Raw genomic sequence first — 131821 nt, 5'->3', positions numbered from 1 at the left:
AAGGCAACTCAGGTCCCCAGTAAAGAATTTACCACTTTGTAATGTTACCTCAACAAAGGTTTAGGTACTGAAGACAACAATTTTTTGAGTGTTTCACATGTAATTTTGTCCCATTCTTCTTGCAAACAAGTCTTAAGGTGTGCAACAGTATGGGTTCTTCATTGTCACTATTTGCATTTCAAAATACGCCACACATTCTTAATTGGGGGCAGATCAGGACTGTAGGAAGGCCAGTCGAGCGCTCCTCCCCTCTTCCTATGCAGCCGTGCCTTTGTAACGTGTTCAGAATGTGGTTTTGCATTGCTTCATTAAACAATTGGCTCCATCTGTGTTTTTTTTTAACTCCATGCACTAAATTTTGACTTCTATCCCTGAGAACAAAAAGAATTGTTTTCAACCATTCCTTTAAGTTTTTAAGGAAACTTAAGGCTGGAACTTGCCTTGATATTGCAAAAGTGTCAACAAAGCAATTGTTAGAAATGTTTGAAAACTGATAAGACTCATAAAAGACTGGGCATGTGGAGGGCTTCTCATTGGCAGACAGATTTTATGTGCTACTTTTATGTAGGAAGCAAGCATTATGCTGAGAATGAGCAAGAATGAATAAATTGGCTGTAGTCAAAAGAAAAGTGCTCATCGCTTTCCTACTTGACTACTCTATTCAGGGCATCTGAGGTCAAAAGTACAAAGATAACAGAACAATAGCAAGATTGTTGTCACTTGTAAATATTTACTGGAGTAAATAGTACACATGAAGGAAGGAACAATGCTGTAAGACTGAAATATGCATTGTACATTCTTAGAAAAAGTACTGTATGTGTGCTATTTTACGTGAAGATCTTATACTGATGAGAGGTTCTCTGAAAATAATTTTTTGATCTTTTGTATAGTTCAAGATATGTGCCAGATTTCTGCCTTACAGTTGTAGTGTCTTCGGTTTGAAGTAACTGCCTGGTCATTGTCCATGTGGAGCACGGGAGTGTCTATCAGTTTTTTCCTCCTGGTTCTCTTTCCACATTCACAAAATGGTGCTTGTTAGATTATTTGATGAATACAAACAGATTCTGTATGTGAGTGTGTGTGTGTGTGTGAGTGGGCTCCATGAAGGACTGATTCTCAGCAGTCCACAGCATTTCCCTGCCTTGCATCTGATGCTACTGAGATAGGCCTTGACCACAAATTAGATTAATGTCAATGTCCATTAATTTATAGAGCACATTTATGACAACATCAGCAATTCTGTAGCCAAAGTGATTTACAATAAAACCTACATTAAACATAAATAAAATAAACAGAATGAAATACATAAATTAATAGAATACAACCATTTAAGATTTAGTATGCTTGAGAAAGTTATTGCATTATAAATAAAATGTATTATTATTATTATTGTTGTTGTTGTTGTTGTTGTAATTGACAATTGATCCATACAATGATGTTTTTTAATCTAGGGCTAAATGCTGCTGGGATATCCAGTTTCTGAACTCAATCAGGCAGGCACCAAAATTTATGGATTACTAATAATAATAACAATATTAGCAACATGTTATACTTAAACCCACTTAATCCAAATTGGTGTCATGAGGAGCTAGAATTTATCATTAGGAATGATTAAAGAACCTGCATCAATGCAGACCTACTGACATGGGGCCATTTTAGAATGGCAGTTAACTTGGCATATGCTTGTTTTGGGGATATGGAAGGAAAACTGGAGAATCCAGGAAGAAGAAAAATAAATAAATAATAAAAAGGGCACCAGTAAACTGCTCACAGGCAATGACTAGGTGTGGAGTTCAAGCCCAGGATACTGCACTGCCAACTATGGCAACAGTAATAATATACTGTATAAGATACATGTTGATAATCTATATTTTACAACTGTTTTTCCAGGTAACTGGAAGAAAGCTAAAATGAACACAATTATATTTTAGATAGAACCATGCATTTCCTTACAGTTTCATGTTCAGAAAAGTGGAGACTAATGGCAAGATTGTTAGGTGTAAACTTTGATATTGTTAAAGGAAAAAAGATTTCATTTAAACAAAAAAAAGCAGTATGCCAGCAAAATGTAGGTAGTTATGTCTATTGGAGCATCTTCCGTGTCCTTTTCAGGATGCTCATTCAGAAGACATTCAAGGACTCGCATCTGTTAGTGAAACTATGTATTGTACTTAAACAGTTTATCTGTTAATTGGTGTAAGAAACGAGCATAAAGTTCGGGGGAGTTTTCCCTGTATACCTGGAAAAAGTATGCAAAATAATGAAGGTCTTTACAGACTTGAGTTCACAATGGAACTGAACATGTTAGGTAGGATGGCTTATAGTCAAAACACAGGAAGAGGAGGGATCTTGGGAGAACAGGAAATAATGTCGTCAGGCTGCGATGTCTTGGGAGGTGGAAAATTACATCAATAGGATTTGGGTTCTTCTGATGGTCTGCAGAGGGAAGAAAGGAGAAAGCATCAGAGGACAGCGCCAACCCCTGGCTCGGCTGAGAAACACTTATAATTGAGCCCATAAACCATCTCCCATGCACATGTGTGACATTAGTCAACCATCTACTAAGCAGAAAATTCCCACAAAAAACAAAGAAGAGTAATCTGGCTTCAGATTTTCTTTCACAACATTGCCAAAATATTGATGCAGCGTGTCACAATATTCTAAAGACACACAGTATGAGGGATTACAGCAACAGCTTCTTTCTTCAGTTTACTCAAAACTGGCAGCCAAGAACAGTTTCAGAGACCATGACAAGGCAGGTTCAGTAGACTTCAGAAGAAATTGGTGGCTGCGACAGCATGTGGTCTGGAGGCCAAAAGACTGGACGTGTGGGCACTGATTTAGCTGGTTCTGTTTCTAGCTGCCATGCTTTTGTCGCAGATAAATAAGCTGACAAGCTGCTGTTTCCCTGAGTCAGGTTCTCTTAGGAGATCGAATAGTGCAGCCACTATGTTTGTTGCTTTTTTTAACCGAAGGTGTGAGCACTTAATTAGACCCAAGGGCATTTTTGTGTCTGTCCCTTTCACTGCTTCACTAGCCCCTTCATCTTGCTTACTACATAACCCTAGTGTTTTATTCAAATTTTTTTAAGCTTGATGACCCCAGGACTAGAAAAATGGTGGCAGAGGTGAGCTTGCCACTGGACAATAAGATTTTTTTTTGTTAGGTCTGAAGAACATTTTTGAGACACAGAGGATCTATGGCACTACCTAACAATCATGCAAAGAGGTCCACACACCAGGAAAGGCTGGGCTAGAGCTCCTGGAGAGAATATCCAGGCACTAGGACTGCTTTTGTGACTGTTCATGATTAGCCATGAAACATGAGAGCCACAGCTGGACCCAAGATGGCGACATCTCCATCAACAGCTCATCCAACTTCAGGCAGATTTACAGCAGATGTACAACACTCATCCTCTCCGGTGGCAACAGAGACCACAGAACTGAGATCAGTGCCTTCTCTAATTGCTGAAAAGCAAACATCAGCTAGGTTTTGAGACTTCCCAAAAATGCTACCCTGTGGTAGCAGTGAGCACACTGAGCAGTACTTGGCTGTCTTTAAATGGATGGCAATGACCAAGGGATGAGTCAGCAGTTCAGTTATTTCCTTTAATGATGCTGATGGTGAGGGTGAGACAATGGCTGCCTTTGTGACCATGGACGCAGATGAGTGGATGATTTTTTTTTGGATTTTATTGATTTTATTAAAATCACACATTATTCCATACAAATAAATCAATTTTTACAAACATAAGATCGAAAACAAATCAACCCCCACCCATGAATAAGAGAGCTATACTAGCAGAGTAAAACTTAAAGCTAGTAAAAATAGATGAATTAATAAGTGAATAATGATAAACGGAGAAATCCTCAGTGCTTTTAAAGCTTATTCTAAAATGTTATTGATTAGATCCTGCCAGGTTCTGAAAAAGTTCTGTACAGATCCTCTAAGTGAGAATTTGATTTTTTCCAGTTTCAAATAATATAAAACATCAGTTGTCCACTGACTTAAAAGAGGAGAGTTAGGATTCTTCCAGTTTAGCAGGATAAGTCTGCATGCCATTACAGTAATCCCTCCTCGATCGCGAGGGTTGCCTTCCAGAGCCCCCCGCGAAGGGTGAAAATCCGCGAAGTAGAAACCATATGTTTATATGGTTATTTTTATATTGTCATGCTTGGGTCACAGATTTGCACAGAAACACAGGAGGTTGTAGAGAGACAGGAACATTATTCAAACACTGCAAACAAACATTTGTCTCTTTTTCAAAAGTTTAAACTGTGCTCCATGACAAGACAGAGATGACAGTTCCGTCTCACAATTAAAACAATGCAAGCATATCTTCCTCTTCAAAGGAGTGCGCATCAGGAGCAGAGAATGTCAGAGAGAGAGAGAAAAGCAAACAAATCAATAGGGCTGTTTGGGCTTTTAAGTATGCGAAGCACCGCCGGACAACGCAGCTGCAAGGAAGGGAGCAATGTAAAGGTAGTCTTTCAGCATTTTTTTAGAGGCGCGTCCGTATCGTCTAGTGGTGCGAACAGCCCCCCTGCTCACACCCCCTCCGTGAGGAGCAGAGAATGTCAGAGAGAGTGAGAGAGACAGAGAAAAACAAACAATTAAAAATCAATACGTGCCGTTCCGGTTTTTAAGTATGTGAAGCACCATGCAGGAAGCATATCGCTTGACAAACCAGCTGCAAGAAATGGAGCAACGTGAAGATAATCTTTTAGCATTTTTAGATGAGCGTCCGTATTGTCTAGTGGTGCGAACAGCCCCCCCGCTCACACCCCCTCCGTCAGGAGCAGAGAATGTCAGAGCAAGAGAGAGAGAGAGAGAGAAAAGCAAACAATCAAAAATCAATACGTGCTGTTTGATCTTTTAAGTATGCGAAGCACCATGCAGGAAGCATATCGCTTGACAAAGCAGCTACATTTAAGCCCAGCAAGGAAGAGAGCAATGTGAAGGTAATCTTTCAGTGTTTTTTGAGGAGCGGCCGTATCTTCTAGGGGTGCGAACAGCCCCCGTGCTCACAATATATTTGAGGAGTTTTATTTAATAGGTAATATGCGCTCTGGTTGGGTAGCTTCTCAGCCATCTGCCAATAGTGTCCCTTGTATGAAATCAACTGGGCAAACCAACTGAGGAAGCATGTACCAGAAATTAAAAGACCCATTGTCCGCAGAAATCCGCGAACCAGCAAAAAATCCACGATATATATTTAAATATGCTTACATATAAAATCCGCGATAGAGTGAAGCCGCGAAAGTCGAAGCGCGATATAGCGAGGGATTACTGTAGTGAAGTAAAGGCAATTACAGTTTGTTTGTCCTTCTCCACTTTAAGCCCATCTGGAAGTACATCAAACACATCTGTTAGTGGGTTAGGAGGGATTGTGACACCAAGGCTGTCAGATAGGCATTTAAAGATTTTGGTCCAAAATGATGTTAATATGGTGCAGGTCCAGAACATGTGACCCAGTGAGGCTGGAACTTGATTGCAGCGTTCACAGGTTGGATCTTGCCCTGGAAACATTTTGGACAGTTTTAAGCGAGACAGATGTGCTCGATATATAATTTTGAGTTGAATAATTGTATACTTTGCGCATATGGAGCTCGAGTGCATTGTTACTTTCCACTGCTTTTCTGAAATATTGAGTAAGAGATCCTTTTCCCACTGTCCTCTTGGATCTTTGAAAGGGAGGAACTGTAAAATGCTTTTATATATTACAGAAATGCTGTCTGAGTCCTCAAGACTGATCAATATTTTTGTCGCCATAGATGTTGGTGGGATGTGAGGAAAATCGGGCAGGTTCTGTTTAACAAAGTTTCTGATTTGAAGGTAGTGAAAGAAATGTGTTGCTGGAAAGTTAAATTTGGAATGTAATTGTTCATAGGATGCAAAGACATTGTCTATGTACAGCTCTCTAACTGATTTAATCCCAAATGTTTTCCAGATATTAAAAACTGCATATGTTTGAGATGGTGGAAAAAGGTGGTTCTCGTGCAGAGGTGCCACAGTTAAAATCTTCTTTATCTTTAAAGGCTTTTTACATTGGTTCCATATTCTGAGTGAGTGAAGCACAATTGGGTTGTTAGTATATTGGTGATAACTTGCATTTATTAAGGTACAAAGATGTACTGCAGGGTTTTATTTCTATTGCCGACCAAGCCTGTGTATGTTCATCAATTTGTGTCCATGCCCAGGTTTTTATAGCTTGTATGTTTGCTGCCCAGTAATAATTATTCAGAAGTGAAATTGGTCTGTATGATGCACATTGTAATAAGTCTTATTTTGTTTAGGAAAAACTGTGATTAATGCTTGGCGAAAAGTTTGAGGTAGAATTTTATTGTCTCTAGCTTTTGTAAATGTTGCTAATATGAGGTGAGCTAGCTGAGTGGAGAATTTCTTATATAATTCATCAGGGTAGCCATCGGGGCCTGCTGCTTTCCCACTCTGAAGTGACTTTATAGCATCTAGTAATTCTGATAGAGGTGTATCCAATTCCTCTGCACTATTTGTGGTATCTGTAATGCATCCAGAAATGCATTAGATTGTGTGTTGTCTTCTTTAAACTCAGTAGAATATAAGGGTTTATAATAGTCTCTAAATGTGTGCATTATATTTTTATGGTCAATAAATTGTCTCCATTTGTGTTGGTGATTGCTGGGATTGCATTGCGAACTTCTTGCTTGTGGATCTGTTGAGCTAAGATCTTATTAGCATTCTCTCCATGTTCATAGTAATGATATCTTGATATAGAAATGAGTTTTTCTGTTTCTTTAGTTGTTAAGAGGTTGAGTTCTGAATGCAGAGTTTGCCTTTTCCTATAAACAGCATCGCTTGGACACCTGGCATGTTCTTGGTCTATTCTAGTAATTTCGTTGATTAACTCTGATACCTTCTTGGTTTCCAATTTATTTCTGTGGGAAAGATATGAAATAATCTGTCCTCTTAAGAAGGCCTTCAGGGTTTCCCAGAGTATTCCTACAGAGACCTCTACGGATATATTTGTCTCTAGACAAAAGCTGATTTGTTTGGATATAAATTCTGTACAGTTTTTGTCTGCTAAAAAAAGTAGGTTAAGACACCATCTGCGAGATGAGTATGTGGGGCATAATGATTTTAACTCCAAGATCAAAGGGGCATGTTCGAAATTAACAATAGCATCATACTTGCAAGATTTAATCATAGGCAAGAAATTGTTATCTACAAAGAAATAATCAATTCTTGAGTAGAAATGATGCACTGGTGAGTAGAAGGAATATACTCTTGAGTTTGTGTTTAGAAATCTCCAGGGGTCTGATAAGTTGTGGTCAGTTAAAAACTGTGTAATTGTCTTTGCAGTGTTAGATGTCTTCACGCCTGTGACAGGAGACCTATCTAGGTTTGGATTTAAAACACAATTAAAGTCCCCAGCCAAGTGGATGAATTTTTACCAAATATTTACCTAAATTAGCCTTTCTGGAAATGTTTGAGGTGAGCCCAGAGACCTAGGAACAGAGATTTTGCAACACCAAATGGAGTAACAATGTGACCCCAAAAGACTTTTCTGAAGGAACATTGTGTCAAATTGTTACAACCCCCAAAATGACAATAGAACAGATAGAGCAGGCAATCCTTACAAATGACAAAAATTGAACTAAAAAGATGTATAAATGAACACATCTAGTTTTTAAATATACCCCCTGCGAGTACTGCACTTCAACTTCTATATTGATTATTAGTCCATATTGGTAGTGTTTGTATGACATATGGCTTGTATTTAGAGTATTTGCTTACTTCATAATCTGCTGTACATTTTAATATTTAATTACTTGCACGGAAAAGTGTCAAATTGTGCAGTGAGACTTTGATTTAAGACTTTTTCAGCTCTGTGTTTTCCTTTAATTCAATATCACTCTATTTAGTGACCCCACCACTGACCTACAATATAACCCTAGATAGAATTAAGCCACATAAAGCACGCATGGTAAAAATCAGCAAGGCAGCAGAATGCTCCCAAAACCGTCACAGAAATAATATTTTACCATCCTGTCCATATGTTGGTGTGGGTCTTAAAGCAGGACGTATCTCACTTATAATCAAAAAACAGTATGCAATATACTGTAACCACAAGGGGGCACCAGAGAGCCCCAAACCACAGACCCAGAAATACACCAAATGTTCATAGAAAAAAATAAAGGATTGTTATTCCAGAATGCACCTTCACAGACCATCTTCCAGCAATATACCACGAAATACAATAAATCATACAACAAATTGACAATTCTTACTCCTTCTCTCCTCCAGTTGAGTGTGGCCTGCTTCTTCCTGACTCTGACCCAATGATAGGAGGCATCGGGCTCTCTTTTATGCTGGACCCAGGAGTGTTTCCGGTGTCACATCATATCTTGCAGGAAACATTTCCAGGCCATAGGAATAGTAGGGAGGTCCTCCTCTGACAGCACTCCCTTGTTCTCCTGGGACCCTGAAAGGATAGCACTTCTGGACTCCATCCACCAAGCATCCTGTAGGTGTCCTGACTGGGTTCCCATGTGAGGACCATTGCCACCTGGCGTATGGGGGATGGAACTTCTCCAAAACCCTGACTTTTCTTGGTCCATCTGCTATAGTATACCGGAAGGGTACAAATTTATTTCCTTGTCCTTCCAGCCAGTTTGCTTGTCTCTTCACACTGGCATCCCATCCGGATAATGGCTTCTTCCCCATCTTATCCAGGATGCCCATTCTCCTCCTACAATAGATATCTATGTACATTTTAAACTGAGATAAAAGAATGAAAAAATAAAAGAATTGGACACTGATAAAATAACAATATATGGCATCTGAAACAAGACAATTTCAGGAGTATTGATTTTCTTTGAATCCACCTTTATTAACATTCAAGTAGTGTAGAAAAGCAAAAATGTTAGGTTACTTCACAGTTACATTGAGCAATATACATTCAAAAAAATGTAGTCCAGTGCACAGATAGGCCCTCTTTTGTAATACTCTGAACTATTCTGGTCACCATATTGAGAAATAATTAACATCTGAGCATCAGTACTTGGATTACAATCACATACTGTAATGGAAAAGTAGTAGATTAAAATGAGAACTCTCACAGGTATACAGTAGAAACATATTATTTGTAGAGAAAATTAAAGATGAGAGATGACTGGAGAGACAAGTTTAATTGGAGACCCAAAAGGAACAGGCTGCCACATACTGTAATAGGAGCGGGTAGGCTATCCAGGTTGTGAGTGCATGTCCTTCTGGTGGAAATGTCAAAGGGTTAATCTTAGAGGAGACAAGCTTATTCTTTACTTAATTGTTATGGTCTTTTGAATACATCTGAAGAGAAATGACCATCAAAAAACACTAAAATCCATGGGTATGTCAAAGTGCACAGTTCTCACAACTTGGACTTCTTTACAAAATGAACATCACGCAAAAACAAAAGTGCATAATTACAAACTTTTCAAAAAATAATGAAAGAGAAAAATATGTTTGTCTGAAGTGATTGCAGGTTAAATTGACTGTTTCTTTTGGTTAAATTTTCCATATTTCATTACCACAAAAATTATTGTTATTTATTGTTTGTGATCTTTTTTCACTTGTTAATGATGTCACTGTGTTTTCTCATCACTTTTTATTCCCTAGGGTACATTCTCATTGCTGTGTGGGTTTTGCATATTTCAATAAGCAGTGTATCATATAAAAACAGATGAAAATTATCTTAATCTAGAAGGAAAAATTAAAAATATTGTTGGTTAGTACTACAAGAATAAATTTTTTGCTTTCTTGACAACATTTTCTGGTTTAGCCCCGCATAGGAAAGTTTACCCGTTTCATGATTCTGATTTTGGTGCTTGCTTCATAGGCGGTGGGTTGGTGCTGTGCTGGACAGCAGTGGGCTGAGTAGACAGATCAGCTGAAGTCACCAGGAAGCGCTCACCTCACAATGTTCGGAAGCAGGGTCAGCTCGGCAAATACCAGGGGTTCTGTTAGCTCATGATGATAAGAGACTGCTTCTGAGTGCTGTTGAAATCCCGACATTGGGGATTCATGGCTGTCAAATGGCAGTCACCACTGTGCAAATCTGTGAAGTAAGATGGCTTGAGATGTGAGTGTATAGCAATACATAAGCCATCAACATTATGCTCTTTTCCCAGACAGATGATTTCATCTGTCAGATTAAAGTATTCAGAGTCAGTTCTAATGGTGATGCTCAGAGATTTTCTCAGAATCAGCATAAATAAGCAGTAAAATATAAACACAAAAAAATAAGATAAATTACCTGTATATTCAAAACAGGATCATTTGTGCTATGGAAATCTATGTGAGTTTATGCTGACTAACCACAGGTATGGTTTCTCTTCTCTTAGAGGATCAAAGTGAAATTTGATTCATCCATGGAAGCTCATGTATGCGGTTCAGTGACCTGTATAAAATGGACACTGAGAAAAACAAAACGCTACAATATCTACTAATATTATATTATAACACTCTCTTTTTGATGCTCCTGAGACCCATAAATTATTTTTGATCAGGAATCTGTCTGTGTAGAGTTTGTGTCTCAGTGGGTTTTCAGTTTCTTTTTGATTTGCACATTAGTGTATGTGGGTGCATGCATGTGCTTTATAATGGGCTGGCTTGCCATTTGAGGTTGGTTCCCATATAGTGCCTGAAGCTGCTGGATAAGGATTCTGACATTCGAGGGATAGACAAATTGAGCATAACACACTGTCAGTTATCAAAAGTGGGGAACTGGAATGTATGTTTGCTCCTGGAGAAGTTACTTCAGAAAAGCACAGTTTAAACCTTATCTACAAATACACAAGAAAACCATAAGAAAAGGTTTACATTGGCTAGCAGGGACAGTACTTGCCATCAGGCTAGGTACAATAGCTCAACTTCACTGAAATATGGGATATTTCTAGAAGTAGATATAAATGCAGCCCTTAAACCATTTCCCACCATTTAACCAGCTCTGCACGTACAATATAATCCTGCCTCTTATGATGAAATGATGGCCCTGAAGCTGTGGAACTAACTTTCAATGATTTTTTTTATTACACTTATTATGTGTTTCACTTATTGCCACATAGGATACAGACTGTCATATGTCTTCTTTCTTCCTGAAATGCCATTCTGAGGATTCATCAGTCATATCAGCCATTATGGACAAGTCCTCCGATACAGACAACATCAAAACATATTGTCTTAGCACATGAAATGTAGGCCTAATTGTTTCAAAATATATTGTAGTGGTCAAAGCATTTAAGGTGGAAGAGTGAAACAACATTTAGAGCTGCTGCCTCTCTTGTGAATTTTTACTGTAATAAACTGGCTCAGACAAAGGGGAGATTATGATGTATACATTTATGGTATTTAGATACTCTTTTATGCCTTTGTGGCTTTTTTAAGTGTAATAGCCACCTAAATATTCCACAGAGCAGTGCACATGTTCAATAAGATATTCATGGAGGTTTCCTTAATATACACACTAGAAACTTCAATATTATGTATGTATGTGTTTATTATAAGACATCACTAATAAAAGGAAATCTCTTTCACAGATTATTCAAGGTCCCAAGGGCTGCAAGCAGACAGTAAAAATTTATTGTTAACTAGAATTAGCCTGGGTCTGTGTGAATGAGCAAAGGTGACTGAGCAAAAATTAAACTGGGCGGGCTATATAAGAGCAGAGGCACGACTGAGTAATCAGTGGCACGCTGACAGCTGAGCATGGGGATTTTCACCAAATTTCTGGCTTTCCACAGGATCTTCATCATTATACTCACACCTCTTTTGTTGCTGCCTCTGCCATTGTTAATCCAGACAAAGGTAACTATCTATCTATCTATCTATCTATCTATCTATCTATCTATCTATCTATCTATCTATCTATCTATCTATCTATCTATCTATCTATCTATCTATCTATCTATCTATCTATTAGTCATTCTTCATCTATCTGCCCCTTACTTTTAAAAGCCAAATGTGAATAACACAATTTTTTCTTTTGCTCTAGCTTCAAGATGAAATATACATAAGGCAGTAAACATATTGCTTATAACATATTTGCTCTCACATCTCTTTTGGTGGAACTTCATTCAAATTAAAAGAGAAAATGTGTTCAGAAAGTAGACTTTTTAAGACTGTGCCCTTAACAAAACACCTAATTATACATTATAGGCAGTTCCTAGCTGTATCTCTTTTCAATCTGGTGACCAAAACAAACATTTACATAACACTGAGATACTCTTTAAACATACTCACTGTTACAGTTTAGCCTGATTGAACTTGTTCAAGTTAACGCTCTGCTGTCTTCTGTAAATCAGCTGGACTCATTTATAGATAGATCACTAGATGAGCAGGTACAATCTAAATTACCTAAGTTCTGGTCCCATTTTACAGATTTGTAATTTTTCTTAAATTATTATATAATCAGAAAATGGGAAGCTTACACTTGATAAAGACGGGACTTGATGTAGACAACTTGAAATAACACCTGAAATAGAAGTTAACTAGCAGAGATTTCATTGCACTTTATGACCCCATTTATCAAAGTAATAACAAAATGAACATTTCTTTAAAAGGCATTTGAATACTGTAATTTGTTATCAAAAGAAAACGGAACAATACTCTGGAGACATAAAAGCATATCTTTCACCTTTGGCATTCTTCTTTTTATCCCCTGGTTGTAAACAAGTATTGAATTCTGTCTCTTTCAGATATTTTAAAAATAGTATATCTACTTTTTTGGCAAGTACTTTTTTTAATTAGATGATCTTTTTTTTAAAGAGTAGCTATTCTTGGAATGACAGCTTCACAAAATACTTAATATGTGCAGACACACAAGCCCACATACAGAAAACTTAAAACAGCAAGTAGTGCGTGTGTGTTATATAATGTTGTTCAGGTATTAAAAGTCATTATTGTCATTTGCTAAATGCATTTTTTTACTTTTTTATGGTATAACCTGAACTCAAATTCCTATTTAGTTAGAAACAGTAATTAAAAGAACTGCTCTGTTGCACTAACACAGTGTCTGCACCCATGGACGTTTACCTACAATGCAGTTCATTTTATTATTGCTTCCTTACATCTAATAATGAAAGACAGTCTTGTCTTTGAGCAGTTTGCAATGAATGGGGTGGGGGTAGGGTGATATTGGTGGTTGTGGACTTATTGTTTTTCATATTCCAATGAAGATAAAAAAAATGTTAGCAGATCATACAGTACATGATAAGTAAAAATATCCAGCCAGTGATAGCACCATATGGCTTTCAGTTCTGTTTGAATCAGTCTGTAGTATCTGGTAAATTTGTACATTTGTGCTCATCACAGACAGAGATTTAATGGACAGTGTGATATGAAGAGACAAGAGACATGGCAAGGTTTGGGGCAGCCACCCGTATAATTTGGTTTCCTGGCTGCAAAAAGTAAATGTTTTAAGATTGAGTCAAGTTTACAAGACAGAGTCCAAAACAGAACTGAATTCCAGTGAGTGAGTCTTTATAGGAAGTCTGGGGGAAGTGATGTCATCCTCGGGGCCGGGACCGGAAGTGGGGTGTCCCGAGTCGAAGCAGTGGCTCCTGGTGGGATTTCCTGGGAAAGGTCTGCAGGGAACTTAGAAAGAGCGTTAGTGCACCCTTCCACCCCCTGGGCAGATGTGTTACCATTCATCTCCAAGCCCTTCAGCTGCCTCCTATTCACACGTGTGTGACAACAGATAGATAGACAGATAGAATGGACCTGAAAGGTACTATGATAGATAGATAGATAGATAGATAGATAGATAGATAGATAGATAGATAGATAGATAGATAGATAGATAGATAGATAGATAGATAGATAGATAGATAGATAGATAGATAGTTTGTATTCTTTGAGAGAGTCATAGGTTGCCTGAACCAATTCTAGCAGCAACATGCACAGATTTCTCTCCAGTTTCTGGGATATACACGTACACTCAAGACGGTACGATTAATAACCAGATTAATGGTCTTCTATTTTTGTACAGCTTGGGTTGGTGGGACCTGAAAAGCTTTTACATGACAGGTAAATTTTTGATGAAAATGGCACACATTGATGTGCAGATGCAGTTTACTTGTTTGTATAAAATGGACACACTTGAGTGTAATAAAAAGTATATTCTAACTATTAACTTAATCCACTTTAAGACTACTTGGATCTAAATTGGGAAAGCATGGAAATGTATGGTATATATGCTTGAAAAGATCGGACAATTGTCTGCACAATACATGCTACTCTTTGTTAGCGTTCACTCAATGATTAATCTTTAAAAACATACACACACATATACAAACCTTTTCAAACCTGCTCAAAGCAATTCACGGTATGTGAGGTTAATAAGGTCTATGGCAGCAGCACTGAGTGCTTGGTGGGAAACAACCCCCTGATGGGGAGAGAGTCTAATCCAAATCACCTTCATGGGGGAACAAGTATACCTGCTGTTTTGTTTTTTTACTATATATAATACAATTTTGTGTTTCATTTTATGATTATATAATGTTTGATTAATGCTAATATTTTGTACCATCACTGTAATAATGTTTTGGCGTCATCTTTTAGTATTTCACTTTATTTTAATTGGTGCTGCTGTTTTCTGTTTTTTCACATGGCCATGGCCATATTGTTTACAATTACTACACCTGTAGCCAGTCACATGAAAGTTTTTATTATCTCTCCCCACCAATAAGACAGCAGAATACCACGTTCTGTTTCCACGTTTATGGATAATCACAAACGAATTCTTTCAAGTTAGTTATTTGAAAATCTTTTAAAAAGGCAGGACATTTTTGTGTGTTTATTTAGACTTTGATTCTGGTTTACAAATTGGGCTTTGGCTCTTGGTTTCATTTTTGTCTTTCTGCCTTTTAAACCAACCTTTGTCTTTGACCTTGTGTTCTCCTTTATCTTCTGTACCTTGGCTTACATATTTTTTCCCTGTTTTTTTGTTCTGTAGCACAACACTATCCAAGTGTCAATGAGATAAAAGATAATAATAAACTTGAACAGGAAACCAGGCTGTCTTGGTTATCCTAATAAGCACCTTGTGTTGTCATTTCCCGAGTTTAACCATTAATATGCTGAAAAATACTTCACAGCTGAAACTGTCTTTGCAGTATAGAATTAAAAGTTATACATCAAGCTATATTTATCCAACACAGTATAATCTTTTAATATATGAACCATCCCCAAACTGACATGCAAATACACAAGGATCATGAGGATGCAGTAGTTCATGCTGCAGCTTCTCAGCAATATTAAATGGAGATCAGATCCTGGAAGGCCACTGCCTATGTGAGGATTTGCATGTTCTCTCTGTGCTTACTAGTTGCTTAAATACCTCACAGCCACAAAGGTCTACTGAGGACTCCAAAGTGGTCCCATATTAGAGAATTTGGGTGTGTGCATGAGCCCTGTGATGTGCCGATATTCCATCTCTTGGTTGTTTCCTGTGTTGTAGCCAATGCTAGTGGGATAGGCTCCAGCACCATGGATCCTGAACTTGATTAAGTCTCATTTGTCTTTTTAAAAACAATTTCTAAATATTAATTTTGCTTCTTTCCAGAAAATAATTGTGGATGAATACTGTTTTTAGATTTCAAAGAACAATCTGTACACTGGACAGTTCTAGCCAGATCATTTATTTTTATGAAGGCACCAGTCTATTCTTTTTTATTTAGGCAAATGATTTTAATTAACCGTGTCATAGGATTAAAAAAGAGTCTTATGTAAACTGAACAGATAAAAACCAGAAGTTACACCAGAGAATATGCAGGAATTAATACCATATATACTCATGTTTAAGCTCTCCCTTGGATAAGTCAGGGCTTGATTTTATCGTATATTTTCCGGTATTTTATAATGTCGGTCGTATAAGTTGAATGTAGAAAACTCACGTTATTGGTCTAAGAGATTATGATATACTAATGCCCACCTGAGAGAGTAACCACGGAGCACATTGACTTTTTTTTCTATGTATTGTGCCTAAATTACCAGACGATAATACCCAAACTATTCCGAAGTGACGTTTGCATAGTTTTGTGTTTTTTTGTATCTCACACCATCATACACCTTTATTGTAAGAGCATCCCTTATCTACAATGGAGTGTTTAGTCACAAGAAAATATGAAGCTGGTTTTAAATTAAAAGTCATTGAAGTGGCGAAACAAATTGATAACTGCGTTGCTGCAACAAAATTTGATGCGTCTGAGAAACTGGTGTGAGATCGGAGGAGGCAAGAAGATGTAAAAAAATATATATTAAGTGTCATATTTTTGACTTGCGTATAAGTCGGGGTCTGATTTTATGATCAATTTTTCAGGTTTCAAGACCCGACTTATCTGCGAGTGTATACGGTAATCTGCCTCTTAAAAATTAACTTTTAAAAAAAAAATCTTCTTAGAGATAATAACAGTTGGTGCTACAAAATGACCCATGCTCTACTGCTATTCATTTGAGTTTCCTGTGAGTGTCCAAAGGCAAGCTGGCATAGTGTAAATGAGTTTTTACAATTTTTACCAAACTAGACAAATATTAAACAGTAAAAATGAGATGGATTCACCCATTTTACTTCGAAAGAGAATACAAAATAACAACCATGATATACTTAAAGAGGACATTGTGTTAGCTACACACTAAAAAAGACTAAAACAGGAATAAAAGAAACCCAATATCAAAAATTCTATGCCACTCAGGATACACCTGCACAGAGGAGAGGTCTCTCTGTTCTTTCATCCAGCCAGAGCAGCCACATGCTCTTTCCAGTTTCCCTCTTTCATGTCTCTTCTCTTACCATCATTCTGCCAGTCAGCTATCAACTTGCTATGCATCAATCAGATTTTGCCCATTTGAGTGGTGTGGTCAAGTGAAGTTGCCAATGGAAACTGTTGGGGTGCCAAACCGGTCATCCCTGTTTAATTCTAACAAAAATATTTTCTTTACAAGAAACAAAAATAAGTGATGCTATGAGTACCAACAGAAAGTCTCCATAAAACATTGCTGTCAGGCTAGGTACAGATACAGTTCTCAGCAGGTAACTCCATCCTGTCTTGGTGTAAGATTGAAAGCCTTCTCCCGTCAGCAGCGGGATTTATAGCGTGGGGAAGAGGTAGAGTCAATTGTCCTTATAGTCCAGGGGTGTTGAACTCTGGGCCTGGAGGGCCGCAGTGACTGCAGGTTTTCATTCTAACCCTTTTCCTAATCAGTGACCAGGATTCACTGCTAACTAACTTCCTTTCCCTTCATTTTAATGGACCTGTTTTTAAGGATTCAGACCTCTGAATTGATTTGTTTCTTTATTAAATGACAGCCAAACATAAATTAGATGTGAAACGAACCAAAAGATGACGAGCTAAACTGAAACGTCAAACTCCAACCAATTTCACTCCAACCAGTTTCTTAATGAGAAGCCGATTCTTGCTGTTCATTAAACCCATTATTTAATTCCATGGCTTGTTGCTGCTCTCATTCTACCACAGCAGACATTTCCAAAACTGTTGATTTTCTGTTTTTTATAAGAACACTGTCAAAATGTTTTGGTGACCTGAGAGATCAACCTTACTGAGACCATTGCCTTTCTTTTTTTTCACATATTGTGTGATGGACACAGGTAAGCTGGTGATGTGGCAGCTTGTTTTGTGTCTCATTATTGTTTGGCTGCTAATTAAGGAAAAATAGACAACAAAGGGGCCTGAGTGAAGTTAATTAGAACTAAAGAAAAAGAATTTAATTAGCAGCCAAAAATGGTCACTAATAAGGAAGATGGTCAGAATGAAAACCTGCAGCCACTGCGGCCCTCTAGGACTGGAGTTTGACAACCGTGTTGTAGTCCGTATTCTCCGTGCTGCGGTAGTAATAAGAGAGGAAAATGTTAGCACCAGCAACCCCTCTCAACCTGAAACATTACAGTACAGTACAGTACAGATAACCCCAGAGAGCAGACCACAGTGGGAAGAGAAAGGAATTAAGTGACCTGTTTTCCTCAGATGCAAGTGAACCCTGTGTCTTTATGCATATAAATTCTGCATTTAGTAATTTGTAAAATCTATACTTGCATTTTACCTGAGAACTTGTCACAGAGGCTATGCACCTAAACTCAGCAAAGAGCACTATAGAAAAATAAGCTGAATTGAACTCCCAGGCATAGGCACTTAATAGCCTTTAAGTTAAAAATGTCCAGCTTCCATTATGAATGTCCAGCTTTCACAATACATTAGTTATTATGCACATACATCCATCAGGTTTTAAATTTTGCGTCATTAAATAATTTGGGTTAATATATGTCATGTCGTTGGTCATTGGCAGTACTCACCACATTCTGCAGAGCATGATTTTTGTGCCATTGATGCTTTTGACCTACCATTCACTGATTATCAGGCAGTTATTGCACAATGTTTTGCTGCTATTGTAAATGAGATGGCCAACAAGATACTGAAGGAACAATTTCTGAAATACTAGAGAAATTTGTCAGCTGGTTCAGCAAGTTTAAATAGCTTTATTATGTATTATGTGTGTTTAATTTTATTGTGATTTTTACAATATAATCTTACATTATTCTGGAGAACCTTGATGGCTGCCACATCATGATGCAGTTGATGTTACAGGGAATCATGCCATGGTCTCCATTGACTCTCTTGCTATGTTGTTTGTTGATATTCTGAAGCACTGTATCTTGCACATTAATTTGTTTGTTTTTTAGGACATGGTTTTTTAATTTCGTTCCACTGTTTGTACATTTAAGGCCTTTTTTCTTGTATTCTTTTCAGCACTACTATCAGATAGCACTGAACTATAACATCTATAAATTTAACAACAACCAAACCAGAAGTGATGAGCACTCTTGAGCATTGATCTAAAATAATGCCCATTATTGCCCGTCTACACTACACTTAGACAGAGTATACAACCAACTAATAAGTCTAACAAGGTGTTAGATTACAAATCATGATGTGTAGAAGACTGCTTTTATGTTTCAGACTGTTTTCCTTTTCTAGCACTATTTTTGTTTGTTCTCTATGAGCTAGTTTATACTTAGTTACACATCAACTTCTGGCCTCTAAGGCACAGGAGAGTCAAGTAAACCCTAATGTATTTGAACTTAAGGCCTACTAGATATTGACCATAAGGCATTTCTGTCTTTGTTGCTGGTGAGATCTTCACCACCCATTCCTAATTGTCATGTCAACAGACAACTTAAAAAAGTATGGTTGGATCAAAAACCATAACAAAAGATTAAGTAAAATCAAGGTTAAAATTGCCGCAAAATGGATTTAAAATGCAGGAAACTCGAGGACCTACAAAAATACAGGAAACTAAGGACTAAAACAGTAATTCTCAACCTTATGCTGGGAACGTTTTATGACTGCAGGCTTTCGTTCAAATTGATTAAATTAATGGTAAATCCCTTTTAAATGAACTCCTTATTTAATTTGTGGACACTATTAGTATGTACTTTATTCTTGTTAGGAACTTAGAAATACATATTTTTCTGTTGACTTGTATCACATAGTATTTTTATTCACAGTTTTTCTTAAAAATCATGGGCCTTAATTATCCAAATAATACAAAACTAACAAAAATAAGACACTGGTATACATGCCATACTAAAGTACACTTCCTACTTTAGCTTTGTTTCCATCTGAGTATTTATTAAGAGAAAGGTGTAAAATAACTGGGACGTTTCAAAACAAATGTCAAATCTTAAAATGAAAGTGCACACAAATATTTGCCTCTCTGTGTAAAACACATAAATAGCTGTCAAATTTATAAAGCAGACTTATTAAAGATAGTTTTATTCCCATAAAAATGTTTTGATTACTATTCAACTAAAACTGGAACAGAGGAGGAAAAAATGCTTCCTATTTAGGGATCAAATTAAACAAAGGTCATGGAAATAAAAAGAAAAAATACAATAAACAAGAAAAATTAACAGAAAAGGGACCAGAAAACAGACCAGAAAACCAATGCAGGTGACAGCAAAAAAAAATAGAAGCACTGGAAATAAATAGTAACAGTGAAGAACCAAAAATGCATACAGACAAAAATAATGCATACAAGCTGAAAAGATAGAAAAATAACAGTGTTATGCAAGAAAAGTGGTAAAATAGAACCCCAAACAGAATATGCAAGAAATATACCATATTGTTAATACCAAAGACAGAGGACTATGAACTAACAACTGTAACAAAAAGATTCTCTGTATTACATTATATTCTAAATTCAGATTCTGGAAACAATCTGAAGAAACCTTATAGCGTCTGCTACTTGAGTGTCTAATACTTGTGAAGACAAATTGTATAGAAAGGTAGCGCTATTTTTAGATGACTCAGCTATAAAATCTATAAATTTTATAACAACCAAACCAACACTGAGTAGCAATGATGAGCATAAATCTAGAACAGTGCCCATATTAGCCTAAGTCTACATCAAGACAGAGTACAGAACCAACTAAGATGGCTAACAGGATGTTAGGCTAAATAGACTGATGTGTGGAGTACAAAACAAGGGAGGTTAGTGAGGTCTCCTGTAGGGTACTATGTGTAGTTTTGGACTCCATATTACAAAAAAGACATAGTAACACTAGAGAAGGCCCAGAGAAGAGCAGCTAGGCTGATTCCTGGACTGAGAGCTATGAGAAGAAACTGAAGAAACTGAACCACTTTAGTTTAAGAAAATGGCAATTAGGAGAATTCTAAACAGAATTTACCTTAAAATAAATTCTTCATTTAGAACAAATGGACAAAATTAGAAACTTGTTAAATGCAGATTGTGCACAAATATGGAAAAAAAATCACAATGAAAGCCATACGTAACAATGTTGGCTTGAATTATGGGACATATTTAGAAATGTTCTTCTTCCTCTTCTTTCGGCTGCTCCCATTAAGGGTTGCCACAGCAGATCATCTTCTTCCATATCTTTCTGTCCTCTGCATCTTGTTCTGTTAACATATTTAAAAATGTTATGCTGTAAATAACTATCATCATCTTAAATGCAGTAAATTACAGTTTATCCACGCTTTAATGCAAGTTCATATTTCTGGTAATGTATCCTAGGAAGCAGAATGTGCGTACACGCTGTTCATAGTGGCTGTTTACTGGCTCTCCGAAGCAATGCCTCTTGCAGTAACTGCTCTTATTCCTGCACTGATGTTCCCACTGTTTGGAATTTTGAAGTCCAAAATGGTAAGTCTTAATGTACTTGTCATCTGATAGTGAGATTAGAAAATGCTAAAACATTCTTAGAACAGCCTTGAAATTTTCTATATTAAAGAATACAGAAGGTAGTGCTTTTAGATTTATATGCCACAGAATACACAAACTAATTTAATTACAGTAAAGAAATATTTATCTTTGTTACATTTGGTATGACTTTACTATACTGAATTGTTCAGTTTGCCCTGGTATCATCATAAGAGCCATCAGAAGATAAAATAATAATTTCACTTATTGCAGGTGTGAGGGTACAAAACAACTCAATGACAATAACAGCATCTTAATGTGTGTAATATGAACTACAGATTGATTAATGATTTTAATTTAAAATGCATTTTTTAGTTTAAGAACAAATGTGGAATCATGTAATTAGCTTGAGACATCATTATTGATATTTTGTATAAAATAAATGGCTTTGCATAAACAAATTTGAAAAAAAAGAACAGTATAGTAGATAATATGATATAATAGATATTGCAAGTTTTATAGTAGGATGTGGAAACTGCTGAAAAACCTAAGTGAGCTATGAGGAGCATAACATCTAAAGCAACCTTTTTCGATGTGAATTCATGCTTATTTACTCTCGTCAATGAGATAATATGATAATTTTGGTTGAGGTGTGCTTTTTAACTATCTAATAACCAAAACCTGGAAATCCAGGATCCTTGGATGTGCTGAGTTATAAATCTGGATGTTCTTCTGTTCTTTAGAAATTTTTGGGACGCCAGCACACACAGCTCAGACCTGACTTAGTAGTGCAACTGAATATCATTATATAATCAAATAGCATTAACATTCTCCTTGCTTAATTCAATTCAACGTCTTGGATGCGTCCAAGAAGGACTCTAGCATCCTTTGACCCTGAACATGTTATGTTTTAATTGCTTAATGCTTTTAAAATATTTGCCAGCAATAATAGTTGCTTTAATTTACCTGAAATGACACTGCTACAAAGATTCAGAACAATAGAGTTAGGCAAATGTGAAAACAACATTTATGTTTTTTGCGTGGTCAAGGTTATCTACTTGTTGTTGACTTCTGTCTGCATGCAATGACATTTTAGGGCCTACAATCACAGACTGTAGTCACCTCTTAGGCTAGAACAATGTTTCTTTTGAGGACAATTGCTTACTTTTGTATATGTCATGGGGGAGCTAGGGACAGTGTTGCTCTGTCACTTAAACATTCCTGTTTAAACATGTGCCGCAGCATGCATTTAACTAGGCATTTGAATTTAGTAAGTAGCAAAACTGATGGCTAAGCACAACCTGTAAACAAAACATATTAGAACTTGTGGTCTAGACCAGAATCTAGTCATGAATAATGTATGAAATATTTTAATATAAATAATATTTAGTAAAAACAGTTGAAATTTACTACCATAGTTCATATTTATGAACATTTTTTCTGATATTTTTTGTGACTTCATCAGGTAGCTGCAGCTTACTTTAAAGACTTCCACCTTTTGCTAATTGGAGTGATATGTTTAGCAACATCCATTGAAAAATGGAATCTGCACAAGCGCATTGCTTTGAGGATGGTTATGCTGCTAGGAGTCAATCCAGGCTGGTAAGTCTTGTGAAGGAGCCTAATGTATGGTATCCTAATTTAGCTGATAGCTGAATCCTACCTTAAAGTAAAACAGTCTGCATTTATTGTTTACTATTTAGATTAGACTATCCTTATATAATTTTGCTTGTGTCCATCCATGCTCGATATAAACAACGGTTGCCACAACTACTATATCCCTCCACAACAACAGAGAGGAATCCGTGCTCCTGGCAGAGTTTTGGTCTTAGGCTTATTTTCAACTCTTCAGTTCTTCAATGTGACCAATTATACAATACAATACAATACAGTTTATTTTTGTATAGCCCAAAATCACACAGGAAGTGCCGCAATGGGCTTTAACAGGCCCAACTGTTGTATTTGACTGTTTATTCAGTGCATACTTTGTTATTGACTGAAACTGCATTATGACACTACCATTTTACACCTCCTCTTTCCTTCACTTCAAGGTAAGCCTCCCACCTTGGTTTCTCACCAAAACTTCAGTATAAAACTACCATTTTACACCTCCTTTTTACTTCACATCAACATAAGACTCCAGATAAAATAAAAAGGCACATACAGCCAGCTGCACCGCCAACAGAACTGCCGTACATACTCACACTAACATACAGAAGCAGAAAAATCTACACCATGCCAGACCAGCCAGCACAGGCAAGATGCCTTTTGACAACAAAGACAACGTACAACAAACCACAGAGCTTCATTATCTGAAGATCAGCGGCAGCAAGTCTTGCACCTAGACAGTAAACAAAAAAATGAATTACACACACAACCTTTCTGAAGAACAGCGGCAAACTACCAAACAACAAGAAACACTACAATGGAAAAACTACAGGGATTCCATAACACTGACAACTCAAAACAAGATATTCCCTTTATATTACAGTGTAGGCAATTCCCCATTCTTTTAGCATATTGTATGACTATCACCAAGTCACAAAGACAAACGTTTAATAACATCTGAGTTTATTTGCCAGGCCCTGTTTTTACCCATGGCTAGCTGTACACTAAATTTTCAAGAGTTACATCGAAACCCGGGTTAAATGTACAGGTACTTGCGGGTTACACACAGAGGAATATTTTCGCTGACAATAACGTTTATACAACAAATTGCTATTATAGACGTCAGTATACTAGATTTCGTGATGGCCACACTTCACACATAATGACTTAAATGTGCCCTGCATTTCCCTTCTTACTCAATATTTTCTGTTAACCTGTTCATGTTACACTTTGTATTGTTGATATTCATGCTGTTGTGGCTATAATAACATCCCATAATAATCATGTGACTATTCTAATACAGAGTCCTCTTACAATTCACTACTTATTAAAATAATCTCCTTTCTTACTGTAATGTGTGATGTTCTTCTCTCCCTCATCATCATTTCATTAATGTTTTTATTCTTGCGAAATTTTCACAAAGCACGATTTGCTAGTATCCTAATAAACTGTTAATGAAGCTTGTAAAGTAAAATTGAACTCTCATGTACAGGCAGGTCTCTGGTTACAGAATGGCAATAATATAGATACTAACAGCATGATCAGATGTGGGGAAGTGATATTCAGCCTTATGTGCATTTTAAATGTAGAGTATCTTTTTGAGTTTAAATAAGTTTACACTTGTTTACACTCTATTACATTTTACTACACTGACGAAAGAATGCACATACAATTCATTAATTGGTAAAGAAGGCTTGCATGGAATGGAATTCACTTATTTTACCTCAGGTTAAAAGGTGCTCTTTCTTACTTAAGAGGCAAGGAGAAGGTGTTTGAACAAAATGGTATAAGTGTGTCTTTAATAAGCAGAGTAAGGGTCAAGTCAGAAGATGATGACAAAGTCGATTGGTTACTTATAGACAGCAAAAACAAGCACTATTACTAAGACAAGTAAAGATAAAACAGTGATTTAGATAAGAGAAATGCACATTTTGTACAATGATAGTTGACCCATCATGCAGGTAAAAGATTTGACTTATCAACATTTTCCAAACGTGTATAATACAACATACTTTTTCATTTTTTTATGCATTGACGAGATGGATTAATGTAACGTACTCTCAATGCCAGTACATCAGATGTGTCTACACTGCTTGGACCAGTGTCTTTAAATGGTGTCATGATTGTCAGGAGAAATGTCTCTGACATAGCATATATTGATTTATTGACTGATTTTTTAAAATTTGCTTTCATAAATGCATTCTTTCCTAAATTGCTTTCCCTTCTAATTCCTATATTGCTTGTGTTGATCCAGTGAAGGAAATGTTTCTGTAAACCTTTTTCCTTAAATTTAATATTTCTTCTTTAATAAGTCTTACATAATCATTTAAAGTAGTGCAAGCTAAAGCCTCATATAACTGCTTTTAAAGCAAGAAGGTAGAGCTGTAAATTGGATAGCTGTTGTGGGGAATGATTTCAAATAACAGAGAAAAGATGTACTTTAGATTTAAGTTGTATCATGTTACCAGTAAAATATCTGTTTCTGTTTTCTAGGCTTATGCTGGGGTTTATGCTTAGTTCAGCCTTTCTATCCATGTGGCTTAGCAATACCTCCACAGCTGCCATGGTGATGCCCATAGTAGAAGCTGTCATTCAGCAAATTTTAAAAGCCGAAGCTGAGGTTAATACTATTCATATGAAACGCATGAATGGAACAGCAAATCCAGGTCTTCAACTCAATGGTATGGCAATCTACAGTACATACATACACGAGAATTCATATATGCAGTGAAAAGTATTCTGTTTGCAGTGGTAATTCGAATATTCTGTATTTTCACAGAGGATGAAGAAAAACAAGAGCATAATGGAGAAATTATAAGGTAATGCATGCTATACATAACCTGTTACACTCTGTTCAGAAAGTACTCCACAATGCACACAGAGAAAATCAAAAGAAAGTAAATTCACTGTCACTGTTGTTACTAGAGAGCTGTACTCAAAGGCATGCATCACCTTTCTATCCAATAGGGCACTCTGTTAAACAGAAAATATCAGTATATAACAATCTCATACGGAGGGTAAATACTAGTTGATTCTAATTAAATGGATTAGGATGTTTATTATCATCCACTCTGATAATTAGTGTATGCTCATGCAAATTAATATCTGAAGCTTTGATTACTGCCATATACACACATTGCACTGTTGAATGGGCAAAATTGAACTAATTTTATTTTATTTTCATCAAAGAAAAATAAAAAGATACCCTTATGTTATCTGTCATTTTAAAGCATTTTACTATAAATGACTAGAAAATTAGTAATCATAAGTCTAAGGGAAATATTCAAAACTACACTTCTGTCTCTTATGTAAAAGATTACTCACATTTAAAGAATAAGTTTGGTATTTGCAATGGTAGTATTCCATACAGTCAAGTCAAACTTAACAAACCAAAATTCAACCCCTACCCAAGAGAAAAAGCAGCAAAGAAGAGTCTACGTTTCACCAATGTAGATGCTTATTCTAAAACGTTATTGATTAGATCCTGCAATATTTGAAAAAAGTTACCCCAAGGAGGCTAAAGTATTTCACCAGGCATACCCCAAGGTCGACAGCACAAGTTAGTTCAGGCCCCCATCACTAAAGAGATAATAAATTTCTTTTTTAATTTGATTTTATTTGAAGAAAACAACATTCCATACACTCAAGTCAAACTTAACAAATGAGAATTCAACTCCCGCCCGAGAAAAAGAGAGGAGAGCCAACATTATGAGCAAATCTTTTAAAACAACAAAGAAAGGAGAATGTCCCTTTTCCCTGATATAAATGCTTATTCTAAGATTTAACTAATTAGATCCTGCCACATTTAAAAAAAGTTTTCAACAGATCCCCCAAGTGAGAATTAGATTTTTTTCCAATTTCAAATAGTAAAGAAAACGAGTTACCCACTGACTTAAAACAGGTTGGGTGGGATTCTTGAAATTGAGCAAGATAGGTCTACGTGCTAATAGTGAAGTAAAGGCAGTCACAGTTTGCTTGTCCTTCTCCACTTTAAGCCCATTTGGAAGTACACTAAACACAGCCGTTAATGGATTAGGAGGTAGTGTGACTCCAAGGCTGACTGAAAAGTATTTAAAGATTTTGGTCCAAAATGATGTTAATATGGTGCAGGTCCAGAACATGTGACCCAGTGATACTAGATCTGGACTGCAACATTCAAAGGTTGAATCTTGCCCTGGATGCATTTTTGACAATTTTAAATAAGATAAATGTGCTTGATAAAAAAATTGAAGTTGAATGATTGAATGCATTGCACTAGATTGGAGCTCGAGTGTATTCTATGAATGGCTGACTTCCACTCCTTTTCCCCACTGTACCCTGGGATCTTTGAAAGGAAGAAACTTGAAAACGTTTTTGTATATTATAGAGATGCTGACTGAGTCTTCAAGACTGATCAATATTTCTTCTGTAATAGACATATGTAGGAGGTGAGGAAAATTGGGCAGGTTCTATTTAGCAAGGTTTCTCATTTGAAAGTAGTGGAGAAATTGTGTTGATAAGAGGTTAAATGTGAAGAGTAATTGTTTGTAGAATGTAAAAAATTATCTATATATAATTCTCTAAGTGTTTTAATCCCGGACATTTCCCAAACATTAAATACTGTGTAGGTTTGAGAGGGCAGAAAGAATTGATTATCATGTAAAGGTGCAACAGATGAGAGCTTCTCTGTCTTGAAGTGCTTCCTACATTGTTTCCATATTATTGGTGATTGAAGGACAATTGCATTATTAGTATATTGATGGTAATTTGTATTTACTGGAGCACAAAGGAAGGAATATAAATTTTAATTCTATTGCAGACCAGGCTTGTGTATATTAATCGATTTATGTCGATGTCCAGGGGCCTCATGCATAACGCCATGTGTAGAATTCACACTAAAACACGGTGTACAGACAAAAGCAGAAATGTTCGTACGCACAAAAAATCCAGATGCATAAATCTGTGCAATCGCCAGCTTCCACATTCTTCTGCTACATAAATCCCGGTCAGTATGAAAAGTAATGCACGTGCACGCACCTGCTGCCACTCCCCAAACTCCTCCCAGAATGACACCTTTTTGAATATGCAAATCAATATAAATAGCCCTTAAGCTCAGCATTCTGTGAAAAGGCAATGGCAAAAGCACAGGGGGAAATAGAAGAATTTCAGTGAATACCAAGTGGAGGCAAGGAAAAACTTACTATTTGTTGGTTTAAACAGTGGTATAAACAAATAAAGGAAGTTGATTGAGTGATATAGAGTGTTGGTGAAACTCGAAAGCACAATGCCCGAAATAAAAAAGAAGTTGTCACATATCAAAGTCACCGTGAAAAGGCGAGTTGTAGCCCACCATCTGAGTATCATATGAAAGCTTATTAGGGTACAGAGAAAAAAATTAGGGACACAGTGGGAAAAAAGCTCTAAACTTTAATCTTGAAATTTCCACTTTAATCACGTAGTTTATTTTGTCATTAAAGTAGAACATCATAAACATCATCTTAAAATCATTTAATTTACTAGTTTCTCAAATCCCGTCCTAACTAAAGTAGCACATTAAATGCTTTGTTTTGTATGTGTTCTTCTATGTGCTCTATGTGTGTGAATCACTACCTGCTTCTTAAATGGGTTTTCTCTTCCTCCGACAGGACACAGAATCCATTATATTTGTGATATTACAGCTCTCTGAATAATTAAAATACTAAGATGTATACTTGATATCATTTTCATGATGATAGGAATTAAAGCATGTTATTAAACATGGGAACACAGTGGCGCAGTGATTGTTCATGCCTCCCGCAAGATGCTTGCTGCGCCATGCGCGACCTTCGATGAAATAATTTATTGCAGTATTGTCTCTTTCAAACACTAACCCCCAATTCCTGTCCTTCCTTTTCTTTCTCCAAATACCCAATCGCCACACAATCAGCTCTGTAATAGACGTTAAGCCATCTGTAAGCTGAGAATGCTGATTCTTCAAAACTTTTGTGCAGCAAGCATCTTGCGTGAGGCAGGGACAATCATTGTGCCACCGTGTTCCCATGTTTAATAACATACTTTATTTCCTATATCATGAAAATGATATTAAGTATACATCTCAGTAGTTTAATTAGAGCTGTAATATCACGAATGTAATGGATTCTGTGTCCTGTCGGAGGAAGATTAAGCCCATTTAAGAAACACGTAGAGATTCACACACATAGAGCACATAGAAGAACATATACAAAACAAAGCATTTAACATGCTACTTTAGATACAATGGGATTTGAGAAACTAGTAAATTAAATGATTTTAAGATGATGTTTGTGATGTTCTACTTTAATGACAAAATAAACTACATGATTAAAGTGGAAATTTTGAGATTAAAGTTGACATTTCGTCCTTTTTTCCCAGTGTGTACCTATTTTTTTTTCTCTGTACCCTAATAAGCTTTCATATGACACTCAAACACTGGGCTACGACTTGCCTTTTCATGGCGACTTTGATATCTGACAACTTCTTTTTTATTTCAGGCAATGTGCGACTTTGTGAACTTGAGTTTTCAAGTTTCTCTGACACGCTATGTCACTCGATCAGCTTCCTTTTGTTGATTATATCGCTGTTTAAACCAACAAATAGTTCATTTTCCCTTGCCTCCACTTGGTATTCGCTGAAATTCTTCTATTTCCCCCCGTGCTTTTGCCATTGTCTTTTCACAGAAGGCTGAGCTTAAGGGCTATTTATATTGATTTGCATATACAAAGAGGCTTAATTCTGGGAGGAGTTGGGGCGGGACACCAAGCGCGTGCACGTGCGTTACTTTTCACGCTGACCGGGATTTATGTAGCAGAAGAATGTGGAAGTTGGTGTTGACAAAGATTTATAGTATGCATCTGGATTTTTTTGTGTGTACGAACATTTCCGCTTTTGTTCATATGCCATGTTATAGTGTGAATTTTACAAACTGTGTTATACATGAGGCCCCAGGTCTTTATGGCTTGTATATTTGCCACCCAGTAATGAAATTGAAAGTTAGTTAGTGCCATGCCCCCTTCTGCTTTAGGTCATTGTAGAGTTGCCCTTTGGATGTGTGGATGTTTTGAATTCCAAATAAATGAGGTAAATGGTTCAATATAATTTCTTAAAAAAAGATTTGTTAATGTATATGGGGATGCTTTGAAATAGAAAAAGAAGCTTGGGAAAGATGTTCATCTTCACAGTGGTGAATCTCCCTGCTAATGTGATGGTGGACCATATATTCATATCCTGTTTAATTTATTTTAAGCAGACAATAGAATTTTGTTGAAAAAGAGCTTTATATTTACTTGTGATATTTACCCCTAGGTATTTAAACCAATCTGCTAAGATAAATGGGAAGGTGTCCAGTCGAATATAGTGTGATAGAGAGTTCTCTGAAAAAAGCACACTTTTATTCAAATTGATTTTGAGTCCCGATATCTTGAAAATCTGCTAGGGCTTTTAGGAATGCTGGCATGGAATTTTGTGGGTCTGATATATACAGTAGCTTATCGCCTGCATACAGTGATATTTTCTGTTCACGTCCTTCCTTTATTTGTGATGCATTTCGAATGTAAACAGCCAAAGGTTCAATGACGATTGCAGAGAGCAATGGTGATAGGGGACATTCTTATTGAGTTTTGTGTTTTAATTTTAAGTATTTTGAAGCAGTGTTGTTAATACAAACTGAGATTTTTGGACTGGTATGAAGTAGTGTGATCCATACACCTATGTTTGGACCAAACCCAAATTTGTTCAATGAGGTGAATAGGTAGTTCCATTGAACCATACCAAATGCTTCTTTTGCTTCCAAAGATAATAAGATCTTTAGGTGTTAAATTTTATGGGTGAATATATTATATTAAACGAGTGTCAAAGATTAGAAGTTAAGTGTCTGCCTTTAATAAAACTGGTGACATTCTTGTGATATTACAGAAGTAAGTACTTTCTCAATCCTTCTAGCTAGAACTTTGGAGAGTATCTTAACATCATTATTCAGAAGTGAGATTGGTCTGTATGGTGCACATTGTAAAAAGTCCTCATTTTTCTTTGAAAAGACAATAATAAATGCTTAGAAAAAAATTGAGGTAGAATTTTGTTGTCTCTAGCCTCTATAAATGTGTGTAATTATTAGTGGAGCTAACTTATTTGAAATTTTTTTATAAAATTGTACTGGGTAGCCATTGGAGCCGGCTGCTTTTCCACTTTGAAGTCAGTTTATAGTGTCCAGTAATTCTGAGGGTGTCAAAGGTTTATCCACATCCTCTGCACTTAGAGTATTTAGCTGTGGTATTTCTAATGCATCAAAAAATCATTAAATTGTGTTAGATTGGTTAGGTTTTGTTAGATAGTATCCAGGTCTGGATTTAAAACAACATTTAAAGTCTCTGGCTATTATTATTTTATGAGTGTTCACATTAGGAGTAGATGCAAATGCATTTTGGATGAAATCTCTATCATCCAAATTAGGGGCATAGATATTTATCAAAATTAATTTAGTATTAAATAAATTACCCATCACCATGAAATATTGCCCTTAAAGATAAGATAATACGTTTGATACTACAAATGGAATTGTTCTGTTTATTAATGTTCCCATATCTCCAGTTTTCTTTGTATAGCTGGAGTATATGATTTAGCCAATCCAAACTCTTTGTAACCAAAACTGGTCATTAGTTATTAAGTGAGCCACCTTTAAAAATACTATCTTGACATTGACATTATTAGGTGAGAGAATACTTTTTTCTCTGTAATTTGTGATTGAGACCTTTGACATTCCAGCTTGTTTGGTTATAGGCATTGTTTCTGAAGTTTTGTTGACATTTTGTAGTGTTAATTTAAGGTAGTACTTTGTTACATAAAATAGCTTTGACCTTGATTTCATATTACTGCCAGGTGCTAGATATTATTGTAGATTTTGGTGCCATTGCTGAAGGACTGTGATTAATTGCATGACACTAGGATTTTTGTTTCTTGAACTGCATAAAGAATATTTGTTTTTTGGACTATTTTCTTTGAATGCGTACTGCCATTTTTTCTGGCACTGTTCGTCTGGTGTTTGAACGTGTTTAGAGGTTCCAGTACATAGGTCATCATATGCATGCCTTATTGGCCAGATTTCTGTAGCTTCAGGCCTCATATTAACCTACTGTACATTTGTCTGTTCAGTTCTGCTTCTTCACCAGTTATACTCTGCCTGGCTTGTAACAACATAACACAAGAGTAGAGCAGGCAGTATGCCCTGAAATCATATGATTAAGTATGCATCTGCCAATACTAAAAACTGTGTCAGTACCAGTGTTCGCACCAGCGCCAACACCAAGTTTACTCAAATAATAATATTGTACAGCCAATAGTAGCACATATACTGAATCACGTATAGACAACGTGGTTTAAAGACAGATACACACTCAAATCAAAGAGATCTAAATTCATTGCAAATATAAAACAATGTAATTGAGATATGTTTCACTTTTTGGCATTAAAGAGTCTTTTTATGTTAATCAATGCCAAAGGAGACCAATGAAATCCACTGTGAATTAATTTTGTATAATAATAAAATGTGAAATCTTTTAAGAGGGGTGTATGTAAATATTTTTACTTTGTATAGGTACATTAAACAAAACAACAGTCAACAGGGTGAAAAAATAACAAAATGTAAAAACCAAAGAACAGAAAATACAGCGAATGTAAAGTTTGTGGATCCAAATTTAACATAAACAGTATTACTGCAGAACAAAATTAAACTTTCTGGTATCACTGCCTTTTGGCAGTCAGAAATTGTAGGTTTGCTAACCTTGATTTGCATAAAGTAATTACACTTTTAATTTAAATTACAATGTTATTTGTTTGAATTCCTGAAACCCTGTTTTACTTTCTTCAAAATACAGAAATGAAACATCTAATAACACGAGGAAAGATGAACAAGATGATACGCTGCAACAAAATATGGTAGGCATGCATATATGAAGCTTTCTGGTGGTTAGCAAATTCAGAGTATTGCACATTATACAAAAGTTTTCACATTTGTTTATTACAAAGAGCCCAGGTACACCAAGTGAATCTACACGTAAATCTCATGTGCTTTCTATACCCATTTTTCATCTTACAACATTAATAACTCTAATAATATGCCATACATTATGCCAACCGGTAAAATCAATTGTTAGATGAATTATTTGTTTTCTTATTTTGTGATACCTTATTGTGTTTATAAAAATGTGAAGCAATTGAAAATTTATAGATCGGTAAATGGCTAATAAAAGTAAGTAATTCGAAGAAAACTTTAACTTTTTGTACCATAATAAATTAGGATGCGAACATAATTTGAAGCTTAGAGGGCATCAAAGCAATACTGTGCTGTTGTATTTCATTTTAAATTTTGATTTTCTTTTTACACGTTCACTCCCAGAATTTATCTAGCTCAAAGATAAACAGCTGCCTACAATCCAAATAATTTTTAGAGTCATTATTGAGATTTATTTTCTGATATCCATGTTTCTTTAGAGTGTCATTGGGAGCTGGATCTTTCCTGGGTGAAAGGCAGGAATCTCTCCTGAACAGGATGGCAGTATATCTCTCACACAGCACACCCATATACCTGTCTATGTTCATTCAGATCAAATCAGATCACAGCCACCTATTCATCTAACATGCTTATTTTTGGAACATGGAAGAAGTAGGAGTACCTGGTCAAAAACAAACACAAGAAATTACACGAATACAGTGATCTGGGAGGGAATCAATTTAAAGTTCACAGAGTCATGAAAAAGTAGCACTATGAACACCACCACCATTCCAGAATGCATGGATTAATAAGATTATATGATATATCAGAGTTTTTTAAACTCGTAACCTTATGCGATGCAAAAAGTGAGTCGCAACCTAAAAGGGGAACAATGCAGTTTTTGGGTCACGTAAGGTTGCGAGTTACCATTGTGCTTAATAGGATTGAGTCTTATTTGCTTTGTGCTCTGTGTCACTGTGGGTCGCTGTTGATTGTTTAAGCAATCAACGTTGCTCCACTCTGAAAGTTATCCACACTTCCCCAAAGGGAAACCACCCATGGATATTGAAGATGGTAAGAAGAGCAATATTATAGGGTCACAGGGGAAAAAAATTAAGAAACCCTGTAGTAAATTGAGAAATGGATAAAATGAATTTAAGGATGTCATGGGCATCCATTTTTACTTCTTGGTGAAGGTGACTTCAGCTCCAAGGTTACCAGAACACACTTCATAGTAGCAAGAAAAAATGCTTTTCCTACCTCACTGATTTTAACTCTGCTACTATATACTGTAGTCATAATTAAGTCCTTGGTAGCTAACCTGAATGGCTTGCCTCTAGGTAACACTTAATCTTTTTTGTTCAGCTAGGTTCTTAGGTCCATTAATGTATAGGCACTTAGGGACCAGGAGGCCAGGCTATTTTTTTCCTAGGCTTATACAAGAGCAGCAGTGTTTGTGGGAAAGCTTGGATTCATGTAGACATCCAGGAAAAGCGACATGGATGAATATCATCCAAGGTATTCCGGGTGGTTTGTTGTATCTTCTTAAAACTTGGAGTATGTGCCTTGCTTGCCCACCAAAGATATAATCAAACAAGTTCCCCCTCTTTAACTAGCCTTCAGCATTGCATAAATGTATTAGTATTAATACTACTGTAGTTCATACTCTTCTATACTGCAGCTCTGCTAGTGAGCTCTTTTTTTTTTACCACATTTCTGTAAGTACAAAAAATTACTACCAAAAACTGTTTATCATGCACACTTTGAACTGGGAGACAGGGATATTAGCTGTAAATAATCTTTGATCTCGAATCCTGCTATTGCAGGCAATACAATATACAGCTTAAGTGCAAATAATGTGATTGCTGCTGTCAAAAAGCCCCTTCCTGTAAGGTCCATGCCTGGAAGACATTTAAAGACAGGCAAAATGGAGTCTCTCATTCCTCTTATCCTGCCCAAAGGTTTTGCTTTTCAGTAAGGCGTATATTCAAAGCAGGCCCACTTAATACTCCATAGTGATGTATTAACTGGTGACTTGCTTGAAATTCCCAACATCTGAATTACAGTATCTACCCATAGATTCAGTGTATTACTGTCAAATGTTTAATGTTCTGTTGGATTCTCTTAAGCATAAAGTGACACACTATGTGGATATACTAATGTGATTTCAATGCTCACTTTTAGGTGTCCGTATCAGATATGCATGGAAAGTACAGAAGCAAAAAAGATCACATGATGTGCAAGGGAATGTCTTTGTGCATTGCATATGCATCCACCATTGGAGGATTAACTACGATCACAGGAACATCTACTAACCTTATTTTTGCTGAACATTTCAATAAGTAAGTACACTATTTAAAACATATCTCCTATTTAACAAAGAAGACAGAATATGCATATCTTAAGTAGACAAACTGCATTATACACAGATATACTTTTTAAAAAAAAATTCCAGCATCATGCAAAACGTTACTTTTCATGACATATACACACTCGAATGCCAGTCTCTTGTTGACCCTGTCCACTCCTATCCTAATGACTGCTTGAAACTGAAGTCCCCTCAGTAGTGCTGCTACAGGTTCATCACAATAAAGGACTTGTTTGTTGATTAACAACAGTGTGGCAGACGGCAGGGGCTCATGACTACCCAGGACCCCTGGAGGATGGAAGGACCAGGAGAGGGGCAGTATCTCTCCTGGAACACGAGGGGGCAGCCGCCCGGAGTCAGGAGGCAGAGGACAGAGCTTGTGAGTGTAAAAGTGAGGGCTATAGAGAAGAAGGAAAGAAAGGAGAAGAAAAGACCTGTGAGCAATAGTGCTAGTGGGTTGTGCACTGTGTGTGCTGTGCAAAGAACTGTGCATTGTGAGAAAATAATAAAAGTGTGTGTTTGGACTTCCGTGTTTCCTGGTGTCTGTCTGTAGCCAGGCTGAACCTCCACAACAGCAACACTGCACTTTAAGAGTCCAACATGAGTTTACGTTCCCAGTATATGGGTCACAGGAAACCCCTCCACAACTGGGAACAACACACAGCTGGCTTAAACTGTTGGTATCACAGTACCAGTAATCACCATTTTTAATTTACTGTCCATTATCACTGAGACATTGACTCATAAAGACAAGCACAAACATCTGTGTGGGGTTTCAATTTATGTGTTTCCTAAGAAAGTCTCCACACTCTTTCTTAAACATGTTAAGAGACAGAGTCTGAGGATTATTGTGAGTAACCAACAGAACAGGAGATATAAACACAAGACAATAATCATAGTCAGTGCCAGGCCACAGTTAAAACTGGAGATCAAAAAGACCACAAGTGATCAAAATACAGGGGCAAATCAAAAATCAAAGTTGAAGTCAAAAAAGAATTCAACGCTGGAACTGAACCATACCTTCTTGAATCAAAATTATCTGTCACTAAGGATCTGGTTTATTTCACGCAAATAAGGGATGATTTTGAATGAAGCCGCCGCCATATTTATACTGGAAGTCTGGTCACATTATATACATGTTATTGTCACGTAATCTGCCGATTGCGTTGCATAATCAAATAACAGAAACAATTGGAAACTTCCAACAACAAGTTTAAAAAAAGATTAACTCCATATATATATCAAAACCATGTGTATATTATAACAAAGCCCCTGATCTAAAGCAGGTGCTATCCTTCTTTGCTTGTGGGCTGTTTCCACTCAAACATCTCATCCCACTGGCAGCCATACACTAAGCTTACCATGTCCCAACTGTGAAGCACTCTCAGGCAGCTGCCTTCCAGTCCAGCCTGTAGAGAGCTCTCTGCATTCTGCTAGAATATTTTCTTGCAAATTCGGTAATGAGTAATTTATAAAATTATAACATGTTTTTTAAATTTTTAGAAACTCCTGCTGTTTTGTCTTGGTAGAGTCCTGTATTACTCTACTTGCCCCTTTTGTATTCCTTATTGTTTAGACTTTATCAGAATGTCTCAAGTCTCATAGACTTACCACTGTTTATAAGGTATTGTATTTTACAAATTCTCCCCACCTTCCCTTCTACATCTATAAACTCAGGCAATTACATAGCGTGAAAGACAAGCAGGAGTTAAGTTACAAATTTAAATAAAGTATTATTTATAATATTCATAACATAATAACAATAAACAAAGTACATGTGAATATTGGCAACCCTACAACCTGATACAGTAAATGCTAGATGCTGTAGTTTCAGGCGGCACACAGACTTAAATGTTTCTAGTTAAGTCATGATTTCTAGCCAGCTTTCTTCAGAACAGGCCACATGCCTGCCTTAATATGGCTGCCAAGTTGTGCTTTCTGCTTGTGTTCTTCTCTTTATGGCCATAGTGTATTTGGAGGGGGTTGGGGAGAGCGACTAAATGTTTAGATTCTCTGTCCAAATCTTTGCACCTACTGTATAAGGTGTCATGGCACAGAATGGCCTCTGATTCAAAACCAATCCCAAACAGCCATATTTCAGACAAATGGATGCACACACTGCCTTTACACACCTGCCCCCAAGACCACTTGTTGAACTGAAGGTTGCCAGCTACTGTAGGTGTATGGCCTTCATGTGGGGGTTGGCTTATTAAGAATGTCCTGCAGAGAACCCCCCCCCCCCCCCCCCTTACCAAATTGGTTTAGGCACATCCCCCAAACCTGCCATAAAATTCAAATCCTGAGTCAGTGCTAAGGACTCAGGGAGGTTGGTTAGTTAGGCTTGAAAGCACTTCTGTTCTCATCAATGAAATCCTGAAACACTAACATTATATTTGCTTTGTCTGATTTACAAATAAAGACATACAAAACACTTATCAACTTATATACAACTCCAGCACACTTACAATTTAGATTTTCAGGCTTCCATGGGTTGTATGGGTTTTATTATGATGAAGGTTCTCTTTAAAGAGGCTACAGTTGTAACAGATGATGATTAGACATACCACAAAGGACATATGCTTGAATAAATCTCAGCTGACTTTCGACTAATACTGAAGTCCTTTCATTTTCAGTTAACTATTACTCTACTCCTGAAAGGCCTACCAAATCTGTGGCTTACACAGTGTCCTGCATTAAACATGGCTACCTTTCATTATCAAGGAGTTTAATTGATATTGTCACCAGTAACATGATACAATGAATCATGAATAGTCAGAGCAAAGATGAAAATGTACTGACAGATATATAATAGTCTCATCCTCTTTTCAAATAAGTTTGCTAGAATGCTTTAATCAAGTAGAATTGAACAGAAAAAACATTTAGTGGGCATTCGTCAAAGCTCTGGCTTCTTCTTAGTGTTAATAGGGCTGTATGCTTCTCTACATGATAATTGCTTTGATCACACTTTGGGTTTTATTAGTGCACTCATGAAAATGTTTCCAACCATTATATCCTCACACATTGTGAACAATGTGCTTTAATCCAGAACAAGTCTATCTCGATCATTTGTCTGTGATTGATCTAAGTGATGGGAGCATTTGTTTTTGCATTTCCTGACATTTGTTCTTCCCTTTGCAGTAGTGCTACTTTCTTGTTAATTAAGAGTAATAAGTCAGCATCACAAACTATTGGCTATGTTTTCAGCTATCAGGGTAATGGTATGAAGGCTGACAATGGCATAGCAATGATATTCCAAGACCAAAACGTCTTTAAATTATGAGTTTCATTATTAATTGCTGACTTGGAAGCTTTCAATAATGTGAACTGGAAGCTTAGGGACAAAAAATATTTGTTGTTTTCTTTTAAAACGGTGCTACCCAACTTTTCAGTTGGTTATGAAGCGCTCATATATTTAGTACAAGTTTTGATTTATAAGATCATTTGTTTGTTAACATTGACTTAAATTATTTACTCTAATATAAGTTGTAGTCAGCTAGGAATAAAGATCGGGTCGAAAAATGTTTTCTTTTAATTCAAAGAAACAGAATGGAAACAAAATACAGCACAGTAGTGTCAAATGATGAAACACGCGTTATAGCCTTCTTTTAACTCGTGACTGCTGCTTGATTGAGCATGTCTGGCTTGGAGGAGCTCCATCTTCCAGTCCAGTCTGGCTCGTACCAAAGTGAGTTGTCTCCTTCCATTAATGTCTGGACTTTATGTGACTCAGCCTGGAAGGGGCAGAGCCAGTTTTCCTCACTGGGTGTGTTCTCTGGGCTGAGAAGAAAGAAGGAGATTATGATGTTAGAGACAACACCCCCTCTCATCTTGGGTTGGTACTACATACCTCTGATGAACCCAGAAGGTGATCCACAGATGTGAATGTATGACAAAGTCATAGTAGGCTTGTATTAGCAAATTGTTTTACTTCAGTTCAGTTGGCTTTATGAAATTCATATTTGTATGCTTCCACTCTTATAATTAAAAAAATGTAATTACAGTAATACTTCGTCATACATCGATTTGTGTTATGTGAAATTCGACTTGATGTCAGTTTTTTGTTAAAAATATTTGGAAAAATACAAATTGTCTTAGGTTGGTTTACATAACCTTAGGTTGATCAGCCGACGTTAAAATATGTAAAATAATACTGTATATTGTAATGTATAAAATCAAATGAAAAGTTATAAATTAGAAAATATTGTCTTATTTACCTGGTATTTGGTGCTGATAACTCTGAGTGCCGCTGTGTGGCGGCATTGTTGGTCGACGTTGTTCTTCACACACACCAATTCACTTCAAAGTGTTTGTGCTATTCGCAGTATCTCGTTTGTGTTGCATTTGTGACATGGCTACGAAGAATGTTCTTAGCCTTAAGTATCATGCTATATTATTAGAAGACAAGGTTAGCATGATAAAACTTCATGAAAGGGGTGAAAAAGGTTGCTGCCATTGCTCATATTTTTGGTTTGAGTCAGATGATGGTATTGACAATTGTGCATGACAAGGATTTTAGTCCACATTAGGGATGAAGCTCCAGGGATGCAGGACACTGTCATCAAGAAGAGGAGAGGAGAGATTTGCAGACCTCAAGAAAAAGGTTTCCCAATGAGAGCGGCACAGAGTTCAAAGCAAGTGCAGGATTGTTAATGAGATTTAAGCAGTGACAGAGTCTTCACAACATCAGGATCCAAGTCAAAAGTGCATCAGCTGACAAACAGCAGTGTCCGAATTCTCTGAAACATTGGCAAAGCTTATTAGAAAAAGCAGATTTGATCCAGAACAGATATTCAATGTAGATGAGATTGGTCTTTACTGGAAGAAGATGCCAGACCATTCATTTATATCCAAGGAGGAGAAGGCTATGCCAGGCTTCAAGGTTTCAAAAGACCATTTTACCCTTATGTTTGGAGGAAACTGTGCAGGCAACTTTAAGGTAAAGCTGCTGTTAATGGATTAAGCCCAGAATCTTCATGCACTGAAGAACATCCCAAGGTATCTCTTCCAGTAATATGAATGTCAAATCAGAAGGCATGGGTGTCTTGTGAAATTTTTGAGGATTGCTTCTTCAACCACTTTGTACCAGCATTGGAGAAGTATTGTAAGGAGAAGGGCATTCCATTTAACATTCTTCTTATTTTAGACAACTCTCCTGGCTACCCTACAAACATCATCAACTTTCATCTCAATGTCACCGTCATTTACCTCCCTCCCAACAACCACCTCTCTTCTGCAACCAATGGACGAGGGGATCATTGCCATATTCATGTGCCACTACATGAGACGTACACTGCATCAGGTTGTAACTGCAACACAACTGGATGACAGTGTCACACTCTGTGACTTTGGGACAACAGCATAATGAACATAAGATCTGAGAACAGGTATGAACAGTGTTTGGAAGAAGCTGTGCCCTCAATTTGTTAAAAAATTCAAGGACTTTGATGAGGTTAATACGGACTTGGTGATGTTGAAAACTCAGCTGCAAATAGAGTTGGAGGAGGAAGATTTAATTTCATTATTTGAGACAGAGAAGCAGTCCTTGACAAACTATGAATTGATGGAGCTTCACGAACAGCCACACCAAGAGGTAGAAAAATCCAGAGGTATAGCCATGTCGCTTCACCATCAGTAAAATGCAGCATGCCTTTCTGCACATCAGGAAAGGTCTTGCATTGTTTGAAGAGATGGATGTCAGTGCTCAGTGTTTCACAAAGATTATGGGGGAATTGTCACAACATGTTTGCTCCATATAAGCTCATCCTAGACGAAAAGATGAGCAAGAGCCTTCAGGTCATTCTGGACCAGTCTTTGTAGCGCATCAATACTAATCCTCAATCGTCTGCTACTGATAAGAATCAACTGTCAACAACTCCAACAACTTCAGCATCTTCAATATATAACGTCCTCCTCCTCTAAATTCCACGTCATCCCCAGCGAGTGAAATCATGTAAAAAAATATATATATCTTTGGTTTTGTTTATTCTTTAATTTAGCATTAATAAAGTTTATACATTTAAGGGAAATACTTATTAGGTGTTTATAGGGAGTCTAAATCATTTATAGTGGGTTTCTATGTTAAGCCATTTTTCAACTTAAGTCGTGCCTTTTGGAACCAATTACTGACATTGGGTGAGGTATTACTGTAAATAGTTACAAATGTAACACACCCATGATGAAGATGGTAAGTGTGAGTACAACTCAAAATTATACACAGCCTATGGAGGATTATCAAAAGGTATTTTGTTCAAGGATATTGTGGCTGACAAAAAATACTTTATGTTTGGAGATGCAGACTTTACATAGTATATACATAAGGCAGAAAAGACCAAAAGTATGGGTTTGGGATGATTAAACTCCCTGCCTTTCTAAGGTTTCATGCTCTAAAAAGTTTTGTTCCACCACCATTTATAAGGACTTATCACCAGCAGTCAAATATTTGTCATTATGGACTGTAACACCTAACTAAATCATATCACAAGTAGTGAAAGTGCCATGTTGAAGCAGCTTACCATTACCATAGCACTACAGACTTTGAAAATTAAATATCAGGAAGTCCAAACATTGTCAGTTGTGAAAAAACATAAGCATACTATACAGATAATAAATTATACAAAAACCTTGAAATAAGAGATGCGGAGAAGTTGTTAAAATCCTGAAAAGGAAAAGAGAAATTCAGTATGGCACATGTGTTTGTGTTTACCTAGAAAACACACCTTACAGCAGTGTTTATAAAAAATACTGTTGTTGAATTCTTCATTTAATTTTTCAATTGTTGGACCTAGAAGACAGTCATTTCTCAAGCTTTTCTCATTAACAACAGCAAATTTCAGTTGAACTTTTACATATTTTGTGATGGCAACTTAACAGCCAAGACAGTAACTGCAAGTCTACGAGGACTTTGCTTTTAGATGGAAGTAAGGGAATGGGAAATGAGAGGCTTTCAGAAAGAGGAGCTAAAGAGTAGTCTTTATTTAAGCAAAGGGAAGTCTTCCAAATCAATTACCAAATCAAAAAATGTCCAGTAGTGACTAGTAGTCCCTGTGGAGTTCATCTTACAGTAGGTTCAGTGAAATCACGGAAATGTTCGGGAAGTTTGCCAAACTTTACAAAATGCATTGATGCCAAATGGAAAGCAGGAAGTGAACTAATTTTGAGTGGCTTATAATGGCGCAGAGGAGTGTCTCTGAGGACTAGGGAAGCAATTGCCAACTCTGTTGGACATATTATTGTGGGCAAAAATGTGATTTGAGGTGAAGTAGCATTGCTAATCACTGTACCGCCGTGCCTCAAAGAACAAAAGAACGATAACCACAAACAAAATAAAACAAAGGGCCACAAACTAGCAATCAGTAAAAAATATATATATATATATATATTATATATATATATATATATATATATATTGTGGCAAAGGTGCTATATAGGCATTGACCCGACACAGACTGACATCTGAGGCACAGGTAAAAATAAACACAAAGATTTTATTCTTGTCTTCAGCCATGGGGCATGTCTTCCCCATGTCCCACAGGCCCTACACAGTCCCAAAAACACCCAAAAACACACTCTTCTTCTTCCTCCACTCCTCCCAGGCAGCTTTGTCTTCCTCCTCCCGACTCCGGCGCCCTGATTAGTGGTCACAGGCTCGTTTTATAGCCCTCCTGGAAGTGCTCTAGGTGGTAATTGGCCTAATTAGGCTGCACGTCCGGGTATGGCTGCATTCCAGCCCACACGGGCTCATTAAGATGTGCAGCTCCTCTGGGTGGTGGCCATGGAGCCCAACAGGTCTGAGCCCAAAACTCCCATGCCTGAGGCCCCGATGTAACCCAGGATGGCTGCCACCACACATTCCGGTGGAAGTAGTGTGCATCCCATGACTGCTCCCCCAGTCCCAGTATCAAAGGGGTATCCCGGCTGTCCGTCACAATAAATATATATTATATATATATATATATATATATAGTAAGATGTTAGGGGTCACTGTCACCCCTTTAACCCCAACAGACAGATACACTGGACGCAGGTTAAGAGCTTATGTTAAGAAGATATTTTAATCTTTTTCTTCCTGTTATAGTGCAGAGAAGCACCCCTGCCAAAATAGAGAGGCAATACAACTATGTTAATCAAAATTATACACTATTCTCTCCTCCACACCTCCCAGAAAGCTCTGTCCTACTCCTCTCGACTCTGGCTCGCAAGCAGTCCTTTTCTTCAGCCCGGAAGTACATTGGGGATTCCGTCCTTGTGACATGGGTGTATGTCTGGGTTATGGATGAGACATGGCTCCTCCAGTCCTCTCACAGCTCCTCCTGGCAGTACCCACGGTACCCAAAAGGGCAGAGAAACCAAACTTCAAGTCCCAGGATGCCCTGTGGGAATCCAGGGCACCATTACACTCCAGGGGAGCTGCCATCTAGCATTTTGGGGGAGGCAGTGTCCAAAAGTAGCTGCCTCCCCCCATCCTTCCATTCTAAGGGCATCCCGGCCCAGTTGAGATGCTGGTTGTCTATCACAATATATATATATATATATATATATATATATATATATATATATTTATATATATATATACTAGACATTAAGCCTGTTACAATAACGGGCGCTAGAATAGTAGTGCATAAACATTAGTAGGAACAGTCTATATTAAATGGCAAAGGACCGTCTATTTTCTGTTACAGTAATACTGGCTTGTATGTGGCTGTAATATGCGTCACTGTATTGTGTGCCTTTAATTTTCTCTCACAGTAATACGTCTCTCCAGCAAGTATTTTAATCTGTGCTGGCGTGCAGCTGATTATTGTATGTATGGTGTCTCCCCAGCAATGGATTTTATGTGCGCGAAAATAAATCTACTTTTAAAAGTCATCCTATTGTAATATCATGAAAATTCATATATTTAGGAAAACACTTTACACTTTACCGGGCCAAGTTTGTTAATCGCAAATCTGACATCCTCAAAGTGAACACTTGCACAACAACAAACACTAATCCCACTTCTTTGGGGAAGCTGGTCTCCGCATCTCAGTACCCGATTGGATTTTTCGTGCATTATTTTTAGGTCTTACCTCATTTACCGAAATCGGCTGCGCGATATTTTATAGGTCCCGCCCTCTCTGTCTTGTGTGCCACATCAGGCGGCCTTTGAAGCATCGCACCGTGCTCCGCGCATGCGCACTTCACCAGAAGACACACACACATGGACGCACACAGGGATTTTATTAAAGAAGATATATATATATATATATATATATATATATATATATATATATATATATATATATAGTATGTGATTGAGCTGACAGAGTTCCAGTCTGTAGACAAACATTAGCCATGTGATGAAGCAATGGGTGACTTGCTCACTCGATCATTTGAAGTCACAGCACTAGGTGCAGCTGCACATCTTTTCTGTTTCTGATATCCTTCCATAAAGAAGATAGAAATGCCTTGTAAACAGAACAAAATCTTTCATTATTGTTATTATCTCACTGGGTCACATGTGTTTAATTTCAGGGGAGGGGAGGGCTCTTTTAAAGCTAGTTTTGGATGGTAGCTCCAGCACATGGCTAATTATGCATGCAAATTAGCCATATGGTTCTCAGCATAGAGCTTAGTGTTATATATGCAGTGGCACTGCATATAGTACTGTCATTATGGTCAGCTAATGTACACCTCTAATGAAAATACTGTAAAGTCTTCCCTTTCTTTTTAGGTAAACTTCACATGCCTGCTAATGCTCACTGCCTTCTTCTATAGTGATGACATCAGGCATTTAATTGACATTGGCTCACATAGTCTGAAATGAGCAGTTTTAGTGCCAGATAAATAAGAATAGACATTAAAGAGTTTGTGACACATGTTCCAAAGAAAACTGAATTATATCTTTTCTATGTATGAAAAGTACATTTTTAAATATTATTTTTCCATGCTGTTTGTCTTTTACCAGCCGCTACCCAGATTGCCACTGTATAAACTTTGGATCCTGGTTCCTTTTGTGTTTCCCAATAAGCATAATCATTCTAATTCTGTCATGGGTTTGGCTGCACTGGCTTTTCCTTGGATTCAAGTAAGTATCTGTGTGAATTTTCTCTGAAGAGTAAAAAGCATGGGTTTGATTTCTTTATGGAGATTTTTCCTTTTTATATCTGTGTTTTAATACCTTAATGGAACTAGAGTGAAGTGCTAAATTTTCCACAAAAGTAAGAAATATATTGTGTATACAATATTTGCTTTTTATTTACTACATTTTTAAATCCATTTATTAATTTTCAGACCATAGCTTTTATGGTCAATAGTCATAGCATTGAAATCCGGTCTAATCAAGATGCCAGATCATCACCAAGTAGAAATAATCACCATACGTAGGACCAATTTAATACGCTCACTTGAGCCGAATTGCATGTTTGTGCACTGTGTGGGAAAAAGCTGTCCCCCATCATAGAAACATTTACACAGAAATTTTCAAACATTGGAATAACACACACACAGGCAGGAACAATATAATCACTGCACCATCATGAATCAGACATTCAAAACTGCTAAACGAATGCCAATGAAACACCCAATGTCTATAGTTAATGAATGTATTACTAGGATTTTCTTTCAATTAATAGTTTTACTGGAATGTGCAACTGTTCCAAAGAGAAAACAGTGCGGGAGCAAGCATCTGCTCGAGTCATCAAAGAAGAATATAAGGCACTGGGCCCAATGAGGTAGGCAATATAATAAATCAAAGATATCTGGCATAAAATGAGAAGTCTACATTTTATTATATTTCTCTGTTTTTGGGTTGCAGTTATCAGGAAATTGTTACACTTGTCATATTTATCCTTATGGCACTGCTTTGGTTTACAAGAGACCCAGGATTTATACCTGGATGGGCATCCCTGTTCCCTGAGTAAGTTCAATAACGTTCTCATTGGAGATCTTGCTTTTATTTCAATGAATAATTTTCAAGTTTTAAAAGTTTTTTTATATAGTTAATTCATTTCCATTAATGTACCCATTCATACATTTATCTATTTTCTGTCCATTACAGAATTATTAAATGTTGACAATTTTGTAATAACGTGAAATCTTATAAACAACACTAACAGAAATAAATTTAAATGTGAAGTTAGGTATTTTTCAAGCATCTAATGGTTATGAAATTGACCTAGCAAACCTAAAGTTATGATTTCGAAAACCACTTCTAACATGAAATGTAAACTGCGTAAAACTGACTGAGCAATACTGTATATTTACATCTTACATGTTACCATTTCCTGATATACTGTAACTGTATACAGCAAAGGTTCTTAGAAACTTGGAGTCTATACTAGAAATATTGGCTAGAAGACATGCTTCGTGAAGATGTTATTCCATTGTAACTTGGGTAAAGCACAGAGTAACACTTTAGGGTTTACAAGAAAATTCACACAAGCACGTGAAGAATGTATTGACCCCAGGCATAGAGCCCAAGACTACAAAAATTCATAGACATATTCACCTCATTAACATATTCACCTCTAAAAAATGTGATAAATATTCTGAGGTGTGAGTGTGTTAAATTATTTGTGGGCTATTGGAAAATGATGATTATTCATTTTCTATTTATATGTTTTGTGTCAATTTTTCATTTATACAGTATGAGCTTAACAAATCAAAATTCTTGCAACTTATAACATTATATTGCTAATAAAGTATTTACTAAAAAGTGGTATAACGCTACACTGCTGGCTCCATTTACAGACCTGCATTTACAAAACTTTGGAATCAGGATCACTGCACTTTAGGAGGAAGTGGCTAGCTTGTGTTGTAGTAAAGAACTGATAGACCATACCCAGGTGTCCTTCATGAGACGTTCGCTATGCCAGGCTGTAACTGCAACAGAAGTGCTTTGGCAAGAGCCTACAGACCAAAGAGGTAGAAACAGATCCCAGGTTCAGCATGGGGCTTAAGAGCAATATAGAAGATGCAAACTATCCAGGGACAACAACCTCAAAGCTGGAGGTGTCCAACTATTTTTCCAGAAAACTTGCAGAGTTTCCTGATAACTTTAAGGTTATAGGTAGGGATAAGGAAACCCAAAGGGTTACCTCAAAACCAGTCCCCAGAAAGAGAAGTAGTGATGGTTGAGAACTCAGTCTTTAGGGGGAGTGAGGTTTAGATATGCCTGTGGGAAGCAAAGTTATGTACGGTGTGCCTTCCTAGTGCATGGGTGAGAGACCTACCTGGACAGGTGGATACATTCCTGGCCAGAGTAAGGGTTGATGATGGAACAAAAAGGCAAGTGTTTTGTCAAGATGTAAAATTGCAAGCCAAAAGGAAAATAGCAGTATAGATCATGGAAAGAAATAAGTAAAGTACACAAAAAATAAAAGGGGGTCAAAACTCAGATCATTTAAAAAGTAACTAAAGAAATTTATCAAAACCTAAACCAAAATTTAATTTCAAAGCATGAAAATTTTTGTTGAAAACATTCTAAAACTTCATAATCATAACAACAGGCCGCTAGTTCTATGATCCAAATTTAGACTTAGGTGCCAAGTTAAGGGGCAGAACTGACAAGGTGGTCATGTATGAAGTTCCATCTGTGTCACTTGCCAGTACAGGTAGGATTGAGAAGATCAGAATGTTCTTCAATTCTTGGTGTAGGATTGAAAGGCATAGTTTCATGAATAAAAAATTGCAGTCTAAGTAATATGGTTAATGAATGATTTATAATTTAGCTCTGCATCCATACTGATGGCTACATTTTTTACACCAGTCTTGATTCATAAAGCTAGATGATCAGGTTTTTCTGTAAGAACCTCCATTTTTTTCTACTCTAACTTGTTTTTCCTTCCTTACTTTAAGGAAATTACTGCTCATAAATTCTGCAGTACAAGTAAGACATATAATCAGGGAGTTGTGAGCATCAGGCATACCTGGCACGATTGAAAGGTATAGCTGTGTGTCATCCTCATAGTGATGGTACTTTATCTTCTTTCTAGAAATGATATGACCTAATGGGAGTGTGTAAAGTGAGAATAATAAGGAGCTTAGGACTGATTCCTGAGGTACACTTTAGAGGAGGAATCTGTGATACTGACTGGAGAAAAGTCTGGAAAATTCTGGAATGTTTAAAACACTAAATATGGAAGTGCCTTGGCTTGGTCATTTACCTATGTTTGCATGTTCTTTTCCAGTTACACCAGCTTCTCACAATATCCCAAAGACATGAATGTTAGTTTGACAGTGTCTCTAAATTAATGTAGGCTTATTGTGTGTGTGTCTGATGGTGATGAATGTGTTTTTGCTCCTGTCTCTGACTCATCTTAATGCTATAAGGAAATAACTGGATTCAGAAAATGAAAAAAGGTGGAAAAAATTACAAGCTCTGCTGAAGTAAAAAGAGCATTTATACAGCAGTCAAAGATTCAGGGAAGCAAGTGGGCAATAAAGCAGCACCTAAAATGACTGTCAGGGCACGACATACAAAGCAGTCAAGTCATTTGAGTCTGGAATTTACAAAGTGAATGTGAGACACTATCTCTTCGACTTCAAAAGAAAATTGATGAAGGGGTCTGGGAAGGGGTGCTAATCTGCAGAAATGTGATAGGGCCTCAGTGCAGCAGCCGCTGTAATTAAATATTTCAAACATGCAGTGATAAAACGTTTGAAGCTAAACCTTGTTTGTTAATATTTAATGGAAATGCATAAGCGACTTATGTGCCTTTTAATGAAGATGAAAATGCCATTTCAAGCAAGTGGTTATGAATGGACATTTTTATCTTGAAATATCAAACAGGGCCATCTGGCCAGAGTAGGGGGATGCATCTTAAATGTTCTCTTTTGTTGATTTATTAATTGAGCAATGCATGTACTTTTATGGATTTTTAAAGCTAGTTTTGGAGGCAGAATTTGCTTTTATTGGTTTGAAAAGAATAATTGTTTATTTAGATTACTGTCTTACTCGTAGATGTTAAAGTTATACCGTTTGTCTCTTCTGTGGTCATGTTTAAAATTTATAATGCCTCTGACGCAATTACTGCCTGCCCACTTACATACAGCAAGGCGCAGTAGCTGTGGGATCAGGATTTATACCACAAGTTTGCTGGTTAAGCCATTACCTCACTATTAATTCCACCAGGTATAACCATATGGACAACAGAGGGAATGCCTAGGGGCATGAGGACCTGGGATGGCAGTCACACCAAAAAACCTAAGCACTAAACTCTCACTTCTCTTGAGTCACAAGTATACCGATGAATGAATCTGCTAATCTGTTTTGTGTTTTCACAAATGGGATCACAAAAACAATTAAAAAAAAAAAAACCTTGTAAAAAAATAAAATAACTGTTGTAGACAGACTTGTCAGACACAGATTCAAGATTTGGTGAACCACCTTGGTAACCCCATTTTAATGGCTCAAACTAAAAAGGAAGAAAATTACAATGAAAAATATCTGCCTCTGCTGTTAACAATAAGCAAAAATATTTAGGTTAAGAACAGTCCCCCTTCTCTCATTCTCCTGTGCTCTTTCAAGGGTCAAACTAAAGAGGTTAACTTTAGTCAGGACAGGATTATACACATACAGTATGCAGTATATCTCTGGATCTGGAAGGAGCATGGCTGTGGAGGTTTGTGGGATGTGGGCAGGCGCTGTGTGGCTGCCGTCCTTCAGAGCTGCGGATGGAAAGAGAAGGTTGTAAGCGACAGTGCCCCCTCTTATCCCCCAGGTAGTAGTGCTTTACCCTCTCAGAGCCTTGAAGAAACCCCCTATGCACACCTGTGTGACACAATTAAGTTTCCATTTATGTGATGACTTATTAGGCAGCTGCACCAAAAATTATAAAATACCAGACTCTTGCCTCACACGCATCCTAAGCACCTTGATGGCTGCTTCTGTTTTCACAAGCAGGATTACAAAAAATTAACAACTAAATAAAATAATCTTTAAGTTCCCAGGTCAGGCGTTAGCTTATTGGTGTGCTAGAAATGCAGGCCTGAATGTGCCAGAAATCATTCAATTTTTTTTCTTTGAAAAGATAAAGTCTCAAAAAAAATCAGGATTTAGCATTAGCAGTGAAGAAGCTAATGTTAGCTTGGCCAGGTCTGAGGAGAAGGCCAATTTTATGGCAGTCTCAAGTGGGAGGATACAACCACCCAGAAGTGAGACGCTAATATTATTGAGTCCAATGATAATAAAAGTGACGGAAGCCAGGCCCTGCCTGATGATTGGCAGCAGAAATTTTATAGCATCTCTGTAGCCCCTGCATTATGGTGGAGGGGTTTGCGTGTCCCAATGATCCTAGGAGCTCTGTTGTCCTGGGCTTTATACCCCTGGTAGGGCCACCCAAGGCAAACTGGTCCTAGGTGAGGGATGAGACAAAGAGTGGTTCAACAAACCTCCAATGATGAATCAAAACTTTGGACGACGTTTTCCCTTGCCCCGATGTGGGTCACCGGGGCCCTCCTCTGGAGCCAGGCCTGGAGGTGGGGCTCGATGGCGAGCGCCTGGTGGCCAGGCCTTCACCCATGGGGCTCGGCCGGGCACAGCCCAAAGAGGTAACGTGGGTCACCCTTCCCATGGGCTCACCACCTATGGGAGGGGCCAAGGAGGTCGGGTGCAGTGTGAGTTGGGTGGTAGCCGAAGGCGGGGACTGATCCTCGGCTACAGAAAGTGACTCTTGGGACGTGGAATGTCACCTCTCTGAAGGGGAAGGAGCCTGAGCTAGTGCGTGAGGTTGAGAGGTTCCGGCTAGATACAGTCTGGATCACCTCAACGCACAGCTTGTACTCTGGAACCAATCTCCTTGAGAGGGGCTAGACTCTGTACCACTCTGGAGTTGCACCCAGTGAGAGGCGCCAAGCAGGTGTGGGCATACTTATTGCCCCCCGACTTGGAGCCTGTTCATTGGGGTTTACCCCGGTGGACGAGAGGGTAGCCTCCCTCCGCCTTCGGGTAGGGGGACGGGTCCTAAGTGTTGTTTGTGTGTATGCGCCGAACAGCAGTTTGGAGTACCCACCCTTTTTGGAGTCCCTGGAGGGGGTGCTAGAGGGCATACCTTCTGGGGACTCCCTTGTTCTGCTGGGAGACTTCAATGCTCATGTGGGCAATGACAGTGAGACCTGGAAGGGCGTGATTGGAAGGAATGGCCCCCCTGATTTGTGTTTTGTTATTGGACTTCTGTGCTCGTCACGGATTGTCCATAACGAACACCATGTTCAAGCATAGGGGTGTTCATATGTGCACTTGGCACCAGGACACCCTAGGCCTCGATGATCGACTTTGTGGTCATGTCGTTGGACCTGCGGCCACATGTCTTGGACACTCGGGTGAAGAGAGGGGCGGAGCTGTCAACTGATCACCACCTGGTGGTGAGTAGGCTTCGATGGTGGGGGAGGATGCCGGTCAGGCCTGGTAGGCCCAAACGTGTTGTGAGGGTCTGGTGGGAACATCTGTAAGAGTCCCCTATCAGAAGTAGCTTCAACTCCCACCTCCGGCAGAACTTCGACCACATCCCGAGGGAGGTGGGGGACATTGAGTCCGAATGGGCCATGTTCCGTGCCTCTATTGTTGAGGCGGCTGACCGGAGCTGTGGCCGTAAGGTGGTCAGTGCCTGTCGTGGCGGTAATCCCCAAACCCGTTGGTGGACACTGGCGATGAGGGATGCCATCAAGCTGAAGAAGGAGTCCTACAGGACCTTTTTGTCCTGTGGGACTCTGGAGGCAGCTGATAGGTACCGGCAGGCCAAGCGGAATGCAGCTTTGGTGGTTGCTGAGGCAAAAACTTGGGCGTGGGAGGAGTTTGGGGAGGCCATGGAGAACGACTTTCGGACGGCTTCAAGGAGATTCTGGTCCACCATCCAGCGTCTCAGGAGGGGGAAGCAGTGCAGTGTCAACACTGTATATGGTGGGGATGGTGCACTGCTGACCTCGACTCGGGACGTTGTGGGTCGGTGTGGGGAGTACTTCGAAGACCTCCTCAATCCAACTAACATGCCTTCCAATGAGGAAGCAGAGCCTGGGGACTCGGAGGTGGGCTCCCCCATCTCTGGGACTAAGGTCACCAAGGTGGTCAAAAGACTCCTTGGTAGCAGGGCCCCGGGGGTGGATGAGATACGCCGGATAGTCGAACCTCGGATTCAGGAGGAACAGTGTGGTTTTTGTTCTGGTTGTGGAACAGTGGACCAGCTCTACACCCTTAGCAGGGTCCTGGAGGGTGCATGGGAGTTTGCCCAACCAGTCTACATGTGTTTTGTGGACTTGGAAAAGGCGTTCGACCATGTCCCTCAGGGAATCCTGTTGGGGGGGACTCCAAGAGTATGGGGTACTGGATCCCCTGGTAATGACTGTTCGGTCCCTGTACAATCGATGTCAGAGCTTGGTCAGCATTGCTGGCAGTAAGTCGAACCCATTTCCAGTGAGAGTTGGACTCCGCCAGGGCTGCCCTTTGTCACCGATTCTGTTCATAACTTTTATGGACAGAATTTCTAGGCGCAGCCAGGGCGTTGAGGGGGTCCGGTTTGGTGGACTCAGGATTGGGTCACTGCTTTTTGCAGATGATGTTGTCATGTTTGCTTCTTCAGTCCGTGATCTTCAGCTCTCTCTGGATCGGTTCGCAGCTGAGTGTGAAGCGGCTGGGATGGGAAACAGCACCTCCAAATCCGAGACCATGGTCCTCAGCCGAAAAAGGGTGGAATGCCCTCTCAGGGTTGGGAGCGAGATCCTGCCCCAAGTGGAGGAGTTCAAGTATCTCGGGATCTTGTTCACAAGTGAAGGAAGAATGGAGTGTGAGATTGACAGGTGGATCGGTGCAGCATCCGCAGTGATGCGGGCTCTGCATTGGTCTGTCGTGGTGAAAAAGGAGCTGAGCCATAAGGCAAAGCTCTCAATTTACCGGTCGATCTATGTTCCTATCCTCACCTATGGTCATGAGCTATGGGTAGTGACCGAAAGAACAAGATCGCAAATACAAGCAGCTGAAATGAGTTTCCTCCGTAGGGTGTCTGGGCTTTCCCTTAAAGATAGGGTGAGAAGCTCAGTCATCTGGGAGGGACTCAGAGTAGAGCCGCTGCTCCTCCGCATCGAGAGGAGTCAGATGAGGTGCCTAGGACATCTGATAAAGGATGCCTCCTGGACGCCTCCCTGGTGAGGTGTTCCAGGCACGTCTAACCGGGAGGAGGCCCCGGGGAAGACCCAGGACACGCTGGAGGGACTATGTCTCTCGGCTGGCCTGGGAATGCCTTGGGATTCTCCCGGAAGAGCTAGAAGAAGTGGCTGGGGAGAGGGAAGTCTGGGCATCTCTGCTCAAGCTGCTGCCCCCGCGACCCAATCTCGGATAAGCGGAAGAGGATGGATGGATGGATGGGTACAGATCAAATGAGAGAAGTGGCAAACGTTTTCATTTTTTAAAAAAGCTGTTTTGGCTTTTGCCTATTGTTCTATTTCTTGTCTGTTCAGATTTATAGATTATCCTGGTTTTGTATTGATAGCTAAAAGGCAGGGACATATCTGGACATAATTACATGGGGGGTGAGAAAGTACATGAATTAAAATTAGTGTGATTAATGAACTGTAATAAAAAATATTTTTCCTCTGGGTGTTCCGGTTTCCTCCCACAGTCCAAAGACATGCAGGTTAGCTGCATTGGCGATTCTAAATTGTCCCTAGTGTGTGCTTGGTGTGTGGGGGTGTGTGTGTGGGTGCCCTGGCCAGGGTTTGTTTCCTGCCTCGCGCCCTGTGTTGGCTGGGATTGGCTCCAGCAGACCCCCGTGACCCTGTAGTTAGGGTATAGCGGGTTGGATAATGGATGGATGGATGGATAAAATGTATTTTGGGAGTTCAAAACCAGACAAACAGACCCTAGGGCCATGCATGTTCTAAAATGTAGATTTGCTATATTATGGACTGTAAGAGTTGAATGATGTGGTAATTGTTAAGCATTTTGTTCAGATTTTATTTTCCTTGTTTAGGACATATAAATTTAATGGGTTACGCCTACAGTATGTCTTATTTTGATTGTTGTCCTAACTTATGCTGTGGATTTCCCAATTTTGTAAATTTATGTAGGTAGGAAAATCAGAAAGATTGTGATTCACAAAACTTATTATACAATTATGAATGATTCCACAGATTGTAATAGTAGCTCACTCCTATGGAACATTCATTTCTCTCTATTATAAAAAAAATCTTGGGAGGAAGACTAGGGAGATGAGATGTGATCTTCTCGAAAGACAATTTGACGTCCCGCGAGAGACACTTTAATGTCACGCGAGACAAGGCAGTGAGACAACATTTAAAACAAGTTCACGGACATCTAACCTAGCAATTGTTGTAATGCTTTTGGCAGACACACTTCATGTGCTCCCAGCTCTTAAAACAACGACAAGCAACAAGCAGAACACGCAGCTCACTAGCAGCAGCAGCAACAAGCCAGCAGATGATCCGACCGCTTCTCCTTAGCGTGTGTTCAGCGCCCCCTTTCACAACGCGAGCGGCAGAGACGCAACGTGACAAAAGGACAGCTGCTGTACAGGCTTTTAAATGATTGACACAAAGTGCGACAAGCAGAATACGCAGCAAAGGCAGCAGCTGATCCAATGGCATCTCCTTAGCATGCATTTAGCCACCCCCCCTTCACAATGTGAGCAGCGTTATATGTCCTGTGAGAAAGAGATGTAACCACGCCCAGGGCCAGAAATTAAGGACAAGTATTGTTTTTACAAAAATTTTAAAGTAAAAGTGAAAATAATGCATATGTAAAAATTCCCATGAAAATAACAATCTCTTTAAATTGTATACAGTAATCCCTCGCTATATCGCGCTTCGCCTTTCGCAGCTTCACTCCATCGTGGATTTTATATGTAAGCATATTTAAATATATATCGCGGATTTTTTGCTGGTTCGCGGATTTCTGCGGACAGTGAGTCTTTTAATTTCTGGTACATGCTTCCTCAGTTGGTTTGCCCAGTTCATTTCATACAAGGGACGCTATTGGCAGCTGGCTGAGAAGCTACCCAACTTACTTTTCTCTGTCTCTCTTGCGCAGACTTTCTCTGATCCTGACGTAGGGGGATTGAGCAGGGGGGCTGTTCGCACACCTAGACAATACGGACGCTCGTCTAAAAATGCAGAAAGATTATCTTCACGTTGCTATCTTTTGTGCAGCTGCTTCCTGAAATGACATGCTGCATGGTGCTTCGCATACTTAAAAGCTCAAAGGGCACGTATTGATTTTTGCTTGAAAAACAAACTCTGTCTCTCTCTCTCTCTCTCTCTCTCTCTCTCTCTTTGTCTGTTCCTGACGGAGGGGGTGTGAGCTGCCGCCTTCAACAGCTTTGTGCCGCGGTGCTTCGCATACTTAAGCCAAACAGCCCTATTGATTTGTTTGCTTTTCTCTATCTCTGTGACTTTATATGCTCCTGACGGGCACTCCTTTGAAGAGGAAGATATGTTTGCATTCTTTTAATTGTGAGATGGAACTGTCATCTCTGTCTTGTCATGGAGCACAGTTTAAACTTTTGAAAAAGAAACAAATGTTTGTTTGCAGTGTTTGAATAACGTTCCTGTCTCTCTACAACCTCCTGTGTTTCTGCGCAAATCTGTGACCCAAGCATGACAATATAAACATAACCATATAAACATATGGTTTCTACTTCGCGGATTTTCTTATTTCACGGGTGGCTCTGGAACGCAACCCCCGCAATGGAGGAGGGATTACTGTATCCGGTAAACCAAACCCAGGGGTGGGCGAGCGAAGCAAGCTGGGGACGGAACTCTCTAGTAGAATTTAAGAAAAGTTATGCAGGATTCAGGTGTCTGACATTTGGAATTTTGTTTGCCTGACTTATTAAATTGTTTTTGGTGTATAGTACAATGCATGAAGTGGGCCAGTACGCCCCAGTACTGAGAACTGTCACTTCTCCATTTATAACCTTTGTATACTGGCTGTGTTTTTGAGTGAACCAGCATGTATATTCAAGTCCCACACTAAGTTTTTTTGCTCCTTGATCAAATGTTAAAGTATTATGGTGCTTGGAACTTAAAAAGGGACCCATAACGCAACGTCAATTGAATATTATTGTATTGCGCTGCTGGATCTCCCCCACTGCTCTTCAGATGAATAACTGGAGAGTAACTGGTATAGTATTTTCATTTGTGTGTACAGAGTTGTTCTGTTTTGAAATAAAAAAATGTATATAATACTACCTGATTATCTAAGTCACCTTGGGTAAAAGAATCAGGGAAATAATTAATAAAATCCTTTCTCTATTTACACTTGCAAGGCCAGCTTCAATTGAAAGAAAATTATGTATTTATACAGTATGACAACTAAATTGTAGTAATGAAAACGTTTGAACTGAATTGTACAGGAAGTGACTAAATGACTGCGCTTAATGTTGAAACAAGCGCCAATATAAGAGAGCATTAGTGGTTCAGGCCTATCGAGTGGGCGTATGTATTATTTTACTCAAAACACCAAACAGCCAACACTAGCGTACCTAAATAAACTTTGCTGTTGTTTGGACCAGGAGGAAGGACCCCAAAACAGGAACAGTACTTACTTCATCACCTTGTCTCATTCGTGTGAGATAATCTTGCTTGCAGTATGTCATAAACCTAGAGATACTTGACCGACTCCTTTAGATCCCCACTACAACATTCAGTCTCTCTTTTGGTAAAGCAGGCACTACTCATTCTGTCCACCATAATTTTGGCTGTCCCCTTTCAAAAGAACCTTCCAGAAACTATAGAGAAGGCTAGAAAATGCACTGTCATGGTAGCTGGCCCAATCAAAATGCTTAATCTGAGTGCTTTGACAATATTTTAATTGTAGTGATATTCAAACCATATCTGTAAAAAATTGCTTTTGTGTTGTTTAACATACCAGTGTAACAACATATGCCATGAGAAATAAGCAGCAATATTTGTCAATGTTTATTATTTACAATAAAATGCAGTGAAAAATCCTTCTGTGCTCATGTGTATTATCCTAGTTCACTACTGGGATTTATAACAAACACAAAGATTCCTGAACCTCACAAGTCTCAAAACTTCCGACGTTTTGAATTTAATAAGGGATAATAATTCATTCATTTTTATTCTTCTAGCTACAAAGGTTATGCAACTGATTCTACAGCAGCTTTGGTTCTTGGCCTCTTGTTTTTTATCATCCCAGCAAATATGCCAACTAGTCCTTCATCAGGAAAGAAAAGTAAGTATCTGGAATTTATAAAGAGACCTTCAGTGAATATATCTCAAGGGTACCTTCAAATAACATTCAAAAGAAAAAAATAAGTTCAATAAAAATAGGAAATCTTTAAAAAAAAATGAAAAATTATTTTTATTTTGACAGAAATTGATAAAAACATTGTCAACCAGTGCAGCTTCACTTAGTGATATATCCCTAAAAATATAACAATTTAAATTATCTTCCTGCTATTGCTAAATTGAAAACAAAGTTAAATTTAAGCCCCTTTCTCCCTTCAGTGACACTTTCAATGAAATTCTCATTGGACCGCTACTGCCCCCAGGAAGCAATCAGTGGTTCCTGGTGATTAATGATTAAATTCTGAGCTGCCAGCCTCTGTCATTGACCAAGCACAGCTGAAGATGTGGCCTAACAAGACAACACCTGCATCAGTGCTAAAGGCTTCAGCACCAAATCCCGTAATCAGCATTGACAAAGGCTCTTTGAATATAAATGAGACAATAAATTTAAAGAGCAAAGAAAGCTCAACATCAAGGCTGCTCTTCTTTTTTATTGCTGTCATTGGTAAATTTGATAACTTAGTTCTGATTTTACTTTAAATTGGAGTAAAACTTGTGATAGCTACTTCCAAAAAGCAGTCAGTATTATTACAAAGTAGGATATTTAACACTTTTTGACTGTTTTTTTATAATAAATGACAAGATTCTGTCTATGTATATTTGTCTTTTGACAGTAATGTATAATAAAATTCTTTCACCCATCTCATTCCTAAACATGCTTATGCAGTGTATAGTCACAAATAACCATAAACTACCCCACAAGGAATGGACGTGAGGCAGGATCCGATCCTATATGGTGTGCCAGTCCATCCCAGGACACTCATTCACAGTACATAATAATAATAATTAAATAATTCATTAAATTTATATAGCACTTTTCTCAGTACTCAAAGCACTATCCATACATGGAGGAACCCGGAAGCAAACCCACAATCTTCCACGGTCTCCTTACTGCAAAGCAGCAGCACTACCACTGCGCCACCTGTGAGGACAACTAATCTGTCTTAGGGATGTGTGAGGATACACCAAAGAAGAACAGACTGTGGAAATTTAAGACAGCATATTCACATTATATATATAGTGAAAAAGACAAACAGAACAAACGTAAAAAGTTGGAGAATCCACCTCATATAATGTAGTAGCAATTTATAATAACCAAGAGTAATCAGATAAGACGGAGTCTATAATGACTGACTGACAAGTGGAGGGTTTGTTCTTTTATATGTTCTTGGGAGGAAGAGCCAGGACAGGAGGGGAAGTGAGGTCAGAAGGAGGGCGTGTTCTGATCCCGGATGTTGGTGGAGTTTTAGCTGGTCTTTCATTCGGAAGGTCTGTGAAAAAGGGAGAGAAGGTACACGTAAGACTCATCAACAGCTGTCTCTGTTGCTTATCTTCTGCTAAGCCCTTAGACTGTCTTCCATGTGCACATGTGTGACAATATATATATATAAATCTGATAAATCACAATAGTGAATACAGTAGAGTTAAGTGAGGCAAAGTCCATGTACACAACACAATATCCCAGAGTTGGGGCTGCAATGTCCACTTTTTGATGGCTACCCACTTGAACAGGTTGGCTGACATGTTTATGTGAATGACTTATTAACTGCCATCTGTTTAAGTACATTTGGGTGCCATATTGGTTAATACTAATTGAATTGCTGGGTTGAAGAAATTGAACCTGCACATAATGCTCATGGGTATTCACTACACTTGGCTCCCACAAATGTGCATGTTGTATAAACTGCTAACTCTAAATAAAGGGCAGAGGTGTGCACATGCACTGGTTTCCCTAGTAGGACTGGTGCTTGTTCTGCACTGGGATGAGCTCCATTTCAGTGTAATGTTGTCATTAGATAAGGATTGTTTGAAAAATGGATGCATCCAGTATATGAATAAGGTAAAGTTCAATATCTGACTTGGTAGATGCCTGTGTGGAAAATGCTTTTTCTCCCCATATTCACTTGAGATTCTTCCAGAGATATATGATTTCTGCCCCTAGTCTAAGGATATGCTGTCAGATTGATAGGTGACTCTAAGTTGGCCCAGTGTGTGAAATATTTTATGTTTATTGGTGTGTGATTGAGCCAATGTCACATTATGAGTTGGTTTCTCTTTTGTCTTCAGTATTACTGGCCCAGACTATGGATTCCTGCTACCTAACCCAGAAAACACACACAAACACACACATATATATATAGAGAGAGAGAGAGAAAGAGAGAGAGAGAGACAGAAATATTTTTCAGAAAAGACTGAACCCATTGATGAATATTTTCTAAATTCACCACTGTCTTAGCTCCTAATAATGCATGTAGCTGCATCTTTTTCAGGTTCACAAAACTGAGCTGCTACTGAGTTGGCAAGGTAGGATCCAGCATGAGTCAAATAAATAACAAAAGAAATTCCACAGACCAATAAGATTTGTCTTTAAAACGTTTAGTGAAAATTCAAACAGAACAGATCACAAAAGTTTAGGGGAAAAGTTTTAATATACGCAAAGTAAAGGGCAGAAAAAAAGAAAAAAAGTATCTTCTTCTGATTCATTACAGTCTGGGCTTTTTCATGTTAAACTTCAGTTACATTCTAAACTTAAAGTTACATTTCTATGGAGAACTTACATAGGCTACGTTATGGCCCTGCATAGGTTACTAAAAATGACAGTATTTGTGCTGTGTAAGCCATTTGCACATTTCTTTTCAGTATTGCATATCTTATGGGCCATGTGGCTGTACCATTCTTTGTATTATTAATAACACTTTATGCTCATTGTAACAGAAGATAACACTTTATTGGTCACATTGTAACAGAAGATAACACTTTATTGGTCACAGGGCAGTCAGTGTGTATATAAATACTTTTACTAGTTAATAAAGAATAAAGGCAGAATATAGACTAGTCTCTACTCAGAATGATAAGAAATAAATATTCCATATTCCCTTGTAGGGGTTAAAATAGAACCTTTTATTATCTGCTTAGTAATATATAGACAAACATTTTAACATAACTAGGTAAATTCATATTTCAATTTAAAATAAGCTAGCTCAGTATCTCATGGCTTTTACAATGCATATATAGGATCTACACTGCAAAAATTAATAATAATAATAATTCTTTACATTTATATAGCGCTTTTGAAATCTAAGCAAGTGGAAAGTACTTATATTGTGACATTAAATCTTGTTTTCCTTATTGTATGAATTAGTGACTTATTCAAAAATGTATAATTATGATTATTTAGCTTACTTTAAGATTTTTCTTTTGCTAAATTAAAGCAAAACAATTCCCATTTAAAGTTTTTTGTCTAGTTTATGCATTTTTTGTAGTATAGCCATATTTTTCTCTGTCACAGTAGGTTTTCTCATAGTTATTATTAAATGAAACAGGAATTGTTTTTTATGATAATAATAATGTGCATATGCATAGAGATATGCTAGAAAATAATGGATTTTGTAAGTTACTTTTGGGACAATATTATCTCCTTGTTATATTTTTCCTCTATGTATCAGCTACTCTCATTTTTTATCCGTAAGAACAGTTGATTCAATTTGCTTCTAGTTTTTACTAGTCTACTACACATCCATTAACTCACGGGGCTCTCTTGAACTTGAACTAGCACATAAAGCACACACTCACACTCCCTTATGTAATGCCTATTTGGAGTCACTAATCAGCTTAAATCTCACATTTTTGGGGAGTGGGATAATAACCAGCATACATGTGTATTTGACAGAGTGACCGAATGTGGTCTCATAGCCAAGACTCTGCAGCTTTGAGAATACACCACTGCACCACCCTACCATTTTGCAGTATGATGACTTTAAATAAAGCAATAGTATTGTGACTGGTGGGACATCAGTGCATATAAACAGCACAACATGCCTTTCCAAACAGAATCACTTGCAACTGTTTGCTTTAATGCCAATGAAAATTTATACAAACGAATTGGAATACCATCATCAGCTCATCTCTATGCTCTTTGCAGTTATTAAAATCCAAAACTGAGTAAACAGATTATTTTACTTCATAGGGAAAATGTAAAATGTTGTGCTGCTTCACTGAGTCCTAGGCTCACATAATACTATCAAGCTTAATCTCAATTGTGCTTGAATACTTGGCTTGCAGGTCATTTAAATGTTAACACAGATAATTAAGGTAATGCTTACAATTGATTTTATTCTGTTACCTTAGATGCAACCTTTAGGGCAACAGCATTAATAGGAAGCAGGAGTTTCCAGTAGTGGTGACCCAGTCAATTACCTCATTCTCATTTTAGTCATAAAGAATTGAAAACACAAATGCAGTCCTTAGGGCAACTCGAAAACACATTGGTTATACTTTAGTGAAAGCAATAGGATCCTAATGTCTGTTTATGATTAGTGGTGTTCAATGTAGCAGAACACATCTCTTTTAGCTGTTTCTTTCTAATTTTATTTGCAAGATGCTTGATAGAATAAAGCTCCCATTCATATTCCCAACATTACTTTGACATGTATATATGGTTTTACTGTATGCTTATTTAGAATAAGAGCAGTTGTACATTTAAGATCAGTCAAAAAGTATAGACAAAAATTCAATACAAAAAAAAAAAAAAACACTGCAAATAAAGACCTATTTGACTTGTGATCCCACTTGGCATATATTTTTTCCAGTATATACTTCATGATGGGAGCACTAATGAAAACCAGTACAAAATTTTGTTTGCTGCAGTTGTTAGCGTTGCTTAATTAAAGCATACGGACCCATGGCTCGAATGTCTTGAGTGTGAAGTTTGCTTGGTTGCATGATGGTCACACTAGTTACAGACTGATTACTGACATTAAAATGGCCCACAACGTGTTTGTAAACACCTTCTAATAGACTGGTTGGATTCCTTGTTCCTGCTGTGGTCATAAATGGCTCGTTTATGACCCCAGCAGTTAGTTACTTTACACCTGTTTCCTATTGAACATTTTTTCTTATAGATGACTACTCCTATTCAACGCTGATTAGCTGGAAAGAATTTCAGGCTTGCATGCCCTGGGAAATTGCACTTCTTGTTGGAGGCGGCTTTGCCCTGGCTGAGGGCTCAGAGGTAAATTAAAAAAAGAATACAGCTGTAATTTTTTTATACATTTTCTAAAGTACAGCTACCTTCAAATGAGCAAACACAGGTGCACACCAAAATCATCTTCTTCTTTTTCCTTTTAAACTCATCAAATGTATTCAGCTGGAAAGAATCTAACTGTAATCTGCCTAGCCCCCCTTTCAACATGTGCACACGTACTTAGCAGAACTAATTAACAGTGCAATAATCACCACAACAATACATACTTAAAATGTGTCAAAGTTTCAAAAAAAACAATTTAGTCAAAGTCTCTTATTTAATATCCATCCCTTGGTCCATTTTTATATTCAGCTACAAGACTGACCCTCACTTTATCACTGCATTACCTAAAGAGTCCCAATATGCCTGCATCCTGAGGGGGACTCCTGCTCCCTGAAAAGTGGTTCTTTTCCTCATACTTGAGAGGGGTGATGTGGTGCAAGTTTGTCAGCCATGCAAATAAGAACCATAGTGTATTCTGAACACATTAAAAATTTTAATTTGGGCTTGAACTTAAAAGTTAAAGTCATCAACATTTCAAATCTACCCCAAAATGTGATGACTGAAACACTAAACATCTGAGTAAACAAAAAGCACTTGTTTTGAATTTTAATACTGGATGACATCTCAAAACAAACAGCAGCAGGGGTGAGTGAGTTGCACATTATCATCATTGTCATCATTATCATCGCAACAAGAATCCTTGGCCTGAAACAATAAAACAGGAACATACGCACATCACTTGCCTCTTGCTGAATTCTGGGTCTTTAGTAGTCTCATGGTGACGTTGTTTAGAGAAATAGGTGGATGGCTGGCTGAATATTTGGCATAAGATAACAAGCAATGGCAAGCAACAATCCAGGGTTTTGAGGCTACGTATCACATTATTCAATACTAGCTGTGCTACCCATCTAAGACGGGTTGAAATCTAAATAATCAATGTAGACCTCAGCATTAACGTTTGCAGTACACCATCTAATGCATGTGTCTCTCTTAGATGCCATTTGATATGGGAATCATAAAAGCAGTGTTAATGTTTGTGATGTGCCATCTATTGGAGTGACAAATGCAATGTATTTTATTTATTAAAAACGTTTGTGATGCTCTATCTATTAGAATGACAGAGACACAGCAACCAGACAGACACACAGACACATAGTAAGCGTTTTATGAAAGTGGATTATCTAAATCAATAAAATTATAAAAAAAAAAAAAACTGGATTACAGTAATCCCTCCTCCATCGCGGGGGTTGCATTCCAGAGCCACCCGCGAAATAAGAAAATCCGCGAAGTAGAAACCATATGTTTATATGGTTATTTTTATATTGTCATGCTTGGGTCACAGATTTGCGCAGAAACACAGGAGGTTGTAGAGAGACAGGAACGTTATTCAAACACTGCAAACAAACATTTGTCTCTTTTTCAAAAGTTTAAACTGTGCTCCATGACAAGACAGAGATGACAGTTCTGTCTCACAATTAAAAGAATGCAAACATATCTTCCTCTTCAAAGGAGTGTGCGTCAGGAGCAAAGGCTGTCAGAAACAGAGAGGAAAGCAAACAAATCAATAGGGCTGTTTGGCTTTTAAGTATGCGAAGCTGTTGAAGGCGGCAGCTCACACCCCCTCCGTCAGGAGCAGGGAGAGAGAGATAGAGAGAGAGCCAGAGAAAAACAAAACAGTGAAAAATCAATACGTGCCCTTTGAGCTTTTAAGTATGTGAAGCACCGTGCAGCATGTCGCTTCACGAAGCAGCTGCACACAGAAGGTAGCAATGTGAAGATAATCTTTCAGCATTTTTAGACGAGCGTCCGTATCGTCTAGGTGTGCGAACAGCCCCCCTGCTCACACCCCCTACGTCAGGATCAGAGAAAGTCAGCGCAAGAGAGACAGAGAAAAGTAAGTTGGGTAGCTTCTCAGCCATCTGCCAATAGCGTCCCTTGTATGAAATCAACTGGGCAAACCAACTGAGGAAGCATGTACCAGAAATTAAAAGATCCATTGTCCTCAGAAATCCGCGAACCAGCAAAAAATCCGCGATATATATTTAAATATGCTTACATATAAAATCCACGATGGAGTGAAGCCGCGAAAGGCGAAGCGCGATATAGCGAGGGATCACTGTATCTACATTATAAGTACAATTCAAAATGAACAAAACATGCTGCTCTTTCCCTGTTTCTTTTACTGATCAAACATATTTATTCATTTCTTTTGCCCTCTAACTCAAACTTTCAGGCTAAGAACTGTTATGTTAAAATAACCTTTGTCTCTGTCTTCTTTTTGTGTTTTTCCATTCAGTGGTGTACACTTTAAAATAATTTTGACTTGTGCAACATAATATCATTTTCCTTTATTTCATATTGCATTGAACTGTTTAAATTAAATAAATAGTTCTGCTACATGTTCTTTATATGAACTTAAAATAAATCTATACAAAGTGAGTATATACAGAAAGAATGTTATATCTACAAAGACATTGAAAGCACAAAATCACATATGAATTACTGATTATACACTATTATCTCATTCAGTTGATTCTTAAAAGTTTCTTAAAAGCTTCAATTAATACGACAGTGCAGTATATTACAGACCTTCACCACTCTCAGTGTAATAAAACTACTTCCAGGTTGTTCATTTGGAAGGAAGTTCTCTTTTTTTTCTACTGATGTGATTAGATCAGGTTGCACACTTAAGCTGATAAAAAAATGACTGCATTCACATTTCAATGACTTTGAGATTTTTGAACATCTGGGCAATGTCTCAGCAGTGGTTTATAGCCGGGGCTGAAGAGCCTGACTTCTCATTCAATACGCCTTTCAGTACCGAGGATGCACCTGGTTGCTTGTCTTGTACAGCATCCTATTTCTCTTGTGTCCTGTAGTGTCCAGATTGCTTTAGAGTGTTCTTAATGTGCCACACTAGCACACAACAGACCTTAAGTGCAATGTTCTTTGATTATTTTTTCTTCCCATTTGCAATGCAAAGAAAGTACAAAAAAAAGCAAAAACTTTGTTAATATTCCAATGGACTCCCCCAGAAGTCTTGGACATTAACTTCAGTGCAAGTAAATTACAAACCATCATCTGCAGGCTCCTGAAACAAGGTCCAGTCCCTAGACAACTGAAGAAAAACCACTAGAGTCCACTAGACCTCGGGAATCTGCCAAGGCTAAGCTATTAAAGCCCTGCAGTGTAAAATCCCATTAAACAAATGACACAAAGTGTGACAAACACTCAGAAGAGCCCCAGGAGAGAAACAGAGAGCCACAGAAGCACACAGTCAGAACTTCCCTCCCTTGCAAAGGTTGCCTCAGCAACAATAACTAACCATATGCTGAGTGCAGCTCAGAGTAAAATTCTCTAGCGTCTCCAATTAAAGTATAATGGCGCAGTCACTCAGACTGCTACCATGTCAGAAGGCAGACAACCCTAGGTGAAGCAAATGGGTTTTAGACTTTCAGAGTAACATGAAGTACCAATTAAAAGTGATTATTCTTATTTCCTTGTAGGTTTCTGGTCTGTCGGCTTGGGTGGGAAGTAAACTAACTCCATTAGGATCTCTTCCTCTGTGGGTGACCATTATAGTCTCTTCATTAATTGTAACCACCATTACTGAGATTGCAAGCAATCCAGCAACTATAACAATATTTCTGCCTATTCTATCACCATTGGTAAGTATTTTTTAAGAGCATTGATCACGGAAAATAATTTTTAACATTATAATGAGGTGCTATTCTAAGAGATAGTTTTAAATCTTATCACAATAAATTTCCTGTGTAATATTATGCAGTTTACATTAAAGACCTTTGACTGTTACATGCTTTATTTTTCTCTCTTGGTGTTCAATTTAGACAAAAATATTGCCGGTCAAGGTTACATGTGTGACTTTCTATGGCTAAGGACTCCATGCCACTGCTGCTATTTTAAAACAGTTGCACCATAATAACATAAATACTTATAATAACATCAATTCTCAAATCAACTTATTCCATTTCCGAGTTGCAGATTGCCAGAGCCCCTTCTTGAAATATTGGGTTCAAGGCAGGAAACTGACCTGAAACATGGCACCAGTACATCAGAGTGTCCATTCATGCACACTCACACATGGGGTCAATTTGACATAGTGTGTTAAACTAACCAGCACAGTTTTGGAGATGTGTGAAGAAAACCAGAGAATCTAAAAGGAAAATCACACAGATATGCGGGGAAAGTGCCAAACTGTACATAGTCAACAACAACATTCAATAGAGCGCATTTGCCTGCAAAAAGTGTAGTTCAAAGTGTTTTACAATCCAATAAAAATGCAAAGAAAAATAAATACATAAATCAATAAAATAAATGTGCAATAAATAGAAAATCAAGAACACTGGCAGCAGGGAAACACGACACACATAATTTGCAGTCTAATGGCCGCAAGTTCAGGTTGTCTCTAATAAGGATGTCACTACAATCTGTTGACAGGTTGGGGGAGTGGAGAAGCTCAGAGCAGCTCATTGTCATAAAGTCAGCCTGCGAAGGCAGAGGTGATCTTGGCTTAGGCCTCCACTTGGAATGCTGATACTCCCAGAGTCCATCGTAGAAAGGGGCAGAGAAAAAGTTACAAATCGTAGAATTAATGTGTCAGGATCTGCTCTGGGTCCAAGGAAAATTCATGTACTAGTAGAAAGCAAGCTTTCAGTTTCTTGAGTTTGGACTGTTGTGCAAGGAGATGCTGGATCTGCCAATCCAAGGTCCTGAGTTTCAATATGGTTGATCCTATCTTTCCAAAATCTCCGAAAAAGGGAGCAGGCCACAAAAAAATGATAAAAAAACAAAACAAAACAGGATAGGCCTTATCCCAAAGAGCCTATCCCCAAACTCATATGACAGGCTTCCTGCCTGCACAGGCCCTAAAATGTGTCTGAGGCTTTTAAATATCAAAAGTTCAAAAATGCCCAGAAAGGATGAGAGGTAAAGCATGATCCCCAGGTCCCAAGAAGAACAAAAAACTAAGGTCCTTTATGTTTACAAATTTATTTACAGAAAATTAATAAATAAAACATGAATATTGGCAAACATAGGTTTTAGCCTTTAAGGCAAACACATCCAAATGAAAAACCAATATGCAATACTTTGATGAATTGTGAGTCTCAAAGCACATTAGTCCTAAATAGCACTTCCACTAATGCCCACTAGTGGGGAAACGTCTTCAAAAACATCCCTGGCTAGACACAAAAAGGACATAGAGGAATCTTTATAAAAAAAGATTTATTTTTAATAAAAATCCCCTGAGAAAAACTATGAAGCACTGAAGAGCACAAAGGACATACAATACCTATAAAGGCCACTTCAACAGCAAACAAAGCCCCAATACGCAATCCAGTGGCAAAGGTCAAATAAGGAACAAAGGTTCAAAAATCCAGAAAACCACAAACAGTCCAAGGTACAGCAAAAAAACACAATACGTTTCCCACTCTATTGCATTCATAATGAACCACCAGGAACTATGGGAGACCCTCTAGATTTAGAGGGTAGAAGGCCAGTTCCTGGCAGTGATTGTAACCCCACCTCTTAGCTGACCTTTTACAAAACACATAGAACAAAACCAAGGCATAGTACAAGGCACATAATAAACAAAAGAATATTAACATAAATAAACAATTCAAAAATTAACAAAATTAGATATCAAACAAGGATCTGAACCCCATCCGGTGAGGGGACCCTGGCAGAAACATAACAAAAGCCTTACAGTGAATGCTGGGGTCGAAAGCAAGGGAATCTAAACATGAAGAACAAAATCAAGAACAGAAATGAAAAATCATAAAACGCAATGCTGAAACTTTAGTGAGAACTGCAGTTTCTCCTCTTTATAGCTGGGACAACCCCCCAAAAAAGGTGGGGTTCCATATACTGAAGACAGGGCAGGTAACAAAGAAAATGAAAACATATACAGTAACATATCAACATAATACAAAATTACATAATAATGAATAATATGACATAAATTCAACAGAGTCAAAGCAAAGCCAAAATTAGAATTGCTATCATAATGTGAAAAATAATATTTGAAAAACAACAAAACAAGGATAAGTAAACATGAAACATATCTGAGCCAAGGACATAACCCTGGGTAAAAAATAAGACAATGCAGTACAGCTCACAGTTATTTTGGAACACAAGAAGCTACAGGAGGTATGAAACATCTTCAGCCAAGTTTAAATTGTGCATCTGTAAAAATAAAAATATAGTACATAATCAAAGTTTGACAAAAATATTCAAGCTGCCCTTCCTGTAATTGGAAAATCCAAAATATTCAAACATCCCCAAAAGGGGTTAGCAATGAACAAGAGGTTTGTGTCAGGATCCATAAGGTCTTAATTTTTATTACAAAGTTTTTTTGATAATATGACATTTATTTTTATTCCATTACCAGCATAATCATGACTGTGGCTGGCTAGACTCAGAATCACCTGTTTGCAAGGTCTTCATGTAGCATTCTCCAAGATACTTTGAGTGTGAAAGAAGCAGTATAAATAGACAAACAGTTTAATTGGAGAGTTAGATTATATTATAGATTATCAGAAGCATTAAAATGCTTGCTTGACTCACAAAGAATAGTTATCCAGTGTGATATAACACAGACCAGACATCATAAAAAGGTTTGGGGCAGCCACCCGTATAATATCCCTGACTGCAAAAGGTTTTTAAATTGACAGAAATGTTCGCAATACTGAGTTCAAAACAGAACTGATTTTCTTGGTGGTAAGATAGTGGCTTTAAAGGCCCATATAGGAAGTGACGCCATCGAGGGGGCCAGACCCAGAAGTGACATCATCGAGGGGGCCGGACCTGGAAGTGACGTCATCAAGGGGGCCGGACCCGGAAGTGACGTCTTCTGAGGTACTGGAACCTGGCAGGATTTCTCGGGAATGGTCTGCAGGGAACTGAGAAAGACAGTTAGTGCACCCCGCCACCCCCTGGTCAGATGTGGTATTACCATTATATAAGCCCTTCAGCTGCCTCCAACTCGCATGTGTGTGACACCAGGTACTGTATATGACAAATATCCCTTCTTGACTGAAACTTTTAAAGAATGGTTATCCAGATATATGTCAGATATCCCAGACTGCCATCTTACTTTTTGGTCAATCAGAGGATCCAATGACACCCTGCTTGCTCGGGTGTAAGAGGTTTTGAAAGCAGTTGTGCTGGTCTGTCTGAGAGTGAAAGCAGGAGATTTCTACGATATTCACAAAAGTCAACATGCATTACTTTCTAATCTTCTTTTCCCTCATGCTCTCTGCTAGGCTGAAGCCATCCATATTAATCCTCTTTATATTCTGATACCCACAACACTGTGCACCTCGTTTGCATTCTTGCTCCCCGTCGCCAATCCGCCAAATGCCATTGTCTTCACCTATGGGCATCTGAGAGTAATAGATATGGTAAGACTCTCTGTAAATCTCATTGAATGAAAGTAAAACCTTTTTAATCATTTGCACCACAGTGATAGCCTTAAAGAAATTAATTATTTGTTTTCCTCACAGGTAAAAGCTGGCCTTGGAGTTAACATTATTGGAGTTGCAGTTGTCATGCTTGCTGTTTCAACCTGGGGGACCACTTTTTTTAATCTGAAAGAATATCCTTCCTGGGCACCTGCTGTTCCCACTGTTAACATAACAGGCCCATGAACACTCAAAGACATATTCAACTGAGCTTGTTCTGAAGCAGCTATGATCTGTGTTCTGACTGTACAACAATTTGCAATGTTGATGGCAGTACTTCCAGAGACTTTAATTTATGCAGATTATTTCTGCCAAAAGTACCGTTTGGGCAAAGCTGGGGAATTTTAGATTTAGTGTTCAAAGTATTTAGATGGAACTGGTACTGTTGCTATATTATTGGTAGAATGAACTGCATTTCAATACATTCAGCGCTGTACTGCATGTAAAAAATAATTTCAAAAGGTGAAGTGGGAAATGTCAACATTAACGGTAATGAAAACATACAAATAATATAATCTGTAAGACTGCCACTGAAGTGCAGTTGGCAGTGCCTGGGCATTTTTTTAATCTTCCATTAGTTTTTATTAGTGAGAACTCCTCCACAAGCTTCAAGCTGTACTTCCAGGATCATTGAAGCACAATTGCTGCCAAATCTTGCAAGTATTTGTTGTGTTTTAATTGGATCACTTCACTTATCTTCAGACTACAAGCACAAGTTTAATTTAAACTTCTAACTATAGAGTACAGTTTCCTTCAATGGAGTGCTGCATGCGTTATGAAAGGAAACCAGTCAGCTGTAGTGGAATGGATAGCACTGCTACTCATATGTGTTTGACACCTATCCTACTCACCGCTTACATTTTTCTCATGTTTGAGTGGGTGTCACTCCAGGTCCAATGTTTATTACCATATTCCTGTTAGGCTAATTGGAAACTCTAAATTGGCCAGGTTTTGTTGGGGTTGACCGGCATCCTTCCCATAGAGAATTTCCACTGCAGGTCATCGTGGAGGAATCACGTTAGCTTTAACTGGCTGAGGAGGTCCATCGCAAGAAACCGTATGTGATCAATTCCCATTGAATATAATTGTGAATCACAACTCTGTTCATCCCAAATTCAGACGAGGCACAAAACATAGTTAAGAACATATGGTTAGAGGGATTGATTGTTATTCCCTTTACGTAAAACTCGAACAAAAAGTTGCTGGATGGTTGATTTGGTCAGCCATAAAGAAACAAGACAGTACAGGTACAGAGCCTGCTTTTTAGTTTTTACTGAAAAACCTGTTGATGTGTCACTTTTGTCTGAGAATGATAAGATGACAGGGGCTTAAGTTTTGTTTTCCTAATCTCCAACTTCCACAAAATACTTAAAAAGAATATACAGTCAAAACTAAGATAGCACTACTTTGTTGTTATGCTTTGCTTTTGAAACAAAAATGACGAAATTGCTCAACAAGTTTATAGTAGACATTTATGTTCAGAGGAATACCTAAAAGTCAACAAAGTAAGCCTCAATAACCAGAAATCAGTGAAAGTTGTTTTTCAACAAGGAACATGGTGACATTCACTGTGAAGCAGTCAATCAACACATCTTGTAAAGTGTAAGGGTTATGTATTACTCAAACGATCGTGATTCTGAAGTTCATGTCAACAAGTCAAATGTTTCCTTTTGAATTTAGTCAAGTGAATACGTTCACTTAAATATCCTGTGTGGTTTACATACTTCCTTCTTTTCTTTAAAGTTTGAATAACTTCACCTAGTTATATTTTTATTGCAAAACAAGTAAAGAAGCTACATAATGAAAGGAATCTCATAGGTAGTGTGGTGGAGAACTGTGTTTGTAACCATGGAGATGTTTCTTTGGAGATATATTAGCAGAAAATGATGAGCGAAGGAAAAGAAAGGGTTAAGTTTGGGAGCTGCATTGAAAATCTGTAAACTGCCATTTTGAAATGTGTTTTTTTAACAGATTTAAAAATAATGAAAAAAAAATCTGCAGGTGTAATGTGAGAAGATAAATCACATAAAAAGGCTGAAGGATAAACGTATTGATTTAATTTTAATTTATTTAAGATTAAACAATTATGTAATTCTGAGAGTAGAGGAAGCTGAAGAAAATGGACAGATGGATGGATGGTGGAAATAATGTGATGAATGCATGGGGGAATAAGGGATTACAAACATTTAAAAGTGTGAAGAAAGTGTTGTCTACTAATCTTGGGACCTGACTTTTGGATTGCAGAATCATCCCTCTTCCGTGTTGTCAGGATGCTTTTGATTCTAGTTCACTACTTTGAAGTTAGCCCGCTTTTACTTTTTTAAACAGGCTTTTGGTGTTTTTACAAATTAAGAATAATTCACAAAGCAAGCTAAAAAAGAAGTTAAATATTTGCTTTATTTAATACCGATTCTTTGAGCTGGTAAAATATTAGTAAACTTAACAGTACATTTTGTGGAGATTTCAATGCTTTAAACCATTAACCACAAAATAAAACACATTGTTTGTAAAACACTCCACATCCTGGTTCTTTTCCAAGAAAGAGTAAATATTTAGTCATTCTTTGTCAGGTTAAGCCTTATTTGCTCTACTGAAAATAATATTTTATAATATTACTTCATTGAATTTAATATTGGTGCTGTTTATTTCCATTTTAATGTGCCATATTCTTTTGTCATTTTCATATGCTAGTACTTAAGGCAATAGTTTTTGTAAATGCTATTTTTTTATTTTTTCTATTTGCTGTAATAAATTCCTATCAATGTTAACCTGAGCATAATTTTTAAAGTCATAATGAAATTAACTTGCTGCTTTATGTATAAGATTTGTTTTAGCAATTTTCTTCATTTTGCTAATGCCTTTTTAAAAATGAAAAAGACAAAAGGATATATTAGGAGGCAAAATGCAATAAAGTTATTTGACAATGAGAGATTCATATTGCTCTACCAAATGTTTGAACAAAAAAGTCTGAACTAAAAAGTAATTGTGTAATAGGAAAAAATATACAGTATATCATGCAGATTAAAGTACTTTATTTAGTCTGGCATAGATCAGGAATGACACCTAAAACAAAAATGAAGGCTTACCTTCTTCTTAATAGGGCAGGTGTAACCTTTTGCTGTGCAAACATCTCCTTCATAAGCATTCAGAGGAATATTAATATTCCTATAAGTGTAGGAAAATTCTTTTTCATATGGTGTTCTTCATAACTCCACCATTAAAAGACACCTTACAAAGCAACACTTTCACAGTTCAAGATGAATAATACAATGGAAGAGGTTCTGCATTTTTAAGCCTGGAGCTTCAGAAAGAGGAATTACATGTTAAAATATTCTTGTAATTTTTGTTCATTTGTGTCTCATATGCTGTAAAGAGGACTGTTTTAAGTTATTTTTATACATATACTGTATATTTCAGATTGGAATTTTCATAGCTATAACAATAAATAACACTGAGAATATTAAGATGTGCAAAATGCATTGAGGTGTGTACATAAAACTCATTTAGTCGATTATCTTTCAATGTAGCTTTTATTGCCCTTTTCATTGTCTAATGATAAAGATATCAAAGTTTATATTTTAAACAATAAAATTTCTTCTTATCTAACCAGTTTACTTCCAAATGTAGATATTTGCTTCTTTTTCTGTCATATGAATAATATAGAGTGCCCTCCATAATGTTTACAGACAGGACACATTTTTCTTTGATTTACCCCTCTGCTCCACAGTTTAAAATTATAAATTACAAAACTCAGATGTGACTAAAGTGCACTTTGCAGACTTGAATTTAAGGGTGTTTGCATACAATTTAGTCACATGTTTTATGCATGGTCCCCCATTTCAGGCCATCATAATGTTTAGGACAATTGGTGTCACAGGTGTTTGTGATTACTCCGGTGTGTTTCATTGCTTTGTTAGTGCAGGCATAAAGAACCCAAGCTTGCTTCTAAACCCTGCAGTCTGTAGTTGAGAACGTTCAACATGAGAACAAGAGCTATGCCAATGAATGTTAAAGAAGCTATTATGAGGCTTAAAAACAAGCATCAGACCATTAGAGACATTGGTAAAATCTTAGGAATAGTTACATCAACTGTCTGGAATATTATACTATTTGGTAATTAAACCAAATAATGAATGATGAATATACACCAATGGACATGTAGGCAAGCTAGATGTGGAACCGCTTATTCCTTTGTCATTTGCATCTTATTACTAATAAGTAGCAGATAAAGCAATGAATACAGCTGTGTTAGACTAAAATAAGCAATTAAGGGTTCAAAATCTTAACAACAATGCACTAGTGAGCTCAGTAATCGCACTATGACCTGTAGGCCAAAGAAAACCTCCACTGCTAATGATGGAACAATCCTCCCTTTTAAAGAAAAAGCCCCAAACACACTGTCTGACAGATCAGAAACTGTCTTCAGGAGGCAGATGTGAATGTGTTAGAGACTACTATCTGCAGAAGACTTCATGAACAGAAACAGAAAGGCCACACTGCAAGATGCAAACCACTAGTTAGCCACAAAAACAGGATTACAGGTTTGCGAAGAAGATCTTAAAAGAGTGTGCAAAATTCTGGAAAAAGATTTTGTGGACAGACGAGGCAAAGATGAACCTTTATCAGTGTGATGGCAAGAGCACACTACTGTAGCAATATTTTATGAATTTATTATTCTGTTTTCCAGAGGTTGCTACATAGGGTAATAAAGGATTATAGTATTTTTATTTTTCTTAGGTTAGAAATTAGAGAGCTGGCACAGTGATAGTGCTGCTGCTGCTTAGCAGTAAGGTGAGCAAAGTTGATGTCCTGGGTTCTCCCAGCGTGGAGTTTGCATGTCTCGTGTTCATATGAGTTTCCTCAGAGTTTTCTGGTTGTCTTCAACAGTCCACATGCAAATTTGGCGGTGTTGCTAAATTGGCTCCTGATGTCTGTTTGCATGTGGTATATGTTTGTGTGATTGTGTGTGCTCATCCTGCAATGGACTGACATCCTATTTAGGAATTGTTTCTGCCTTGCCCCAACAAATACTTGCTGGTACAGGCTACAGCAAACCCTTCTCAAGATAAAGCAGGTTTAATAAACAGATGGATAGAAATTAGAGTTTTATTTCACTGGGAAGACTATAAAAAAATTAGAAGTGAAGGTATGACAAACAACTTCACATCCAAGTTTGAGAGTTATTTTGAAAGTCAGGAAATTAATTTCATAAGTGGAAAAAGGTATTAATTAAAATCAAATGCTGGAGAAAGATGAGAGTAGATATACAAATTACTGAATTTAAAAATCAAGGTAAAACCTTGCTTGCAAGTACAGTAAAAGCTAAGCAGTTCTCTTTTGCTGTAATTTAATTCAGGTAATTTCAGTGACCTACAATATGACATATATGGGAACAGCAAACATTTGGTCAGACTAAAAGCATTTGTCAAATTCTCTGGATCTCATATAAAAAAGTGAAGTGTAAATTTATGTTTGACTTGTCTATGTGAGTCTGAACAGGCTCCCATAGAAAATGGCAATCTCAGTTTCATTTTTATGGGACAGGTGTACTGTATATCTTAGAAGTGAAAGATTAACTAGTCATGAGATAATAAATTACTCCTGATTGTGGGTGATTTCATTTAAAAAGCACAACAAACATTTCCTGAAGAATTAATATGGATAGGATACATCTTCAGACTCCCTCTGTCTAAAGGATTAGTTCACATAAGGCAATCATTATATACTGTATACTCAAAAACGCCTTGTGCAAAAATTTTGAAAATCAGTAGACCTTCTCCCTTGACTAAACAGAACAGACAACAAAAGTCCTGGTTTATTTGCCTGTAACAAGGCAAATACTATGATTCTTGTTTGAAAAAGATACATCAATTTTTTAGAAGTTATCAGTGTACTTAGGACCCAACATTCTTGATGGTTATCAAGGAAACCATTTGTTCTAATTTTTTTTTTATCTTTGCTAGGTTAGTCACTCAGGAGCTCTACACAATGCAAAAAAGCACATCATTTTTCTAATGAAAGTTGTAATTTAAAAATGTGAAAATCAAACTGAATTTTTTGCAAACAGACACCATGCCAAAATCAACATTTTGAACATCATAGAATCAGAATCTGAACTTAACTCAATAGAAATTATTTTAACCCCCATTACCAAACTTCCATGTACATGGAAATAAAAACTGCAAAGTAATGCACTGGAAGATATCTTATGTAAGTTCCGCTAATTCAGGAGTACTGATAGCCTCTCTTAAGAAGTTTCTGCCTTAATTCGAAAGACTTACAAATGAAATCTTTAGCATCTAAGCCAGCGGTGGACAACTCTGACCCTGGAGGGCTGCAGTGGATGGAGGTTTTTGTTCCAACCCAGAAGCCAATCCTGTCCAGTGACAGATCTTATTTAATTTCATGGTTCGCATTAACTCTACTATGTCAGTTCACTCTTAAATCATAGATTTATTTTCCTTTCTAATGATACATGTATCGTCCGAGTGATTTGAAGCCTAAAACGGATGAATAATTTTTATTTCTTGAATTTCTGTTCAGTTTCCTTCTGAGTACTTAATTAAACCAAATAGTGAATGATGAATACACACAGGTGGAAATAGAGACCAGCTAGATGTAGAACTACTGGTTCCTTTGTCATTTGCATCTTATTGCTAATAAGGAGTAGATAAAACAATGAATCTAGCTGTTTATGACTAAAATAAGCAATCAAGAGTTCAAAATCTGACAACTAAAATGAACTAGAAAAATGTCACTTGAGCAATGAATGACTTCTCATGAAGCAACTGGGTTGGAACAAAAATCTGAAGCCACTGTGGCCATCCAGGACCGATGTTGCTCAGCCCTGATTTAAAGGGTATGAGTCTTAAATAGCAAATAAATTAAATGAAGTTAATTAGTAGCAAAAAATAGTCATTAATTAAGAAAATTGTTAGAATAAAAACATGTAGGCACTGTGGATCTCCAGGATCATAGCTGGCCACCTCAATCTAAGCAATTCCTGCACACTTAATTACTGCTCGGATGCTGCTTTTAAGAGGTTTTCTCTCTGTAGGTGCTCCATCGCTGGTATTGTTTGTAACAAAATCCAAAAATTGACTTTAGTGTTTGTAAATTCAAGGGAGCATTTCAAATTTTTTATTGCATTCATTACCGAACTACAGAAACAGAAGTCATTTATCATTGGTACCTATCCAGGCCATTAAAATATCATCTACTGTATAAAATAAACCTGTAGTGCACTACAAATTGTTCCTGTGTGACATACAGACTTGCAATATTGAGAATGAAATTTGCCCCCTAGCTTCACCTTTTTCTTTCTCTTCTTTCAGTTTTTCAAACTCATTTCTGATGTTACTTTCATACATTATTTTTTTATTTTATGATCTTTTTTATTTTTATTATTTTTTGCAAATATTATCTTTTTCATAAATTTAAGCAATTATCCTTTTGTGCTATTGAATGTGTTTTTTAAAGTTTTATTCTATTTTTTATGCTTTTGTCCAGTTTATGCACTATGGTTTTTATTTTTTGCAATCTTTGTTTGTGTTTTGTCCCTTAGGGCTATGATAGTAACAGGCATAGCAACATGAAAGAAAGTCAAATTGATAGAATAACAATAAAAATGAAAAACACCTGGAAAAACAAGTCTAATTATTCCAAAAATTTGTTTTAAGTCCACAAAAAGCCCAGATTAAAAACAGTGTATAGCACCTTGCACTATTTGACATGATTCTGCATCTTCCATGTGTTGGTCCAGTTCTGAAGACAGTTCAGGCCTTTGTGAACTGCTGTTGCTGTCTTCTCACTATCTGCTAATGATGCTTTTGCTGTTTTCTATCATCAAACAGAAAAGCCTACTGATTCTGCAGACGAGCAACGCAACTGGAATAGGCAGTACCAGTGTGGTGGATACTGAACTCCATTCATCTTTTAGACACTATACAATTACAATAGTTTGCATGTTTGGATCCTTGATACTTTGTATTAGTTCAGTTTCTATTGCCCTTGTATTGTCTATATCTCAAACTCAGGCTTGTGATTTCAGTATATTATGCAGAAAGCAAACAGAACTGACACAACATTCAAGTACCTGCTTGCCTATTGTATATATGTTCTTTTGCATAAAGATTACAGACCTTTTTCAAATTTTTGAGGTTCCTAGCACTCTTACCCATGAACAATACTGATCCAAGAAATTGTTCTGATGATTAAACACTCAAATCCCTGTGCCTGTAATTCACTGAATCATGATAGATATTGCTAAAATGAATAGACAATACAAAGAAGATACCATGGATTTCCCTTAATATGCAGAATTGCAAAGACAAGGTCAGATCATTCACCCTCCTTTAAGTACTTTCCAAATATAGTACCTACCATTGTAATCACATCCACAGAAGGTGACAAGTCAATTGCAAAACTTTCAGAAAATGATCAGCTCCAGCGACAGGGTCATCTAGGCTGTTGAGTGAAAAGAGGCTGGTGCCCACACTTTTCACCGATAAGGCACTATGCATGCACCTTTCATGAATACTGACAAGCCAAGCATCTCTCCTGGATTCATGTATTACAATTAAATGTTTTGATTAAATTAATTACAGCAACTCAAAACAGAAGCACTGTAGCTCAAAAATTTTACTGCCGAACAGTATTTAAGTATGAGGTTTTCATACAGTAGAATGGAGATATGTTTACTATACAACACAAGTTTCTTTTCCAGTCCAGCATATGTGCATAGATTAAATTATTACACACTAGCCCAGAAGCCTTTGTTCATATTAGCAATATACTATCCATCTCCAACGTTTTTTACAATTGTTATTGAAACTCTGGCTACCCAGATCCCTAAATTACATATGTTAAGGACACCTAAATGAAAGGACTAGAACAAGAAGTATCTATTTTTGCTAATGACATGTGTGCTCTTACTGATCTATCCTCATGTTGATTTGTGAAATTTGCCAATGCGAATATGCTGTGTGACTTTGTTTGCCAAGTAATATTCTGGATATTCATTGTGTGATGGGCTTTCCCAGTGCCCCATGATGCTTTGTGAGGCCATTTCTTAAAGATAATGTCTTTTCATACGGACTTGTATGTGACTTGTATTTTGCACATGATCCTGAGCTTTAATAATGTTACCCGGATTGCTATACAGTTGATGCAAACAGAAATGAATGAAGAATCCCCATGCTTTACTGTTGTGTTGTCCTTATTTGCTAACAGCAACTGTGAACAAGCAAAAGCATCAGGAAAATAATACAAATGGCCCAAGTGAACCCATCTAATCTGTGGGGGCTAAGCCTTAGTGAATTTGTGCTTCCTGTCTGCTACCATCTGCAAGAACTTTTACTGTTCTTATATATAATTTTATGAATGTAATCTCATTGAGTCACTGTGGTACAGTAGTTAGCACTGCAGCCTCAAAACTCAAATCACATTTCTGACCACAATAATTCGTCCTGCATAGGTGGCAGACATTTCCCTAGTTGTCGAGGATACTTAAAGGACCATTGCACCATTATGATCCACTCAAAACTAGATCAACTTCGCCTTCCTTATTGACTTCAATGCATTTTGCGGAGTTCAATGAAGTTTCTGAACATTTCTATGATTTCACCGAACTCAAGGCAAAGCGAATTCAGTGGAGTTCACTAATCACATCCTCATCACTGTCACACATGTACATGTATTGCAGGAATTCTATTGATTTTCTGCGTTCCAAGGAAATTTGAACAGGATTGTTCTAAAACCATTAAATAGTCTTGCCTGTCAGGTTAAAGTGTATCACTTTATCTTGATTGTCTCTGAAATGTTCCACTATCTGCGAGTTATAGCTCACAAAAAGCTAAATATCAAATAAGAGGGACATACTGTATCTGCAGATTAGGCGAAAGAACTCATATAGTTTAAATGAATATCCTTCCCATGTTTCTCTCAATTTTGGACAGTATCCCTATGTGTTAACAATTCTTTCTTTAAAATGTAGACACAGTTATTTCATTGTTCATTTGGAATGAAAAAAAGTCACATACTGTATTAAAAAAAGACAATGATGTAAAGTGGAGTGAAATTCTTATTTGTATGTCCAACAAACATGATATGCCTCAACACTCTTCAGGAGGACTAAATTCCAATGTGTGTGTACTTTAAGGCAAGGAAGGAAGCAGAAAGTAATCAAACAGAACCTAAAACTTCATCATACAGTATGCCTTGCTTTGTGCTCCTGCATTTACAGTACATATTGTCAGCATTTTCAGTGATCAAAAGGTACCAGTGACAGAAACACTTCAAGGCTGGTGTCATTACTTCAAAGTAGAGAGTATGTCACAAGTAATACCTGTAGTTGCTGGATCTTATTGCCTGTACACTGTCAGAGTACACCACTAGGAATTGTAGGGGATGACAGCTTACACAGCTCCCTCATGTACAGTTTCAAATTTACAAAGTATCACAAGCTTGCTGCATTTTGATAACCAATTACTGTTTTGTTTGACAGTGCAGGTGCCACTACGAATGCTTTATACTTGTGGGGAGTTCAGACTGGAGAGTTTTTCTTTTTTCCATTCTCTTATGGTACAACAAACATGAGACATTGGACAGATGAGCCTTTCTCCTCCCTTCTATTTGTGTGTACCAAAACAGCCATTTTACTTTTTCCTTTTGTATATTGTTTCAACTGAGTGCTTATTGGGTGTCAACTCTCATACATTCCAACCTGCAGATATTCTAATGACTCTTCACAGATAACTATGACTGAGTCTCTGAGAATATCCTATTACGTGACAGGTGGTCATGGGTCTGTGCTATGACTGTCCTCATCTTTCAATGATTATCTAAATGAAGACTACAAATGGAAATTGTTGGAAAAGTCATGTAGTTTGGTGCTTATTTAATAATATCGGTTGCTCCTGTGCACAATAATCCTTTATTCCCGCCTAATTAACCCAAATACATTCTCTATATACCTTCACCCTATTGGAGTGATTTTTAGGAAATTTAACATTTCTTTTCACTGCTATGCTGATGATACTCAGGTTTATATTTCTGTCTGCAACTCCACAACTGTCTGTTTGAGCTCAGATCCTGGATGGCTAATAATTTTCTTGATCTAAATCAAAATAAAATGGAGGTGCTTATAGTGGGTCCACCAGGTAAAGCCCAAATTGGTCTTGGACTTCTAGGCTCTTTCTCTGTCTTTTCCAAACCTCAAGTCCGCAATCTTGGTGTTACCTTTGACAGTAACCTCTCTTTTGAGAAACAAGTAAATTCTGTATTCAAGAGTTGCTTTTTCCAACTTCGTCTTTTAGGTAAGATCAAGCCTTTTTTTATCTTCTAGGGATCTTGAGATAGCTACTCATGCGTTTATTTTTTCTCACCTCGATTTCTGCAACTCGCTGTATTCTGGGATTAACAAAGCTTGCTTTCTGGTTAGGGCAAGAAAGTATGGCTCTGTTTCTCCTATATTAGCTTCTTTACACTGGCTGCCTGTCAGTTTTCGAATTGATTTTAAAATCTTGCTGTTAATTTTCAAATCTTTACATGGGCTTGCCTCTGCCTTTTTATCTGAACTGTGTGTTTTACATCAGCCATCTAGAGTGCTTAGATCTTCTGGTCAGCTGTCTCTGGTTGTCCCTCGTACCAAGTGTAAAACCAAGGGAGACAGGGCTTTTGCAGCTGCTGCGCCTCGCCTGTGGAACTCTTTACCTCATCATATAAAGGAGTCGTCTACAATTGAATTGTTCAAAACAAGATTAAAGACTCATTTCTATTCACATGCATTCCGTGACCTTCAGTAATACTGATGGTTTCCTCATTGTGATTATATAACATTACTTCTATTTTTTATGTATATAATATTACTTTTATTTATTATGTATTTTATTTTATGTTCATATATTTTATTTCTATTTATGTTTTATGTTAACTGTTTTGTTTTTCTTTTTTTCTATTATTGTCAAGCACTTTGGCCACAGCATTACTATGTTGTTTTAAATGTGCTATATAAAAAAATTGACTTTGACAAATACTGTTGGGAATAGGACCTTTACGTAGATTCTAAGTAAGCAGCATAAGAAAATAACATAAATATTCTTACATCAGTCACACGATAGGATCTAATGAAACTGACAAAATGAATGTGTCATAAATTTGTTCAAAACATGGTGTAATTCCATTAACACTAGAATTACCTAAGCCTACGAAGAAACTCGTAAACCCGGCCCACCTTAAATCCGTTCGCACCACTTCGTAGTTGTCTGCAATAGACAGACAGTAATTCACATTTGGGCAACAATGCTCAGTAATTCTGGTAACAGCTGCAGGAAAGGATTTATTGATGTAAAAATAATATATGCAGATACGGTCAAGTGCAAGCCAGAGGAGATAAGCAGCGATTCACACCTGGCTGCTGGTGTTCATTGACTTTGCTTGTGGCAATAATTGTTATATTTCAGGAAGGATTCCTCCCCTGGCTGTAGTTGAATTCCTTGTTTAATGTCTTTTTTGTTTATTTTTGTATCATTTATTTATGTTAATGTTACTTTTGATAATTATCTTCTATATTTTCTAATCTTTTGTTATGTGCCTTGCATCCTGTGGGTGGTTCCCCAAGAGGTAGGATTACCTACCCATCACTGCCAGGGACTGCCCTCAGCCCTATAAAGGCAAGGGGTTCCCACAGCTCCTGGTGGTTTATATGAATGTGCTAGTGATGTGCTTTCATAACCAATGGGGTTATGTTATTAAGGCTATATGAATACCTTACAATGTAGCCAATTAGCATTAAGAGTTAAGAGAATGCAAGACAAATGTGGCCAATCAGCATTGTTTACTAAATAAGCATGTAGCCTCTTATGTATCCACTTATACAAATACTTATGTACTGTGTGAAGGGTATAAATACTGAAGTAAAACTTTGCTTGGGGACACTTTCGTCTGTCAGTCAGTGGCTGCAGGGTGCCCCTTTTCATGACAAAAAATAAAGTACATTAAAGACAAGCTTCTTCCTACCTGGTTCATACAGTTGTTCGATTAATAAGGGGGATGTTTTTCTTCTACATTAACAATGTTTCTTTTTTTTTTGTTTTCTGACTTTGACTATGGTTAAAATATTTTTGAGTTTAGACAATCTGTATTTTTTAATTCCTTCTGATATCTCTGACCTTTTGCTTGTCCTTGGCCACAGCTTTCCCTCTTTTTGGCCCTTCTCCTGTTTGAAGGTATAAGCTGTTTGCTAAGGAAATTTTACAATGGAAGTGGAACCTTGACACCTTTTAAAAGTATCTAGATGAGGTATTGAGACAACTTAGTTATTAGCTAACGAGACAAGCTTGATAGGTTAAATGTTCTGCCACTTGCTTGTTAAATTTTTTACATTAGCTTTAGCTATTGTATCAAGTCTCATGGAAAGAGTCCAACGTTATCAGAGTAGTTTGTTGTTATCTTTTCATTTCTCCTGAACAGTTCCTCTATTAGGGCGGCATGGTGGCGCAGTGGTAGGAGACCTGGGTTCACTTCCGAGGTCCTCCCTACGTGGAGTTTGCATGTTCTCCCCATGTCTGCGTGGGTTTCCTCTGGGCACTCCGGTTTCCTCCCACAGTCCAAAGACATGCAGGTTAGGTGGATTGGTGATTCTAAATTGTCCCTAGTGTGTGCTTGGTGTGTTTGTGTGTGTCCTGCGGTGGGCTGACACCCTGCCCAGGATTAGTTCCTGCCTTGTGCCCTGTGTTGACTGGGATTGGCTCCAGCAGACTCCTGTGACCCTGTGTTCAGATTCAGCGGGTTGGAAAATGGATGGATGGATGAGTTCCTCTATTAACAATGGAAGCTTTTGTACTTAGCAAAATAAAATTTACTACCTGAGCCTGATTTGGTATTTTTCTGTTTTGGCAGAGAATTGTATTTTATATTTTTAGATACTACACTTTGAATTTTGACCTTTGGCCATATTGCAGTTTTTAGACCTTTGCCACCCATATTAATGAAATGTTAACCAAATTCCATCCTGTCCATAATGCTTAACTCTTAAGTGGTGCTATAAGTCTGAATATAGAGTTAATGTTTGTTATTTTATTGAAACATTCCGTTAAAATATTATACATGACGGGCTCGGAGTGAGCTGTCAGTTATAGAGAAGGTGATGTCACTGCTCCTATAGGCAAAAAAGCCAACCAGGCAAGGAGGCTACCATATTTATATATACTGCTTGTCTCTTCTGTTTTTCACTAACCATGAGAAACTGTAGCTAGGAGCTTTCCTCCCACCAGGGTACAGCGCACATTAAATACCTACTATCCAATTGACAGAAAAGATACTGCAACTTGACTGATCTGTGTCTGCCAAACAAACAAATAGTACTGGGAGTGAAAATTATTTTCCAAATATTGTGTCATTTAAACATTTTACAGTTAAAACCTCTAAAAATAATATTTTAACAATATTATTCCTCAAGTTGCCAAACCAGTAGAAAATATTATTTTTCTTATTGTCTCTTTAATAGCATATTCATACTCACTTAATTTGTGGTATGCCACTGTTGTACAGGGCATAAATACTGCTGCTGTAACTTTAGTTGCTGTATATCAGACAGACTACACTTGCTGTTAGTGATTTTACTGTCTAAGAGTAGTATCAGTAATAGTGGTATTGTTCAATGACAGAGTACAGTGAATTTCTTACTTGCATGTCTGACCAACTTGTAACATGTGACCACTCTATGGTGCCTTTATAACCAAGAATGTAGTAATAATAATAATAATCTATCTATCTATCTATCTATCTATCTATCTATCTAATAATAATTTTATTTATATAGCACCTTTAATAGAATATTACATTATTTTACTGCTTTCACCAATTCCACATTTAACCATTTAAAGCTAAGACTGGATGTATTTTTTTCCCTTTATGAAAAATGAATGCTTGCAGTGGTTGTAGAATTGTAGAATTAATACATAGCCTTTGCATATTCATCTTTTTCGCTAGGCTAATTCAATGCATGTTTGTATCTTGAAAGACAAAATTGGGGAAAAGTATGTTACTCTGAGAATGGAAATCTAAGAAACATTTCAGGCCATTTATCATCTCTCTTTATGTGGCACAACTGGGAAACGCACATGGAATTCTGCTGCCCAGTTCAGCTGTAGTTTGCTTCTTTTCTGGGGTTAGTGTCTGGATAAACTATCTTAAAAAGGAATAATTGTTGAGGTCAAACATCCTTGTGGACATGTTTAAAGTCACATATACCTTTTTGTCTTGATAGTTAGCTGCCATATTGCAGGGCATTAAGATCAGGCTGCACTACCTGCAAGACGTGGGCAGAGTTTAAACTGATGATAGTTGGGGGCCACCTTTGACTGCAGGTTTTTTGTTCCACTTCCAATGAGTTTTACAATGAGCCACTTACCTGGAATTGATCTCATTGTATACTGAGCAGGGGTCTTTTCCAGACAACAGGATCAGTGTGAAAGAAGGTTAAAGTGAGTCAGGAACAGATTAAGAAAGAATTACATGATCTAGTACGCCAAATATGCATATTTCGCTTATCCTGCTTTTTGGAAAAGGCTCAGGATTAGCCTGTTCCAGAAAGAAAGACTTTACAAAATTCAGTTTGGTTACTGGAGCAACCAATGCTCTGAAACTAACTTGCAAATAGTAGGTTTAGCATGAAGGGATAATACTTTGAGGCCAAAATAATTAAGGAGCAAGCATCCAATCACAAGATCAAAGTCTATAAATGTCCTGTAAGAAATGCAGATCCCATGTACACTATTTAAGAAACAGAAAAAGCTGACGAAATGTTGAAAATGTCATTCTCCTACCTGAATGAACAACTCCTTTATCAAATTCTTCCCAAAAAGACCGTGATCAGACATTCCGACATTCCCAGAAAAGTACTGTATCTGCATGAAAGTTACCATTTTGCATCCAAGCCTTTAATGTATCTGAGCAACTGTCTAAAACATGACATTTTCAGTGTCACGTATCCTGGTTCTTCAGCTGTTCTTTTTTTTTCACAACATTGGAGATGCCATTCATATCAGCAAAGAGATCACAAAAGTTTGCTTAACCTTGAAGTGGCAGGCAGCTCACACACACATACCCACAGGCACACACCCACACACACACACACACTCATGGGCTGTCTTCTTTATCTTATCTGTGAAATGATAACTGATAATACACTAGCTGGTGAAACAAGCTGCTCACCTTCAACCCTTCTGCGTAGTCCATCACACTTTAAAGAAACATCAGTAAAAACTCTCCTGTTCCTCAGATGCTTATATCCAATATGTTTAATGGAATCTTTTACAAATGAAGTAAAAGTATGTTTATCAAATACTCAGTACAATTATCTATGTGTTCTCTTATTCTTTCTTAAAATAATATGAGATGCCACACACATAATTTTAAATGTTGAGGCCAACTATCTTGGGTCTCATGTTTGGACAGGTAAGCTATCATTCAAAGGGTGGGTGCTGTAAGTCCTTTGTTGCAGATTTGCTAATAATAACCTTTGCTTTCTTTTTCCATGTAATTTCCAGACAATACAGGGTTTAGTGCCAGCAGAATAACATGGCACAACTCTAGCAGTAACAACTAAAACAACTCTAAGCATACTGAAAACTTAATGTCATGGGTCTTACACTTTTTTCATGATATTAAAATTACAGAAACAGAATACAATCCTTACTCAAAGGCATATAATGTTCAATGTAGAGTAAAATTGTCAGGCATTAATTTTGCACAATGCAACAATTTGCCACACAGTTTACATGGATTTCACTGATTAGTTGTTTTACACATTTATTCTTTCAGCGATATTCCTCCACACCATTTCCCTTTCCTTGGTAGCTGCTGCTGCTGCTGTGTTGCTCCTCTTTTGTCAGATCTGCCGATTATCTTCATGCAGTACCACCCACACCTCTTGTACTGCTGCCGTGAAGTTTGTTCCTTCTGTTTCTCAGACTTGTAGTCCGTGGTTGATTGGCTGTTCAATGCTTCACTCATAAGAGCTTGTAAATATGCTATGAATGAGCGTTAATCCAGAACAGCCTATCTGGGATTGCATGAACTGATTAAAATCTGGTGCTCTGGAATCGTATGATCCGCTGGTACAAAATTGTGCTATAGCCATCTGGAAGATGTCCTGAGATCCTGGACTATCTATCTCTCTCTTTTTGGAATAGAACCCAGGTATTTGTTTCTCTGATGTTGCATTCAGCAAGGCGCAGTAATTCAAAATTTACACTAATAAGAAATGTAGATATTTTTCTATTTTTGCCATTGCTATAAGTGTTTAGCTCTCTTTCTCATTTTCCTGTTAATTTGCCTTTTTCTTGTGGTGTTTACTCCCTTTTTTTGCATCTTAATAAGGACAATTAACAATAAGCAGAGTAGACAACAGGGCAAATAACAAAAAATGTCATCCCCACTACTTCAGTGTCAGACCCACTAGTGTGCTCATTAATAAGTAAAAGCTGAAATGACAAGAACTCCTGGACAAGTGACCATCATGATGGTGGTGATTCAAACCTTTAAAAACAAGATATAAAACAGCAAATTACCTGCATGTAATATGTACAAACACTTTCTATATTCCAATTTAAATTTAGCAAATCTATTTTTGCAAATTCTTTATTAACATAACAAAGAAGATGGGAAGTAACAGCTTACTTAATAAAGACAGAAATCCAGTGTGACCACTAGGGGATGCCCCAGAGCCATTAACACCAGACACAACTCAACCAAACACACATCAGATAAATGATATCTAATGGACAACAGTACCTTAAAAGGCTTACTTTACTCCAGAACAGTATAATTAATCCAATATGCACTCTCCATCTCCTTCTACTCCCCCTTTGCGAATGTTGTCTTCTGCCTCCTGACTCTGACTTGCTCAAATGAGGCAGAATGGCTCCTTTTATGTGGGACCTGGGAGTATTTCTGGTGTCATGGTATTATACGCCAAATGCACTTCCGCGCCACATTGCTGCTACATGTAGGTTTCCTACATGCAGCACCCCGAGGCAGCACCCAAGGACCCTGACAAGGTGTTCCGTCTGTACTGCAGTTCCCAGGCAAACCTGCTGGTGCCCAAGTTAGGAACAAGCCATCTCTTATGCTGGGGGATGAATTTTTCACAATATTCAGCCTTCCCTAGTCCATCAATTATTCGTTCATCACAACTGGGATAGGAATTGATAATCATCAGTTTCCAAGCTTGGTGTCCTGTGGTCCTTCTGTTATGGCCCACCAGACAGGTAGGGAATCTTCCTCAATTTTAGTTCAACCTGTCTGGCACATATACCAATTAAAAGCAAAAGATTGTTGGGACAAAAAACTGCAGCCACAGTGGCCTCTAGAACAGAAATTAAGAAACACTGGTTTAGACCATTCCCTTTTAAATTTTCTTTTTTTTTAATGTCAAAGATTTAAAAATATAATACAGCATTGAAGTTTGCAGGAATACATTTTATATGAAATTTAAAGAAAATTACTTTTTTTCTGATTTTAACTTTTTATGAGAAGTAAATGAGTTTTTCCAATATAAGACTGTGAAACACAATGTAATTTAATATAAATAGTATTACAGAGGTAACATGCTATTTTATTTTAGATGAATAAAGCAATACCTGATCATAGCCACGATAAACACTATGTAAAACTTAAAAAATCGAATTCTGAATGCTGTTTTAGGCACCTGTAGATTGTTTTTATTATTAATATTGTAAATGCAGTTATTTGTATATAATTTAATTTTTAATGAACATACCACTTGTTCTCCTTTGTATTATGATCAAAATGTAATCTAATTCACATTCATAGGAGGCTGGCGCCTGTACTACCAGCACTGTGCACAAGGTAGGAACCGGCTCTGTGCAAGGTATCAGTCCTTCGTAAAGTCAACTCACATACACTCTGGACTGGTTTTAATCATCATTTAATCTATCAAATCAAGTTTACTGTCATATGTACTTTGTACATACTTCAATTCAACTCAACTTTTTTTTGTCATTCATCCACATACAGTATATAGTATATGGTTAAACACCATTTCCTTCCTTACAGTTCCCTCTGCATACCATAACATTACCAAAAGCAGTGCAACAATTCAATGTAACAAAACAAAAGATGGAGGACTATACAGCTTGAACAGTGCTAAATATCCACAGTAAAGTGCAGAGTATAAAGTAACAGTATGTAATTGTGAGAAAGTTATAGGGATAGGGTACTGGGTGGCATGTAGGAGTTCAAAAGTCTGACAGCTTGTGGAAAAAAGCTGTTATAGGACCTGGCTGTGCCAGTCCTAATACTGCAGCATCTTCTACCAGATGGCAGGATCTCATACAGTATTTGAGATGGGTGAGAGACATCTTCTCCAATGGCCAAGGCTTGCCTGTGGCTTATACCGTAGGCATACACAAAGTTGTAACTATGTATGTCCCTTCTTATATATTGCAAATCAAAAGTTCATTTGTTTAATTTTTTCTAAAATATTCCTCCATATGTTAGGTCAATAAGCAAGTATAAATTGGGCATGTATGTAGATGCATATTGAAATGAACTGACATTTTCTTAAGACCCAGCTTGTGCTTTACCACAGAAATAGGCTCTGACTAATGACAAAAAAAACCCCATAGGATTGAGTGAATTGGTCTTCTGTGACTGTCACCACATTTGTACTCATTGTCTTCTAATCATAGTTTATTGATGTAAACAAGTAATTATGAAATGTGCAAGGTGAGCCCACCCTGAGATGGACTGGCACCCTGTCCAGAGTTTGTTCCTGCCTTATGCTGTATGCTAGCTGGGTTAGGCTCTGGCAGAGTGTATTATCAGTTTAGAAAGTGACTGACTGACAAGGTTGGTCACATATCTTCAAAAGGAAATAATGATGAGGGAGTGATATATCTATCATACTTTTTAAAACACAATATAATCACTCTGCACTAATGCCTCCACAGTGGCTACTCCTTTGACATTCTGCTGGATGTGCCGTTGAACACTGAGGGGGTTCAGAAAATCTGGCAACTGGTAGTTAAAGCCCATTCATTTAAACAAACACTTTATCAATCCCACATGATAAGATACCTTAATTCAAATGAGTACCTTGGTTTGACTTCAATAGCAAATAGAAAATTAAAGACACAATAGAGAAGTACACCATACATGCTATGCAGATAAACAATAAAAAGTTCACTCACCTATTTAAGATCCTACTTTGCTGATTGTACTTCCACATTTCACATCAAGTTTTCTGTTTCCTTTAACACAAATCTCCAACACAAACTCACAGTCAACTCAATTCCCCCTGAACAAAGTGTTTATTCAAGTTTTAGTAACATAAATAGAGAATCTTACAACCCCTGGCAAACAAAGTTCACTATTGTAAACCCCCCTGACAGTCTCATTTTAAACCCTTGGGGCGATTCATTCATCCATTTTTTAAACCCACCTAATCCAGTTTTTATGGTGACAGGAGTAAAATTGTTTCCAGGAGTTATCTCTATATATATAAAATCCAACATCTGTCTGTCTGTCTGTCTTTCTATATGTCCGTCCGCTTTTAATGAGAGAACTACTTAACAGATTTCTATAATTTGCTTGAGCATTCCGTTGATTTTGCGACTCCTCTCATCACTCTAAGTATCATAGTTCGCTTGCGATACCGATTTATTTGTGCAAATCTGAGAGAGACACAGCGCTCGGGGCATATCTTACATCCGCTTAGCTAGAGAATGAGAGAACTACTTAATGGATATAGATCGGGTTTTTTTCTAGAATTTGCTAGAACGTTCTGGTTGATTTTGCGGCTTCTCTTATCGCGCTAAGAATCATAGTTTGCTTGCAGAGTGATCTATTCGCGATAATCCAAGACAGAGGCCGAGGGGAGGGGGAAGCGTGACTTCAGGAGTGGGGAGTCGTTCTACCTGTGCATTTTGGAGTGTACATTTCCTCCACTTAGCTAGTGATACCTTTTTGTTTATTGATTTTTAAAGTTTGTCTTGTTTCACTACTACGTGGGCGGAGCCACGGTAGATAGCTAGTTTATTATAAGGCCAAAATCTTCCTAAGGAACACTTATAAACACACCAACACTCTCACACTCATTTCAGGGCTAATTTAAATTTAAATATGGTTACTCACAGTATCATTTCATGAGTGTCCAGCCCCTACAGTTATCTCTCATATTTTTTGATTTGAGCAAACTGATCCCCAGATTCTGGAGTCCATGTTTATTTAATCCTTTATATTAGTGCTCTTTCACAAAGATCTACAATACAAGGGTGATAAACCTTTTCAAAATTTACGTTTTGTAGACTGTATAGCACATCTCTTTGTTAAATTTTGCAGGTGTACTCTTCAAATCCTTAAAGGAATTTAACTATCATATATTATGATATGCTTGATGCTGACTCAATCTGTCCATGAACTGAAATTGTTTTCTGCTATTTTCCTTTTTTTTCTGTTTCTGTTGTCTGAAATCATATAGTCAGTTTTATAACAAGCTTCTGGATGGCTGTCAAATACTGTGAAATTGATTTGCCTTATTTCTGGTCTCCATCAATGAAATTTTATTTCATTCAGCAGCAATGTTGACTTTTAGTATGAAAAAGGATTTTAATACAGTAAGTGTGCCCGCATATGATTCATCTGCAGCTGACAGAAAGCAAAATAGCCAAACACAGTTCAATTCCAAGGCAACATTTTTATTTAGATAGCCCCTCTTCTATAGTGGATTCTTCTTATTGATTTCAATTACAATTATTAAATATACTGACCTTGCAGGCAGCTAAAACAATGCAATAACTAGGAATTTGTAAGAAAAAGCCAGAGGGAAAACAAAGTTTATCTAAATGCTGATTTTGTTTCTCATTTGAAAAAGCACTCAAACTTCAGCTTTACCCACTGAAGAGCATCAGGTACCTCACAATTCAAAAACCAAGAAGAAGTAGGGTAACCAAATAAAACTATGATAATAGAACTTTGAAGTTTAGAAGAGAGGTTGTAATTTGTGAAAATCAATTTACACCACTTAACAAAGCTTAACCAATGTAAAATGAAGCTGTCTAAAAACCTGACCTGGCGTAGCAACCAACTGTCATAGCAATGAAAGAAAAGTTATTTGTTTCGTGGTCTTGTCTTCTGTAACAATCAGAGTTGAACTTATTGCTGACTTAAAGTTTACAGTTAGCCTCAAATCTCTCTGTCAAAACACATTCATCCTGGACCACAGATACATGGAGCAACAATGACTACAACGTAGCTATAGAATGTTTTCTTCACTGCTACTATCTAATTAAATTGTGGATCGGTCTTTTTCTTCTTTAAAAAAAATATCGGATCAATAGTAGTAAAGTAGTTGAGAACCACTCTGGAGATAGCTACAACTTCAATTGGAGCCATTCTTCACCTGAAACATAGTTGGCTCAGGCAGGTCTCCTGTAATTTGATGCTTCTATGAACTGTACACCCAAATATTTATGGATACTAATTTCATCTTTTTGATTTTACATCCTATGTCTTCCAATTTTTTTCACAACCTGCTTTTCCATTATAGTATTAAGGGTAGGTGTAGATTAACCTTGGCAGCATCTTTCATTTTGGCAAAGCCCAAGCCTGGATGGAATGCAAGTGTATAGAAAGGGTACATTCACAGATATGTTCATACATGCTCAGTTTAGAGGTGCCAACTAATCTAACCTCACACATCTCTGGAGATCAAGAGAGAATAAACTAAGTCAACAATCAAATCCAGGTCCTAAGAGATCTACTATAGAACCTCTAACTGCTGTTAAATTTATTCCTAATAAATTTTCATCCATTTTCTCTCACAAACTTGTAGAATTAAATATTTACAGCTGAGTAGAATTCACTAACTCTCAGCTTAATAGGAGCAACCTAATAATATTGGTTGGCAGCTTCAAGGCCTGCGCACTTTCCGTATGGAGATTGCTCATTCTCTAGTTTTGTTTTCTCTGGGCCATTCAGCTTTCTTCCCACATTCCAAAGTCATGCTAATTAAATGAACGTTGTACAGGAAATCCTAAAGTGTCTCCAAATGAGTGAGTGTGGCTGTTTACAAGTGGCCATGAAATGGACTGCCGCTTCCAAATCAAGGGGTAGGTTCTGCTTTTCATCCGATCATAAGATCTTGTAAACCTGACCTGGATTACATGGTTTGAAAATCTAACTACAGCATTTATCAATCTCAGTTTTGTTTATAGCAATTCTGGAGTTTGCCAATTTACTCATATCTTGCTTCTTCAATAACGCATTAATAATTCAACACCATCATCCCACAGAAGCTCATAGGGAATTTGAGTCTGCTAGGCTACAACATTTCCCTATGCAAATGGATCCTGGACTTCTTGATAGATAGTCCCCAGATAGTCCGTGTTGGAAACACCATCTCCAGTACCATCACATTGTGCTGTGTACTTAGCCTACTTCTGTTCACTCTGCTCACTTACGATTGTATGGCTTCATACAGCTGTAACACTGTCATTATGTTTTTGATTCAGCTTACAGAATGGAGATACGATTTTTGGCAGACGGGAACAAGTGTAACATTCTATTTGTTAATGTGGACAAAACAAAAGAAATGATTGTGGACTTTAGGAAGTTCCATGATATGCACACCCCACTGTGCATCGAGGACTTTGAGGTGGATTTGGCCAAGAGCACCATATCCCTTTGTGTGCACCTGGCAGCTGACCTTACATAGCAGCATCTCCAATTCTTTTGGCAACGAAGAAGGAAAACCTACCTCCACCCCCATTCTCACCACATTCTACAGGGGCACCACCTGGAGCATTCTGACCAGCTGCATCGCTGTCTGGCTTGAGAAGGGCAGTGTCTCTGAGTGTAAGGTCCAACAATGGATATTGCAAACAGCAGAAAAAGTCACTGGGACCTCTTTGCTCTCTATTAAAGACATCTTTATAAAGAGTTGTATTTGCAAAGCCTATAGCATTGTGAAGGACTGCTAACACCCTACCACTCTCTTATTATCTCACTTCCATCTCTTCTGAAGGTACTGCGGCATCTGAATCAGTTTTGCCAGGTTCTGCAACAGCTTCTACCTCTTGGCTGTCCAGACACTGATCTCTGTGCTGCCCTCAGATCTGCATCCTAGTAGTATATTTATATGCAGTACATTTGTTACACTTCTGATTACTGTTGTTTTTCTATTATTAGTTGTTGTTATTATTTGTCTCTCAGTCACTCTGTCTGTCTTAATGATTGCATATCTTATTTCAGGATTGCACAAGTAACTTTTTTTTTGTTTGTTTGAATGGGTGCTATCATTTTGTGTTTCTTGTTTTCATGGGCATCATTATTTTGTACTGTATATCTTGTTCTCTATGATGCTGTGTAGTTGCTAGGCACATTATGCATGTGCCATATTACCTTTGACATCATGGCTACAAAAGATAGCCACATGAATTAAACAGCATTCAGACTTTTTGAAAACAGACTTTTTTGCAAGAGACTTGGTGCTTAAACAAAATTATTTAGTTTAGGATATGGTGTTGACTTTTGTTTTGTTTTATGACTTTGAGTATAACATTACCCTGTACTTTGGTTACCAATCACATAGCGTATCCATCACTGATGACCCCCCCTTAAAAAACATACCCCTTAAAAAATATAACAAGAAGATATCTGTAACTCTCCTTTAAATTTAGCCATGAGGTTTCTATAAAATGCTCTCTTTGGTCATGACAACTGTGTTGCCTGTCCATCATTTCATTTCAAAAGGGGCCTCTTGATATCACAAAAAAATACCACGGTGTCTGGAAAAGCTTGTTAACTATGGCTGGGTCAATGGCATATGCAGGAAGGACAAAAAGACTCTTTTAAAATGATCTGCTGGCTAAAATATTTCACATCAGGTAGCTCAATAAAAACGTGTGAGCAGGAATCTTTGCAAAATGCTCATGACAGCTACATTATAATACCTCAGTGCTCCAACAGCCAGCACTTCAAGCCAACAGTTATTCAGTTCAAAACTGTTTGTCAAAGGATGTTAAAGTTAAACTGGGAATTACTGTAAAGTAGTATAACTCCTGCCTCATTGGCCGGACCATTGCATGGGTGCTATAGGTGTTTGACCAAATCCTGTCTCTGTAACATTGCAAAACAACTGCCTACAAAAGAATATACATCTTATGGTGGTGACACACTGATGCATAAGGCTCATGGAACATGCAGTTTAGATTGTTGCTTAAGATGTACTTCCATGGTGGAGAAAGCATGTATGTGTACCCTAAAGAGGCCATGGCAGAGGTGATTTATCAGGTCGCCAAATTGAGTCTTTGGTGTCAGGCGTGCATAGCCACTGTACGAAGAGAGCTAGAAAGTGAAAGCTTGAAAGTGGTCCCATAAGCCCTACACCTGCTACCCAAGGCTGGAGCTGTTAAACCATTGGTCAATGGGATTACCCTGGTAACATGTCCTGGGGTGTCAGAATTATCTGTATTTTCATCTGTGAAGATTTTTATATTTTAGTATGAAAATAGAGCCACATTTATTTTTTCAGTAGATATGAAGACACGTGAAAAAATTAGAAAAGATGAAGTGGTTAAAAAGGGAAATATGTTGGCAAAATTCATTGAAACCATCAATTTTAATACTTGAAATGTTAATTTATAGGAAATGTTATATTTGCAAGGGACTGAGGTAAACTGACATATAGCTCTGATTTTCTCACCACACCTTGTGATGTCTCTGTGTTCAGAGTATTGAATTTACCATGCTGTAGTTGCATGCCTTCTACAAAGAAGCATCAGAGTGTTTTCTTGTGAATTGCTCTTTTCTGCTTCCTCTCTCTGCTCAAGACAATTATATTGTCTTTGATGTTTCTTTCAGCTGTTGATGTTGTCAGCTGCAAAAAGAATGCCTTAGAAACATTGAAAGGTATTTACTCTGCTGTGAAGATCTTCCAGAATCAGAGCAATTATTTTCATTATTCGCAAGTGATATTTGGGAACAGCTGAGCAAAGTATAAAAAAGAACAATCATTCTATACAAATTAATTTTGCAATGGCACTGTCAGTGTCACTGGAGCAGTGCCAGTGGAAGTGCATAGCGGTTTGGACCAGGCAAACCATTATACAAACTAGGTGGCTCCTTCCAGCACTGCCAGAGGAGAGCTATAAAAACCAGGCCCCTACACCACAGTCACAGTTAGCTTTCCACAGTGACTGAGTGAGTAGTCGTTTTTTGGAGAGCAAGCTAAAAACTCATTTAAAAAGGCTTTGTTCCATCAGATCACCCTGTGCTGGCATGGCACATCAGTATAATATGACTATGTTACATATTATATATTGCTGGGGTGGTTTCCAGCAAGGGGCATATGCTCCCTGAGAATACATGTACTATTAGAAATTGCAGCTTTACTAAACAAAAAAATAAACACTGGAAAAGGATATTATAAAATATATCCTTCCCCAGTTTGTACTGTGGAATATTTTAAGATGAAGAAAGGATTAACTTCGCTTCTTTTAATATTGGCTTTCACTTTAAAAAATAATCAGTCGAAAGAAGCTCCTGACAAAGCACAATGCAGTAGTGGGATATCTGGTAATCATCTGTGAACACTTCGAGAGTGCTAGAGGCGTTGTCCTCGGCACAGGCAGCAATGCTGTCTTCCATCCATCTGTAGGCTGAGATTCAGTTTCAGTAGCATTTGCCAGTGCTCTTATACTGTTTTTTTACTTTCTTTGGTTCTAAAATAAGAGCATATGATTGCCATTGGATCCATTCTTTGCTAACACAGTTAAAGTTTAATTAACACACAGTAGGCACTGACCATATATTGACCATCACCAAACAAGGAATACAGCAGCATATTTTTCTGTGCACCCTTTTAATTGCCTTCTTGAAGCTCTATTTGTCTCTCCTTATCTCCTTTTTTTCTGCCAGCTTACTTACATTGCTTAAATAGTTTGAGTTGTGTCTATTTATGGCCTCAGTTACTAAGTCTTAAGGTAAAATAATGTAGAATTAAACCTATAGATCACAGTGGCACATTTTAAAACCTTTGGCTACACTGTGCTAGAAGACCAATTATTTACAAAGCTTAAAAAAAAAATCCACCCATCTAACCAACCATTTTTTTTTACCTCTTCTGGAATGTAGTGACAACAATGGGCATCACCAATGGATAAGGTGCTTCACCCCCTGCAATAACTTTGAGTCCCCAGTGCTTCTGTATTAAATCTTTGGACACTACAAGAAATCCAGTGTGGACATAGGAAGAATATGCATAGTCAATGCAGAAGGTGCACTCTCGAAAACAATTTAACTGCAAAAAATTAAGAGTGGCGCAGTAGTGTTAGGGTTATTGCTGTTTCTTTGCAGATATGGTTTCTAGTTTGTCTGTAGAGCTTCAGAACTTTGGTTGTTGTATTTTTTGGAAGGTTTATTCCTCCTAGCATGCCAGTCTTGCCCTCACTTCTCAAAGATACGCATGTTCTGTTAACTAGCAGCCCAATTTATTGAGTCTGGACAAGTGTGCATGAGTGTGTCCTGTACAGGGTTGGTTGGTATCCTAAATCTGATGCTGCCTGTTATGATTAATGTTCATTTTAAATGAATTACTTATATCCTAGAGCTCTGGTTATTAAATTATATATTTGAAGTTATGTTTTTGGGGTCACAGAACTCAATTTTGACACCAGGTTTCGGATTAGACATTGTTTTACAATGGTTTAATATTTTTTTGCTTCTTTTTTTGGCACCATTGCTGTATTCCCAAGTACTGCTATTTGCAGAATTAATTGTTAGGTTATGTAGCAACAGTCTGGGGTATGTGATGTTGAAGTTATTGCCAGGATGGGATAAATGATTGTCACCATGCACTTCCAGGTTAGTGTATAAATTAAAAGAAATCTCCCCTTTTTGTGACTTTGACTATGATTTTGGGTTTAGCAAGTTGGTTAAGAAGAAAGATAAGAAAGATTCTCATTTAGGCTCTTTTTCTAGATATCTGACATTTCTCCTACTGGTCGCTTCCATTATTTCTAGGTTGTACTGTATGTTGTCTTTTGCAACATTAATTTCTTATAGCACATTTTCATACAGAAAAAAATGTAGGTCAAAGTGCGTTACCTGATGTTAAAAAGTTGCAAGGAAAAAAACAAATTAGAAAAAGTGTTATGTCACCCTTATCACTGCCAAGATAGTTTCCTGCCCTGAGTGATTCTAAACTGGGTTACACAGGCTTGAGTAATCCATCTTTAATCATTCTTCTGGTTGTCTTGTTAAGGACAAAAAGTAAATTGGAGTATAATATAACCTTGAAGCAGTGAATGCAAACCACTCAACCGCTCTGGCCAAGATGCCAATGCAATAATAAGATGTTCTTTCCAGCAATATGACTTTTTAATTTATATGGTCATATATCAGCTTTGAACATGGGAGACTGCCCAGTTGGACACAGATTCAACATAACTATTGACCTATAACGTCTACTGTCTTTTGTTCTCAGTGTTTAAGACTCATTTTTGTCCCCTTTCCTAATGTAGTATTTTAAGTTTGTGGGAGATGAGCTGTAATGCTCTAGTATGCCTAATAAATAGGGCAGACATTAAGGTTGAGACCAGTTCTAACACTGGCAGATAGCTGGTCATCTTAACACAAATCAAGTGAAGAAGTTCTGTTGACTAAACAACTGCACCTTCTAAAAACAATATATTTAGATATGTTTGTACCACCGTATTGACAAGTTTAAATTAATTTAATTCTCAAATCTACTAGCTTCACAAGGGGGTAGAGCCTATCAAGTCAGCAAGTAGTTGAACTAAATAAAAACAAAAAAAGATATCCATCTGCAGGAAATATCCTGGAAGCTTTAGGCTAAAGATAGGGACCAACTGTGGATTTGACACCAGTCCATGACAGGGCACACTTTTGCACACCTCTACACTAACTCATATGAGACAAATGTAGAGCCACCAATGAGCCCATGTGAATGGCTTTGGTGGTTAGTTACAATACCTGGAGAGAAACCCCGCACAGACATGAAGACAAAGTCCATCCTTCACACAGATGGTGACCAGGTAGTCAAACTCTGTTATATTTTATAAAGTGACATTTCTCAAATGATCAAGCAAGTTAGTTTTCATTGTATTATAAAGATTATAGATTATTTCCCTTTATTGGATAATAATACATGTACATTTTATGAAAATATAGGCAGTATTTATTGCAGATGATGTGAAACACAAGACAGCCTTCATCCAAACTTCAGAATCCATTTTAGCTTACTTTTCATGGTTTAGTATTTTGAAAGCTTTCCAGTACACTTTTGGAGCCAATTTTTAAAAATAGTTAGATCATACTGCAAACATCCATTACTCATCAGAATCATTCAGTTTGAAATGTGTCATGCGTATGCTCTCTGTCATTCAATTCAACTATTTTTGTACAGTCCTCTAAGTACAGGCAGGATGCTTGCACAAGTTTATACATATAATACAATAATATTAATAGTTAAATCATATATCATTTGCATTGTGAACATACAAACTACTTTAAATACCTAGTAAAAAAGAGTAATTTCAATTTGTCTTAAGCCTATCCACGTATAGGCACCCATTACTGTTGCCATTTTAAAAGTCTTGCAAGTAAGAATTCATTGTATTGTGTACATCTGACAATAAATTTAAACTTGTAGCACACCCCACACATATTAATCCATCCATCCATCCATTTTCCAACCCGCTGAATCCGAACACAGGGTCACGGGGGTCTGCTGGAGCCAATCCCAGCCAACACAGGGCACAAGGCAGGAAAAAGAGTAATGGGAAATAAAATCATATTTGGTTCATCCTCTACTCTGTGTTTCTTCCTGAGAACATTTTAACCATATAACTTTTCCTACTGCCAGACATCTAACCTAAACAAATTTCCTGCCTGCCAATCCCGTCACAATCTGAAGTCACCATCCCCATTCAAACATTCTATTGCGAAAGGAGAACATTGCGTGTATATTAACCATATTTCTGACAATGTGGTGATATTTGGTCCCTATGAACATTTCAATGTCATGCAGCAGGATTTCTCTCTGTCCAAAAACCTTATTCATTGTGTTTCTTGTAAGAAGTGTCCTGTAATTTACATAGGTGAAAGAAGTCCAAGCTGTTAAGATCAAAGACTTCAACAAGGTTATTGTGACACATCTCGTCTTTCTTGATCATAGAAACCCAGGGCTTTCTCCAGGATTCAAAGACATCTATCAAAGGAAAACAGAAAAAGTGAAACTTCTTAAATATTGTTCATACATTCTTCCAGTACTGAACAAGTGACTAACCTTTTAACCTTTCTCTTTGTCTTCTTTATTGACTTACATTTACATCTACTCCATCTTTTGCTCCTTTTCATCTTATCTGGCTTTGTTCACTACATCTCTTTCACCTGTATTTCTTTTAGAATCAAACATCTTCTGGTCCACTAATGCAGCCTTAACAGTCTACAGTTCAAACAAGTAATTTCGTACTATGGATTTAATTATTACATATTTTCACTTTTGTATGTTGCATAAAATATGTTATTAGAAACTAGAAAAGAGTGTGCTTACAGGGTCAGTAATTATACACATTTTATATTTTTCCTAATATTGACGGCTCTTGTTTCTTAAACAATTTCTTAATTATTCATGGCCCCTTATATCTTAATACAACAAACAGACATTTTACTATAATTAATTTTATTTTTATACTAACATATACATGCATATGTGTTTGTTTGTATGTATGTATATAGTGTATGTATAAAAATAAGTGTGTGTGTGTATATTATATGATATATAGAGAGAAATTTATAGAACACTAGTGGCATAACTATGAACTGAAGTGATCCCTTTAAACTTCCAGGTTAAGAACTGTAACGATTACATCTTGCCTGAAGAAGGGGCCCGAGTTGCCTCAAAAGCTTGCATATTGTAATCTTTTTAGTCAGCCAATAAAAGGTGTCATTTTGCTTGACCTTTCACTACATTCATAATGGCTAACACGGTGCAACACCCTAGTACTACAAACAGGTTTAAGAAATAGATACAGCTGAAATATTGAATGAAAATCTATTTAACAGTAAATACAGTATAAATGTTTTTGTACTATCTATCTATCTATCTATCTATCTATCTATCTATCTATCTATCTATCTATCTATCTATCTATCTATCTATAGATAAACATTTTCATATTGCATCCTTGGTTTGTTGAACATATTGTTGAATGCTGACATTTAGAGATTTACCATTTACTAGAAATGTGATGAGCTTATAGCAGAGTTCTATCCTAGATCTACTCACATTTCTATACAAACTACATAATATATGCAGGAGTATAACTGAAGAAAATGAAAAATCCATTTTTCATCAGAATAAGTAAACAACAGCATAGTTACATAAGAAAGATATACTGAGAAAAAGGCAAATCAACACCAAATTAAAATTTAATTTGAAGGAAACTGGCTATGCAAGCATGTCACAACAAAGCAAACATAGCAATGTTCTGGTCAAAAAACTCATTCTGATATGTTGCCTTCTGGGGCATTCAATCTTTGCAAGCATAAACTGAATATTCTTCTGTCCAGAATAGTTTCAAGCCGGCCCGTGAAAGCATAGGTGCAGCCCCACCCAGTGTTAATGTCAAGCATTGCGCAGTTCAAAAGAATTCTCTCCAAATGCTTCCAGAATTAACGTGGCCAAGGAGTTTTGGGATGCTGCATTTGCTGTATTACATTTAATAATTGGCTAAAACCATTTAAATGTGAAAAAGATTCAATAGAAATTAATTTTATCCTTGTATAGAAAATTTTGTTAAGTAACTATACTAATTCTTGAAAATATGGCATTCCATATTCTTTGTTGCATTACAAATAGAATGGAACAGAAATGTTTATGGATAAATAGACAGGATGTGAAATTAAATAAATAGTTTTCAGAATGTGTCTCTCTGCACATATATATATATATACATATATATATATATATATATATATATATATATATATATATATATATATATATATATATATATATACTGTATATTCCAAAAATAATATCTCAGTTTATCCCACTAAAGCAGCTCTATGAGCTCTCTTTGGTACATTTTGGCTCAAGGACATATATAATGTAGATATTAAAGAGCTAGCTGTAAATAGTTTCAATGACAGTGTCTCTCTCATCCACTTAGCTGAAAGTATGATGAAACCAAAAGTTCCACTAACTGCTGCAACATAGTAACACAATGTGAATGGTTTTACTTGCTAGACTGCTAACAGGCAATGCCACAAGAACTATATTTTATATGACTTGCAATACAGGTTTCCTACGCAAATGGTAACACTAGATGTGTAACATAGCAAATTGTATTTCTGTCTCTATAGCATTAAATAAACATTTACAAAACACATGAAAATGTTAGTTAGCAACAATAAGTAAAATATAGCACTTTACTCCGAGAATGAAAAAAACAGTAAACTGCCAACATTACAATTATTACCATTCCATTTTTGAACCTTCATAATCCAGTCCAGGGTAATGGTGAGTCTGAGCCTACTACTTATGTGTGTTATGCAGTCATGATAAATATAAAACAGTCTGAAAACCTGCAACATGGACATCCACCATCTGTCTCCTTTTTAAAATTCTTCCTTTTTTTGGAGCTGACCAGGAAATGCTTCTTTAATTCAAAAACAAAATTAAAAGATTTTGTTTTTTCTTGGAGACAGAAAACATAAACCATTCAGAGTGCCAAAGCTAGCTGTTTCAAATGTTGGGTGTAACCATGATTGTAGTCAGAATGTAAATGTAAAAGTTGTTTACCAAGAAAATCCTATTTTATAAGCAGAGCCAAAACGCTAAGATGAAAACTGAATCAAGTCAATGGACCTAGTGTCAAAGCCAGAATATCAGATACTAAACTTTCCATGAGCACTTGTTCCCTGATTGAATCCATATCTCAGGAAAAGGAGATAAGGTCGTGGCATCATAATTTATCATTTTGTATCAGTAGTACTAGGGTGTTGTACCGTGTTAGCCATTATGAATGTAGAGAAAAGCCAAGCAAAATGACACCTTTTATTGGCTAACTAAAAAGATTACAATATGCACGCTTTCGAGGCAACTCAGGCCCCTTCTTCAGGCAAGATGTAATCAAGTGGCATCTTACATCTTGCCTGAAGAAGGGGCCTGAGTTGCCTCGAAAGCTTGCATATTGTAATCTTTTTAGTTAGCTAATAAAAGGTGTCATTTTGCTTGGCTTTTCTCTACATTCATTTTGTATCAGAAAAGCAGTCCCATAGTAAATCATTGACTGCTTGCAGTGGCTTTCTGTGTAAGGATGTGACACAGTTAGAAATAACATTCTAACTAGAAAATTAAATTCAAACTAATATATGAAATAAAGTTTTCTAAATTAAACTATGAAAATATAAAGCTTTTGAAAGCTAAAATAATTATTTAGTGTTCATGTTTCTGGCCTCAGGCCCAGGGGAACTTGAGCCAGGTACAAGCCACTGTTGCTACAGGGTGCAGCCACAGCAATATGATGAAAAAAAGCATAAAAGAAACAGGCAGCAGTCATGAGTCTCAGCCCATACTTATCTGTTCTACTTTATTCTCATTTCTCCAGAAATATATAAATGCTTCAATCTCTACATAGATCAACGTGTCGATCAGTTAAACAATGGTGCATGCCGATTTCCTCATCAGATCAACAGTATAAACACATTTACTTTGGTTCAACAATAGTATTGTCAGCTATCAAGAAGTACCTGATTAGAAACCAATATCCCCAGAACTCGTTCATTTTTAAAAGAAGCAGGCAGTTCTGTATCACCACATTGTATGTGGTTGAGATACTAACCAATGCAGTTTGATTATTCAAAACAGGTGACTCTTTTGCAAGACAGGTAAATATTTATATCCTGTAGATAACCATCAAAAAAAACCTGTAGCAGAATTTTCCAGGAATTTTGTCTTTTCTTTAAAACACTGAATTCTAGCCCATTAAATTCACAAAAATTTTAGAGAAACAAGCTAGATCTCTTAATTCTCAAAAATGGGCAAGGCAAGCAATCCCTCACAGGGTACTCTCACAACCATTCAAAACTTTTTCCCTTTAAGATAGGAGAAATGCTATACTACTAGGAGAATAAAACATGCACATACACAGAGAGAACATAAAAATGCTACACAGAAAGTGAATGGACCGACAATAGACCAGTCTGGATGATGATGAATTTAATGAAGATGATAATGGTTGCTATTATTATACCAAGTGGTTCTAGTGAAGACGGAACAGAGACACCTATCCCAAGAAAATAAAACATAACACAAACAACATGATTATTACTGCATTTACTTTTATGATTGATGATAAATTAGCATCACATCAAAGGCACAGAACAGGAGTAGAAAGCCTTAGTGGATCAAGAGGTTTAATGGAGAATGGCGTTATCAAGTGGCACTGGAATATCATAGACTAGAAGTAGTCTGGGGTCACCCAGTAGGAAGTTTTAGACCCTCTATGATGTAATGGCCCAGACCCAGAAAGTTGGTCTTGAATATTGCCTCCTACCAAAACCCGTTAAAATATCAGATGATTTGGCTGGGAGCAACAGTGACATTTTTTTTAAACTGTGTCCATTTCAAAACAAAGATAAGCAAGTAACACAGCTGCTTCTTCTCATTGACAGAGATTACTGCTGTGTGCCAGACTCTACAATGGACAGATAAGGGTTGTCAAGCGCATGTGCATGGAAGACACCTTAAGGACTCTGGTGATGGTAAATACCTGCTGAACTAGGGGTTGGCACTGTGATGTAATGCCTTCTCTCTTCCTCCCTCTGCACAACAGAAGAATGAGAGCCACTCCATTCTTAAATCAATTCCATTGTCCACCCCCTAGATCTCCTTCCTGCTGAGTGAATATATAAACCAGGAACTGACTGTCTTGTTTCAGTTCTGTTTTGAACTTGTGCCTGAAAAGACATCTCCTTAAACCGTTGTGTTATTGGGCATTATTTCAAATTATACAAGGTCAGATTGTTACAGGAGATTGTATATTGTTGTGTATTCTTTGTCAGAGACATTTTACCTTTAGTAAAGGATCCTGAGAGTGCCTATAGATGGTATCATGATAGAACATGATGCTAACATCTGTGAATAAACCACATCACATAATAACATTCTAAAGAAGTCTTCATCCAATATAGGATCACACAGGGGCACCTCTGTACGCAAGACAGGAATCAGCCCTGAATAGGGCCAACAGTCCATTGCCAGGCCCACTCATGCACAACCACTGTCACTCATCTATACTTGTATTTGGACTGAGAATTGTTCACAGTACTCTGTAAGAGCTATATACAAAAAATAAGTTGTATAGTACTCATTCACTGGCAGTTTAGTATTACCATAATAACCTATTAGGCACATCTCTGTAATACCAAAAAGAGAATTCACCCCCAGTACCCCAGCTCCATGAGGCTCAGCCCCTTCATGCTGCTCATAAATACACAAGAGCAAAATATTTCGACATGGTTAAACCATACAACTTCTGAGTAGAAAGCACTAAATTATACTAACTGATTTCATTCCTACACAGCACTGAAATGTATAATCATTTTTGGTTTTGGCAGAAAAAAATCTGCTTTGTCCATTTTCATTTCCAGTCATATACAGTAAATAATAATTAAAAAAAACTTAATTCCAAATCAGAAATCTGTTCTATTTTTGCAAGTATGACAAACTAGCAGCATTCGCTGCTGCCAAGAAATATTTATGCTGAAGTAATTTCCTTGTGTTGTCAGAAAAATGTCTAATTGCTCCTGAAAACTGTTTAAACTGTCATTTTAAACATAAGCATTTTGTTTTGCATTATTATATGGGCATATGTCCTATTTATGAATTACATAATTTTTTGACTACACCAGTCAAAATGCTATTGCCTAAGACAATATAATTTAAAAACTCTTAGATGCAAAGAAATAAATGTATAAGTTTATTGTATTGTTTGGAAATTTATCTTCTGATTATTGCTCAAATCCATATTTTTTCCAATGACAAAGCAATTACTACTTACATTAAGTACAGTCCTTTAAAGAGATGATGGGTTTCTTACCCAGCATTTTACTTCTCAACAGCAAACAAAACAGCATGTAGCATATATGGCATTTGTAGCAAATCTTGTTAATGTGATGGTATGTATAGATGCATTTATGTATACATTTATTTATTGCAGGTAGTTCTGTATTCATGTAAAAAATTGACATGGCTACAGTACTGAAGAAATAGGTAGCAGAAGTACCAAAAGACAGCAAACTCACCTCCCGCTGGCTTTAGGTTATAGTAGAAAAGATTGGGTAATTAATGAAAACAAAAACAATAAAAAGTTATTATCATCATTATCATCAAATCTCCACTTTCTATGGGCTTGGTTATCATTTTTTGGTGAGACACATCTTTTTTATATCATTTCAAGAAAGATAAATAATTGTGACAATACACAGTTTTTCCCCAATGTCCTTTCACTTTGCTAAGTCTCCTATAAGCAATATTACATCAGGTGAGGTGGGCATATGAGTGTGACCTTTTCCCAGTACTTTATAGTACAGTAATTTTAGTCATAGCTGAGAACTCCCAAAGGATTAAGCTGGAGGCAGAGTTGTGACAGTGATGTAGCGAGGATTTCCACTTGACATGCAATAGAAGATTAGCTGTGATTGTGCCAAAAAGAAAAAAATAATTAGGAAAATATCGAGTATAAATAAAATATCATGCCAAAAGGAGATAACTAGAAGATAATCTCAAACAGTGACTCATTGGGAACATAAAGCACATTATAAATCCAACTACAAACCCATTTGAGTTATTTTTGGTGTGTTTTCTTAGATCATAAATAAACGTCTAGCACTTCTGGCACATGAAGAAAAATGTACCCGGCTATACTGTAGCATTTCGAAGGATTTCAATGCCATTTTATATCAGAAAAAAGATCCTGAATGGAGTTAGGAACGTTTAAAAGGTATAGAAAAGGTAAAAGGGTAACTTTTCGTGTAAGCACAACCTGTAGACATTTAAAGCTGAGCAAAATAGTCAGGAGAAACAAAGGGAAATTTCTAGATCTTGTAAGGTACTCATTTAAATGCTACTTGGAAAAAAATGCTTAACAGACTGATTGCATGCGGCAAGCAGGTAGATTTTTTTAATAGCAAAACCATTTATAATTCAAGCAAGATAATTAAGGGAACACCCATGCAGATTTTCAAAATATGAAGGTGTCTTGGTGAGATGCCTGGGTTGTATGCAGCTGACATACTTGTCCTTGAACTCAAAACATTGATAGTCATACATCAAGAATGAACTGAGCAATGAGGACACAAAACAGCAGAGACAGGTGCAAAAGTGTCAGTGCTTTTATTATATGGACAGTGTTCAAGCAATAAATATAGTGCAGTGCTTCTTCGCTAAACAAATAAGTCCATAATAAAAACAAGTGATGAACGTGGAAGATAAAAATCAATCAAAAAAATTTTTCCAAGGGTAAAGGAAAAAGCTGTTAAAAATATGGTCCATAAAAACACAAAGATCTTTTCTTTTTTGAGCCAAAAAGGCTCTGTGACATCCATGGCCAATTGACAGTTGTCTCAGTCGGTGATCCAGCATCCCCATTATTGCCGTTCTTTTGGCACTCTACCTATCCATAGCCTAATAAGCTCCTGGCCACCACCGCTTGCCACCATCAGCGTCTAGTGTTCCCTCTCTCAATGTTTGCACCTTTCACTCAATGGGGAACTGGTCTGCTCTGGAAATTACTCAGTGGAGAAATCTTCTACTAAACCAAAGTCTTGAACTATTTCAAACAATTAGTTTCTGTTCTGTCCTTTTTTTCCTTCTTCCTTTTTCCTCTTTCTGGTCCCTTTATGCTCCCGTGGATGCAGTGAACTACCGTATATACTTGCGTTTAAGTTCTCCCACGGATAAGTCGGGGCTTGATTTTACTGTATAATTTCTGGTATTTTATAATGTCGGTCATATACAGTTAGGTCCATAAATATTTGGACAGAGACAACTTTTTTCTAATTTTGGTTCTGTACATTACCACAATGAATTTTAAATGAAACAACTCAGATGCAGTTGAAGTGCAGACTTTCAGCTTTAATTCAGTGGGGTGAACAAAACAATTGCATAAAAATGTGAGGCAACTAAAGCATTTTTTTAACACAATCTCTTCATTTCAGGGGCTCAAAAGTAATTGGACAATTGACTCAAAGGCTATTTCATGGGCAGGTGTGGGCAAGTCCGTCATTATGTCATTATCAATTAAGCAGATAAAAGGCCTGGAGTTGATTTGAGGTGTGGTGCTTGCATGTGGAAGATTTTGCTGTGAACAGACAACATGCGGTCAAAGAAGCTCTCCATGCAGGTGAAAGAAGCCATCCTTAAGCTGCAAAAACAGAAAAAACCCATCCGAGAAATTGCTACAATATCACGAGTGGCAAAATCTACAGTTTGGTACGTCCTGAGAAAGAAAGCAAGCACTGGTGAACTCAGCAACGCAAAAAGACCTGGACGTCCATGGAAGACAACAGTGGTGGATGATCACAGAATCATTTCCATGGTGAAGAGCAACCCCTTCACAACAGCCATCCAAGTAAACAACACTCTCCAGGGGGTAGGCGTATCGATATCCAAGTCTACCATAAAGAGAAGACTGCATGAAAGTAAATACAGAGGGTGCACTGCAAGGTGCAAGCCTCAAGAATAGAAAGGCTAGATTGGACTTTGCTAAAGAACATCTGAAAAAGCCAGCACAGTTCTGGAAAAACATTCTTTGGACAGATGAAACCAAGATCAACCTCTACCAGAATGATAGCAAGAAAAAAGTATGGAGAAGGTGTGGAACAGCTCATTATCCAAAGCATACCACATCATCTGTAAAACACGGTGGAGGCAGTGTGATGGCTTGGGCGTGCATGGCTGCCAGTGGCACTGGGACACTAGTGTTTACTGATGATGTGACACAGGACAGAAGCAGCCGAATGAATTCTGAGGTGTTCAGAGACATATTGTCTGCTCAAAAACAGCTAAATGCAGTCAAATTGATTGGGCGGCGTTTCATGATACAGATGGACAATGACCCAAAACATACAGCCAAAGCAACCCAGGAGTTTATTAAAGCATAGAAGTGGAAAATTCTTGAATGGCCAAGTCAGTCACCTGATGTTAACCCGATTGAGCATGCATTTCACTTGTTGGAGACTAAACTTCGAACAGGAAGGCCCAGAAACAAACAGCAACTGAAAGCCGCTGCAGTAAAGGCCTGGTAGAGCATTAAAAAGGAGGAAACCCAGCATCTGGTGATGTCCATGAGTTCAAGACTTCAGGCCGTCATTGCCAGCAAAGGGTTTTCAACCAAGTATTAGAAATGAACATTTTATTTCCAGTTATTTAATTTGTCCAATTACTTTTGAGCCCCTGAAATGAAGGGATTGTGTTAAAAAAATGCTTTCGTTGCCTCACATTTTTATGCAATCGTTTTGTTCACCCCACTGAATTAAAGCTGAAAGTCTGCGCTTCAACTGCATCTGAGTTGTTTCATTTAAAATTCATTGTGGTAATGTACAGAACCAAAATTAGAAAAAAGTTGTCTCTGTCCAAATATTTATGGACCTAACTGTAAGTCGAATGTGGAAAACTCACGCTATTGGTACAAGAGATTATTATATGCTAATGCCCCTCACACTAACCTCTCTTTCTCTCTCTCTCTCTCTCTCTCTCTCTCTCTATTGTGCCTACATGACCACACGGTAATATCCGAACGATTCCAAAGTGACGTTTGCACTGATTTGTGTTTTTTGCATCTCACACCCTAATACACCTTTATCGTAAGAGCATCCCTTATCTACAATGGAGTGTTCAATCAGAAGAAAATATGAAGCTGGTTTTAAATTACAGTAAACATTGTTGAAGTGGCGAAAGAAACTGGTAACTGTGCTGCTGCAACAAAATTCGATGTGTCTGAGAAACTGGTGCGAGATTGGAGGAAGCAATTTTTGAACAGGCGTATAAGTCGGGGTCTGATTTTATGATTGATTTTTTCGGGTTTCAAGACCCAACGTATACGCAAGTATATACGATAATTACAATCCATGGAGTGCTGATGTGGAAGAGCTGAGCCAATTGTCTGCATGTTAACAGGTAATCAGCTCGCTTACACACCAAACACTCCATGGCTGCACCTGCAGAATGCAACATGCACTGCTTTTTAAAACTAAAAACTTTAACACTGCCACAGACCCTAAACATGCATCATCACACTTGGCACATACTCTGCTAGTGTCTGGAATTGTTTTAGAGGATTAGAAAAAATTCCATCAGTAGGTGACAATGAGGGTTTTGTCATTCTGCAATCTATTTTTGTAATAGAAATTTTTCATCATAGGATTAAGTAGTCTCTCAGAACTGGTATTTATTTAACTTCTTTCTCTGTGCACAACGAGGCACTCGTGCTTCTTGAAAATGGTGAAGTGTGACTGACCAGATTATTGTCTGTATTCTTTGTACTACTATGCCTGCTAAAGGGCATAGACCTTTTTGTGACCAGATTTTTATTCATGCTTAGCAAGAAAAAGTGCAAAACTCATAGAAATAATCATTCAGCAGGAAATTCCAACTGTCAATGGGAGAAAAGTAAAGAAACAATTGAAACAAAAACAGGATGCCCCAACCCACCCAAACTAGGCAGGGTGCACTGCACTGTTGCTATAGGCAGCCTCCCAAAAGGCACTAAATGCCACATCATGGACACACCTCTTTATAACCTCATAAAGAAGACAAGCTTCAGTGTGATCCCTTAGGAGTCAATTTGTCTTGATTTTTAATTCACAGAAATTCTTGTTTCAGTAAAAGTCCTTCAGATTATTGTACAGTTTTGAGTCAGGAATTTTGGTGGCATACTCCCATACACTCCCATATTGTTAATTTCTGACCATTTTTATTTTGGCATAAATCACAGTTTTACATTATGGCTTTGTTGATTTAAGGGCCAACCATCCATCAACTTCAATGTGCATAAAGTTCACTTGGTTTTCATCTCACAGTAATTCCCGTCTTGACTCTGTTATTGTTCTGCTTTTCATCTAGCTTTGTTAACAGCATGTATTTTGATTATTGACTTGTGGTGGTTTACCTTTCAATTTCATTGTCAGTTTTGTATTTAGGTTTTGTCATGGTACATCTTTTGTATCCACCTTCTGGTTCTGCACCTTTTGCATCTATGGTTTTGACAATAGTTTCTCTGATTTTCATAATCAACCCTCACCACTGTTTCCTGAATAAATGCATGTGTCCCAGTCTGGTTTTTCTGCCGCTGTGGATGGTGACTTCCCTTTTGTCAGCAGGCAATTTAGGTGGGTTGGGCTGGAACTAAAATAAACAGGTGGGTGATCCCTATGCTGTGTTTCAGCAGACTACCCTGGATAATGCAACAGGTACAACAAAGTAGGGAGGTTGCACAATACTTTCCTCAGCACTCTAGACTGCATTTCCTGCTGATTCTATTATAAAGAATGGGTACTTCAACCAAGGTATTAATATATGTATAATTTGATAAGTTAGGATGCCAATATAATGGAAGAACAATGGGAGACTACCTCCCAGAGCCATGTGCTCCCCCAGTATACTGCATGACTGCATCCTTCTAGTGTAGCAATTGTCAAATGTTTGTAGTGGCACAACACAAGCCATCAAGTTACCAATATTGTAAATTGTGAAGAGTGACACTTAAAAGAAATTCACATGGAGAAATAAATCCTTCATAGGCCCTCATGGATTGAGGCTTACAAGGACTTACTTCAATCAGAATCAGAATCGCTTTAATGTAGGGGTGTTGAACTCCAGGCCCGGAGGGCTGCAGGTTTTCATTCTGACAGGTTTTCACTGCTAATTAACTTCTTTTCCCTTCATTTTAATAGCTCTGTTTTGAAAGATTCAATCCTCTGAACTGATTATTTTCTTCATTAAATGACAGCCAAACAGAAATGAAATGTGAAATGAGCCAACAGATGACCAGCTAAACCAATTTCACTCCAACCAATCTCTTAATGAGAAGCTGATCCTTGCTATTAATTAAACTTGTTATTTAATTCCATGGCTTGTTGCTGCTCTCATTCTGCTACAGCAGACATTTCCAAAACTGTTGATTTTTCTGTTTTTTCTAAGAACATTGTCAAAATGTTTTGGTGACCTGAGAGATCAACCTTACTGAGACCTTCACCTTTCTTCATTTTCAGATACTGTGTGATGGCCACAGGTGAGCTGGTCATGTGGTGGCTTGTTTTGTGTCTCATTATTGTTTGGCTGCTAATTAAGGAAAAAGAAACAACTAAGGGGCCTGAGTCAAATTAATTAAAACTAAAGCAAAAGAAGTTAATTAGCAGCCAAAAACTGATCACTAATGAAGAAGATGGTTAGAATGAACACCTGCAGCCACTGTAGCCCTCTGGGACGAGAGTTTGACATCCCTGCTTTAATGCTAGCATGTGAAACATACCAGAATTGACATAAATGTAACCCCTAATGAGTAAAACCACAATAAAACAAAACAAAAAAAAAACATGAACAAAAAAGCGCAAAATTAAAATGTATAAAAACTATTGTTTGTCAGATTAACAGAGTGTGACTTCTTCAGAAAGACCAGAAGAGCTAGTGATTTTATCATGCTGCAAGCCTGCTTTACATAGTGGCTGAAAAAAAACAGGTCCAAATGACATCACAGCATGGTAGCCCTGTTGGATCTGCCAGCCAAACAATATATATAATTAACATATATTTAAACAATGGAGTAATGGGGAAATTATAGCTTCAGGTAAAAAACATATAATTAAACATGTTTGTATCTTATGGTACTTTATTATTGCAGGGCCTCAAAGCTCCATGGGCTGTATGCACGTTTTTTCTCGGATACTTCCACTTTCCTCCCACATCCTAATGTTTTAGGTAAATTGGTGTTGTGTTTTGAGCATTCACAGTTTTCTGCCTCACAACTGTTGACAGCAAGTAAAGCCATGGCTCATCAGATCCCTTGTGAAATGTGACATTTCACAGTGTATGTTTATATTTAGCTGATGCTTTTCTGTTGCTCTCTGTACTTTATTTAGGTTGTCTCATTTTTGTGAAGTCACCATAGTAGAAGACCTTTGTGTAACCGGTGGGTGCATCCTTCAAAATAGCATTCTTGGAGTCAAGTGTGACACTAACACGAACAACATTACAATGGATGCAGTGAAAAACAACATAAAACTACCAAAAATGAATTTCAAGAAATCAAAATTCAAAACAAAGAAAAATCTATATATTTTAAAATGGTTTCAGTCTTTTGTACACTCTTGTTGTGATTATTGCTATGGGGGATGTGAAACTGTCAAAAAAAATTGGCCACACAAGAATAATTCTCATTAAAGAAAAATCAATATAAAGGAAAATGCAAAAAATATAATTCAAAACGCAAACTTCAAAATACCTTCATTACCACTAACTAAATTCCATAGACTGAAGCAACCACTTTTGAGTGTTCGGGTTTGGGGGTCATAACACTAAATGAAACCAATGCCAATCTACCCTTGGAGAGACTGATCAACCATTTTATGGTACACAGGTACTACAAACATGACCAATTACAGCACCTGGAACGTGTTGTCCAATTAGGACCCACACTCTACCACAAAACAATTAAATTATACAATTAGGTACATCTAGAGGAACAGCAATTAAAATAACAGAAGAGATTAGCAAAGGAAAACTCACAAAGCAATTAACCAATAAGGAAAGGAAATTAACCAAACTACAAATAAAACACGAATGAGTCAGAATTGAAAACGCAAGGATAAAGTACAAAAAAAATACAAGAAAATAAACTTGTGGGCAAGACCCATACCAAATCATGACACTCTGACTCTATCCTTGCTGCTACGGTTCATGGGCACTAGCATAGCGTGTATCATCATATACAGGTATACAGTATTAATTTATTTTTTCTCATTTAAGGACTCCGCTGGTAGCTGGTAAATTGTCAGCTTTTTTGATTTTTATGAATTGCCTGTTACTTTCTTCTGGATATTTCTCTTTTGCTTTTTGCTAGTTGTTCTTTTTGCTTTGAGGCCTGTAGTTATAGTTCTTTTTCAGTGCATTCTTTCTCTCTCTCTCTCTCTCTCTCTCTTTTGTGTTTTTTTCTTCAATCTAAAGATTAAAGGTGTCAAAGCAGTTCTTCAGAGCAATGCCATAGGGGAGCCATTTTTGGTTACCAACGGACCCATCCACGTGAAGATTCCAGAAAACACCTTTATTTACCTGTAGATCCATAACAGATTTCATACAGTTTATGAATAGAATAGATGGTGACAGATTTTTAAAATACCAATGAATAATTATTTTAATGTACTTGTGCTTCAAACTTAAAGTAACACAGGCTAATTTCAGGTTTTCATAATCAGTTAGTGTCCTGCTAAGTAGCCTACCATACAACATATTTTGGGAAGAATGTATTCGTGAGAATGGCACTATAAATAAGCAGGATAAAAGAAAACTGGCAAGGAATGAGGCTTACAATGTGTCATAAATTGTACAGCACTGTTGGCCACTTTCACAATCACTTCAGGTTTTAAAATGTTGTGTACGGGGGCTAACCTGAACTCCATTATGCTGAAACATTTCAAACACACGTGAAATGAGACTTAAGTGGAAGATTTGTTTTTGTGTAGGCCAGGAAAGACTCTGCTTCAATTTTTAAAATGAGCTGGTGACATTAAGTAGGTGAAAATTACCAAAACAGGCACATTTGATTATTTTGGAATGCGGCCTTACATGTCACAAACCAGAAAAACTTGAGGCAATAACCTGAGGGAAAACTATTTTCATATCAAAAAGTGAAAGAGACACACAAGTCATTTTCTTTGTAAGAATCATCAGCAAAAAATTGAAAAAAGCTAAGCATTACCAAAAAGAAACAAAAAGGAAAAACTATAGTCTAGTTACCATTGTTTAAAAATATTTGGTTTAGCAGCCAGTAGTAGGAGTTGCAGAGATGTGGGCTATTTTCATTAAATCTGTTCTGGTTTATTTTAGCATTGAATTATATTGTTTTGCATTGATCTATAAAATTTCGGGTTAATGTCTGGATAAATCAAAAATTATACTGTCCTAGTCCTTTTTTGATTTAAACACTTGATGTCTTTTCATTGTGGTGTTATGCAGTTCCTGTAATGTTGTGAGATGTTTAAAAGAGATTAGCTGAAAAATGAAGGTGAGGGTTGAGAGCAACTATTCATTTCACCTGGCAACAGGCACTTCCTGCAGCAAAGTAGCACTCTGTAGTTGTGTAATAACAGACAATGCAGAACCTTTAAGTAAATTACTAGTTGTTACACATGAGGAATATTACTTTTGCTAAGAGCAGGTAACCCCAGCAGATTCTGTGTTTTTGCTGTATGGTATCCCTTTTTGAAGTGTCTTTCAATACATTTGAGAAATTGCATGTTGAAGATAAATATTTCACTGATATGCATCAATCTGAAATGAATGAAATGAAATGTTTGTGTGGAGTCGCAAACATGGTGCTGAAGTGTATCGAATAAGATCCACCTTTTGCCAAACACAGCCTGATAATTTAGGTCCCCATACACCCCCCACTTTTGTAAGTGCTCGTGAAGTCAGGAGAAGCCAGCAGATGGATGCAAGGTAAGATGTAAAGGTGGCTTAGTGAAATAAACAGATGGCTGTAGAGGCTTGGCCACTGTTCAGAGCTGCTTGTGGCTATACTTGAAACCATTGTAATATTCCTGTTTCATAGCCATTGTGCTCCTATTTATTCATTACTTCGGCATTTTCTCTTTGTTTATTGCCACACGTAAAGGAACAAAAAGTTCATCTATTTATATTTTGAAGATTTTTGAGTATCTTTCTATTGCCTACTTTTAATTTTCACTTGGATGTCTCTTTCCATACTTTGTGTTTGCACATTTGACTTTGTATTTTGTGATGCCCTGCCCTGTGTCACTCCTGTACATTCTGTAAATCCTGCTTTAAGCTATAATGCCTTTTTTTTTTTTGCATCCTTAAACGGTCATGCTTCCTAAGAAGGCAAAACACGGGAGCTGTCAACCACCCAGGCGAAGAGCTGGCAAGAAGGAAGTTAGATGGCATTGAACATGACATTCTTACAGCCAAAAGAGATTAGGTGAGCATGTTCACTTTATATGCTTCTGTTGTCATCATTTATACTTATAATTTAACCTCAAGTACAATCAATTCAATTTCATATATTTGACAATTATTAGTAAACATTATATAATGATGGTGTTGTTTATTTCTCAAAATAAAACAAAAACAAAGTACCTGGTTCCAGTACATACAAGTCAGTCTTTTCCATATACATTTGTCGGAGATTTTCTCTTTATTAATTAGTTGAAGCTCTGGATGATTCAAGGGTTCCTTTATTTATAACAAAAGATGCCAGCCCAGTATCTTAAGTGGGTTTCAGGTTAAACAGTATTGAATGCATGAGAATTCAATTCTTGGACATTCTATGGCATTTGAGTTAATCAGTATATAACTGTTTGTTAGTTAAGGGTGTTGCTTTTATTATATCAGTCTGTCCTGGGTAAAAAAAAATTAATCTTGCTGAATTCCAGAGTATGACCTTTGTACAAAAGAGTCAACACTTTTTAGCTTAAAGTAAAACATTGTTAATGCAAAACATTTCACATTCACTTTCTTCTACATTATATATGAATTAATTTTCCAAAAATGTATGGCATACTTTAGATCCAAAATAACATGGAATACAATCTATCATAGTCTACTTATGGTAAGAATGGTGGGCTTTAGGCTAACACCAACACCATATATTTGTATATATTTTTTTGACTTTATTTCATCTAAAATTGTATTTTTAGTTTGAGAATATTATGTTATGCTATTGGATTGATTTTTTGCTTTGCACCTCATGCTGCTGTAGAAGGTTCTGAATTTCCTTTACCCTGAATAAATTAAGTGGGTTTAAAAATATTTTAAGTGGTTTCTGTGTTATAACTGCTTTTGTTCACTGCTACTCATACACCTGCGTCTTTGTTAAAACAGTGATTCAGTTCCCTACTTTGTTTCCAATGTTCCATCAGTTCCCTAAGCTTCTAAAATTAAAAAGAAATATAGGTTAGCACTGCTATACTACTATGTCCAAGTACAAGTGACCTTCAGGAACTCCATATACTGAGCAAGATGTGAACGTACTGTAGCAGAAGCCACTTGTATCTCATTCGGCTACTCCAGAACTCATCTTATCTAGATACAATTCACCAGCAGCTGAAAAAAGGGCCCCCAACCCCCCCCCCCCCCCAAAAAGCAGGTAGGCGGCTTTATCCATTTATATTCCTTGGGGAATCCACCCCCAGTGGCTTTTGGCTGCTTAATTTGTACTTGCCATAGAGCATGTGTACGAACTTTCTAGGTCCTAGTGCTATAAGACCTCAGTAATGACTGCCACACACAAAGGGGCATTTGTGAGATGTTAACATACTGTGCATTTTCCTTTAATTTTCACTGTTCTTATAATCTGATTCTTTTACTATATAATCATAGAACCTTTCCAGTCTCCATAAAATTCTTTTCACTGACATATTTCTTACAATACATAAGGTTTCTTGTCTCCAATAGGGTTATTTTATTGCCTCTATTAACCTCCATGGCTTCTCTTAGAATTATTCATTTTCCTTTACTCCCAAGCCATACATCACCATTTGTTTCCTTAACAATAGGTATCAATTTTCCTGCTAGCCTATCATTACCCATGTCTTTTGAGATGTCACATATTCCCACATGTGTTGCCTACTCCTCATGTGTACATGCGTAAACTGCCTGAATTTCCTTTATACAATGCTAAATGGGTCCTGATAGCCTCAATCATTTTTGTGACAATCTGCTAAATATTTTTCCATTGCAGTTTAGCTAACCTTTTTACTGCCTGCTCTTTTTTTGTAAAAAGATTTTTTTTCCAGTTGACCCATAAGTCTTCCCCTCTTGGTACTTTTGCATTTATGTAGTATTTTCTTTTATTTATATATATATATATATATATATATACACACACACACAATAGGGACAATTTACTGATCACCAATCCGCCTAACCTGTATGTCTTTGGACTGTGGGAGGAAACTGGAGCACCTGGAGGAAACCTACGCAGGAGAAACTCCAACTGTGAGGCAGCAGTGCTACCCACTGCGCCACCGTGTCGCCCCTATATACAGTTGTAGCAGATAAGGCTTTTGTCCACCTCTTGAACCCTCAGGTACCACTCGCAACACCAGATGAAAGTACAATTCTTTATTTTGTACTCCCGTGCACAAAGCACCTTCCACTCTACACTACTCATATACACAATAAGCTCTCAACAATACTCTTTCCTCCTCGCCCAGACACTTCGCCACCCTACCTCCCAGCTCAGCTCAATGTCTGGGCTTTCCCACAGTCCTTTTATACACCCTGACCTGGAGGTGTTCCTGCCCAACAGTCCACAGTTCCTTTTCTTCACCCCGGGAGCACGTCGTTTCTTCCTGTCATGTGACCATGACGTACTCCCGGGTTATAGGGCACATAAGAGCCCACGAGCCCCCCTACAGCGACTTCCCAGGTCCATGAGGCCCTGCTGGAACTCGGGGAACGTTCATGCTGTCCGGAGAGCTCCTCCTGGCGGCCTGGGGCTGAGGGCCAGAATAAGAAGCCGGCAATCCACCACACAGTATATATAGTTTTTATAGAAAATCAAAGTTGTTGATGTCTGTTTGTATTTTGCACTTTCTCTATATATCTACATTGTTTTTCCTCTAGTACTTATCTTTTTCATCAACACAAAGACATGTAGCTTAGGTTGATTGGTCAATTTAAATTGACACTGGGGAAAGGGTATGAGTGTGTGTTTGCTCTGCTAATGCATTGGCACTTTGTTTTCAGCCTTGTGCCCATTGCTGCATGTACAGTGCATCCGGAAAGTATTCACAGCGCATCACTTTTTCCACATTTTGTTATGTTACAGCCTTGTTCCAAAATGGATTAAATTCATTTTTTTCCTCAGAATTCTACACACAACACCCCATAATGAAAACATGAAAAAAGTTTACTTGAGGTTTTTGCAAATTTATTAAAAATAAAAAAACTGAGAAATCACATGTACATAAGTATTCACAGCCTTTGCTCAATACTTTGTCGATGCACCTTTGGCAGCAATTACAGCCTCAAGTCTTTTTGAATATGATGCCACAAGCTTGGCACACCTATCCTTGGCCAGTTTCGCCCATTCCTCTTTGCAGCACCTCTCAAGCTCCATCAGGTTGGATGGGAAGCGTCGGTGCACAGCCATTTTAAGATCTCTCCAGAGATGTTCAATCGGATTCAAGTCTAGGCTCTGGCTAGGCCACTCAAGGACATTCACAGGGTTGTCCTGAAGTCACTCCTTTGATATCTTAGCTGTGTGCTTAGGGTCGTTGTCCTGCTGAAAGATGCACCGTCGCCCCAATCTGAGGTCAAGAGCGCTCTGGAGCAGGTTTTCATCCAGGATGTCTCTGTACATTGCTACAGTCATCTTTCCCTTTATCCTGACTAGTCTTCCAGTTCCTGACGCTGAAAAACATCCGACAGCATGATGCTGCCACCACCATGCTTCACTGTAGGGATGGTATTGGCCTGGTGATGAGCGGTGCCTGGTTTCCTCCAAACGTGACGCCTGGCATTCACACCAAAGAGTTCAATCTTTGTCTCATCAGACCAGAGAATTTTGTTTCTCATGGTCTGAGAGTCCTTCAGGTGCCTTTTGGCAAACTCCAGGTGGGCTGCCATGTGCCTTTTACTAAGGAGTGGCTTCCGTCTGGCCACTCTACCATACAGGCTTGATTGGTGGATTGCTGCAGAGATGGTTGACCTTCTGGAAGGTTCTCCTCTCTACACAGAGGACCTCTGGAGCTCTGACAGAGTGACCATCGGGTTCTTGGTCACCTCCCTGACTAAGGCCTTTCTCCCCCGATCGCTCAGTTTAGATGGCCGGCCAGCTCTAGGAAGAGTCCTGGTGGTTTCGAACTTCTTCCATTAATGGATGATGGAGCACTGTGCTTATTGGGACCTTCAAAGCAGCAGAAATTTTTCTGTAACCTTCCCCAGATTTGTGCCTCGAGATAATCCTGTCTCGGAGGTCTACAGACAATTCCTTTGACTTCATGCTTGGTTTGTGCTCTGACATGAACTGTCAACTGTGGGACCTTTATATAGACAGGTGTGTGCCTTTCCAAATCATGTCCAATCAACTGAATTTACCACAGGTGGACAGGAAAAAAATGAATTTAATCCATTTTGGAATAAGGCTGTAACATAACAAAATGTGGAAAAAGTGATGCACTGTGAATACTTTCTGGATGCACTGTATTTGCACTGATTGTCCCAATTCTCTGTTGAAACAAACAAAACTGGGTAAAAAGGTCTGGAAAATCTTAACTCCCCAAATGTTATGTTAGCATTTTTGTGCTATTCTGTATGTAATATCCAAGGTTATCTGAGATGCTCCAGCTATGCAAAGGTAATGTCATGCTATACAACTTTTCTAGTGATATTCAGTCAGACTTTATTTATTTAACTTAGTGAATTAGATGCAGTCACAGCCCTCTCCTGTGACCAACAGTTGTGCAGTCTGTCATCGCAAAAGACTCAGACAACCAGTCTTAATTTTGTCTTTAAGTTATAAAGGCTCTGTGTGTACAAGAGTTGAGAACCAATTAGTGCTCAGCCAGAAACACAATGGATAAAATACAGCTTGAGGAAAAAGAAATGCAGTTGTTTTGGACATCACAGTCAAAAAAGAGTCTCGTCTGTCTTTTTCCTCATGTTTCATATACCAAGGCACAATGGAATAAAAATAAGCCTTCACTCACCATACCTAAAAAATATCTGTACAGCACTGGCTTTGAAAGGCAGCTGTCAGAAAATGGAGAAACCTTGTGCCACCCATTTACGAATGGGAGACAGTTTAAGGGTCTGGGGTTGGCACTGTCCTCCAATACTTTGTCTTTCTCCCTCTGCAGACCAACCGAAGGAACCTCCCACTAATGTCATCACTTTCAGTTCCAGCTCCCCTGAACCCACCCCTTCCTGTCATTCTGCTATATAACCAACATTTTCTTCTATTGTATTCACTCTGTAAAGACTATTTTGTTTTGCTTTTGTCAACTGTTTTCCAAGTATACAGGGTTACCACAAGGCTTTTTTTGTTTGTTTAACACTCACTATGCCTTGTAAGTGAGAAGATGTGCTGGAAATATTGTGTGGAGTCATGAAATTTGTCAAAATCTGCAACTTCTAGTCTTGATGATCTGATATCCTCAGGTGATGAAATCAGCAACTGCTGTCATCAAATTTGACATCTCCTCTGACTAGAAGTCACATAATGTGCTACCAGTTTAAATTGACATACAGCAGATTTTGCACACTTTAGAACTCACTGTGATTCCCATATTAAATAAGAACTGAATAAATGATAAAAAGAATGCATTAATTAATGATGGTCATTGCGATATCTAGGCAAAACTACTCTTAAAAGCATTAAATAATCTAATTTATTAAAACACTATAGCAAAATAGAAGTCAAGAAAAAGTACATTAACAGGGACATTTACTGAGGTATTCTACATTTTCATGGATATAAACTGAGAGCTACTGCACACACAAATCATTTGAATAATGTGTTTAAGATGCCCATCCAAGAGAAAATTTTATCAAAACCATAAGCCAGCAGAATTCATTATCATAACATATGGTGAAATCAGATATGTGGGCAAAAGGATTTAGAATATTAAAAAAAGTAAAATTAATTGTATGTCCAGCCCAATGGAGTTTGATCCATTAGTGCAGATCTCTCAGAAGTTTTCCCTTACTGCAGAGCAGCCAAAGGCATTTTTCTTTCCACACTGCAGGTCTTAACAATCACTTTTCATGCAAGCATGACAGGGAGTTCCCCAGGCAACCTCAGAAATCCATGTATACAAAAGACAGCAGACTTGTTTTTTTATTATTGCGTGAATCACAAGTAGGATATGATGGTTTGGGGTAAGTAGTGGTCGAGGGGAACAACCAAAGTATGTTGCCATCGGGTAACAAGGTAAAATGACATCCCAGACAAATTGTAATGACAACATGAAAGAATGAACTCTGTATTATGATCTCTTTTGTGCCTTACACTGTAGTAAGCAGTGGGTTGCTTACATTTTCTAGAAAGAAAATGTTTAATGATCTTTTATTGCGAACAGAACCAAGAATCTATAAAATTGACTAGCCAGGTTTGGAACATTAATTTTTCTTCTAAATTTAATTATTGTATGGATAGCATTCTCTCTTGTTACATAAAAATAGACAAAGAAAAATGTTAAAGGTTATTTCCATCATGAAAGGGAAAGAATGTTAGAGGCAACATTCCAGACATGTTTGGCCTTCATCAGTTGTGCAACTGAAAAGGTAAGAGCAGGTAACATATATAGGAGAAGGAGGGAACAAAGCCAGGGCAGATGACAGGCAAAAGGGTGGAATATGTGAGAAAAGGCTGACATTACAGAAAATGAAGGGATAGATTAAAAAGCTAGTTGGTCATTGAGCCCTGGAGAAATATGTTATCCCAGTGTGAAAATGAGCTTAGCTTCTTCTGGTTTTCTTTGAAAAGTGGCTTTGACTTTCTGTGAAATAATACACACAGATCAGTATGGCTATGATCAAGGGATGCAAATTGTTCTACAATAGGCTTTGTAAGGTCTTTGATCTTCATGGTTAAAATGTGCTGCACTCAGACCTTCTGTAGACCTGTAATTGTCTAGTTCAGTTCTTGAGTACCATGTTGGCTGTAGGTTTTCATTTCTACCAGTTTCACAAATCAATGAATCATTCTTACATTTAATTTAATTAGCTCTCCTGCTTATCTTGAATTACTGTATTTTGCATTCACTAGTAGATACTTACATTTAGAAGAAATTCAAAGATTTGTAGTTTTGCCATAGCTTTAAACGCTTAACTTTCTTTTACCATTTCTTCTTGATTCAGCTTTTTCTATAGAGTTTGCTGTCTTAATTGTATTCAGACACTAAAAGTAGTGAGGAGCAGTGTAGACACAGGTGCAAATGAGATAAAATGGTAAAAGGGACCTCCTGCTTCAGTGACATGTTCATGTGTATGCTAAACAATAAGAACACACTTAACTCGGTGGTGCTCCAGTTCAGTCCTGTGGCCCAAAGTAACTGCAGCTGTTCATCCCAATCAACATCTGCTTTTAACTGGATTCATGACTTCAGTGAGAGAGAAAGAGAAAGAGAGAGAGAGAGAGAGAGAGAGGTTTGGAGTATGCACTGAAATATTAAAATTATACAAAGTTCTTGTCTGTTTTACCTGCATTTTTATCACTCATTAATTTAATATTGTTTCTTTATCAGTATGCTGCTGCTGGAGTATGTGAATTTCCCCTTGGATTAATAAAGTACAGTATATATCTATCTATCTATCTATCTATCTATCTATCTATCTATCTATCTATCTATCTATCTATCTATCTATCTATCTATCTATCTATCTATCACAGCGCATTACCACACCTCCCACATGACAAACCACCTCAGGATCCCAAATTAGGACCTGAGTGCAGCCTTCAGCGAGCTGTTATTACCCAGGTAATGCCCATTTTTGTGTCAATCTAGAAATTACAAAATTAATTTTCTAAACTTTTATGGGAATGTAACAAGCATCTGTATATGTTACACTGAGTTTAATTTTTCTTTTTCTTGCTTTTTAAGATTTTGCTCTTTTTTTTTACAATTCTGGATATTTTAAGCTTGTCTTACTAATTAGTATACAAGTAAATAGGATGCTGAGATAGCTGCTCCCCTTTAGCATTCAGTGCCATTTGTATTGGGATCTGCTCTTCTTGTCATTAATTGTCAGCATTTACATATAATTAAGGAACTAAACTCAGCAGAAAGGGGTGAATTGAAAAGCTTATGGTAAACTAAAGTTAAGCATTTAAAGCTATGGAAAAACATTTCTGAATTTCTTTTGTATGTAAATATAATACTACTAGCTGTGTAAGCCCGTGCTGTAAAAAGCCCGGGGTCCTAGAAACTATTGAAATCGTCAGAAACAAAATTGAAATGTAGAGATGTCAGGTAATTGAAAGGAACTACTCTGGGCACCACTCTATAGGAGGATTCGTTTTGCTCGCCTCGCTTGTGTATCCTCAGAGGTGAAGCCCTTACCCCGACTCCACCTCTCACTTCCAGGCTGGACAGACAGACAGACACACTTCCACGTGTAGACATTTATATACTGTATATGTATATAAATATATGATGAGAAGGATGGCTGGGATACTCTCAGCTAGGAAGGAGTGGGCGAGATATTGCATACAGGACACTCTTGATGTCAGCCCCTTGGGTTGTGGGAGCACCACAGATTCCAACTGAGCATCATGGGAACCAGAGTCCTTTGACTCAGCCCTGTTGAGTTCCGTGTGTGCTACCAGGGGATATTGCAGGGACTGGAGAGCCCTTCTTTATCATCTTTCCACCTCACCTGTAAGTGCTTCCAAACCAGTTTCTGGACACCAGAAATGCTTCCCAGTAATATTTCAGTTCTGATATTAATTGTAGTTTTTATTTTTTTTATTTTATAAAATTAATTTTTATTTTTATTTCGTTCTAGTTTTCAGTGGAGTTAACCATTTTTTTTTTATTTAGTTCTGTGTTTAAAATTTTAGTTTTTATTTTATTTAGTTCTGGCTTTTTTACATAATATTAGTACAATTTTAGTTTTTCTCTGTTACAAGACCACAAATGCTGGCATACACATATTTCAATGTAAGTTATGTTTCAGTCAACAAAATGCACTCACAGGTCATAATGCCGTTAAACACAGCTTGTCTATTGGTGATCAAACATATTAAGTGGCCTAATGAGTATAGTCAGCAAGATCAAATGTTTCAACCCAAGAAACCAGTCTGTGCAAGCACATTGCTGTTAAGCTTTAAACAAGCACGCATTTCTAGAGATTTGTTGATGTTGGAACGACATCCATTGTACAGATAGCTGCACAGTGAGAATATTCGCTTGACGGGCATCTGTAATGCAGGTGCACAGACAAGGTCCTTGGCGTTGTATGTTGACGATTTCTGCTGCCAGTACTGAAACGGTGACATGCGGTGAGGTTCATGGCTGGTGAGGTACTGACTCCTTCACTGTCGGATTTACAAATATATGAACCAAAAAGGGTAGCTTATTCACTATTCAACTGGCAGCATGCACGTTGACTACTGGTTATGTTTCATATCCCATCAGCATTCTTTACACACAGATAGGTAAAGTACATATTTGGCTAAGAAAGAATGTTACATTTATGGCGGCATTTGCTCTGCACCCTCCATGTGTTCTAAATTTGTCGTTGCAATTTCACAATTCATACTCATTCAATACAAATGAAAGTATAGAGTGGTGTACAAAAAAAAAAACGGATTTCAATTTTGACCTTGATTGAAATATTTTGTTGTTTTTAAAAGCTTTTAATTCTGATGCTTTAATTAATTTTAATACAGACTGCTCAATAAAAGGATATTTTATTTAAGGTCAAAATTTAGTTTTTAAATATTGGATTTTTTTTCTTAGTCTCATCCCATTTTTATTAAATTGAAAACTGTTTATGGTCTTGCCTTTATTTGTAAATGAAGTCCATGCGCCTATCCTTCTCCATGAAAATCTTCGTCACTTTCTTATAAAAGTCCTCCTTATTTTCCTTTAGTTTAAAAACTCTTAATCTTCCATTTTTGGCAGTCAGTTAGAACAAATAATAAAAATAATCGGACCACTACAGTGCACTTGACTTTCTGATATAGCTAACTTATTGGCGCCTTGAGCCTCTATGTAGAAGAACAGCAGCAATGAGCACCTGTTGGGCTCACAACCTAGTACCTTTTCACTGCGGTTTTATAAGTCTGATCAGTAAGACTAGATATGTCACACACATTTATTAAATATATTAGCCAGACTGTGGAAAGTCAAGGTGTATAATAAACATGTGTGCAAACATTTTATTGGCAACATACAGAGACTACAACAGGCATGCACCAATTGCATGTATCAACCCCGTGTGTGAGGGACAGTGCAGATTGAGGTGAGGGCTTGTCTCATCGCACCTCACATTTCTCCCATGTATTTGAACAGGAAATGCACAGATTCAGCAATTTTGACTAAAAATTATCAAAATTATTGGTATCATAGAGAAAACAAATTTATAGCATAATTTATTTTATGTTATTATTTTTTTTTACTTTTCATGATGGCAGGTGAGACTGCATGTCTCTGTATGAAGTGCAGTCAAGATGCCAGAGAAGTGCTGGACTTCCACTAAGCACTGATCCAGCTGGCCCTGCACTGAACCTCTGAGACTGTTTTCTTCTACTCGCACACTACTTTTGCTTTTATTATCATTGGCGCTGTAATTAAAGTATTTGCACACATTACTTTCTCGCTTTCCACCCGAAAACATCTGTGCAAAACTCGCTATTGTCAACCACAAGCACTTACTACTTCAACCCGACGAGCCAAATGTGCTCAACAAACAACGGTCCTTTACGGAAGTTGCACCATGTGACAATAGTAAGCCAAAGTTACAGGATCACCGCATAATGACCAGCGCAACGTACCGGTAACTGAACGCTCAGGGCGACCTACAAACAACCCCTCTGTACAACTGAACCGGATTGAACGAAAATGTTATTGCTGTTTTTTCGTTTATTACTCAATTTTCGTTCTTGTTTTAGTTTGTTCACAAATCACTAATTTTTATTTTTATTTAGTTTTAGTTTTTCTGTTTGCCTTAATTTCAGTTCTCGTTCTTGTAAAGCGAAAAACAATATTTTCAGTTCTAGTTCTCTTTTCATTATGAAAATATCACTGGTGCTTCCAGGTGAGGTGGAAAGATGATAAAGGGCTCACCAGTCTCCGGAACACTGCCAGGTAGCACCCAGATATAATATAAAAGGAGATGCCTGCCACAACTCCGGGAAACAAGAGGAGGTGGATAAAGCTTGTAGAGAGGAACAGAAGACCCAGTGACAGACAGAGAGAAAGAAGAAGACAAAGACAGAAGGAAGGGCATTGCTGTGTGTCGTGCTTTAACTGGACTGTGGTTGTGTTGTGGTAAACACTTGCCAGGGAAGAATTTCCCACAAAACATAATACATTCTCTTCTTTAGGGCAGAACTTGTGTTTGAGCAGTTTTGCCCAATTCTGTCTGACTGCGGATCAAAGACTCAGCCTTCCACAGCCCTGCCTTCCACACCACGCCCCCAGAATTCAGCATCCATCCTCTGTTACATCGTTTTCATTACAAAACTAGTAAAATTGATTAAACCTGTAACCCTAAAAGATATTAATATTCATTCTTCCTCTCACAAGGCAAGAATCCGAGTTTCTGTTTATATTATTATTGTCATATTTCTTTTTAGAAACAAAAAACAATTTTTATAATATGATTCAGGATTCAATAGTTAAAAGAAAGAGGACATGACATTTTTTACATTAAAGAAACATCATTCTAAATTTGAAATATGGTTGGTCTAACTTCTATTATAGTGAATTCTATTATTCAAAATACAGTGGAACCTCGGTTTGCGAGTACAGTAACTTGGTTTATGAGTGTTTTGCAAGATGAGCTAAAATTTTTAATAAATTTTGACTTGATAAATGAGCGAGGTCTTGCAGTACAAGTAGTATGTATACGCTTTGTCTGCTGAACGTCCTGTGATCACAAGTGAGCTGATGGTTCTCCTCTCTCTCTCTCACTGCAGGATTGTGGGCAATCTCCTATTCTCCATCTGAGTTGGCGTGCCTCACTCATATAGTCAACATCCGTAAGAGCTTATACTGTTTACACTGTGTGCGTGCATGTGCGTATGTGTTGTGATGTGCGAGTTCTCGTCTTGCACCCCAAAACACAAAGCGGAGTCTCAGTACTTTAGCAACACCAGCTTTATTCAGCTTGAAACAGCAACAGCGCGGTTATTTATTGTAGCGGGATCTGCCACTCTCCTATACACAGACACAGCAGTCAGGCAGGGTCATGGCCAAGTAGTACTGTGCCCTGAGCATTTATAATGTTCAATGTTCCTTGTATCACCCATCGATGGCAGGCGCTTATAGCATGTCCGCGATCTTTTCGTATTCGCTTTTACGGCGAACTGCTACAGCGCTGGGAGGCTGCGATTGCTTTGGGACGCTCTTCCACACGTCATCCCGTTGGGTGGAATCCCACAACAGTTTAGTAACTCATTCACACCAGCTATGATTCTTTTCAAAGGTAAAGTGCAGGTTAATTTGTTTATGTATTTTTACTTTATATTTTGTATTAATCATTTTTATATGAATAGTTTTGGGTTGTGGAACGAATCATCTGAGTTTCCATTATTTCTTATGGGGAAATTCACTTTGATATGCGTGCTTTGGACTGCAAGCATGTTTCCGGAACGAATTATGTTCATAAACCGAGGTTCCACTGTATTTGAAATTATTTTTACATGAACCTTGTTCAATAAAAGGGAAAGTTTTGTTAATTACATTAATTATGTTACAAAATAAATGATGATCAACAGGTATGAAAATGAAGGTCTGAACTTTTGAGTGCTCAATAAAAGAAAAAAAAATAGCACTTTTATAAAATTTGTTTGTATTGAACAATGTTTGAAATGATCCACCTTACAAAGTAACCTTCCTCCTCCATTGTCTGTTTTCTTAATTTTATTCTACACTGCAGTTATAATGTTGATACATTTCAAGTGGAATTATTAAACTTTCAAATGTTTTCCTGGTTTTTAATTTTAATGCATAATTGTTCTTGTGAATATTACAGGAGCAACACAGATATATTACACAAAAAATAAATGCACATATTGGTAAATGGTTTTAAAATTTATATCACTTGAACGAGTAAGGTGTTTAATACTTGAAGTACCAATACTTTATAATGTTGGTATCTTGGTGGAGGCACAGTGGCAGTGCTGCTGGCCAGGTTTGTGTCTCAGGTCCCCTCTGTGTTGAGTTTGCATGTTCTCCCCATGTCTGCATGGGTTTCCTCCCTCCATCCAAAGACATGCAGGTTAGGTGGATTGGTGTTACTAAAAATTGGCCCTAGTGTGTGCTTGATGTGTTGGTGTGTGTGTGTGTGTGTGTGTGTGTCTTCTCTTCAGTGGACTCATGCCCTGTTGAGGGTTTCTTATGCCTTGTGACATTTGCTGGCTGAGATAGGCTCCAGCACCCCCCGCAACCCTGCAGAAACATATTAAAAACAAAATTTGGACCCTCTAATGTGTCAAATTTCAGGCAAATTTATAAACTGCCTTTTTATTTAAAGTCTTTGAAAAAGCTGTCCTTTTTCAATTACAAACATTTCTGGATGAAAACAGTATTCTGAAAAAACACCAATCCGGATACAAATCTTCTTACAGCACTGAAACACCCTTGTGTTTCAACTACTAATGATAGAGATTTTGCCATTCTTGTACTGCTAGATCTTGCCTCAGGTTGTGATACTGTGGATCTTACGATTCTTATATCCCACCTTGGGTAATGCCCTTAAATGGTTTAAATCTTATTAAAGCAATAGGAGCTTTTCTGTTCATTTGGGTGAGTTCTCATCCTATATAACTCCTCTTACTTGTGGGTTTCTGCAGGGTTCCATCCTTGGACCAGTTCTCTTTTTGATATGCATGTTACCTTTAGGCTACATTGTTAACAAGTTTGGCTTCTCCTTTCACTGCTGTGCTGATGACACTTAAATCTATTTGCCACTAAAATCAAAGCAAGACAATACAGATCCTCCATCCGTGCTTGAATGATATTAAAACCTGGATGCAATGCATTTTTTAAAATGATAATAAAACTGAGATTGTGATGTTCAGAAGGCTTGAGTGTCTCCAATGTTACCGATACGTATTTTTCTGCCTCACTCCGCGCTGTCCATGCAACGCGGCCGCAGAGAGCTTAAACAACTTGGCACATCCACATAAAAACGACAAGGGGTGAGCTTTCTTGAAGGGTTTTACTGGACGTACCTCGTTGTAAACTGAAATATATACAAAAGAAACATACAGGTATATACAGGTGTACAACCAAAGGCAATAAAGAATGATTTACAAAGCAATACATAGCAGAGAGTATACATTAAACAATGAAGCTTTAAAAGACACTTACAAGGTGAGTGATTTCCATGGTTGAATCAAGACAAAGAGAAGCACATAGAGGTTCAGATTGCTACGTACCACAACTAACCAGACACAGGGGTTTATATACCTTAAAGATATGTTTAGAACATGACCAAAACAAGAAATAAAGGGGTGCCTATGTGAGACACATGGGGTGTATTGTATTTAAATGATTATTATGGGTCATACATACTTATGTGAGTTTCATAGACACTTTATGGCACCACTGTGAGTGTGGGATGTGACTGACAGGTGTATTAATAAATGGCAAGATGAAGGGGGAGCTCAGCTCAACAAATAACAGCTAACAGCTAACATATGGGGCAGAACATGTATCTTAAAGCTTCTGTTAGAAACCCAGGCGTGATCTTTGACAGCTCATTCAAACTCAACAAACAGATAAATTCTGAGGTAAATGAAGCTTTTTCCAGCTGAGACTTTTAGCTAAGGTAAAGGCTTTTCTTTCTTTCAGTGACCTTTAAAAGACTATCCAAGCTTTTATACATCCCGTTTGGACTATTGCAATTCTTTGTAGGTAGGTGTTGATCAGGTCTTGTTATGACACCTACAATGAGTCCACAACTTTGCTGCTCGCTTATTGAATGGCTCTCCTAAGCATGACCATATTTCACAATATTGAGCTTGCTTCATTTGCTTCAGAATTGATTTTAAAATTCTATTACTTGTTTTCAAATGTTTGAAAGGAATAGCCCCAACTTGACTCTCGGAACACAAGAGCGCTGTGGTCTACTAGCCAGATGCTCTTAGTTGTGCCGAGATCATAGGCGGTCTTAGCGGTGTGCGGGGCCTAGGGCTGACCAACCCCGTGTGGGGCCGGTTACATCAAATGCTGTTACCGGTATGTGTAAGACTGTATAAAGTTGCGCATGAATTTAATAAAAATAATGTTAGCATACACCAGCTTTTCTCATTACAGTATTCAGCTAAATTTTTGCAAGATAACACATGGACTTTATCAAAATATTCAGTAACTGGAGAATATAACTTGACAAATCCACTCGAACAAGACACGCAGACCTCAAAAGCGGGCCCCCCTTAGGCTCAGGGCCTGGGGCGGTCACCTCGTATGCCACCCCTAAATGCCACTCTTGGCCTTGGTCGAGGCTGAAGCAAAGGGGGGATTGTGTTTTTGTGGTGGCTGCTTATTTTCTTTGGAAAGGCTTGCCTTATTTTATTAGATCTGCTCCAACTTTGCCATTTTTAACTCATTATTAAATTCTTATTTTTTCTCGCTGGCATTTGACCATGCAAGAGGCTGACATTAAGTTTGTATATGTTGGTTCATCAACATGATTATAAAAAAAATTGTTGCTGCCCAAAATGTTTCCAGGGCAAGATCCAGCCTCAGTGAGCCACATGTTTTGGGTGTGCATCAAATTAACATCATTCTGGACCAAATTCATTAAATGCCTTTCAAACAGCCTTGGTGTCATAATCCCTCTTAACTCATTAACAGCTATGTTTGGTGTACTCCCAGATGGGTTTAAAGTGGAGAAG

The 131821-nt window shown here is 37.5% G+C and overlaps 1 protein-coding gene across 1 annotated transcript; it reads left to right on the top strand.

Moving 5' to 3' along the window:
- Window positions 1-11692: 11692 nt before the first annotated feature.
- Window positions 11693-73562, top strand: slc13a1 (solute carrier family 13 member 1). The gene is made up of 15 exons (XM_028812563.2): window positions 11693-11826; window positions 21070-21198; window positions 22661-22797; window positions 25297-25484; window positions 25583-25622; window positions 32667-32727; window positions 34967-35124; window positions 45094-45213; window positions 45761-45859; window positions 45943-46044; window positions 57227-57330; window positions 62348-62457; window positions 65979-66140; window positions 69756-69893; window positions 69996-73562. Exons 1-15 carry the CDS (start codon window positions 11728-11730, stop codon window positions 70137-70139), a joined length of 1791 nt encoding a protein of 596 aa, XP_028668396.2. The 5' UTR covers window positions 11693-11727; the 3' UTR covers window positions 70140-73562.
- Window positions 73563-131821: the final 58259 nt, after the last annotated feature.

Source organism: Erpetoichthys calabaricus, chromosome 1, assembly GCF_900747795.2.
Source record: "Erpetoichthys calabaricus chromosome 1, fErpCal1.3, whole genome shotgun sequence".
In the NCBI taxonomy this organism is placed as follows: domain Eukaryota; kingdom Metazoa; phylum Chordata; class Cladistia; order Polypteriformes; family Polypteridae; genus Erpetoichthys; species Erpetoichthys calabaricus.
The sequence above is the reverse complement of the archived record's forward strand: the minus strand, read 5'-3'. Positions and strand labels throughout refer to the sequence as shown.

Coding starts and splice junctions, on each gene's coding strand:
- slc13a1 (XM_028812563.2), top strand. CDS start 11,728: ATGGGGATTTTCACCAAATTTCTGGCTTTCCACAGGATCTTCATCATT. Junction 21,199..22,660: donor GAATTTTGAAGTCCAAAATG/GTAAGTCTTAAT, acceptor TGACTTCATCAG/GTAGCTGCAGCTTACTTTAA. Junction 69,894..69,995: donor ATCTGAGAGTAATAGATATG/GTAAGACTCTCT, acceptor TTTTCCTCACAG/GTAAAAGCTGGCCTTGGAGT.